The sequence below is a fragment of the Mesoplodon densirostris genome, chromosome 13 (genome assembly GCF_025265405.1).
Source record: "Mesoplodon densirostris isolate mMesDen1 chromosome 13, mMesDen1 primary haplotype, whole genome shotgun sequence".
Classification (NCBI taxonomy): Eukaryota; Metazoa; Chordata; class Mammalia; order Artiodactyla; family Ziphiidae; genus Mesoplodon; species Mesoplodon densirostris.
In genome coordinates, this window is record NC_082673.1 from 7,735,747 (window position 1) to 7,857,642 (window position 121,896).

The 121,896-nt window shown below is 41.1% G+C and overlaps 1 protein-coding gene, 1 long non-coding RNA gene and 1 other non-coding gene across 3 annotated transcripts in view; 1 reads left to right on the forward strand and 2 right to left on the reverse strand.

The window, feature by feature from the left end:
- LOC132501090 (uncharacterized) overlaps positions 1-11,159 on the reverse strand; it is a 23,226-nt gene extending 12,067 nt beyond the window's left edge. The window contains exons 1-3 of the long non-coding RNA XR_009534132.1: positions 10,986-11,159; positions 9,311-9,447; positions 7,391-7,464 (exon numbers count right to left, since the gene is read on the reverse strand). This is a non-coding gene — a long non-coding RNA (uncharacterized LOC132501090). The remainder of the gene's footprint in view (positions 1-7,390; positions 7,465-9,310; positions 9,448-10,985) is intronic.
- TRNAW-CCA (transfer RNA tryptophan (anticodon CCA)) lies at positions 1,670-1,742 on the reverse strand. Its single transcript has one exon. It is a non-coding gene; the product is annotated as a tRNA-Trp (tRNA).
- Positions 11,160-46,041: 34,882 nt separating the features above from the next.
- On the forward strand, positions 46,042-121,023 carry RAB2A (RAB2A, member RAS oncogene family). Its single transcript, XM_060116233.1, has 8 exons — positions 46,042-46,359; positions 73,875-73,946; positions 80,646-80,713; positions 90,418-90,500; positions 90,934-91,026; positions 95,350-95,461; positions 117,565-117,633; positions 119,703-121,023. Exons 1-8 carry the CDS (start codon positions 46,314-46,316, stop codon positions 119,796-119,798), a joined length of 639 nt encoding a protein of 212 aa, XP_059972216.1. The 5' UTR covers positions 46,042-46,313; the 3' UTR covers positions 119,799-121,023.
- The last annotated feature ends 873 nt before the right edge of the window (positions 121,024-121,896 follow it).

Genomic DNA, 121,896 nt, shown 5'->3' on the forward strand with positions numbered 1-121,896 from the left:
GATCGAACCTGTGCTCCCTGCAGTGGAAGGCAGATTCTTAACCACTGGACCACCAGAGAAGTCCCTGATTTCCTATTTTTAAGGAAGTGAAGATGGATCAATTAGGAGCTACTATAAATAGGACATGGTACCCGTGGAATATGAGGAAGACAGAGGCATTGAGGATGCTTCTTGTGTTTCTGGCTTGGGTGATGTGGAGCCAAAGTAAAGGAAGTAAGTGATAGGATGGGGGAAGGAGAGGGATAAAAGGTGGAAAGGAGGGAAAGAGAGGGGAAAGGGGGGAAGGAGGTGCTGGACCCCAGAAGAAGCTGCTTGGAGACTCCAGGAAGAAAACAATTAATTCAATTTTCAAAGGGTCCAAGTTGAAATACTTTGTAATATACCCAGAGGGGGAAGGAAAGGAAATGGTTGTAAAGATAAATTTACCAACTTAGAGTTAGGCAGAAGTGTCAAACTTTTCTTTCTATACAAAGAAAGAGGGAGTATTTTCATATCATATGTTTGCTTTTCAATGTTTTAAGAAGATAGTGATCCTGAACAGGCATCTCAGAAGAAAGGAAGAAGCCCCACACAAGAAAGAAGGCTGCCCGAGGATGAGACTCAGAAGGGGAGGGACGCAAACACACAACCCCAAGTGTGGACTGAGAGATAACAAATGTGGACTAACATGAACTGGAAGAGGATTAGTGGGAAGGACCTGCCCTCATCTGCAAACCCAGAGGAGGAGGACTCAGACAAGGACCACAGGGAAGGCTTCGCTGGACACCGTCCAGCGGTGGATGTGGCTGTGTGCTGAAGACGAACTTGGTCATAGAAGAACTAGGAAACAGAAGCTTTCGAAACAAAGTTCAGCTGCATGGGCTTCCTTCTCCTAGTAAGAAGTTGTCTGGATGCTCTTTGCCACTGATCCTGTCTGTTAGTGGGTCCCTGCATGTCTGGACTTCCCTAGCCTTTGCCTCTTGGTCTGTAAGTAAAGGATAATGTTATTTACCATAGAGGAGTGTCATGGGAATTAAACGTCATTGCAGATGTGAAGGACTTAACGGGGGGGTTTCTGATATGTGGTATTCAGGAAATGCTTATTCTTTCCCCAGACCTCAGTATTTCTTTTCCTTTCTTTAATACAGACACACTATAGTTTTACGAATAATTTTTTTGATTATGAAACTCACCAGATGTCTAACCCACCAAAAGTGATGTCATAATAGTCTTTCTTTTTTCTATATACATTCTAAAATTTTGTAATGTAATTTTTATTGAGATATAATTGATATAAAACATTATATTGGTTTCTAGTATACAACATAATGGTTCGATATTTGTATATATTGCTAAATGATCACAACCATGAACACAACCATCACCACTCAGAGTTAAAAGGTTTTTTTTTCTTGTGATGAGAACTTTTAAGATTTTCTCTCTGAGCAACTTTTAAATGTAAATACAGTATCATTAACTATTATCACCAAGCTGTACATCACATCTCCTGGACTTATTTATTTTATAACTGGAAGTTTGTACCTTTTGATCACCTTCAACGATTTTGCCCACTCCCTACCATATGCTTCTAGAAACTCGCATATTTCCCTAGACCTCCATATTTTTTTAAATACGTATTTATTTATTTATTTGGCTGTTCTGGGTCTTAGTTGCGGCATGCAGGATCTAGTTCCCTGACCAGGGATCGAACCCAGGCCCCCTGCATTGGAAGCATGGAGTCTTAACCACTGGACCACCAGGGAAGTCCCTAGACCTCCATATTTTTAAACAACCCCATCCGACAGAAAAGGAATTTGAGGCTGGTAAGTCACCAACCTGGTAGATGTTGAAGCCAAAATGCAGACACTAGTTTTCTGATTATAAATCTCACTAAAGCATGAAAATCTTGCATTTCAGTTCCATATTTTTAGACACTTAAAAGCAGAGTGCTATGGGAATGTGTGAAGCATTTTGAATCACAGTTCACAGGTAACATTTTGAAAAAGTTTATTGGGAGTGATTCTGAGTTACCCATTTGGAGACAGGAAGGGAGGGAAGTACTAATGCAGACATTTGTACCTGTGGTCCCCAGATATATTAGGTATTTGTCAACTATATTAGATATTTGTCAGGATGTTGATTGTTTTACTGAGAAGCAAGGAATAAGTAAAAACAGCGATTCGTCATGTTCACAGATGAACACTCAAGCAATATGCAGTTGATCACAAGCTTTCTCTGATGCAAATATTTCAGTGTGAGATCATATCCATAAGTGCAACTGTGAAATCCTGTAGGAAACTGAAACAGAACACAGTTCAGCTGTAGCAAGTGTGCCTTACCCTCTAGTTGTATTTGTGCATATTGCTAAACCATCTCTGAAAAGAGAACTGAAGTTTCAAATATATTTTCTCTTTGACTCTCATTACAGACGTGAAGATACTTTTCCATTTTTTTGAACTAATGTACATATTTTCAGTCACAGACTGTGTTACAGTATGAATGGCACTGTTAACCAATATACACAAAGGCACACACCTGACCTATGTTATAATGAAAGCCAAGAAACATGGAAAGGGGCTTTGTAACAGCGACCGTGCTATTATAATGATTCAATGTATGGCTTCAAGATTGGCTGTCACCACCCTTTGCTGGCTGAGTGAGTTTAAGCTACTTAAACTCTTTAAGCCTTAATTTCCTTAACTGTAAAATGGGGATAATACCTAATTAATAGTGTTGTGATGATGAGACGAAATGACAGATGTAAGGAGCTTCATCCAGTAAGTACTCAATAAGGAGCAGGAGAAACAGGAGAAGGAAGGAAGAGCCGTGGTCGTGGTACCTGTACTATTGATATAGCAGGAGCAGCAGCGGTAGCAGCAATAATAGAAGTGATCTATGTAAGTGGGTAGCTTACGTGACAACCATCCCTATGGCTGAGAATATTTATGGCATGATCCTGGGACAGCAAGAAAACTCATGACTCAATATTTCTCCTCTAGAGTCAATCTTTGTGCTTGGATTTCCCACCATCAGAGTCAAGGGGTTGCATTTTCGGGAAACCACTGGTAAAAGATAAGACCCTGAGCAGATGAACAGTGAGAGGAATTTTGCGGGTTTGTCCTGAGAGGAGGTAGTAAGGACACATGAAAGGGGAGGGAAGAGAGGAGAACAAGAACAGGGTGCAGGATCGGGCCATTCAAGGGTGAAGGAGAAGGAAGGAAGCCCCTGAGGTCGTGCAAGCAAAGGACATTTCGAAACCAAGTCTCTGATTTCTTATTCTGCTTAATCTGGCCAAGAAGTGGGACCCCTAAATGCTGAAGAAAGTTAAGTCCACGACTAACTTCTTTGTGTGAGTAGATTTTTGTAGCAATTAAGGAAAGGGCAGAGTTTGCCAGGGATAAGAGACACAAACCCAAAAACCAGAGATCTGAGACCTGAGATCTCAGATCTCAAGATCTGAGATCTTGAGGCCGACTTTGAACTTCTTCAGAATGTGAGATGGGCATTGGAGTCCATCCTAACCAGATCTTAGCAGAAGGGAGACATGGCTGACATCTGTTAGACATTTGCTGCCTAAATTCTTTTTACTTCCCATTCATCACCATCATCACCAAGTCTAAATTTCCCCGGTTAACTCCTATTCACTGTTCAGATCTCAATTGTAAAGTGACTGAAGGGCTTCTCTGACCCTCCCATGTCCAGATTAGGCACCCCCGCTCTGCTCTAGGATAGCGCCCTGTACACCTCCCCATCAGAGCACTTTTCACAACGATAATACGTGATGCCTTGACTCTCCCCGCACTGGACTGAGCAGTGTCTGCCTGTGTTCATCATTCTGTTCCCAACACAGAGCACTGCACTCAACACGTAATAGGTATGCAGTAAATCTTTAAAAGAGAAAACAAGTTAAAGAGGGAAGTAGGGAGGGATGAGGAAGGAGGGAGACAACCTCAAAGCATGACATACCTGTCTTTTTTCAAAAGAACAGCCCAGTTAGGTTGCCCATGGTAGGGAGGACCCAAGATCCAAGTACTGACCCAAAGCAAAGTTTGTTCATGACGTTCTCATCGTGTGCTCCGGACTGATCTTTCAGAGCCCTGAATGTTGGGTGGGATAGTTTTAGGGGGCTGTGCACTGTTCCCAAGGAATGTGCTTTTTTCTAACTTTTCCCTCCGGATTATTTAGTTGTTCCAGGAACAAAGACACTAGAAAACGTAGAGACAAAGAAGGCAAAGAAATGTCTCCCCACTGTGTGTTTTCCCTCCGATGCTGGGGATGCTCAGGATTTCTTGGGTTACAGGGCTAGAGTGAGATCAGAGGTTGTGAGGAGGGGGCCAAGACTGGGGCAACAGACAGACATGAAAACCAGGGTAGTGCCACCTTTCAAACTGCCAAGAAGGGGGCCCAGGGTTCCAGGGGGACAGAGTATGAATTCTGACTCTAGGGCTAAGAGTTCAGCCCAGAAGACCAGAGAGTGAGTGTAAGCCGACTTTGGGGAGAAGGAAAGGAACACGTTATTTAAATACTACTAAACAATGTTTAATGGTGGATATTGTTTAGAATATGCAACCACTCCCGCCAGTATCATGCGTGGCTTGCTTTTGAAAGCCAGCCCACGTGTGGTGTGTGGCGAGTCTTTCCAGTTTCAAGGGCTAGTGAATGGAGTGAATGAATAATCACTGCTCTTTGCTCAACTCTTCATTCCCAAGATCTGGATAGACTCTCCCGAATACAGCCTTTGAGGAGGAGGGATTAGACCAAAGGCTCTCCTGGCAGACACAGGTGATGGTGCTCACAGAGGAGGTCGGGGGAACATTCCAGAGCAGATTAAGGAGAAAACTCGGGCTTCTCTGGTGGCGCAGTGGTTAAGAATCCGCCCGCCAATGCAGGGGACACGGGTTCGAGCCCTGGTCCAGGAAGATCCCACATGCCGCGGAGCAACTAAGCCCGCGCCACAACTACTGAGCCTGCGCTCTAGAGCTCACGTGCCACAGCTACTGAAGCCCACGTGCCTAGAGCCTGGGCTCCGCAACAAGAGAAGCCACCGCAATGAGAAGCCCACGCGCTGCAACGAAGAGCAGCCCCCGCTTGATGCAGCTAGAGAAAACCCATGCAGCAATGAAGACCCAACTCAGCCAAAAATAAAATAAATAAAATAAATAAATTTTTTAAAAAAGAAGAAAGCTCAACTCTCCAGTTGAAAGCCAGGGGCATGGGAGAGCGTGACCTGACCCCATGCTGGGAAACAGGCACACAGGATTTCTGCCAGTGGTTATGAGCAAATGGAGTCCTGGAATCTAAAATAATGATTTAAGGGAGTTGCATTGCCAGAAATAGGAAAGAAAAACAAAAACCAGAGAAACTCAGATCTAGTGAAGGAGAGCCCACGATTTCTCATTTTCTAAAGCAATCCCAAGGCCCAAGTATTTGCACCAGCAGAAAGTGAACTGCCTTGAGCACACCCCACATCATCCCACGTGCAACTCTCCAATGGCCCTGAAAAGGCACTGGACAGGGCCTCCCTGGTGGCGCAAGTGGTTGAGAGTCCGCCTGCCGATGCAGGGGATACGGGTTCGTGCCCCGGTCTGGGAGGATCCCATATGCCGCGGAGCGGCTGGGCCCGTGAGCCATGGCCGCTGAGCCTGCGCGTCCGGAGCCTGCGCGTCCGGAGCCTGTGCTCCGCAACGGGGGAGGCCACAACAGTGAGAGGCCCGCATACCGCAAAAAAAAAAAAAAAAAAAGGCACTGGACAAGGGCACCCAGGAGTCAGAACCTGATACTTCCAGATCCGCTAACCAGAGAACTGACTCCACTGCCAGCAATGAGGTGACCCCGAGGCTCTGGGATGCTGTAATTGATTGGCAATAGAAGGCATGAGCCCTGGGCTTAGCACCAACAATGGCTCTCCTCCTTTTTCTATGTTCTAGGCGGGAGGTGCTTGTTGGGTTTTTTTTAAGATTTTTTTTGATATGGATTTTTTTAAGTCTTTATTGAATTTGTTATAATATTGCTTCTGTTTTATGTTTTGGTTTTTTGGCCATGAGGCATGTGGGATCTTAACTCCCCGACCAGGGATCGAACCTGCACCTCCTGCATTGGAAGGCAAAGTCTTAACCACCTGACCTCCAGGAAAATCCCTAAGTGGGAAGTATTTACTGAGGTTATTCCATAACTTCCTCACTTGGTCACACAGTAAAAGCGGGTCTCAATTTTCCCCACAACTACCTTCCTTAGTGCTGACCTAAGGCAAGGGTGGGATTTTGGTGACCAGGAATAAACCGCGTGGGTCCCACACAGCCATGAGCTTAGTTCAGCTCTTCATCGATGTCCTGAGCAAGTTTGCCCGCTTCAGAATTGGATTTCAGGGGCCCCACTTCGCACAGGAGGAAGCAGTGTGGGAAATTCATCCTGGGAAGACTGAAGATGCCATCTGTGATGCAGAGTGGAACACAGGGACCCAGAGCGGTTATGAGACAACAGGGGAATAAGGAAAAATCAGATGCCTCCAAAGAAAGGCAGAGAGATGCTCTGATAGGAAAGTGTTCCATTTACCATTTACGAGGCTCTGAAGCAAAAGGAGATGTTAGAATAGGTAAATTACAGGGAGTCAGGAGGAGGAAGGGTAGGATTGCACAGGAACTGGGAAGCAGCCCAACAAAAACTGGGAATACTCCTGTCTATAAGAAGGATTCAGTCTCTCAGGGTATCCCAAGGAGTATCCAGAGGGGAATTCATTCACATGCATAAGGTGTCATTCTTTTTCCCATCCTTAGAGCTCACAGACCAGTTCAAACGAGAAAAATGTGAGGAATTTCCATGCCCTACCTGTTAAGGTCAGCATCTGTTTACTGCCTAACTTGGCAGAAAACCTGCTTGATCTCTATCAAGTGATGGGATAAACATTTTTATAGATTGCATATGTTTCCTTTTAAATGATTTAAATTTAGTAATTGTGTACTTAAGGAACTAGTGAAGTTGAATTACTGAAGTAGAGAGGGTCCCCCCCCCGATAATCTTCATTAGGTTATCATGCATTTGAGGAATTGATGGAGTATAGATGTTGAAGCGTCAAGTAATAATCTTTCCTTGGTTCAAAGTAAAAATGAATTAAATAAATGGGAGTCACAATTCATCTAGGGAATTAAAATGAGATCCATTTTTAAATATCGCCTATAAATATTATAATACGGAAATTTAAATACAAGTGTGCATGACCTTCAAACTTATTTCCATCTATTTACCTGATACATACTGACTCAAGAAATTGCTGTGCTGAATTCAATCAATTCTCTTCAGGTCATCCAGTGACAGTTTAATTATCCTTGTGTAGCTTTGGCTTTTAAGTGCAAACCCTCGCCTCATTTTCCCTCACACAGTATATTACTAACATATGGTACAGCATGTGACTTACTAGAAAGCTGCTTGCAAAGGAGGGTCCATAGAACGAAGATTTCTCAGACGTCTGTGAGGATTCTTCTGACACTGCTGTTAAAACATTATCTTGTAGATTTAAAATATATTCATAAACCAAATCTTCTGAGCTTTCATCTTCTATGACTGGTTTTCTCAGGGTGCCAAGTATTTTTTTACGTTGCTCATTTTAGTAAACCTCTGTCACCCCTGTGTTCTCGGAGGAATGACACCTGCCCATCTGTTCTTCTATCTCCTCGGTAAGTCTCCTGCTATGTTGCCAAGGCAACACTACCTGCTACGACACCATAACGGATGGTTATCCCTTCGCTGGACTTCTGATATCAAATGCAACACTTGGCTTTTCATCCTTAGGGTTAAAGTTTCTTCTGTAGGAGGTGAGGAAGCAGGCTTTCTCAGGGGTCATCTCCCCACTGTTTCCTTAGCCAAGAGCTCCTTCCACATTAAGGAAGCCAAGAGCTCTAAGCCCATACCATCCCGTCTTCCACCCTACCAGCCTCCATCTCCCACAAAAGCATCTAGAAGTGCTGGGCATAGGATACCTCTGGCAGGAAGACTCACACCAGTGGTTTCCAAACTTCAGAGCGACTCAGAATATACCCCAGGCTGCACGTTAACAATACAGCATCCAGGGACTTCCCTGGTGGTCGGGCAGTTAAGATTCCGTGCTCCCAACGCAGGGGGCCCGGGTTCGATTCCCGGTCAGGGAACTAGATCCTGCGTGCTGCAACTGAGAGCCTGAATGCTGCAACTAGAGATCCCGCATGCTGCAACTAAGACCCGGCACAACCAAATAAATAGATAAATAAATAAATAAACAAATATTAAAAACTAAACAATACAGCATCCGGACTCGACCATAGATAAATAAATAAATAAACAAATATTAAAAACTAAACAATACAGCATCCGGACTCGACCATAGATAAATAAAGAAATAAAAAACATTAAAAACTAAACAATACAGCATCCGGACTCGACCCTTCCTTGCTTCTGACTCAGTAGCTGCGGAGTGGAAGCCAGACCTCTTCTCAACAAGCTCCTGGGTAGATGTACGACAGAGTTTGAGGAACAGTGACCTAAATTTTCTAATTCAGGGACTGAGTTAGACAGTGTTTTCGTATGCATGGGACTTGGGTTACCTGCATCAGCTCTGCTGGGTTATTTGACTGAAAAGGCAGGTACCTGGGCCCCATCTCCTAACTCAGAATCTGAGCATGGGATCCTGATGTCTGCAGTGTAACAAGCGTGCAGAGGCCGGCATGATGACACTAGAGACCAACCAGACCTGGATCCAAACCCCAGCTCTGCTGCCTAAGCCACCGTAAGCACATTTAAAAACAATTTCTCTGTGTCTGTCTCATCTGTGAAGATGAGGGTGATGCTATCTACCTCATGAAGGGACTGTGCACATGAACTCACAGAACCCATGCCTTAGGGGCTGTTTCTGGCTTAGTCATGGTGCGTGCAGCTGGAGGGGCTAGCCAATAGAGTTAGGCGAAGAACATCACCTAGTCTGGCCATCATTTCTGAGTAATGATGGAGTCTTTTAAGGACAGATAAGCAGAGGGTAACTTCTTCCAACCAAAAGTCCAACCCACTTTTGAGAGAGCAGAAAGCCCCAGAAGTGAAGATATGATTTCAATCATTTCAAAAATTGATGGATCCACAAAATATTCCTGTATTTCATTTAAAAATCTGGATACTAGGCAATGGGTTGCATATATATAATTCCAGAAAGAACAAAAGTAAAAACCACTGCCTTGGAGAATGGTGACTGGACACCGGGGTTATTCCACATGCCGGATATTTCCTGGACCTAAGAGGGAGAACACTTCTCTCTACCAGACGCTTGTTTCCTGAGCTTAAAGTTAAAAATCTGTCTCCAGCTGTCACTGACCTTCCAGGCTTCCAAGACACTTCCAAAATGCTGTTCTAGTGATGCATCCATAATCCAGAGTGAAATTACTCCCTGTAGGTTTGCATTGGCCATCTCACAGATGTGGGGTGCAAAGTCAAGGCGATTGTCCAGTGTATCTGGAATTAGGGGGGAAGCAAAGCACAACCGTCTGATTACTCTGTTTCCAATCTCACTGTGGCAGTCAAAGGCTGCTGTTCATTTCTGAATGGCCCTCTGAAAATAAACAACTCACAGAAGAAAAGCCTCCTCTAAAGTGGCAGTGGTGACCTTCAACACCCATAACCCTTCACACTGATCAGCCTCCTCCACTTGAGGTGTAGGGAGAACAGAAAGCCTGATGTTGAGAGTAACACTAGGAAGACAATTAAATAATTGGAAAATAAAACCTTTGGGGAAGGGCTAAAAGAAAGAAGATATTTAGCCTGGAGAAGAGAAGGCTGAGGAATGACCTAATTATAGGCTTCAAGTACATGAAGAATTAATCTACAGCAGATGGTGACCAGCTGTTTTCAATTCCCATTGAATACAGTACAACAGAAAATTGGCTTAGGGGGTAATATAAAGGATTTGGGATAGATAAAAGAAGGAATTTACTGGTTTTTGAGGGTCACAGAGGTTAAGAGGAGATAGGCTCTATTACTTAGGGAGATGACAGCCACTCTGTCCCTGAGGTTTCCTGGTTTGGATGGGTTTGCTGAAGTGCACTGAGGGGGAAAGAGCTTTGTTCTGTTGTGAAGGCCCCGCTCTGCGGCTGTGCATCACACCTGTGCCTTTGATTCATGCAGCGTCTCGTGATTGTACTTTTGTTTTCCATAAGTCATCACGATCACACCCAGTGATTTATGAAGTGCCAAGTGTATGCTGGGCATGGCGAAAGAAAACTACATAGATTCCACCTTTTAACCTTCGAAGCTTTGTCATTTGACAATTATAAGCATTTATTGGGTACCCCTGAGCGCCAGGCACTGTTTCAGGAATAAGGGGCTATCCAGATGGATAAGATATTGTTGTTCTCAAGAAAAGCGGAGTGGGGGGGTGTGGTGGGGGGGAACTTCCCTGGTGGTGCAGTGGTTAAGAATCCAGCTGCCGATGCAGGGGACACAGGTTCGAGACCTGGTCTGGTAAGATCCCAAATGCCGCGGAGCAACTAAGCCCATGAGCCACAACTACTGAAGCCTGTGTGCCTAGAGCCCGTGCTCCACAACAAGAGAAGCCACTGCAGTGAGAAGCCCACGCACCGCAACAAAGAGTAGCCCCCGCCCGCCACAGCTAGAGAAAGCCTGCGCACAGCAACAAAGACCCAAAGCAGTCAAAGATAGATAGATAGATAGATAAATAAATAAATAAATTTATTTATTTTTTAAAAAAAGAACAGCGGGGTGGGGGAGGAGAGAGAGAGAGAGAGAGAGAGTGCACGCATGCACACGCACACTAGGGAAATAGCCGGGGAGGTATGTTATAATCAGGAATTTTGAAAATACACATACAAAACAACAAGGTCCTACTGTAGAGCACAGGGAACTATATTCAATATCCTGTGATAATCCATAATGGAAAAGAATATAAGAAAGAATGCATATATTTGTATAACTGTATCACATAACATTGTAAATCAACTATACGTAATAAAATAAAATAACAAAATCACACATACCGGGACTTCCCTGGTGGCGCAGTGGTTAAGAATCTGCCTGCCAGGGCTTCCCTGGTGGCGCAGTGGTTGGGAGTCCGCCTGCCGATGCAGGGGACGCGGGTTCGTGTCCCGATCCGGGAAGATCCCACATGCCGCGGAGCGGCTGGGCCCGTGAGCCATGGCCGCTGAGCCTGCGTGTCCGGAGCCTGTGCTCTGCAACGGGAGAGGCCACAACAGTGAGAGGCCCGCGTATCGCAAAAAAAAAAAAAAAAGAATCCGCCTGCCAGTGCAGAGGACACGGATTCAATCCCTGGTCCGGGAAGATCCCACATGCCGCGGAGCAACTAAGCCTGCGCACCACAACTACGGAGCCTGCGCTCTAGAGCCCACGTGCCACAACTACTGAAGCCTGCGCGCCTAGAACCCATGCTCTGCAACAAGAGAAGCCACCGCAAGGGGAAGCCCGCGCACCGCAACGAAGAGTAGCCCCTGCTCGCTGCAACTAGAGAAAGCCCGCGGGCAGCAACAAAGACCCAATGCTGCCAAAAATAATAAATTAATTAATTAAAAAAGAAAAACAACGCACATACCTATCCCGCTCCCTCCAGAGACTGATATGCTTTTAGTGGCATATTGTTCTATGTTCTACCAAATCAAAAGCATCACCTGCAAGTTGAGAACCCCTATTTTTTTTTACTATAAAATATAATAAGAAATACATTTTGAACTGTGATGCAGGATACACTCACACACACACATATACACATTCATACACACACATGACTGAAAAAAGACTTCATAGAACAGAGCTTCACTACCACTTTTATAGTTTAAATTTTATTCTATTCATTTTTTTAATGCTGGTCAACTGTAAAAAATTGACTTTACAACTCTCGAACTGGTCGTGACCCAGAGTTTATAAAACACTGCTGTGGGGAAAGGGGGCCATTTTGTTCAGGCCTGAAGGACAAGAACTCATATTTTTTGTGTCTCAGTTCAAGGGCAAAAAGGAGGGTGTGGGTCTAGACTAAGAAAATTGGCTGAGGGTCTCCCAAGCCTCTCCAAACCTTAAACTCAAAGGGTTTATATATGTTCCTGCCCAAGTCACCAAGGTAAAAGAATATGGGGACAAAAGCCCTAGAGCCCTAGTAACAGCACACGGGACTGTCTGTGCTCCAGGCAGCCACTGGGACGACTGGAGACAGAGGAGTTGACAATTGAAGGTGATGGAGATTCAGGTCCTATCAGACAAGGCACATTTGAAGTCAAGAAGACACCAAGCACACAGAGAGCCTGGTGAGACCAAGAAGGGAATATTGAATTCCTGTCCCAGCTACGTCACTCATTAGGTCAGTGGAGGTCAGGTCACTTCACATCTCACGAGACAAAGCAGCAGAATCAGCTGCAAGTGACTGCCAGCCGCAGCGGCTGCTCCAACTCCAAGGTCACTCTCAAGGTCACTTAGCACAGGCTGAGGGCACGACTGCAGGTCTATCAGTCTCCCCAACCTAAAATAATGACACTGCTATCAGCACCTTCTCCTACCTGGGGAGCCTTCTCTATAAAATCATGACTTGAGACTGAGGAAGAGCTTTTCGGAATGGAGGCGAGAGCAAAGGTTGGGTTACAAGGACCGATTAGTTATCAATCAATGAGTGGCAGGTAAAGAAGATGAGCCTCAATTTCTTCATCTGTAAAATGGACATAATCATACCCGTAGTGACAAGAGCAGATTCGGGCTCACGGCTGGGACAGATGGTCCCACAGGGCCAGTGTGCGTTATGTCAGAGTCCCTGCTTTGTCTTACTCTATCTGCTGAGTGATGCCTGGTGGTCAGAGGGTGGGGAAAAGAACTGAGCTGTGGAGGCCAGGCGGCCCAACGGAGAAAAGATATAAATACAAATATATGCGTACACACACACACACACATACACATACATATACACGTACATATACATTCATGTATTCAAATGGCCTAATACACTCAGACAAACCATGCTTCCTGCCCTCAAAGAACTCAGAGGTTAGTAGGAGGGACCAAGGTGGAAATGAATGAGCCAAGATAGAAATATGAGCAATAAAAGAACAAGAGCATCTGAGTCTCTGATCACAGCCTCCTGTGCTTCCCGTCACTTCCTCTACTCCTGGTACTCTGTCAAGGGCTGCCTTGCGCCTTCCTCCAAGGGGAAATCTGGAAACGTGTTGCATAGTTTTGGTTGTGGATGTCTTAGTCCGTTCAGGCTTGCCATGACAAACACCACAGACCTGGTAGTTTACAAAAAACAAAAATTCATTTCTCACAGTTCTGGAAGCTGGGAGTCCAAGGAAATAGCATGGCTGAATGCGGGCTCTCTCCTTGTTGTGGACTTTTTGATGTGTCCTCACGTGGCAAAAGGAGCTGGGGAGCTCTGTGGGGTCTATTTTGTAAGGGCTCTCATCCTATTCATGAGGGGTCCACCTCATGGGACCTAATCACCTCCCAAAGGCCCCAGCTTCTAATACCATCGGAACTCTACTCAATACTCTGTGATGGCCTGTATGGGAAAGGAATCTTAAAAAAGAGTGGATGTATGTATATGTATAACTGATTCACTTTGCTGTACACTGGAAACTAACAATATTGTAAATCAACTCGACTCCAATAAAAATTTTTTAAAAATCAGGTGTTTGGCTTCCAACATGTGAATTTGGAGGGGCTGGATAGTCAGACCATAGCATCGGGTGACAAGGGGTGCTGCTGGCATGTCACGGCTGAGGGTAAAGAATGCTGAATGTCCTGCCATGTGTGAAGCAGTACCACTCAAAATACCTACAGCTTCCTTGGTGAGAAAGCCTCTTGAAATTCCATTGCAGCAATTCTGTGAGCCCACTGAGACTCCCAAGCCATTGACCCTACCACGTTTTCATTCAATGACTATCTTCTTACCTACCATACACCAGGCTAGATACAGATATACTGCATCCTGGCCATCAGGGAGTTTGCATTCTGGTGGGAAAGATACAAAATAGACCAGCAAACAAATAAGTAAACAGTATAACATCAGATGGTGGGAGGTGCTTTGAAGAAAAATAAAGTAGGGTAAGGGGTCAGAGATGGACTTGGGAAGGGGGTGACTATTTTGCACAGGAGGCGTCATAGAAAGCCTCTCTGTAAACATTTGAATAAAACCTGCATTAAGAGAGTGAACCATGGGGACTTCCCTGGTGGTCCAGTGGGTAAGACTCCATGCTCCCAATGCAGGGAGCCTGGGTTCGATCCCTGGTCAGGGAACTAGATCCCGCATGCCTGCCGCAACTGAGTTCGCATGCTGCAACTAAAAGATCCCATGTGCCACAACTGAGACCCGGCACAGCCCAAATAAATAAATAAATATTTTTAAAAAGAGAGAGAGTGAACCATGTAAAAATCAGTGAGAAGGGCCTTTCAGCCCGAGGGACAGCAGATACAAAGTGTGTACTCGGCAAGTTGTAGGAACAGTAAGGATGCTGGTGCAGATGGGCCAGGGGAAGACCAATAGGACGTGAACACAGAGAATCAGCCACTAGTTGATCATGGAGGACCTTGGGGGTCGCAATAAAGACTTTGAATTTGGTATCACGTATGATGGAAAGCATTAGAAGATTTTGAGCAAGGAGTGACATGGTCTGACTTATATTTCTAGATGATTCGTCTACAGAAAAGAAATTGAAGGGCCAAGAGTGGAATGGGAAACCAAATTTAAAATGCCAAAGGAAGCATCCACTTAGCCAACTGCCTGTCATGTGCCTGCACCAGAGCTACCAGGGCTGGAAAGAGAGAGAGCCTGGCTTCCAAAGCAGAGGGCAGAGTCCTGGCTTCACCGAATCTCACACGATGCAGAATTCCCCCAAATGGAAACGGAAGTAAGAGCCTGAACAATCAAGAAAATGACAAATGTAGGGGTAAGGGACTAAGAGGTACAAACTACAACGTATAAAATAAATAAGCTGCAAGGATATATTATAAAGTACTGGGAATGTAGCCACTACTTTATAATAACTTTAAATGGAGCATAACTTTTAAAAACTGTGAATCTCTATGTTGTACACCTGAAATTTACATAGTATTGTACATCAAACATGACATATGCAGCAACATGGATGGACCTAGAGATCATCATACTAAGTGAAGTAAGCCAGACAAAGACAAATATCATATGATATCACATATGTGAAATCTAAAAAAAAAAATGATACAAATGAACTTAAACACCAAACAGAAATAGATCCACAGACATAAAAAACAAACCCATGGTTACCAAAGGGGAAAGGGCGGGGAGGGATAAATTAGGAGTTTGGGATTAACAGATACACACTATTATATATAAAATAGATAACCAACAAGGACCTACTCTATACTAGAGCACAGGGAACTATACTCAATATTTTATAATAGCCTATAAAAGAAAAGAATCTGAAAAAGAATATATAATTATGTATGTATAACTGAATCACTTTGCTGTACACTTGAAACTAACACAACTTTGTAAATCAACTATACTTCAATTAAATAAATAAATAGGATGATTATATGAAATATGATATAACAGATATGAGATAATAAAGTGTCTAATTCAATGTCTATCAGGTACTAAATTGTACTCAGAGTGGGTTTTTCTATGCAGCTAATAAAATATATGTTTCTGGTCACTTAATTTGTATGGGATATCTCCTAAGATTCTGGAAGAAGCCCTAGCAAAGTGTAACTTTGTGGTATATGTCAACTTTTAATATATAAAAACAAAAATTTTTAAATTAAATATATATATTTTACATCAATGAAACCTCAATTTTAAAAAAAGAATCAAATTTTCTTCATATAAAAAAATGTTAAGGGAATTCCCTGGCGGTCCAGTGGTTAGGACTCGGTGCTTTCACTGTGGTGGCCGAGGTTCAATCCCTGGTTGGGGAACTAAGATCCCACAAGCCACGCAGCACAGCCAAAAAAAATAAAAAATTTTAATAATTTTGTTTTTCAAATGACAAATGTCCACAACACAGTCACTAAAAGGGACGTGGTGACTGGATGGGGCAGTAAAGAGAGGGGACGCGTAGGTGACTGCCAGGGCTCTGGCATCTGGGCTGGATGGGTGGCTGCGTGATTTATTCATCAAGGTAAGAAAGACGGAAGGTAGAGCAGTTTTGAGGGGAGAGGTGTGAGGTTCCAGAGCTTGGAGGTCTGGTCACCCTTCAGAGCAGAGCCCCAGAGGGGTAGGGGAACCTGTCTTCACACCCTGCTCTCCTTCAGTCATTAGACGTCTACCATGATGGACAAGGCAGCTCTCCTCAGTTGAGGTGATTCCTGAAGACAGCATGGACACAAATGAGTCCCTTCTTCCTGCAGGGGGACTGAGGCAGCGTCCAGAGACCACCACAGGGACACAGAAGCACTGGTGGGATGGCAAAGCTTTGTCCCACGCCCCCTAAATGCAGAGGGGATCCCCACCTTAATAATGATTTTATAAATGTTAGCACCTACTCAGTAAGAATGACTGGTTAGAATTACAAAGTTGACTTGAGGGACGTTGTCTCCTCTTGGCCCCAAGTGCCACAACTGCGAGCCTGGGGGCAACTTTTACGGTAGTGTCCTGTGGGAATTCCGGATCAGTTGTGGACCGCAGCAGGGTGGAACCTGGCTACTGAATTTCAAAGGGATAAAGATAAGCCAAGAGGGTCTGCAGTCTCGAGGTACTGATGCTTCCCAAGCCTGGGGAGTAATAGCTGGCCCTTGGGGCTGACAGGTGTAGCCGGTCCTTCTGGCTGAATCATCTGGATCTGGATTGATGCAGTGTTTAGACAGGGAATGAGCTTAATCTTTCCCTGTAACCCACAGATCTCATGATTTCAACAGCAAACAATCAGGTATCTTCAGAGCACGGGGGTGTAGGTGGGAGGGATGACCCAGAAGGCAGTGTTGGAATAGCCACACTAAGGTAAAAATAAGAATGTCTTTTCTTCACCTTCCAGGCTTGCCCTCACCCATGAATCACAGCAGTTGGCAGTGAAAGATTATTACTCACAAGAACAATTTTTAAAAGAGGCACTCGGTGGGAGACAGGGCTTAGAAGAAATGAACTTGTATGAGTAGGGAATGAACAACATTATCACTGGAAACATAACATATTTGAAGCAGTGATTGACCAGAACCATAGGTGGAGAAAATATTCAGCTGATGAGCAAGTAAGACGTACAGTGAATAATTCTTAAGGCTTCAGAGCTCATGCATTAATCTCTCACTGATAAAAGTGTTTGGAAGTGGAGTGCCCTTTAGAGGTGAAAAAGGATTCACCAGATGACTCACAAATCCATGAACCTGTGGCTTCACCAGTATTTAGAATGCCATTCTGTTTTAGGACAAAGTTTCTAATATAAGAGGTTTTTGTTAGTTGATTGGTTTTGGGGGGTTCTTGGTTGGTTGGTTGGGTTTTGGCTTTTGGGGTTTTTTAATGAGAAAAATCCAAGGACCTATATTTTCAAGTTGCCATAGTTTTCTTTTTTTTAATAATACATTACTGTCTTTTTAAAAATTAATTAATTAATTTTTTGTCTGTGTTGTGTCTTCGTTGCTGCGTGCGGGCTTTCTCTAGTTGCGGCGAGCTGGGCCTACTCTTTGTTGCGGAGCACGGGCTCTGGACGTGTGGGCTTCAGTAGTTGTGGCTCGCAGGCTCTAGAGCGCAGGCCCAGTAGTTGTGGCGCACGGGCTTTGTTGCTCCGCAGCATGTGGGATCTTCCCGGACCAGGGCTCAAACCTGTGTCCCCTGCATTGGCAGGCAGATTCTTATCCACTGCGTCACCAGGGAAGCCTCCTGTCATAGTTTTCTTATAAGTCACGTACATATCTGTGCATATAACTGCTCGATCAATTCAAAGATTTGAATTCAAGGAATAAAGAATCATCAATATCAATTTTTGAGTGTATGCTATAGAATTGGGATAGTTCAGGAGAAGACTCCTCGGTTAGGAGGAATTTGGAGTCAGAGAGACCTGGGTTGTTTCTTGGTCCTGCCTCTTAACCTGCCGTGTGGCTTAAGGTAGGTTCCTTAATCTGTCTGAGCCTATTTACTCATCTGTAAAGGGAGATAAAAAGTGTCCTCATCACATAGGGTTATCACGGGTAGTAAATGAGGCACCATGTGCCAAATGGTTAGCACAGAGCCCGGAAAAGAGTATCTGTCCTCCCAACAGTAGCTGCTACTGCTGTTTTGTTGTTTTGTTGTTGTTGTTATGGTGACGTCTAAGCCTAAAACGTAAGACCTTCTCCCTCCCCCCTTCCGAAGAAAGGGGGACATTGCTACCCAAGCTTCAAGAAGAAAGCGTTTTTTAATCTTTCAGGGAGATTGTGCCATCAAGGAAAAGGAATCAAAGCAAAGATTAGTTGAGAATCCTACTTCTTTTCATTTGCTTTCCCCCAGTGGTTGAGTGGAAGGAAGCTTGAGCGCAGGGTTCTTCTCAAACAGCAGATCTACCCTAAACCTAGGATAGAATCAGAAAAGCCAACTGCCAGCCAGGGTGGCTGATTCATCATCAGTGATGGGGCAGCCTTGTGGTCGTGTGCCCTGCACGTGAGGCAAGGGAAGCCCCTTCCCAGTCCCACAGCAGATGCACGTTGTGTGCTACAGAGGCCCCTCCGCTCCCCTGCTGGCTGGACAGCCCCCCGACTTCTGTTTACCCTGGAGTCTCTCCTTTCATACCCTCTGGATTGGCAGGAAGGAGATCTGTATTATTTCTGCATCATGAGTTACTCTTTGCCCCAATTCTTTTAGGATTCCAAACCTTACGACATCAGCACAACATGGATTATTGGTACATAAACTGAGCATTGAAAATAATTTTTAGAGGGGCTCATGATAGTCACAGTAGGATCTGCATGCCAGTTCTGCCACTGTTTGCTGTTTTTACCACTTGCTTTCCAGCGAATCCCAAAGCTATCTGTACTGCACGAGGGTTAATGACTTGTCCGAGGTAAGTTAATTAGTGGTTGAGCCAGGAGTAGACTCATGTAATTGAACTTCTAGAACAATGTTCTTCCTTTTTTTTCTCCACTTTTACTGAGATGTAGTTGACAAATAAAATTGTAAGATGAAGTACACATTGTGATGATTTGATATATGTGCACATCGTGAAGATTCCTCCCACCTATTTAATTAACACATCCATCACCTCATAGACATATGTATATATTTTTTCTCTTTTGGGGGTGGTGAGAACATTTAAAGTCTACCCTCTTAGCAATTTCAATTATACAATATGGTATTATCAACCATAGTCACGATGTTATATATTAGATCCTCAGACCTTATTTAGAACAATGTTCTTTCCACTATAATTAATTCATTTATTTATTCAATAGGAACAAACATACATTTATACCATATGTCACACTCTGTGCTAAGTACTTAGGATATAAAAGTGAACAACTAATTCTCAATCTAATAGGAATTATTTGCCATTTATTTACTGCTACACATGAAAATTAAAAAATGCAATAAAGGGCCTCCCTGGTGGCGCAGTGGTTGAGAGTCCGCCTGCCGATGCAGGGGACGCGGGTTCGTGCCCCGATCCCGGAGGATCCCACGTGCCGCGGAGCGGCTGGGCCCGCGAGCCATGGCCGCGGAGCCTGTGTGTCTGGAGCCTGTGCTCCGCAACGGGAGAGGCCACAGCAGTGAGAGGCCCGCGTGCAGCGGGAAAAAAAAAAAAAATGCAATAAAGTATTCCAGAGGCGATGATCAAAGTAAGACTGGGAAAATGTGATTTTACCTAGGAATATCAGAAGAGACTTGGCAGAAAAGATGATTCTTGAGTCTTGAAGGATGAGCAAGCAAAAGGATATTTTGCATGAAGATGGCAGAGGACACGTTCTAGGAAGACAGATCAGTTTAACAGTACCATGAATATGCCAAAAACAGCCCCATGTGTCTACGTAGCTACAAACAGCTGGATGTAGCACAGGCCTATCTGGGGAGGGAGGCATTTACTGAGCAGAGCAGGGCTAGATATGGAGGAGGGCTTTTACGTCATCCTGGGAATGGAGGCTTTATTCTGTGGGCTGTAGAAGCAATTAAAGGGTTTAACCTTGATCAGATTTGATTTTAGAAAATGGACCTGGCAAAGCAGTGGAGATTGGATTGGGAGGGCAGGGGACAAGAGACAGGGGGCAGGGTGGAGTTCATTACTACTGCCCAGGCTCCACAGAGTGGGAGGTTCAGACTGTGGCAGTGGTGTGGAAAGGTAGGGAAGATATGAAAGATACTGAGGACAGGGAGAAGTGGGCAGCAGGGATTCAGCAGGACTCCCAGGTCCCTCCTCTGAAGGAATGGGTACATGTTGGTATCATTCACTGAAATGGGAACTGAAAAAAGATGTTACAGGGGAAATGGTGAGATTAGCTGCTTAAGGAACAAGTAGTTGAAATGTTTAACAGACAGTTACAAGGATCTGGCACTCAGCGGAGTTCTGGCCAAGAGCTATAGATTTGGGAATAATCTCCTTACAGACAAGAGTTAGATCCAGGAGAATTGAGGAGATCATCAGAAGGAGTATGCAGACCAGTGTTTCTCGATGTGTAAATCTCTCATCATGTGCCTGAGAAGCAGCTGAGGAAAATGCAAAATCTCAGGCCCAATTCCAGACTTACTAAAGCCAAACTATGAGAAAAGGACTCATGGCATCTTCTGTATTATGAGCAAGACAAGTGATTCGAATGCAACTGGAGTTTGAGATCCACTGGTATATTCGTTCAGGTTGTCCAGAGGAAATGGAACCAGTGGGGTTTGTGTGTGTGTGTGTTTGTGAGTGTGTGTGTGTGTGTGTAGATAGATAGATAGATAATGTACAGATATATAGAGATAGTGATATATAGATACATCAGAAGTGGGGGACTCAGAGCTTCTCGCCCGTTCTGATGGGCTTGGCCATGTAGGGAGAAAGTTATGAGAAAGAGATTCAGTTCAAGGACAGGGTTTTTGGTTTATTTGTTTTGCTTTTTATTTTATTATTATTTATTTATTTATTTATTTATTTATTTTTTGCGGTACGCGGGCCTCTCACTGTTGTGGCCTCTCCCGTTGCGGAGCACAGGCTCCGGACGCGCAGGCTCAGCGGCCATGGCTCACGGGTCCAGCCGCTCTGCGGCATGTGGGATCCTCCCGGACCGGGGCACGAACCCGTGTCCCCTGCATCGGCAGACGGACTCTCAACCACTTCGCCACCAGGGAAGTCCTGCTTTTTATTTTCAAATGAGTCTTTTCCATCAGGGAAGAGTGAGAACAAGACGCCCATGCAATCCAGGGCTGACATGATACTCCACGGGAGACGGTCGCAGAACGGGGGCTGGGAGTGAGCCCTAGTGATGCTCAAAAGCCTGGATGACTCAACTCTCTCTGAACGATGCTTTCCACAGTGTCCCCCCACCCCGCCCCGTTTTTGTTCGGTCGGTTTCCTTGGAACCCACCTGCGTATGCTCTGTACTCTAGCCAAGGCTTTCCTCAGCCCAGACGCAGCCTGAACTCCTGCTCTGTGCCTCTCCTGTGTTCCTTCCATCTGGAATCCCTTCCCCATCCCTCCCGCTCCTCAGATGAGAAGCGACAGTTAATTCCCTGCACAGGGCAGCAAGCCTGCGTCTCTGTGCCGCAGTCGCCTTGCCGCCCTGTCGCACAGTTTTCTGGGACTCCCCTCTCCCTCGTTCATCTTGACATCCCAGGCTCTTTGTATCCTCCACGGGATGGAACACGGTGCCTTACAAATGTCTGTTGGATTTCACTGAAGATGGCATCAGACTGAGGATGCCAAATCGTGGCACATTCTTAAACTGCAGTGCTTACACAACAGACTGATGATGAGGACCAGTCCCAGATTTGGGCCAGTTATAGGAAAGAAACCAATGGAGGGCCCATTCCAAAACATAAGTCCTTAGAGTTAATAAGTGGGATGACACAGAAATAGTCTGCCAACACAGAACTCAAGTATAAATATAACAAAATCAACACAAACTGTTACATACATATAACAAAATTGAGATTTATTTAAACAATGTTCATAGTCTATTTCTTTTTTTGTTAAGCAAGCAAGTTTTGTTCTTTCAAATCTATCTGTTTTTAAGTTTGTTTTCAGGAACCACTACCAGCTTATTTTTACTGTTGAACGCCATGTCCACATGGTCTGTGAGAAAGGATATGGCTAAACACTGTTTATATAGAAATGAGTGCTGTGGGTCATGCATTGGCTGCTCAGGTGTTCTTTTCTTACCTGTGAAAGTGCAATTATGATGAAGTGCAGTTCGTGGAAACATACAAACTGTGTCTTCACTTCTTATAGCCGAAGGATCTGGAAAGCACTAAATGTAGGTCCTACAGTGAAAGATTTTACATATTCGTGTAAATCATTCTCATTCATTCAGCCAGTCAGCCTTGCCACATCTTTTGGACACTTTTGGGTTCCATGAGCTGTATCATCCTAGGTTGTCATTTGTGGAGGTCATTCATGAAGGTTGCCACAAATGTGATGCAGTTGGACAAGCAGGAGACTCTCAGGAAAGCTATACAAGGAAGACCTGGCCACCTTTTGGACAAAATTTGTGGCTCTGCCCATGGGTGGGTGAGCACAAACCTTATTCAGATACCTCTCCCAGGAGTTGTAAAGGCTTCTTGGCTATGTGAGTCAGAGGGTTAGAGTAGACGTCTTTAGAGATCTGAGGCATCACCAGCCTAAAGGTGGTGACTGGAGTCATAAGAGTAGATATGATAGTCCAAGGTAAATGAGAAAAGAGAAAAAGAAAGAGGACGTTCAAATAGTGGGGGCAAGATAGCACTTAAGGAGACTAGAGAAGAAGAGTCAGTGATAAAGGAAAAATCAGGGAACATGATGTCATATCATTTGTGGAAAACAGTGGTAAATGCCAAAGAGAGGATGAGGCAGATTAAAGATGGCCAATTGGGCTTCCCTGGTGGCGCAGTGGTTGAGAGTCCGCCTGCCGATGCAGGGGACACGGGTTCGTGCCCCGATCCCGGAAGATCCCACATGCCGCGGAGCGGCTGGGCCCACAAGCCATGGCCGCGGAGCCTGTGTGTCCGGAGCCTGTGCTCCGCAATGGGAGAGGCCACAGCAGTGAGAGGCCCGCGTACAGCAAAAAAAAAAAAAAAAAAAAGATGGCCAATTATTTGGTACTCTTCCCATCAAGAAGTGGGGTTCTATGTCCCCTCCCCCTAGGTCTAGGTGGGTTTGGTGACTGTTTTGTCCAGTAGAATACAGCAAAAATGATGCTGTGCCCATTTTCAGGCCTGGACTTTAAGAGACTGGCAGCTTCCAATCCTTGTCCCTTGGAAGGTTCCAGCCACCATGTAAAAAGTCTGACTACTTGGGCTTCCCTGGTGGCGCAGTGGTTGAAAGTCCGCCTGCCGATGCAGGAGACGTAGGTTCGTGCCCCGGTCCGGGAGGATCCCACATGCTGCGGAGCGGCTGGGCCCGTGAGCCATGGCCGCTGACCCTGCGCGTCCAGAGCCTGTGCTCCGCAATGGGAGAGGCCACAGCAGTGAGAGGCCCACGTACCGCAAAAAAAAAAAAAAAAAAAAAAGTCTGACTACTTCAAGATCACCACACTGTGAGAAAGCCCGAGCTAACGATAAGAGAAATGCTCAGCCATCCCAGCCCAGGCACCATCTGCCCGGACCTCAGCTGCCATCTCACTGCACCTGAATGGGAGACCTCAGGTGAGGGAGGACCAATCGATTGAGCCCAGTCAACCTACAGAATTGTGAGAAATCATGATTTTTTTTTTTTTTTTTTTTTTTTTTTTTTGTGGTACGCGGGCCTCTCACTGTTGTGGCCTCTCCCGTTGCAGAGCACAGGCTCCGGATGCGCAGGCTCAGCAGCCATGGCTCATGGGCCCAGCCGCTCCGCGGCATGTGGGATCTTCCCGGACCAGGGCAAGAACCCGTGTCCCCTGCATCGGCAGGCGGACTCTCAACCACTGCGCCACCAGGGAAGCCCCAGAAATCATGATTTTTAAAAATTATTTTAAACAGCTAATATTTGGATGGTTAGTTACAGAGTATTTCATGTCAACTCCAACTGACACCAACTGGGTGTACTGCAATTCAATTCTGACACTATACCCAGAGTTAGCACAGACTCCACAGGTTAAGGGCCAAGTCCTCCACAAGACAACTCTCACTTCAGACACCAGCTGCATATCTAAGGGGGGTCGGGTGGGGGGTGGTCCCTAGGCCACGCTTACTACTGATCAACTGACAACAAACTCAGAGGCTCCCACAGCCCCCTGGGGGTTAATGATTCCCTAGAATGACTCACAGAACTCAGGAAAGTGGCATACTTAGGATTACAGTTTTATTATAATGGATGCACATAGGGCAAGATCTAGGAGGATCCCCAATGTAGAGTTTCCCGGCCCTCTCCCCAGGGAGTGAGGGCATATCACCCTCCTGGCACATCAATGTGTTCACTAGCCAGTAAGATCCTCCAAGTCTCAGTGTCCAGAGGTTTTATTGGGGTTTCATTACATGGGTATGATTGATTAAATCTCTGACCACATGACTGAACTCAATCTCCAGCTCCCCTCCTTAGAGGTGCTGAATGGCTCAACCTTCTAATCCTGTGGTTACTCTTTCCGGTAATGAGACCCCCATCCTGAAGTTATCTAGGGGGCCCATCATGACTCATTTCATTAGCATAAGAAAGACATTCCTATCACACAGGAAACTCCAAGGATTTGTGAAGCTCTATGCCAGCAACCTGGGATAAAAATCAAACAAATTCTTTATTGTACCACACATAGCAATAGATAACTAGAACTGAAGTCAAGTAAATTAAGAACTGAAACATCTCCACTGAATTTGCAATGTTTACATTAAACAGAATTATAGGGACTTCCCTGGCAGTCCAGTGATTAAGACTTCGCCTTCCAATGCAGTGGGTGTGGGTTTGATCCCTAGCTGGGGAGCTAAGATCCCACATGCCTTGTGGCCAAAAAACCAAAGCACAGAAAAGAAGCAATATTGTAACAAATTAAATAAAAGATTTTAAGAAGCAAACAAACAAAAACAGAATTATAGGTTAAAGGGGTATAGCCAATAGAGGCAAGACCTATTTTTCTGTTACTTGCAGCCAAAACCATCCTAATACAGTGCAATGATGAAACGTGTATGTATAACACAATCATACACATGCATGTATATGTAAACCAAGAATCCTTAGAAGCTACATAATAGGAAAACACAAGGATATAGCAAACAAAATTGTCCAGAGGGTCAAATAATATTTACATTTTGTCTTGAAGACGATCAGTAGGATTTCATCAGGCAGAGAAGTCAAGGAAGCACGATGCAGACAATCTAGGATGTGCAAAAAATCAGTAGCTAAAGAAGATGGAATATTTGGGGATCAGTGAAAAGTTGAGTATCGCTGAAGCGTTGTCCAGAAGCAGGGGGAGTCAGGGATGGGAGGCTAAAAATGGAGCAGGACTGATCAGTAGTAGAAGCTTATAAATATAGTTTAAGATCTGACTCTGATAGGTTTCATGGACCATGATAAGGAATTTAGACTCTCATATAGGTATGTGTAGGAGTCATAGATTTTTTTTATTGTTATAAAATTTACCATTTTAACTGGCAGTCAGATTTTAAATATAGGCGTCCATGCTCAAATCTGATTAGCTTTTAAATGAATCTCAAGATAACAATATTATTAAAACATGAATAATAATATATGTTTTAAGCCAAAATATAAAAATACCAAAAGCAAAATTAAAATGAATAGCTGAGAGGCGTGGTAGACATGGGGCTGTGCTGTGAAGAGCAGGAAGGATGTGCTGCCTAGCTGTGGGCTGTGAAGTTAGCACGTAACCCCCAGCCACTTTGGGACTGGTTTCAGCTGCAGAGAGCACCCTGCCTGAGGACAGGTGCTTCCTGGGTATATTAGTCAGAGTTCTCCAGAGAAACAGAACCAATAGGAGATAGGGATAGATAGAGACAGAGACAATACAAAGAGAGAGAGATTGACTTATTACAACATGCTGGCTCACATGATTCTGGAGACTGAGAAACCCCATGATCTGCCATCTGCAAGGCAGAGGCCCAGGAAAAGCAGTGGTATCGATTCCAGTCCAAATCACAAGGCCTGGGAACCAGAGGAGCTGATGATGTAAGTCCTAGTCCAAGTGCGCAAGACCAACATCGCAGCTCAACCGTCAGGCAGAGAAAGTGAATTCTCCTTTCCCCTGCACTTTTCTTCTATTCAGCCGCTCAGCTGATGGGATGATGACCACCCACATCGGGAAGGCAATCTGCTTCACTGACGCTACCAGTTCAAACACTAATGTCATCCAGAAACACCCCCGCAGACACATCCAGAAATAATGTTTAGCCAAGTGTCTGAGCACCCCGTGTCCCAGTCAAGCTGACACAAAATTAGCACAGGGGCAATGTGCATCTCTTGCCTGAGTAAGGCAGAAGGTAGAAGGTCCAGTCTTCCACCTGAAGGGTGCCACACAAACGGACACAATGTGTTCCAGAGCTCCTGCAGGGTCGCTGAAGCCTGTATTGCAACTTCACCAACTGCCCAATGCTGCTTCTACCGCCCTTCCTTTTATAAGGAAGGAATATTTGATATTCCTATCAAATATACCACAAACTTGGTCTCTGTGTGCCTCTGAAGACGTGTCTTCTCCATGTCTGCCTGAACTATGACAGTGCGGTGCTATGTAAAGACACGAATTTTGAAAACATTCAGACCCAGGTTCGAAACACTGCTCTGCTATTTATTAGCTATGGGATATTGGACAAGTAATTCAACCTCACTTAGTTTTCTCATCTGTAAAATGTGAATGAAACCTACATACCTTGCCGTGTTATCATACAAATTAGAAAAAATGTATGTGACATCCCTGAATATAAGAAGCACTCAATAAATGCAGCTCATGTTGTTTGGTAGAAGACATCATTGGGTGTCCACCCAGGACATGTCCCGATTGCTTTGTTCAGAGGGGCTGCCTGGCAGGACATTCCTGAGACAAATCCCTTGCAGGGTCTGATGCCCACAGATAAACTTGGTGCCTGCATACAAAGGGACGTTAGCAGGGATGGTGCATCAAAATTCAAGGATCACATGTTAAGTTCTCCAAATAATTTTTGAAATCCCTCTCCCTTGGCTTGAGATGAGAGGGAGAACAGAATACCTACAATTCTCCTCGAAATAGTGTGATGGTAGGTGATCAACTAACAGTGGGCAGGCCATTTGGGGACCAATCTCTTTTGCAAGACCTGCATGATGGCACCTGGTATTGGTTTCTCAGTCACTTGGGCTTCTTCAAAACCTTTAAATTGCGTTTAAGGTTCTGCTCCACAATAATTAGCAAAGAAACAAAAAGATCCTGTTTTCATGGATCTGTGAGTCTATTGAGAGAGAAAAATAATAACACATATAAATATATAATTGAAAACAATGATGAGTCCTATGAAGGAAAGGTTCACTGGATGTGGTAGACTTTGGCCCCCAGTGAACCAGGCCTCCTGGCAGTTTGCCCTTCTGCAATCCCCTTCCATGTTGACAATGGTTTGGCTACATAATTAATTTTGATTCTTGGGACATTATATACATGGTGCCAGCAGAGGTTTGATGAGCACTTGCCCACTGGGACTAGACCTCTTGGAATGCACTTTCTTAGAATCCAGCTGCCATTCTATGAATAAGTGCACAGTCTACATGGAGGATCACCAAGGGCCTTGACCTACGTGGAGGATCACCAAGGGCCTTGAACTCCCAGCTGGTGTCCAGCATGATATGCCGGGCTCAGGACCTTCCAGCTATCTCAGCACCTCAGTCAACTTCACATGAAGCAATGAGAACCACCTGATCAACAAAAAGAATCATGGGAATTAATACCCTGCTGGTATTTAAAACCACTGAATTTGGGAGTGGTTTGTAACACATTAATAGATAACAAAAACACAAGGCTATGAGAACAAAAACAAAATGTCCTACCTAGTCTAGAAAATTGGAAGGCATTTCCAGAGGAATTGATCATTTACATGGACTCTGAAAGAAAAATAAGAGTCATCTTCCAGAGAGAGCAGAATGCACAAAGGCCTGTGTTGTTGGGTTTTTTTTTGATCTTTTTTTTTTTCGGTACGCAGGCCTCTCACTGCTGTGGCCTCTCCTGTTGCGGAGCACAGGCTCCGGACGTGCAGGCTCAGCGGCCATGGCTCGCGGGCTCAGCCGCTCCGCGGCATGTGGGATCTTCCCAGACTGGGGCACGAACCCGTGTCCCCTGCATCGGCAGGCGTACTCCCAACTACTGCACCACCAGGGTAGCCCAAAGGCCTGTGTTTGAAGGGAAGAAGATGCATTCAAAACCAGAATGAAGGTCATTTTCTTATGCATCTTCACCTAATTATGAAACATATAGAGGGAATTTCCTGGCGGTCCAGTGGTTAGGAGTCAGTGCTTTCACTGCCATGGCCCGGGTTCAATCCCTGGTTGGGGAACTAAGATCCCGCAAGCCACGCGGTGTGGCCAAATAATAATAATAATAAAATAACTGAAACATAGAAAGGCAAACATATGTGTACATACATATTTTATTTATTTTATACAGCAGTAGTATACTTAAGAAGGAATTGAGAGACTTCCTTGGCGGTCCAGTGGTTAAGACTCTGTGCTCCCAACGCAGGGGGCGCAGGTTTGATCCCTGGTCAGGGAACTAAATCGCACACGCCGCAACTAAGACCCGGCACAGCCAAATAAATAAATAATTAATTTTTTAAAAAATGGAGTTGAAAGCCCAGAGCTAAAACTGATATTTCTCTCCTTGCTTATTACTACTGACTTGCTATTACGAGCCATCTGCGACACGAACACATTGTGCTGGGACCATCTGTAATGTTCCTAATCTAATGGTTTAAATGATGGTTCATGTTCTCATTAGAAGATATTAGCACCTCAAAAACATTTGCTGGAAATAGCAAGGTACTGATCTCTTCAGATCCTATCAGATAGCTACCCTGGAAATTAATGCATGTAAGAGCAGGAAGAAAGGAAACTAATACTCATTGAATCCCGTCTAGGGGCCAGGACATTTGACAGACTCCTTGCATACATTCTCTCATTAATCCTCTCAGAAGTCTCAAAGGTATGTTTTATTATTCTATTTTTACTTATTAAAGAAAGTAAGGCTTTTAAACATTCATTAACTTGCTCAAGATCACACAGCTCCAAAGCGGCAGAGCCAGGATTTAAACCCCAGGCTCTCCGCTTCTGAGATCTATGATACCTATAGCAGCTGTTGTTGACTGCCTCCCCTAAATCCATTTCCCCTTCCCTCCACACTTTTGTTCAGGTATCCATATCTTCCTGGGCTGTTTTCCATCATCTCCAAGCAATTCCCCAAAGGTCAGTGGACGTCATCTGGGTGTCATACAAATTTCTCTCAATTCTGACTCTATCTGCTTGGAGATAACATCACATCCCACAGCTTAAGGGCTCAGTCTCACCAGATTCCCCTGCTTGAGATCCAGTCTCGAGTCCAGGGGCCACCTGCTGAATGACCAGCTATAAATTGGAGTTCCCAGAAACCCGAGGGGTCCTTGGGTCTGATAATTGGCTAGAACGACTCACAAAGCTCAGGGAAACATTTACTTAACATTTAACTGGTTTTCATAAAAGGATACTACTCAGAACAGCTAGATGAAAGAGATGCGCTCTCTGGGTACACCACTCTCCCAGCACCTCCATGTGTTCACCAGCCCAGAAGCTCTTCAAATGTCTCATTGTTCAAGAGTTGTTTTTTTTTTTTCCCGTTGCGGAGCACAGGCTCCGGAGGCACAGGCCCAGCGGCCATGGCTCACGGGCCCAGCCGCTCCGCGGCATGTGGGATCCTCCCAGACCGGGGCACGAACCCGTTTCCCCTGCATCGGCAGGCGGACTCTCAACCACTGCGCCACCAGGGAAGCCCTGTTCAAGAGTTTTTATAGAGCTTAATCTGCAGTACCGCTTCCCTTTCCTAAAGGTTGGTGGGTGGGCCTGAAAGTCTCACCTTCTAATCACTCAGTCTTTCTGGTGACCAGCCCCATCCTGAGGCTATGTAGGGACACAGCCTTGAGTCTCCTCATTAGCATAGACTCATGTGTGATCAAAACATGGGCTTCTTATGAATAACAAAAGACTTTCTGATCACTCAGATAATTCCAAGGGTTTTAGGAGCTCTGTGCTAGGAATGGGGACATACCAAATATATTTCTTATTATACCACACCTCCTCATGAAGCCAGTGAAATTCAAGGGCGGGCTTCTCTGTCTACAGCAGCATTTCTTAGCAGCAGGCACAATGGGCATTTGGGGCTGGCCAGCTCTTTGCTCTGAACTGTCCCATGCATCTTGGGAGGTCTTGCATCCCTAACTTCCTCTTGCAATCATTCTAATGACCCAAAATGCCCAACACACACCTGAATGCCAAGGCTCTGCTTGAACAGCTGGTCCATAGGGAGCACAGCGTTTCCTGCTAATGACAGTTCAGGAACTTACGCAGTTGGTGAGCCAACCATGGGGGGGAATTTCTCGGCCACAGGGGGTGGTCCAGGAATAAGAATGCAGCTTGGGGGACTTCCCTGGTGGTGCAGTGGTTAAGCATCCACCTGCCAATGCAGGGAACACGGGTTCGAGCCCTGGTCTGGGAAGATCCCACATGCCGCGGAGCAACAAGCCCGTGCGCCACAACTACGAAGCCTGCGCTCTAGAGCCCGCCGGCCGCAGCTACCGAGCTCACATGCTACAACTCCTGAAGCCCGCACGCCTAGAGCCCATGCTCCGCAACAAGAGAAGCCACGTCAGTGAGAAGCCCGCGCACCACAACAAAGAGTAGCCCCTGCTCACGGCATCTAGAGAAAGCCCATGCACATCAACGAAGACCCAACACAGCCAAAAATAAATAAATAAAAATAAATTTATTTTTTAAAAAAAGAATGCAGCTTGGGTAAATGATGTGTAAGGGGAGGTTTGCTAGGGAGCTCTCTGGAGAGAGTATATCTGGAAGAAACAGATTTTTTTACCCTGGAATTTTTCATGTAAAACTTTTCACTCATCTCTGGAGTTTTTTTGTGGAACGAGGCAATAAATCACCTTTATTCCTTAAGTCAATGAAGTTAAATAACAAATCCCAAATGTTGGACTTCCTGTTGTTTACCACGGCAAGTAATCTACCTGACATAATAGCTTTCTTAGGCTTTTAGGTCCTGCTGTCTGTACATAAAGAACACGCCCCTGTGGGCTAGTGGCAGCGAAGGGCAGGACAAAGGCATAGATTTCTATTTCAAAACCTTCCCAACTTTCTGTTCTTTACTTCAGATTTTTTTTCTGCATCTGCCTCTGGTGTAGCTCCCTCCTCTCAGTCGAAGAGATGTTCCTTTCTCAGTCCAAGGTGAATTCCTTCACTTCCTCTCTTGGTCCAGACTCTTCCTACCTCCTCAGAAGTGTGTGCCTCTCTCCCCATCACGCATTTTCCCTCTGTCTTGACTCTCCCTTTCTATGGTTCTTTACTCAAAATACATACTATGCCCAGACCTTCTCTTGTCAACCAAGTCCTCCCTCCAACCAATGCACTTCTTATTTCTGGCACAGCCCCGTCACAGCCGAGCTCCTTAAAAGTGCCATCTTCAGGACTTCCCTGGCAGTCCAGTGGTTAAGACTCTGTGCTTCCTCAAACCCAGGGGGCATGGGTTTGATCCCTGGTCGGGGAACTAAGATCCCACAAGCCATGTGGCTTGGCCAAAAAAGAAAAAAAAGTGCCATCTTCATTGACTTCCCCACTTGCTCGTGTTTGCACTCTCCTTCCCCAACTAATCCTTAAACTACTATTATCTGATTGACGCCCTCAACTTCTCCACTGAAACTTCAATGGCGATGTCCACTGATGAATTCCTAAATGATAAACCCAATAAGTATTTTCATCTTTATCATTCCTAATCTTTTTATTAAATGTGTCAATCAGTTTGTCCTTCAAAAATTCTCTCTTCTTTTGGAGTCTGTGTTTACCACCCTCTGATGCATAGGTTCTTAATCTGGGGGCTGTGGATTATATAGATATGGATAGGGGGAAATTTGCATCTTGACTTGTATTAACTCTAACTGAAATTTAACATTTTATTCAACTATGATTGTATTAGCAGTATCTACCGATTTGTCACTAATAGAAATACGGATGTTGTCATCTTACAATACAATTGATACAAACATCTTGTCATATCATTAACACTCATCCCAACTGCTAAATTATAGCCATTATTAGGCCTCTTGTTAGATCTTGGTTTTTAATATATTAATAAAGAAGTGCATATATTACTCTAACAAATTTGTTTTGGAAATATTTAATAACAATTCTAATATAAATTTTTCTGTAATCCTTTGTTTTTTATTTTTGTACCTTTGATACCATTATTCTGAGCAGGCATCCATGAGCTTTACACGAATGCTAAAGGGATCTATTGCTGAAAGAAAACACCACGTTTCCTGCCGAATTTTTTAAAAATCTCTCAGATTACTGCTTCTGAGTTCAATTTTGAAGCTCATGTTACAGGGCCCACTGTCCCATTTTTTCTTAGCATCAGAACCACGTGTGACTGAGATTATAGTCATTAGATTTTACAGCAAGGATTCTCCTAAGAACTTGGAAGTAAGTTTGTGCCCTGAGAGTTAAGACTAACATTCAACATGTAATGATGACAATCAGGCAGTGAAAATGACAGTTAACACACTGAGAGCTTCACACGCCCTCCACGTTGCACGGTCATGCTATGATTTTGATATTATTTTCCCCATTCTACAGATTAAGAAACTGAATTTCAGATGGAATCAATGTCTTCATTAGGTCACACGGTAGATAATTAATGAGACGGGGGCTTAATATACTGCAAAATGAAGTTCACCAGAAGCGACCTAAAGATGCAAGTTGAATCCCAGGGCCAGAACTTGATGGTAATTTGATTGAATTGGGTAAGTCCATCAGAAGGAGGATTGGTCAGTTTTAGAGGCTGGAAAAAGGAAAATTTTGGAGATAAAAATTGGTATTCTCTATTGAAATATTACTCAGGGGAGTTTTTGACTCATCAAAATATTTGGTAGTTGGTTAAGGCTATTGGGCCTGTGTTACAAATGCTTTCGTAGGCCAAACAGATACGGCTTGCAGGTCAGAGTGAGAGGACAGGGTGTGGTCGAACTGATGAAATGAATGAGGGGACGAAATGCACTAGGAGTCATAGGTTTTACCCCCAGGAAAGACCACCCCAAACGTGAGCTGGATGTTTCGTGTTCCCTCTGCTTAAAGTCATTAAATATTTCCATGCACTTTACTCTTTGTAAGGGTAAGAAAAAGCTGGTGGAATGAATTTCACATATTCCTGCCTCTGAGATAGTGATTTCTTATTGCAATTTGACATTCTACTTTTGAAAATCAGACTTGTAAACTAGGTTAATGTGAGTCCATTGCTGAAAGATGGATTCACTTTTGATGTGTAGAGAAATCAGGTTTCTAAGCCTCATTTACTATATATACCAACCTGTGAGTTCCCTTGGGAGACTCAGTCTAACCCCTCTTCATGAACATAAAGCATTCATCACTTCCTTGTGGAGGACAAATACATTTTTCTTACATGTAACATGCTGATGACTTCTAAATTTGTATGTGGAGGTCAAAACTCTCATTGGACCCATATTTCCAGCTTCCAGCACTGTCACTTACTAGCTGTCATGACATGAGAAATTATTTAAACTCTTTAAGCTTCAGTCTCTTTTTCTATCAAATAAAGACTTTTTCTCTGTATATTTATTTTTATTTCCTTTAGCTATATTATCAGAATTTGGAAATTTAGGTGCAAGTGTTTGCATATATTAAAGGATTATGATAATCCTTTCACTATCTTTTTAAAAATTGATTCAATTTGCCCTTTCAAGTTTTACAAAAGAATTTTCACTTCCGCACATTTTTTTCCATTTCTGAGTATTATTCTTTTTCTTTAAATATTTTAAATTAAAAAACTATCAGTGGGATTAACATATACACACTACCATATAAAAAATTGAAAACCAACAAAGACCTACTGTATAGCACAGGGAACTATACTCATATTTTGTAATAAACTGTAAGGGGAAAGAACTGAGTCACTTTGCTGTACACCTGAAACTAACACAACACTGTAAGTCAATTAAAAAAAAACCCTCAGGGTAAAATGCAAAAAATAAAAATACATAAATTAATTTTAAAACTATCAGATTGGTGGTGAAGATTAAATGATTTGGGTGGTTTGTTACACATTTTCAATTGTATTAAACGTATATGAGGGCTTCCCTGGTGGCGCAGTGGTTGAGAGTCCGCCTGCCGATGCAGGGGACACGGGTTCGTGCCCCGGACCGGGAAGATCCCACATGCCGTGGAGCGGCTGGGCCCGTGAGCCATGGCCGCTGAGTCTGCGCACCCAGAGCCTGTGCTCCACAATGGGAGAGGCCACAACAGTGAGAGGCCCACGTACCGGAAAAAAAAAAAAAAAAAAGTATGTGAATTTTAACGATTGTCAGAGACTTAATAGATACATAGGTAGAGCATGCAAACAGATAATACACAAAAGAAGAACCACAAGTGTCTATCAGACACTTGAAAAAACATTTGGTCCCAACAACCGTACCAGCTGTATGGTATTTCTATCTGGAACTCAGACCACTCCCCCAAGCCCCAGACCCAAATGTCCAATTGCTCTTTTGATCTCTCCACTTGAATGACTGTTGGCATCTCCGTTCAACGTGTCCAAAACAGAATCTTTGATTCTCTCCCCTTTCCCACCTACCTGTTCTTTTCCTCCTGCAATTAATGCGTTACCCTGTTCATTTGGCAAAATATCTAGGAATCATGCTTGTTTGTTCTCTTTCTCAGTCCTTTGGTATATACTACCTCAGCTAGCTGTGTCTGGCTGGACCCTGGAAGCTTGGCTGCTGCCTGGACCCCTCTGGAAGCCAGAGGGGAGGGACATGGTCAAGAGCCTCAGGAAATCAGGGTGGGCATATACCCTCCCTCTTGCCTTGCAAAAAATCCCATCCCTTCTGGAAGTTCACCTCTCAAAACTATACCAGCAAAGCAGAAGAGAGGAAAAAGCAAGCGCCTAGGGACCCTGACACCCACCTGGGTGGTGTGGAGTGACCAGCTTGAAGCAGCTCCTCGGTTGCTGGTCTCCAAGGGTGGGGTGCCGAGTCCCTCCTGACCCCACACACTGTCTCCTGCCTCGGTCTCCTCTGGGCTTGGGGCCAGGCCTCCTTGCCCGTCCCCCTCTTATAATTTCCAGTCTTCTTCTGGGTGCCAAACTTTCAGAAACCTCTTCCATGAGGTCAAAAAGCAAGCTAACTCTCCCTGTGCTTCAGTATTTATGATGAGCAAGGTGCTCTCAAGTGCGGGGATCAGGGCAGGGCCCCCTCCTCTGTCCAGAGTCCAAGACAGTCACTGAGCCTACTTGTTACTTCTTTTCAAAATTTATTTCTTTTTTGTAACAAACTATGGCTTTTGCTGTGTCCTGTAAAGACTTTTGTTACAGTTTAGTCCTCTATGACAGGATGATTTTTATTAATTTTATCATTCATATTTATTGTTTTCATTGCATCCTCTATTATTTTTTATGAACTCTTTGTTTTCAATAAATAACAATCTCTAGGTTTTTAATAAATATATTAGGAGCCTGTAATTTCTTATTAGTTTTAATAGAAACATTGCAGTTAAAATGGTTCACTAGAGCTGTGTCAAGTTAGAATAAATTTTCATTTATTTATGTTTGAATTTTTCTTCTGAGTCTTTGAAGATATCTATTCTGAGTTGGAAAGCTTTATAATAGGTATATCTTCTACTAAACTATATATATATGTCCAGTGCTTATAGGCAGAAGTCTAAGATGGTCCCCAAGATCTCCACTCCCCCTTGTACACACACTTTCTCCCAGTTGTTCAACCAAATACTAACTTAGATGCTGCTGTGAAATGATTTTGCAGATTCAATTAATGTCCCAAAACAATTGACTTCAAGATAGGGAGATCGTCCTGGATGGGCCAGACCTAATCAGTTGAGTCTTTAAAAGTGACGGGGCCCTTCCTAACAAAGAGATTCAAACCAGGAGGGGTTAAAAATGAGGGAGATTCTCTGTTGTTGGCTTTGAAGATGGAGTCAGCCATGTGGCAAGGAATGCAGGAGCCTCTAGTTGCTGATAGCAGCTCCTGGTTAATAGCCAGAAAAGAAATAGGGACCTCAGTCCTACAACTGCAGGAGGCTGAAGCCTGCCACATCACACGGGCTTGCAAAAGGACCCCAAGCTCCAGATGAGAACGCAGCTAAGTGGACACCTTGATTTTAGCCTTCTGAGATCCTGAGAAGAGAACCCATCTACACCAGGCCCAGACTTCTGCCCTACAGAACTGCGAGCTAATAAATGGGTATTGTTTTTTGCCCGTAAGTTTGTGGTATTTTGTTACTCAGCAATAGAAAACGAATCTAGTAGGACATGCTTATATTGAGATATGACCTCTACACCATATGATGAGTCAGCACAGTAGGGATTACAGTATTCCTGGAGGCCTTTTTTTTTTTTTTTTTAAGAATACCATGTGTTTTTGTTGTTGTTTTGTTTGTTTGCGCCAGGTCTTAGTTGTGGCAGGCGGGCTCCTTTGTTGTGGCATGTGAACGCTTAGTTGCAGCATGCGTGTGGGATCTAGTTCCCTGACCAGAGATCGAACCCAGGCCCCCTGCATTGGGAGCGTGGAGTCTTAACCACTGCACCACCAGGGAAGTCCCCTGGAAGCCTTTTCTATGCTGGACAACTTGGAATGATTCAACTACACACATGAGAGACTGAATAAATATACCCTAGGGAGCTAAATGTCTCCCTCACTCAACTCTCAACCCTTCCTTAACCATTACCAAAAACAAAACAAAAAAACCCTGTAGACACTCCAGCACCTCCCAACACAAGGGGGAAGTGTCAGTGGAGAGAAAGAACAGAATTCACAAATTAAAGTTTAAATATCTTATTTTTGCAAATTTTACCAAAAAAGAAAATTGACCACGTGAACACATTTGCCTTGGAAGGGGTTATGCAAGTGAGGGACCCTGAGCTTAAGGTTCCTTAGCTTCTCTCTCTCTATATATATATATATCCTTAGCAGCTGGCACAGTACCTGACATATGAAGAGCATGTCTCAATTCTTTCTTACACAGCTACATTAAATGAATCACTGAGTAGTTGTTTCCTGACTTCAAATTTTTCTTAAGTGAATTCATGTTAATGGTGGGAGGCCTGTATACTGAGTCCACCCTCCATTTCCTGTATCCTGGGTCGCTTATAGTCAAACATACTATACAGAGAGTCCCTGACTTACCATGGTTTGACTTAACAATTTTTTGATTTTACAAAAGGGGTACACATTCAGTAGAGCGTGTACTTTGAATGTTGAATTTTGCTCTTTCCCGGGCTGGAGACATGCTGTACAATACTCTCTCTCGTGATGCTCGCAGCACACTGAGCTGCAGTCACCAGGGAGCCACGCGATCACGGGGGGAACAATCGTACACTCACAACCACTCTGCACTTAGACGACCATTCTGCTTTTCACTTTCAGTAGGGTATTCAAGAAATTACATGACATATTCAGCACCATTATAAAATAAGCTTGGTGTTAGAGGATTCTGCCCAACTGTAGGCTAATGTAAGTGTTCTGAGCATATTTAAGGTATATAGGCTAAGCTCTGTTCAGTAGGTGTATTAAATGCGTTTTCAACTTAACAGATATTTTCAACTTATGGTGGGTTTATCTGGATGTAACCCTACAGTAAGTCAAGGGAGATCTGTCTACTTCCTTCCTCATCTCTGCTTGTTTCCAAGAAAGAAAATGTAAATAATTCAGTTTTTGTTTCAATGAGTAATTCAAGAACCTCAGTGTGTTCTTTTATAAATAAGCAAAATAGCTTATCTCAGGGATCAGATGAGACAATCTCACTTTTGGCATTTGGATTTGGTGTTTTTTCGAGTGAAGTGAAACGAGAACCTTCCGGAAATGCACTCAGTTGATTCAAAGAGAGAAAGCGGGATCTAGTTCTAAAGAGGTGTTTGCCTATAACTGATTTTTCTAAAGGAAAAATTAACAAAAATTAGAGTATATCAATGATGAATAATCTGCTCTTTCCAACAGACGCTTCTGTATTATAATTTGTATCAAATGCAGTGTGAAGAAAATTATCCATTTACTAAGAATAAAAAATCTTCTCCATTTAGTAATGAAAACTTCAAGACTCCAAAGTGACATAAGCCTGCAGTTCTTCTAATAAATATTATAGTACAAGAAAACACTACATTTAAGGAATGATAGTCAAACTCTACTTCTTTGTACCTTAAACCTTTTAAACTAAAGGCAGTGTTTCCCCTACCTCCATTTAATGTAGATTTTTTAAATTAATTTTTTTTTGGAGTATAGTTGATTTGCAATGTTGTGTTAGTTTCTGCTGTACAGCAAAGTGAATCAGCCATACATATACACATATCCACTCTCTTCTAGACTCCATTCCCATATGCCATTATAGAGCACTGAATAGAATTCCCTGTGCTATACAGTATGTTCTTATCAGTTCTCTTTTATATATAGTCATGTGTATATGTCAATCCCAATCTCCCCATTTATCCCCCCACCCCTTTCCCCCTTGGTAACCATAGTTTTTTTTCTACATCTGTGACTCAATTTCTGTTTTGTAAATAGCTTCATTTGTACCATTTTTTTAGATTCCACATATAAGCAATATCATATGATATTTGTTTTTCTCTGACTTAACTTCACTCAGTATGACAATGTCTAGGTCCATCCATGTTGTAATATAGATTTTTTTAAACCTGAGACATAAAACGTATGATCAACTGCTATAATATTTGGACATAACAGTGCAGGTAGGAAATATGTGCAGGTAGGAGAATACTGATTCCCATGAAATTATTCAAATAAGTTAATGAAAAAGTGGAAATAAATTGTTAACTCTGTTGAACCACATGAATCCTTAAGGACTTGAGATGAAAGCAAACAGCAATTCCTTTTTAAAAATCCTTTTTAGGAGATCGTTGTCGTCGTATTTGATCCTCAAAAAATTGCTTTGAAATATAATTTTTAAAACCTGAAAAATATGTTTTCTCTTCCTTTTACAACTGTAAAATGATTCTTTTTCAGGTCTTTTTTTTCAAAAATACTTTTAGAAGTGCACAAAACCAAAACCACAAGAAACTTCTTTATAGACTAATCTATTTATAGTAAAATTTTATTGTAGACAGGTTAAGTGAAACTGATTTGACCCAAAATGTATCTGATTTCAGATGGTTAGACATTTATTAGATCCTTGTTTTCACTTTATCTCTGTAGGTTGTGGTAGCCAGCTTCTAAGACGGCAGTGATCCTCACCTCTGGTTATTAATGTCCTTGTGTAGTCCCTTCCTATGTTTTAGCACAGTGGGTCCATGGGACCAGAAGGATACAGCAGAAGTGGTGGGATGTGACTTCCAAGGTTAGGTCATAAAAGACACTGAGGTTTTGGCCTTATGCTCACTCTCTCATATCTCTCACGCTGGGAGAAACCAGCTTCCATGTCATGAAGATACTAAGCAGTCCTCTGGGAGGTCCATGTGGTAAAGAACTAAGGCCTCAGCCATAAGCCACCTTGGGAATAAATCATCCAGCCCCAATCTAGCCTTCAGATGACTGCAGACTGCAGCCCTGGCTGAAAGATTAACTGCAACCCCATGAAGAGACCTCTAAGCCAGAGCCACCCAGCTAAGCTACTCCTTGATTGCTGATGCATAAAAATTGTGTGAGTATAAATGTTTACTGCTGTTGTAAGGTTATACTGTACTTTTTCACAATCTGTTTCATTTGAAGAAATTGCTGGGAATTGATCCCCAGATTACTTACATTGAGAAATTTAAAAGAGTGGTAGAAGTACAGCAGTGATTCTTGGACAAATTTAAATTAGCCTTGCAGATTTTTAAATGGGAGCCTTTGGATGTAACCTCAATGTCTGAAGAACAGATTTATTTTTTTTATTAACTTTATTAAAATAAAAAAGTTTGGAAAAATAGACCCCTATTTTCTCCATATTAGAAGTGAAAATGTGATTCTTTGATAGTCATTTTCTTCTCTCTCACTCCATATGTTGAAAATTCTGATAATGAGACTGTTAGAAGCAGAGATAAGGATTATATAGGAGGGAGGGGAGCTGGAAGAAGACTGACATGTGATCTCGTAATTCCTGGCACCCATCTCACACAAAAGACATCAGTGACAGAAGGTTTTCAGTGTCCGCACCTCCCACTGGGACAGAGCTAGCTTATCATGTCCTTAAAAATGGAGAGAAAATGGATTTCCCTTTATCAAAATTTAAAGACCTTTACGGGTAAAGATTAAAATAAATTGAAACACTCATGGGAGTAGTAAATGGTTCTCTCTTCAGCAAAATATGAGGGATACTCCTCAGGTATCCTCATTCTCATTCTGGTCCCGACTTTTCCAAAATAAGGACACCTACCAATGAACACAAGACATAGAACACGTTCAGGATAAATGGATGAATATGTGTTCAAACCAGAGGGTGTGAAGTAATTGCATGGTCTAGTCTTTGCTGACAAAAACCCAACAATGCAGATAGTAAAGTATTACCGATGTTATACAGTTCTATAGGGGTCAGTCTTCTAATATACCTAGATACATTCAAGAAAATGATTCACCTGCAATTTGGTATATACACTCTCTCCTAGTAATAATGTACTTTTCAGAGTGCTCTCATATCTACCTCTCAGTGATTCTATTAGCAACTGGAATTATCATCTCTATTGAGTATATGACAAAAATTCTCAAGGTCAGCTTGTTGGTGGCAAGACAGGCTGTAATTCAGGCCTCCTGGAATCCAATATTGGGCCATTCCCCAGACCACTCTCTCTGTGGAAAGCACTAGGCAACTGTTAAGGATTGAGAAAAGTAGGTAGTTTTAGAACACTATTTTGGTTTTTAACTCACTTTTAAGTTTGTTATTAATCATTAATTCAAAATATTTTACGTAGCTATATTTTTTATTTATTATTATTTTTTTTTGCAGTACGCGGGCCTCTCACTGTTGTGGCCTCTCCCGTTGCGGAGCACAGGCTCCGGACGTGCAGGCTCAGCGGCCATGGCTCACGGGCCCAGCCGCTCCACAGCACGCGGGATCCTCCCGGACCGGGGCACGAACCCGTGTCCCCTGCATCGGCAGGCGGACCCTCAACCACTGCGCCACCAGGGAAGCCCTGTAGTTATATTTTTTAATCCACGATTTTATAAAATGAGCTTATTATTATTCCAATATTCACTGTTTCTCTCATTTGTGCACTTATGTAGGCCCCTTCTATTATGAATGGTAAGTCCATTGATAACAAAACTAACCTATATACAAAAGAAAGTTTCTTCACTCACCTACACACACATTGACTCAGGATGTGAATTTGCAATCATTCCATTTTGACCCTTCAAGTAAACTTCTGAAGGATAAGCAGAATGGAATGGAAGTATAAAGCAATTATACTCCAACAAAGATGTTTAAAAAAAGAAAAAAGAATGGAATGGAAGAGAGAAACGAGTCATTTCTGGCTTTGACAAGTGGTCAGAAATCGGTCATGAGTAGAAAAGTAAGAAAGGGAATACTAAGTGTTTTACCCAACGAGAATATAAATGGCAGATGAGGTGGATAAGGTGAACAAAGTACAGTGGAGAGGGCTGCTGAAACATCTGGAATGACTAGTAAAGCAATAACTATGAAAGATAAGGCCCTTTAAGGCTCAGCTTAGATGGCTCTCCTTCCGCTTCTGCTGGGGAGCAGCTACATATACAGGTTATCATTACAGAGAGGTTTGACTGCACAGAGACCATAGTAAATCAATTGCTTGCAGACATATCAAAACCCTATCAGTGAGTGGCAAGTGACAATTAAGCGGAATGTTACAGAGTAGAGTGGACACAAGCAACACACTTCGGGTGTCACTGTCTCCCATCACCCCAGATGGGACCATCTAGTTGCAGGAAAAGAAGCTCAGGGCTCCCACTGATTCTGCATTATGGTGACTTGTATAATTATTTCATTATGTATTACAATGACTACCCATGACTTAGCATGAGAGAGACTCTAATCTCCTTTATGGGAGGGTCTTTGTTGGGCTCATTTAAATCCTACAGTTCTTAGTGACAGGTTGGAGATGGAACACAGGGAGAGGGTGAAGGAAAGGGGGAAATGACTTCAGTGTTTACTTAGTGTCTCCTGAGAGCTTGACACTTTGCTAGATACTTGTGTCATCTCATGAGGACTCTAAGGCTTAGAGAGTTTAGTAATTTATCCAAGATCACTCAACGGACAGGGGGTAAATTCAGGAGTTGAACAGAGTTCTTTCTTCCTCCAGAACTGGTACTGAGCTTATTAGTATATGCAGGAAAATTAATTCTGTCATGGTGTTTAGAAATGGCTTAACACAAGCATTTCACAGTGGTTCTTAATTATTTCTGGGTCATGGACTCGTGCGAGGATCTCTCCCATAAAATTACATATATGCAAATCCATACAACATCGTGCATGTCATTTCTGGAGGATCAGAGGGCTCCCAGAGTGCATTCGAGAGCTGGCTAAGGAAACCATGGGAACCAAAGTAAGAACCTATGGATTACAGCATTCCAAGCCACTCTTCTCCCATCCCATTCCCCCACTACCTCTCTTCCCACAGTCTGAGAGCGATCAAAACCAGAGAAAATTTAAACACATGAAAAGTTTGGTTGGGAAGAGTAAATTCAAAAGTCTAATATAATACTCTACTTTAAAATGTCATGGAAAACTTGAATAAGCAGACCTTGGAGAATGCAGCCTTAAACAATCCTTAAATTTCACAGTTATGACCTTCAGACCACATATGATGTAAGACTGAGAGATGAGGTTATCAGAATTCATCCCCAAGGGAGTGAAATAGCTGAAAATCGAACAGAATGGAAAATCCCACGAAGTATCCTATGATTTAAGGGAAGAGAGTTTTATTTCTGTCATTTTTGCCTAAGGAGTTTTTCTTGAAAAAATGTCTTTGGATTTTGGGGGCTAAGAAAAGTGTTTAAAATGAAGTTTGTGTGGGTTTTATTTACACCTTGTTTCAAAGAGAATTTAAGACAGCATATAGGCTTAGAGAAAATATAACAAAATATTATGAATTACACACAGAAGAAAATAAACGTCGAGACATAAAACAGAGACAGGAAAGGAGCTGACTTTAAAACAGAAATTTGTATAGTGATTAGGCCTTAACTCCCTCGAGGTAATTTTTTTTTTTTTTTTTTTTTTGCTGTACGCGGGCCTCTCACCGCTGCGGCTCCAGACACGCAGGCTCAGTGGCCATGGCTCACGGGCCCAGCCGCTCCGCGGCTCTGCGTCCCCTGAATCGGCAGGCACACTCTCAACCACTGTGCCACCAGGGAAGCCCCCCTCGAGGTAATTTTTAAAAATTATGCAGCACTAAGGGTTTCACATATTAAGTATATGTTTTTCATAATTTACAAAATATCTTCACATATATTATCTCATTTGATGCTAAATTGACTTTGTGAGGTAGTTATTCTCTACATTTTCCAGACAAGGAAACCGAGGCTCAGCAAGGGACTTGAACATCTAGTCCTTGCTTTCTTCAAAGCCACGGATTGTTATAATTCCTGCGCACCAATAACTAACACCTCTCAGTTCTGTGCAAGAACCATATACACTTGATTCCTGTGGCCCTGACATTTTCATGAGAGAAAGATTACCACCTACTTTACAGGTGCTTTCGATCTGGAGGCGGATAGACATAAAATTAAAGGACTTCAGACTTGGAATAGACCTTTCAGGTAACACTTAACTCCGTCGCTTTATCAACTGAGTGTGTCAAAGCTCTAGGAGGCCAAAAGATTTGCAACCATCATCCAACCAGTTTGTGGTAAGACCAAGATCAGAAGCAGGTTTCCTAAGTTCTCTTTACACTGCATTGCCTCTAAAGCTCTATACATATCCTTTTCTATAATTTTTTACATTCAATTCTGACCTTTCTCTTCCCAGTTTCCGTGTCCACTGGGTAACGTGCCGCATGCATCCTGACATGGCAACAAGCCCGTGCATGGCCTGGCACCAGTGACTTCTCCCACAGCTCTCCTCTAACAGCATGGGAATGCTTCTGATCGTAAGGATGCTAGGCTTTCGTGGAACATTCCCATAGCGTTGTCCTGTTCAGGCTACGTGTAGAGGGCATACCGCTGAGAGTAGAAAGAAATTGAGTTTCTCCTGGAAGGAGGGGACTTTCTACATGTCTATCACCAGGAAAGACTTGAGTGAAGGCACTCAGATAGCAGGGACAAAATGGCCTTTGGAACATGGCAGGCCTAAGAAGGGACTTCTCCTCCCCCAAACTAAAGATGGGTGGACTAGATTATGCAATTCCAGGTAATTTTTCACATCAAATTTTTGTGTGCTATCTCTGAAAATCCCCTCCAAACACTAAAAACAAACAAACAAACAAACAAACAAAAACCTGTGAGTTGACGTTCGGAAAGGCCATTCAAACCATGCAGCAACTAACTACTGCCAGCCCAGCATGAAGGTTTCAGTAGAATGACAGATCCTAAAAGGGAGAGGAGAATATTAGGCAACAAACAGGAACCAGAGCCACTAAACCCCGGTCACTTCTGCCCTAGCAATGGCTCTCCTTCCACTGCCAACATTAGAGGCTATGGGTTAGCAAATGAGCTTCCTTATGCAACTTTAAATTCCCTAAACAGATCCAGGACCTTTGCACATTGCTTCTTGCACCTAAACTTCAGTTCCCTTCCCCCACCTTTTGTCCTTTTGACAAACTCTTCCTTCATATTTCTGGGTCAGACATCATCTTCTCTAGATAACCTATCCTGACACTTTCAACTCTGTCTTGCGTCTCCTCTTCCAAAATCTGTGTGCTCCTTTAGAACAGTGTCTGCCTCTAGTTCCAGGGCCTAGCAGTGCACGAAATATAGTATGTACCTAAAGTGTTAGTTGAATAAACAGAAAAGTTACTTTTTTTCCTTTAAGTGCATTTTTCAATAGGTTATTCATGAACACTGCAAAAATTTCAAACTGCCCTTGAAAAATTCAGTGAAAAGTAGATCTTCCCTCCAATCCCATCCCTTCCTTCCCCTGGTCCCAGTTGTGTCCTTTCAGATTGGCTACGTACTATGGGTCTTTAAGTATATTCCTGTCATTTTTCTACACAACGGTAAAGTAAAAAAGTTATTTATATTTATATAACAATAAAATATAGCTTATAAACATACAAATGTAATTTATGTATCACTTACTATATATAAGATAGTTGTATATATAATTAGTATATATAACATAAATGTATATTTATACACTGAGTCCTGTGCCTTGTTTTTGCATAACGTTAAGTCTGGCTTTTTTTTTTTAAGACCGCATAGTATTCCACCTCAGGTGCATATCATGGTTTACCGCATATTCCCTAACTTAGGGTTTCGAATTTACAAACACTTCCTTTTTCCCTGTCAAAGCCCCGTCCCGCACCACAGATATAGCCTCGCCCTCCAACTCCGCCCCGAGAGGCTCCATCATTTTCGAACACCTTGTCACGAGCCCAGGGCAGGCCCTGCGCCGAACGCGACCTCCGCCTTCCCACCACGTGTCCGGCGTCCCCACCGCAGGGCGGAAGGACGCAGCTCCACTCGCGTCGCGGGGACGGAGCCGCAAGGCCCCTCCCCTGCCCGAGGGTCTCCCGGCCGCCGGCGCCTGCCCCCCGGCCTCGCCCGGCTCTGGGCCGACCGGGCTGACTACAGCGGCCGACGCGGCGCCGGGCGGGTCTCCGGCGAGGCGGGGCGGAGAGGGGCGGGGCTCTGGCTGGGCGGGGCTCCGGCCGGCGGGGCGCTGCCGGCGTGCGGGGCTCCTCCCCCTTTCCCCGGCGGCGGCGCCGGCGGCCGCAGCACTTCCGGGTCGGCGCGGAGGCGGGGCGGAGGCACCGCGGCGGCTGTTATTGTTCAGCTGGGCTCCGCTGGGCGCTGTCTCCCTTGGCTCACAGGGTGTCGGTTTGTCCCGCTTCCTCTCCGCCCCTCACTCCCGGCGGCTGACGACGACGGCGGCGGCTGCGGCGGGCGGGGCCTGGCGTTTCGAGGCCGAGCGGCGCCGGGGTGAGGGGCGCGGAGAAGGAGGAGGAGCAGAAACAGGAGGAGGAGCCGTGTGCCCTGGCACCGAGCGGCCGTGGCCATGGCGTACGCCTATCTCTTCAAGTACATTATCATCGGCGACACAGGTGAGCCCCGGAGCGCGGCGGGTGGGAGTCGGCGGCCTCCGGGCCGGGGCTGGGGGGCAAACGGCGTCTGGCCGCGGCGCGGGAGCCCGGCGCCTCCCCGCCGGCCGCGCCGCTCCATTTCCGCAGTGCTGGAGCTGGTGACGTGGGCACTGCGAGCGGCCGCGGCCTGGCCTGGCCGGCCCGGCCCGCCGCCCCGGCCCCGGCCCCGGCCCTGCAGCTGGGGGCCGCGGCCGCCGTTTCGACGCGCTATCTGGGGAGTGTATGAGAGGAGGGCCGGCCCAGCCCGGGGCCGTCAGGGCCTGGCTCTGAGGATCGCACGCCCTGCCCCGGGCCCCTCGCCTTGGGCCTCTTCGCCGCCCCCGAGAGAGGAAAGCGGGGCCGAGGAGAGCAGACGGTGATGGGAGGAGGGCCTTGGGCTTCCTGACTCACACGCACCTGCCGAGGCCCGGGCAGCGCGCTCGCTGGCGTGGGACAGCCAGCTGAGGACGGACAGAAACCTCTAAAAAATAATAATAGTAGTAATATAGGCATGTAGTTTTATCACTCTCAACTCCCAAGTCAGAGTAAGTCACACCCCGTTACTTGACGCCTGGGGAATCCTTTTCGAGGTCATTAAAGCATGAAAGAGTTCTGTCGACTTCTGCCACGTGTAAACTTGGGGTTCTTTGATAGTAGTAATGCAAGGCCGTTCAGTGCTCTTGATGTGCGCTGGCGTGTGTGTGTGTGTGTTGGGGACACTTTGTTTTTTTTCGATACATCACATCCAGGCTCACAACTGCCAGTTATCAGGTGACCTGATGTCCATTCGAAGCAGAAAGAAATACAGTTATTTGCACTGAAGATAACATCCCATTGTATTTCGCAGATAAAGTAGTCAAACTCGTTGAAAATAGTTTTAATATCTGTGATTTTTTGGCATTACTTTGAATCTGATGATAAAACTAAGACTTGTTCAGGTGTTATAACTATTAATATACCGGAGTCTGATTTCAGTGATGACTCTTGCACAACTTTGGACCCTTTGCACAACTTAGGAAATGTTAAGCAGCAGCTTGTGGTTGCACTAGGGATACGGCAGATTGAATAAGTAGCACAAGAAGCATGTTGATTGCCGCCTAAAAGAAAAACTTTCTGCTGTAAACATAGTCTTTCAGCAAGGCTTTTTGGTGTGCGTGTGGAAACGGGAGAGTTTTCTGCGTAAAATCCTGGATAAAGCCATGTTTTGCACATGTTCATAGCGCGTCTATATACTTTTCTAAAGGCTGTGGCATACTTGAAGGAAGTGGGGTTCTAAAGCCTACTGGCAAATTTTTTTTTTTTTTTACGGTATGCGCGCCTCTCACTGTTGTGGCCTCTCCCGTTGCGGAGCACAGGCTCCGGACGCGCAGGCTCGGTGGCCACGGCTCACGGGCCCAGGCGCTCCACGGCATGTGGGATCTTCCCGGACCGGGGCACGAACCCGCGTCCCCTGCATTGGCAGGCGGACTCTCAACCACTGCGCCACCAGGGAAGCCCCTACTGGCAAATTTTGATTGAGGCTGTAACACTGAGATTGGAAGAGGGAGTTCACGTTAACTGCTATATGAGTGGGTTTGAGAAGTAGAGAGAAGAGTGATTATGGACATGAAGCAGTAGTGACGCGTCAAATTAGCCTTCACAGGTTGCCTTCGTTCAGCTTACTTACCAAGCATCTGCTGTGAGTAAAGTATTGTACTGGGAGTAGTGGGGCTACAAATATTCACAAGGCGGTGCTCCCTTCTTTTGCAATTTGCCCTCATGAAAAAACAGTCCCCTGGCGGTTCAAAGGGACGACATTCTTGCTATTGCTACCTTACCACCTATTTCCGGCCCTGAGCACTTGACCCTGGACTATCCACAGCATTTACTTTCACCCCACTCCAGCTCAGCTGGTATAGTTGACTGTCAGACTAACCTTCCCCAAACACAGCTGTTGGGAGGCTGTTCCTGTGTTCACGTTCTTTAGTTTGACCTTCAGGGAACTCCACATTTTAGCCCGTGTTTAACTTCTCTAGCCTTCTTTCCCAGTATTCGCGAGTCTCCACTTTGCTCCTGCCAGTGAGGCCCTGTGCTTTTTCCTGGTCTCTGCCACCCTCTCTGCTTGGAATGCCTCTCTGTCGGAATCCTTTCATTCCTCAAAGTCTCACTTGAGTCTTCTGTAATCTCTCAGAGTCAATGTTTAAGTTCTTTTGATGTGTCAGGCTTTCCTGGTATCCTGGCTGGAAGTGACCACCACTCCTTATCTGGATGTATCCCACTTTGTGTCGTTCTTCTGATATTAATTCCTGACTGTTCTGTAGACACTTGTGTAGGCATTTATAATTGATTATATACCTCTTGAGGGCGGAAAAGTTGTTTTGTATGGTTTTGTATTCCAGGAAGAGCCTGTAGAAGATGGATGGTAGGCTCCATACATTTAATTGAATTGATGAAAGAACAGCCAAACAGGCCATAATGTTCCTACTAATATACATTAATAACTTGACAGAAGAATTTTTTAGTCCAATTCTGCCACTTTCTTACTACTATCATTAACTTTGGCCAAAATCCTTTACTATGTTTTCTTAATTCAAAGTATACCCGTAGTTGTAAGGTCCACTTAATGTGGCCCTCCCCACATGCAAAAAAATGATCAGTAATCAGTAGTGGGAAATCCATCCTGATTTTTAAAAAAGTCATAGTGTGAAAAATATGCATTTTAGAAAGAAGGAAATCACTGTTTTTCCTGATTCTCCCTTTCCCTAGCCTGTGAAGCAATCATTATTAGCCTTCCCTTCTCTCAGTAGAGAACTAAAATGAGGACAGATGTGATAGTACCGCACACATGTTCCTTTCCAGAGTTCCCTCTTTCACAGAAGAGACTTTTTAAATGTTTTACATGATCATGATACTGTTGAAATGTTCGTTTTCTTATTGCATGGCCAAATGTAGTTAAAATTTTTCATTGGTAATGTCTTGTTCCTGAAAAATTGTTTAGGAAAATGTGTCATTTAAACCTAGATATAAAGTGGAAATTAGCTTTTAACAAGCCTGGACTAATATCATAAGCAGATAATTATCAAGTATAGAGGGAGAGAAAAATGGTAGTAAACCTATAATTGTTGCTTCTAAAATTCTGGCGTCTGCCTTCCATTTTAATCTCATCACTAACCCTCCCTCCTCTTTCCTGCCTTTCAGCTAGGCACACAAAAGCACAAACCTGGTTGTGTTCTGTCTGAAATACCCTTTCTTACTGTGCTGCACTCCCCAAAGCCCCACTCCCAGCCGAAGTGAAAAGACAGGTTAGGTCAGAACATTTTCACCTGAGCAACTCCTATTCATTCATTCTTTTAAGATGATAACAAACCCCACCCCTCCCTGTTGCCTGGTGCCGGTTGCCTCCACTCTTCTTCCTTCTCTGCCCACCTCCACCGTTTTGTTTGGTTGGCTTGTTTTTGCTTTTGCTTAAACTCTTTCAGGGACAAGTGCTATATAAGTAAGTAAACAGGACCAGCCTGGTCACACATTATCATATATCTGAATGCATTTTCTAATTTGAGATATAATTGACATATAGCATTGTATTAGTTTCAGGTACACAGCCTAATGATTTGATAAACGTATGTATTGCAAAGTGATTACCACAGTAAGTTTAGTTAACATCCATCACCATACATAGTTCGGAAGGTTTTTTTCCTTCTGATGAGACCTTTAGGATATACTCTCTTAACTTTCGGCCTTCAATACACTATTGTTACCTCTACTCATCATGCCATACATTACATCCACAGGCCTTGTTTATCTTATACCTAGAAGTTTGTACCTTTTGACCACCTTTACTACGTGCATCTTAATTTTTTTGTTTGTTTGGAAAGTTTTTGGCTTTGTCTTAAAAGTAAGGGTAGGCATTCAGTATCAGAAATGTTCAATAGATGAGTGGATGGGCGCTTGGGGGAGGTGCTGCAGGGCTTTACCTGGGAGGTGATATTTGAGCTGAAATTAGAATGCGTAAGGATTTGCCGGGTGAGCAAAGGGGAAATGTCTAGTAGGTAATTGGAAGTACATGTTTGCAGCTCAATCAATGATGCTTTTAAAAGAGAGAGTGATATTGGGAAGTTAAAAACGGAGCCATACTGTGGGCCATTTTAGAAAACTTTGAGTGTGAAAGAAGGAAAGAGTGAGCTTAGAGTCGGCTGCAGGATCAAGTTGGCTGATGTGTGTGTGTGTGTGTTGGGATAGGGGAGACTTGAGGTTGAAAGTTTGAAAACGCTAGAGAGAGGGCAGGAGCAAAATCCCAGAGAACTTGGGGAAGGAATGGCATTTGATTCTCCAGAGCTTTAGGGCTGTAACGGAAAGAAGACCTCTTCCTGTGGGAGACTCTAACTTGACTTTCTTTAGATTCTTGTGAGTCACCTAGGGTGTTGGTTTCTTTCTTTCTTTTTTTTTTTTTTTGAAGGATTCAGTGGCCCAACCCCCAGCAATTTTGATTCACTAGACCTGAGGTGCAGCTTCTTGTTACAAAACCTGAGGCCAGAAACACTAATCATTTTATAAAATTATATGAGCAAGTTTGTTAGATTACTTTGGAAAACAAACAGTAGGAAAACAAACTGGGAAATTGGGAGGTAGAAAAATTCCATTAAAGTTATTTTTTAATTATGAAATATATCATGCATATAAAAACATATGCATGTTACATGTTTACACACTTTAAGGAGTAGTATTGAATCAGACACCCATTCCAGAGAAATACAGAGCCTCATCGTGTACCTCTCTGCCAGGCTTCCACTAGCCTGAATTCTGTATTAATCCCTCCCTAGCTTTTCTTCACAGTTGTATCCCTTACACATCCCTGAACTATATTGTTCACTTTTGCCTGTTTTTAGACGTGTTCAGTTGTTTTATTAAGTGAGAGCGCTAAAATGTGCCTGAAACATACATTTTAACGTCATCTAGAACTTCCTTGACGTTTTGGCTTTATGCATGTTGTTTGTAGTCTTTCAGGATGTTTGACTGCCCTTTCTCTTTCTCTCCTAGCCCGTTTATTTCCTGCTTGCTTCCCCTAATAGTTGTGTTGCTCCTGAGACTGTCTAGTGAAGCGCAGAGGCCGTGGCCCTATTGCTCTCGTCCCTTGTCCCCCTTCCTCTCTGCTGGTGAACCTGCCTGCTCGTCTCCAGTCGTGGCCCTCGCTCGCTCTTCTAGCTCGTGCTCTTGTCCTTTAGGCCCGCACTCCGTTCCTGCGCCAACCTGAAATTAATTTTCTCCTTTATCTCCCCCACTGCTCCCCCTCCCCCGTGTCATCTGGACAGCTCTCCTCCTCTGTGGTAGCCAGTGATTTTGCTGTTTCACTTGAGCAGATCCTGATTTTGCTAGCGTAGCTGTTTTTCCCGCTCACTCTGGCCCAGCTGTGCTTGCTCCATTTTGTTATTCTCTGCTCGTCTCAGTCTGGGAGGCTGTGTCCTTTGCCACAAAAGACGCAACCACATAGCGCCCTTGTCCCTCTTTCTGACTTTTCGTTTTCTGTGAAACTTCCCCATTTGGTTTCATCAGCCTCGTTTATTTGCTGGTTTGAAAATACTCCACATTCTAGCTGTTACTCTTCACTTGTAAGTAAAGGACACCTGGCAAAAAGATGCTAGATTCCCTCTGCTATCCTACACCCGTAGACACCCCCTTTCATTCCTGTGGTGTTTCTCAACTCAAACGACTTGGGTCTCGTCCTTGGAGATGCTGTTTTAGTAGATCTGCAGTGAGTCCTGGACATCTGTTTTTTAAAAGCATTGTTTGTAGTGGTACTGTGACATTCCTCTCCTTGTCAGCTATGAGCCTTTTTGCCTGTTTTTCTAAAATTGATTCTTTTCTGCTGTCAGATTTTCTGCTTTCTGGGATTCTGTTGAAGTAATCCCTAAGGCATATCCAGGGTGAATTTATATGGAATTCTCCATTACGTTAGTTTTTGGCACTCTGTCTACCTAGTAGATTGTTATGAGGGATTCTCCACACTTTTTATAGTTCATACACAATATCAAAAGCTTTTTATCTTTTAATCCTTCAACTGGTATGTGTGAGGTTACCATTTCATAGATGAAGAAACTGAGCTATGTCCTTTGGGGCAAGCTATTTCTTCCCTCTCCCCACCTCTTCTGCTTTTCATAGCTATGATGTAACTCTAAGTTTCTCCAGTTCTGTCTTGAAAATGTTGCCATTTTTCAGGGGTAGCTGACAGTTAATTGTGTTTCTGGTCAAATCTGAGGGAGAAAATGAATATTGATGGATGATGCTGAGTGAAGTTCTTGAAGGCAAGACTGTGCCTGGCACAGAGTTAGTGCCTCAGAAAACGATGAATGTGTGCTAGGTAGCCTCTGCTGGTTAGGCTACACGCATTGGCCAATTTATTTGTCCTTGTTTCAGAGAGGATTTAAGGGCACTTACATAAAAAATTTTTACAGTTTTTTTTAATGCAAGTAAGAGAGAGCGTATTAGTTTCATGTTGCTAACGTAACAAACCACCATATTCTTAGCAGCTCAAACAATGCAAATTTATTATCTTAGAGTTCTGACGCTCTACATAAGTTCATGTACGTATCAGTAGTCTGATGTGTGTCACACTGGGCTAACGTCAAGGTTTTGGCAGGGCTGGGTACCCTTCTGGAGGGTCCTTGCTCATTCAGGGTGTTGGTAGGATAGAGTTCCATGCTGAGATGTCCGTTTTCTTGCTGGCTGTCACCTCTTCCCGGCTTCCACCATCTACCCACCTCGTCACATGATTTGGCCCGTGACCCCCTTCCTTCATCTTCAAAGCGAGCAACAGTGGATCAAGTCCTTTTACGTCACATCTTTTTTTTTCTTTGGCTGCGTTGGGTCATCGTTGCTGCACGCAGGCTTCCTCTAGTTGTTGCGAGCCTAGGATACTCTTCATTGCGGTGTGCGGGTTTCTCATTGCGGGGGCTTCTCTTGTTGTGGAGCATGGGCTCTAGGCGCACGGGCTTCAGTATTTGTGACACGCGGGCTCAGTAGTTGTGGCAGGGCTCGAACCCGTGTCCCCTGCATTGGCAGGCGGATTCTTAACTACCGCACCACCAGGGAAGTCCTATGTTACATCTTTCTGACTCTTCTTGAGTCATCCCATATCTCATTGAAGCTGGGAAAGGTTTTCTGCTTTTAAAGACTCATATAATTAGATTGGGTTTACCTGGATAATCCAGGATAATCTCCCATCTCGAGATCTGTAATCTTAATCTGCAAGGTCCCTCTTGTCACTAGGGTAACATATTCACAGGTTCCGGGGATTAGGGTGTGTATGTCTTTGTGTGTGGGGGGGGGGCATTTTTCTGCCTACCACAGCAGGCTGAGGAGGAGCAGTGGGTAGAAACAGTAAATATCCGTGTTGTGTATACCTTTTTGAAGTGGGCACTGTACTTAGTACTAAGCTGTGCAGAGAACTCTGTTTTCATTTACCTTAATTATAGTATCCATTTTTAAAAGTACGTGCATGCATATACTTATTCCTTAATTGAGTCCTGAAAGGCATTCTCTTCTGATTCTTCTTAAAAAGAATACAGTGGAAAGTAGTGAAAAATGTAAGTATACAAGTAATATATTTATACACATAGGGCCTTTTCTAGTGGTATAACTCATTGAATCTGAACAGTAATATCTGTGAGGAAGCCTCCATTTTACAGGTGAGGAAAGGGAGACTTATTGTCCTATCACACAGCCATTAAGTGGCCAAGCTGGAATTTGAACCCAGGTCTTTCTGACTCCAGAGTCCATGCTCTCTCTCCTGTATCATATGCGTTTCTTGATTCCCACAAATTCCATGTCACGGCTCTTGTGTTGGCTTACCAACTGCTTGGTCTGTTGAGTTGACGTGAGAGTACACAGTCCCTCAATTCCCTTTACTAAAACAGAAGCCACCTCCACTCTTCAAAACAGGGCAGAACTGTTCTGTGTAAAACAAGAATAAAGTCTGTTCTCTGCTCCTCACAAGCTCTGTGAGCTTGGGCAGCCTCTTCAGTCTCTAAGTCGCGGGGTCCTCATCTATAAAATGGAATGAATAAATGAGATACTATGTGTAACACTGACTCAAGAAATGGTTAATATTTCATCCTCATTTTTTATTCTGCTTCTTTGAATGTTTCAGTAATTTCCCCATATACATTTGAAAAACTAACCCAAACTTGACCAGTGCTGTATAGTGTTTGACTAATGCTGTTCATAACAAAAGTAATTTCTTTCGCCCTGCATGTGTCCTAATGTGATTTTTTTCTTTTTTTTCCACTTCCCTGCTTAGCTTGCTCATTTATGGCCAGCTGATACTTTAAAGGGTCTGCCATCCTTGACTCGAATTGTTGCTTTCCTAGCCTATGTTGGTGTTTTTTTGTACTTAACCATATTTGTTTGCCATTAGATGTTCTATGGAAGGTTCCTTGCTTTATCAACATTGTTTTAACAAGATTCAAAATTGTTTAGCAAGATTCGTTTTATTAAGCATCTATTTTTATCGGCTTTGCTTAATGTAGTCTATATGCCCATCCAAGTCCACTAATGATGTAGAAGGACTGATTTTGTTCTAGGAAGGACCCATTTGATTAAGAAGAACAGAAGCCTACTCCAGCTAGCTGAAGAAGAGAGGTTTTGATAAGAATTTGAAGAGTGCTGAGGAATCCAAGAAAAACTGTAAACAAGTGTTGGGGAACTGGACACTCTGAAATCTTTGTTTTCCTCTCATGGCTTCTCTTTTGAGCCTTAAGATAATTAGGAATGTGTGTTTTTTATTTTAAACATATTTTTTCTTTTTCTTTCTTCTTGTAAAAAAACAATATTTTTTCATTATTAGTTTCTGACTTTATTTCACTTAAGTAATATAGACTGTGTATATTGATTCTTCAGTATTTGAGACCAATTTTGTAGCCAGGTACTTGGTCACTGTCTGTGTATGTCGCATGTGTGCTGGAAAAGTATATTCTTGGGTGTGTGGTGGGTTCAGGGCTCCATACGTGTCCATCAGAGCAGTCCTGCTAGTTGTGTGTGTCACACCTTCTGTATTCCTCATAGTCTTTGGAATTTGGGGGCGAGATGTAAATATCTCCTATTACGACAGTTGGGTGAGTTTGGGGGATTTTTTGTTTTGTAGTTTTGACAAATTGATTCCACCTCCCCCCACCCCCAGTGAACTTGAGGGCTAATTTATAAGGTGTGTATGGGCATTATATCTCGCTGAAAAGTTAATTATTCCTTTGTTATTTAAGTTCCCCTATAATTTCACATGTTGTGTATTTGGTAGTATACTTTTTAGTATTCAAGTATTTGATATTAATTTTAAATATTAACTTTCTGTTCATATTTGCCTAGTGTATACTTATTTTATCCTCTCTCCTTTTTCTTTTGGAATGAGGTTTTTTGTTTGTTTTGTTTTGTTTAGGAAACATTACAGATACAGTTGAAGCCCATTGTATGCGCTTCACCTCTTTGTCCCTAGAGGTAACCAGTCTCCTGAATTTGGTGTTTATTATTCCTATGAAAGTTTCCAAATGATTACTACATATGTATATATGTATGTACCTATAAACAATGCACAGTATTTTTTGTATTTTTTTCAACTTCATATTAATGGAATTTTACTGTACTTGCTCTGAAACTGTTTTGTTCAACATTATTTTCAGGGCTTTATCTATATTAATGTATTTTGCTCTATTTTGTTGATATTTATTGCTTGATCAGTTTAGTTTTCTTTAGATTCCACTGCATTCTAAAAGATAGCACTGCATGGGTTATTCTCATGCGTGCTCCTTGAGCACGTGTGCTGAGTTCTGGAGATACACCTTCAAGTGGAACTATGGGTGGAAGCGGTGCCCCTCTTCAGCTCTACTGGCTAATCTGAATCACTCTCCAGAGTAGTTAACAGTCAACTGTAATTTTTGTTTCAGCCCTACTGTGTCACTTTTTAAAAAAAAAATTTTAAGTATTTTTTTTTAATTTTTATTTATTTTATTTTTGGCTGCGTGGGTCTTCTTTGCTGTGCACGAGCTTTTCTCTGATTGCGACAAGCGGGGCTACTCTTCGTTGTGGTGGCTTCTCATTATGGAGCACAGGCTCTAGGTGCACAGGCTTCAGTAGGTGTGGCCCACGGGCTCAGTAGTTGTGGCTCGCAGGCTCTAGAGCACAGGCTCAGTAGTTGTGGCACACAGGCTTAGTTGCTCCGTGGCATGTGGGATCTTCCCAGACCAGGGCTTGAACCTGTGTCCCCTACATTGGCAGGTGGATTCTTAACCACTGTGCCACCAGGGAAGCCCTATGTCACTATTTTTTAAGCCTGTTTTTTATATAGCCCAGTGATACATTTTTAAAAAAATTCAATCTGAGAGGCTGTCTTTTACTAGGAGAATTTAATCATTGCGGAATTTGAATTTTTATCTGCTATTAGGCACCAGCCTGGTTCAGCCGTTCGCAGGGATCAGGGCATAGGTCACAGGCATGCCCCTTTGCCATGGGCTTTTGGGAGAGGCAGCATGTGTCCCACGCAGGAAGCAGTGTGGTGGTCCCACTTCCCCAGCATGTGGAGTGGCACCTGCTCCTTACAGGGCGGTGTGAGAAGAGGATGCCTGCCAGTAATGCTCGTTTGTGCAGATGGACAATTAATGTACGTTCCTGAGTTTTCTCTTTGTAAAATGTGTACAGTACCGGCTAGTGCACTCTATAGGGTTGTTCACCAGTGCCCTAGCACTGGTTTTTGGTTTCTTCCCCTAACTTTGTAGCTGTCTTTGAAACTCAAGTGTCAGTGATTTGTTTCCCTTCGTTTATTTACAGTTGATAAATCAGTGTAAGTGGTGCCTTTATGCTTGCTCTGCGGCCTCCAGCGTTATTAACATTGATGGATGGCTCCCCCTTTAGCATTTGTCCACCTTTAGCCATAACTACTGTGCATCTAGCAGGCAAACACTATATTGTTCTAAGTCCTTTCTGGGTATTTTAGCTTCGACGGCACTCTTGGAAATTGTCGAAGCACCTGGTGTTTGGAACTAGAATAGTACAGCTCCTCTGCTTGTCCCTTGGTGAAGCTCAGACGTCTTCAACTTCAGTTTTCTCATCTAGAAAAAGTTAGTAGTAATGTCTGGCTTACCTACCTCACAGGATTTTTGTGAGTTTGAAATAAACATTGTGCACAGATGCCTTTAAGCTGCAAAGTGCTTCATTAATAGCAATATTTTAGAGATAATTTTTCTAGTTTGTTGAGTATCCTAAAATTTAGTTAGTTGGGGAGGTCTTGCCTATAGAAAAAGCTGTTCACCATGCTGACCTCAAACTGTAGTTACTTGAGTTGAAGGAAACAGGATCCCATGTTAACCTGCAAAATGGCAGTCCTTTGATCCTGAAATTCTTTCTGGACTGCATAAAAGAAAAAGTCTTTTCCAAACTCAGATGTCCTCATGAGCCAGTTGAGATGGAGAAGAATATCAGGTTGGAGGTGCTCTTTTTCAGGGGTCTTCAGGAAGGAGGTGATAAGGCTGATGATAGTGGGCTTCTACACTCACTCTTGGTACCTTGATATACCTCTTGAATGGTTTCTCTCAATTTTGAACGCTTTTGGAAAGAGGCAGTTCTGTAGATCTACAGAAGTCTTCAGTATAAATGAATCTGTTGATCAAAGGTTATCTTCTTATCTCTTTGGACGAAGTATTGTTTCAGTTTAAACCATTTCAAAGGGCAAAGTAAAAGTACATGTGTCCAAAATCACTTACACTCAAAGCTTTACTTGATACAAAGATTAATAAATAGGGAAATTAGTTACAAGTTAAAGCAGTAGTAGTTGTGTGCCTGGTGAGTTGATTCACCAGTCCTTTGAGGAAGGTATTTGTTACAGTTTTTCAGGATAACCTTTGGTATGGGGTGAGGAAATCCTTCTGGTTTTGCAGCTAAGTGGATTTTTAACTGGTTGAATGACTGTATCCATAAAGGACTGCTCATGTAGGCAAGCTGGAGGGAGTATGCTGCTGTATTCTGTCCTGGATTTTTATATTTCGTATTGGCAACAACTTGGATAAAGTCCACTTTGGTTGAAAGAGCTGATGTGTGGATTACACCAGACAGAATCCAAAATGACCTTGACAGCCAGAATGATTGGCTAAATTTAGCAAAATGGAATTTAATAAAAATGAAGTGAAAGCCCTATATTTACATTTAAAACAACCATACAAATACAAGATGATGGTCACCTGGTTAAATAGCAGGAAATGTCTAAAACCGTAAAAGTTTTACATGACTAGATTCAGTATGAGTCAGATGAGTAACAAAGCCAACGAAGGAATAAATGTGACTCTAGGTTAGTAGAAGTGTGATGTACAAACAAGGTAGGTAATGGTTGTATTCTGTCAGGACTCAACTGCAATTCACTTATGGCAACTCTTGTTTCAGAGGGATATCTGCACATTGGAGTCTGTGCTCAGAGACCAGTCAGGGTCTCTGTCAGCCATGACATTTTAGGAATGGTTGAAATAACTGAAACATTTTAACCAAAAAAAAAAAAACTTAAAGGAGAATATAATAATGACCTTCAAATACTTAGGTGACTGCCATATAAGAAAGGGCTTAAACTTACCCTGTGTGGCTTTTCGCGGGCAGAAGCAGGACCGGGAAGAGAAGAGTGCCTGTGAAATGGAAGGAGTGTGTTAAGTGGTGGGTTGGTCTGTTCCTGAGGCTGTGCAAGCAGAGGTTTGACTGACACATTGGGGCTTGGAAGATAGTATTTATGCAAACAGTAGGGGATGGGATTCGAGGTTTTTTTTCTTTTTAAAGAAATGTAAGATACTATGTGAGCATTCCCTGTGCCGGAGTTAGAAAAATGAACAAGACTGCCCCACCCTAGAGGGGAGACCAATTTGCCACAGAGATTACAAGATGATGTAATAGAGATGTGTATGTACAGAGAGTACTGAAAGAGCATGGGGAAGGTTCATTGTGACTGGAGTGAGTGGCTCACGACAGATTCAGATTTTCAGTCAACATTTATTGAGCACCTACTATATGCTGAATACTCTTCTATGGCTTTCACATGTTTCTCACAGTAATCCTAGATAGCTCTTGGCCACATTTTACAAATGATAGATCAGATGTGACTTGATCAGGTATGGTCTCGTTTGTTTGAGAAATGCTCCACCTAATAATCCCAAAGAATCAGTTTGTACTTTTCGCCCCTATTTTTGTATTTGTTACGTGTGGAGAACAGAGAATTGAGCTGAGCTCCTCAGTCTTTGATTTTGCCAAGAAGGGCAGATGACTTTATACCAGGAACGTGATCCGGAGGGTGGCCGTGTAGAGTTTTTGTCAGGGTTTCTGGGGGTTGAAGACTGAAGGAATCTAGGGACCATGTACCGTGAAGAGCGTTGTGTGGTGCAGTTTCAGTAGTCGGTTTTGTGTCCTGTGGACGCTTCACAGAAGAAGCCTTATTCCCCATCTCTAAATGGGATAAATTTCAACCCTTCACGCAGGTTTCTGACAAAGGTATTGAGGCCTTTCCTCCATTTAACCTTATTTTCTTTCTCGGTCTTTTTTTTCCCCATCCTCTCTGGCTTAGAGTTTCCTTTCTTGGAGAATTTACCTGAGAAATGGAAAAATTGTATTGGATTTGAGCGTGAATATGTGAATTTTGAGCCTTAGCCAGGAGTATGTTTTGTTAAAAGAACTGCTGATTACTTACTTATTCTTTAGTGGCTTTTAGGAGTTAAAAAAAGAAATCAAAATCTTCTATTTCACAACACATTATTTTACTTGCAGGCTTCTAATTTTCTTAGCAGACCAATATTTAATGTAACTATTTCTGGTCACACTGGAAGTTTTGCTAGTTATTTAAATGCCACATCGCTATGGAGGTCACTGGATGAGGCCAGTAAAAGTATTGCTTATATAGTGTTTGATGCTAAAATAGATTCTTTGAAAAACATTTTTTTATTATGGTAAAAATGATGAATGCTTATGGTAAGAAAATGAAAATTTAAATACTCCACCACTTTACATAGTATAGTAATGGTCTGTGTATCCTTCTAGAAATTTTCTGTACATCTTTAAGCCTGCGTGTGTGTGTGTCCCAATCCCACCAATATGATTATACAAATTGTGCTGTTCTATACCTTTATTTTTTTCACTTCAGGGTAAATCTTGGGTGTCTTAACATAGCATCACATATAAATCTGTCTCATTCTTTTAAAAAACCTGCATAGCTGAACCATTATTAATTCAGTCAGTTCCTGATTCTGTTAGTCCTGGTCTGTGGTAGCAAACAGCAGAAACCTACTGTGGTTAACTTCAGCAGGGGAAAATTTTATTGTAAAGATTGGATGCTCCATAGAGTTAATAGGAAGGCAATATAATCAGGCTTGAAAATGACAAAACCAAGGAAGGCAAGGCACAGCCAAACTCCTGCTGAAGCAGATGCTGATGCATTGCCAGTCGTCTGTCACCTCCTCTGTAGCCACCGTGGATTCTCGCTTGTTGGTCCCTGATATTGAAGTATTCCTTCAGGATTCCAAATTCTGAACAGGAGCATCTGATTGGCTCAGCCTAGGTCCCATGTGACCACAATGGAAGGTCACAAATCACCTTCCATTAAAAATAAGAGTTTAGAAAGAATATTTAATTTTGAGCTCGGTATATATTTCATGTACTTAAATTCAACAGGCTAGTCTCAACATTATCTTTGTCGACTGATACCAAGTCTATGTTTGGGGGTTTAGCAGCTTGATTTAGTTACTGTTATCACATACTTCTTATTAGTTTAATCTGGCAGCTGCTTGGAATAGATCTTTCTGCTTACGGCCTCTAATTTTGATACCCATTTATATCGTAACATACTGCTTGGAGATCATGTACAATAAACTTATTGTACAGTAATTATTTTGCACATTTACATCCAGACACCTTCTTCCTTCCCACAGCATCATGAAAAAGTATCCTCTTCTAACTACTTCATTGAAATCTGTTTCTGAGATGCTGTAGTTCTTATTTGGGATCTTTACCTATGAAAGGATTAGGAAAACGGTGAGATTAAAGTACGTTAATATACCTGATATATTCACTGGAACATTGTTGTTTGGGATAAAGTCAACATCGGGGAAGTTGTATATTCATTTTTTTTAAAACCACCTTCCTTCATTAAATTTCTGCTCTGTCAGAGTCATTTAGCTTATAGAACATTTCCCTTCTTCCTCTTAGTATTGCTGCTAGTAACGTGGTAAGTGAGATATCTTCTTTTTAGTTAGGAGAGGTATTGGTTGCAAGTAGTAATATGTATCTGAGAAGAACAAACTCAGGAGGTTGGACAGTACAGTGGAAAAATATGGCTTGGAATCAAAAAACCTGATTCTGACTTTCAGTTCTGCCTCTTACTGTGTTAACTTGAGGCATGTCACTTAAGCCTCAGTTTCTTCATCTTTAAAATGAGGTTATCGGGAATTCCCTGGTGGTCCAGTGGTTAGGACTCAGCTCTTTCACTGCCGCAGCCTGGGTTCAATTCCCTGGTCAGGGAACTAAGATCCTGCAAGCCGCATGGCAAAAAAAAATTTTTTTTTTAAAGGTTATCATTCCTGCTTTACTGATGCCATAGGCTTACCGTTATGGTCAGATGAGATTGTGTGTGAAGAGGGAGCTTATTTTCACCTTCAAAATGTCAAAAGTCAGGCATATATTTTACGTAAGACAAGAGTATGTTAGCATAAACTCAATTGTAGAACTCCATAGCTGCAATAAAAACTACTTGTGTATAGTGAAGCATGTCCTTTGGGTATTTGGCAGGCATCAGGTAGTCTAGCTGTTCTAAGCTGAGGAATTGCCAAAGATACTAAGTGGAAACCAGGATAACCCTGTTTTGAACTTAACCTGTACCGAGGTGAAACATACTTCACTGTTTTCTGTTACACCAAGCACGTAATGGCGTCACACTAGTTGTGTAGCTGGAAAACGAAAGAGGATGAGACACTGAAACCAGCATTTTAATTGGTTATATCTAGGCCAGTGGTTCTCAAACTTTAGGGCACATGAGAATCACCTGGAGAGCCTGGTAAAACACTGATTTCAGGACTCCAGCCCAAAGTTTCTGACTCACCAAGTTTGGGGCGGGGCTGATGATTTGCATTCTAACAAGTTTCCAGAGATTGCTGATGTTGCTGTTCTGGCGACCACACTTTTGAGAATCAGCGCTTTAGGGAAACCATGTAATTTCGTCCAAGCTGATCCCTAACATTTCAGGACACCAGGAATAACTAAGCCTGTCCCTGGCAAACCAGGATACAGGGTCATCCTAATTTTACCTATTTGAAAGATCTTTTTGCAAAGAGGTTTATGTAATAGAATTGTCACCTAGTAGATGACTCGTGGTATGCAAGGTATATTTATTTATTTATATGTTAAATTGCCAACTGATGATTCAGTCATATTTTTCCCTTGATCCCTGTTCTTGTAAATGTTCATTAAATGAGAATAGAAGTATTCTAGATTCTTTGGCTGATTCATCTTGCCGTGTTTACTAACGTAAATATTGTGGGTGGGTTCTTTCATTGGATATGTGATTGGATGAGATGCTGGAGAATAATTTCCAAGTTTGTTTTTTACAAACTGCAATAACATATTACATTGCAACCCAGGGTTCAGATATGTGTGTAAGTGCACATATATATCTAAAACAGTAGTTTCCAAACAGCACTCATCCTAACTTTATTTAGTACATACAGTCTAATATTTGCTGGTTTGTTCTAGTTCATTTTTTTACTGCTAGTTGTAATCCAGTAAATTGATTTCATGACCTAACTGGTTACAGCCTACTGTTTAGAAAACACTGCACAGAGGACCTCTTTGGTTCCAGCATACTGAGACATTCTGAGATTCTGAGAGGTAGTTATACTTCAGTTTTCTTCGTTCTGATTCTTCTCACTCTAAGCCATTTTCCACCATTAAAACAAACTAGTTCAAGAAAGTCCCAAGAGTGGGAGGAAAAAAGGAAAGAGATGCTATTTTTAACCACATTCTGCTATCTTACTTGCTATTAAATTTAATATACTGTTGTTTATTCTCTGTGTAAATTAGCAAATGCTCCATTTTATTTTTCAATTTTTTAAAAATGTAAATTGCACCTAGCTTTGTTTTTGTGAAAATACTGCACAAACGAGGTCTTTCCTAAGGATATCTAAACTTGGCTTGTGTTAAAAAAAAATCCTTGGCTTAACCAAGTTAAATTTGTTTTATTTTAATGAAGCATGTATTTTAACCACATTAGTTCTGTCAGTCAGAGTCCAACTAGGAGACAGAAACCACACAGGAATTCGAACAGGGAAGATCTGGTGTAAGGAACCACTGACTCTAATGTGGGGTTAGAGTAATGGGGAGTTGGCTAAGAGAACTCTAAGAATGCAGCAATGGCAGGTAGAGGGCACAGCCACTGCCCCTAAGACTGAGGAGGAGCAAGGAAGGAAGGAACAGACAAATCTGGCATCCAGACGTCTTTGGAGGCTGGCAGCTGAGGCCCACCTGGTGGCCGAGAATTGCACTTGAGGGGCCATGATGGGTTGGGAAGCTGTGGGAAGCCTCTGTGGGGCGGGGCTGCGCCTGGGAGCCCCTGAGAAGCAGCCTGAAGGGGCGCTGGGGGCCAGGGGCCACAGAGAGCTGGAGTGCTACTTTCTGCCGATGGCACTTCCTGTCATGCCAGCTGTCAAGGAAGAGATGTCCTCGTGTCTCCAGCAGGCCAGAGAGAGTCTAGAGCAGGAGGCACTTGACTGATACCTGGCACAGCAGTGCACCTGCTAGACCTGATGTTTCCAAAGCGCAATTACACTTAAATTAGGGGCAGATACTATTAGGGATGCAGTTCTTAATTTCATGCAGTCACGTTTTCATTCTCTAGCATCATTTTTCTATCTGAAAAAGCCACTATGGGAATAAAAATTTTTTTGAGAAATTGACTTTTTAAAATGTAGACTAAGTTTGTCATTAAGTCGAAAAGGCGAGTGTGTCATTTTGTGATCTTTTCAGCAAGCATGCGATACACATGCTCTTCACTCACTGAGCATCTGCTTTCTAAGCCAGGCCACAGAGCAAAGTGATTTTCTGCCCCCAAGGGAGGCAGGTAGATGTGTGAACTGATAATAAAAGTTTAATGTGAGAAGTGCTTAATAACGTACGTGTAGAGTACGGTGCCGTAGCATGGGATGATGTGTTGGTCTGCCTCTGCGTACTGGGGAAGGAAGAAGCAGCACAGACGTGTTACCTTTTATTCTCTGCATGCTGTTTCTTTTATTCCTCACAGTAGCCTTCTGAATAAGGTGAATGGTATGATTACCATTATACAAATAAGCAAACAAGACCTAGAGACCTGAAACAACTTTCTACCAGCATCACACACAGGATCCAAACGTAGTCTGGTATTTATCTCTTAAACTGGTGGTGTGTGTTGCAATGCAGGAGGCTGCAACAGGAAAAGTTTACCAAATGTAAAACACAGTTCTGAGAAGAATGTAAACAGTGAATCAGGCGTGTCCCTGCCCTTAAGGGGTTTATAGTCTAGCAGTGCTGGTAGAATGTCATAAGGGCTCTGATTGAGGTCCTGGAGAAAGCTTGGAACTTCATAGGGTCCAGAGTGCCTTCCTCCTCGGAAAACTTAGGGTAAGATGGCATTTGAGCTGGTCCTTGGAAAGTGAGTAGGGTTTAGACAAGTAAAAATGTTAAATAATCAGAATGTAAAGCTAGGCAAAAACCAGAAAGGTAGTTGTCGTTTATTACACATCTGCTAAGTGCCATACCTTGTACTTTCCTCATTGTAAACCATTCAGCTTAACCGTAGTATAGACCCTGTGTCAGACAGTTCGTGGAAATAAGGAAAGATAAGTTCATTAGACATGTTGGACTTAGGTCAGCACTAGGTTGTGACAGGTTAAGGTAGAGTTTGAACTTTATTCTGTAGACAGTAGAAAATATTGAAGTTTTTAAAGGAGAGTACAGGACTAGAGTTAACGACTAAATTAGAAATTAAATGTGTATATACACATACACGTGTATGTATATGTCTATGTATATTCATGTTGTAATACAGCGGCAGAGACATACTAGATGTTAAATGTAATCCTTTTATCTTTTCTCATCCATCTCTGGTGCAGTCATATGTAGGACAGAGTAGAAAGATGGGGTGTAGTTGGATGGTTACTACAGTGGTCCAGGTAGGAAGTAATGAAGGCCTTATCTAAGGCAATGATAGTGAAAATGAAGAGGAGGATACTGGTGACAGTTGGAATTAACAGGATTTAGGGGAGGATGTTGTAGGGAGTGAAAAAATTAAAACGTTTTCAGGCGCTTTTCCATCTCAGGAGTACATACTCCAAATGTGAGCTCTTTTTCATATTTTTTTTATATAAAAGTAACAAAAACACATGATACTGTTAAAACATTATGGAAGGGCAGAAGACTGGATATCGGGGGAGGTGAAATATGACATCATACAGAGAGAGAAACCAGGCAGGGGGAATACAGAGGTTAAAACTTTGTTAAGCCTAGAGGATCAGGCTACACAGTGACTTCCTTCCCAAGGGTCTAGTATGAAAAGGGAAGGGCAAAAGGATTACTTTACAGTGGAGAAACTTGGCAAACTACCTCAGCCAGATGACCAAAGTTTCCATCAGCAACAATCAGTCATGTTGATAGAATGTACCCTTTTGATGAAAATCATACTCTGTCTCTGTCGTCTTCCTCCCAAACACCCGTATTCTGGTCAGTCGCAGGGGAAAAAAATCAGACAAATCCCAGCTGAGGCACATTCTACAGTATACCTGACCAATACTCCTCAGGACTTTTGTCCAGGTCCTCAAAAGCAAGGCAAGTCTGAGACACTGTCACAGCCGAGAGGAACCTGAGGAGACACGACAACCAAGTGTAATGTGGTGTCCTGGATGGGATCCTGGGACAGAAAACGGAGGTAGAAACTAAGGGGGAAAAAATCCAAACTGCGGAGGAGGTTTCATAAAGAATGCAGGGTAAGAAATAAACTGCCAGGTTAAGGCTTCTCCAGTCCCCATAGTGGCTGAATAAAGAGAGTGGTTGGAGCTCTTCTAAGCCTGTGTTTTACCCTTCAGTGAGGCCTGCCTTCTTCATCTGTTGGTCTGAGCTCAGGTCTGGGTGTGGTTCCTGGAGCCCATGCCATACACAGGGTGAGGGAGATCACAGAAACCTGGCAGTGTTCCTTCCTCTTGCATTTACAGCAGAGGATATTGTTTTTTTCCCAGAAGCCAGACAATTATATTGATTATTTTATATACACACACAGCCAGGAAGTCTCCATATTTAAGAGTCAGAAGAATACCTAACTCACTTTGTGAAGGTAGGCGTGCACTATGGAAGCTTCCTAGAGGTTACAGCGTTTGAGTTGAGTTTTAGAAATAAGTAGCTGTTAGCTAAGTGGACAAAAAGTCACTGAGTATTGGAGAAAGAGCTCTTAAAGTATGCTAAATAAATATGTGCAGAGGCCTGATGTATAGGGAGTACTAGCCTAAGGAATCAGAGACTTTCAGCTGAGGTTATCTGCTTTACTCATTTTCATGGTTTTGGTCTCATCTCAGAAAAAGTGTTTTAGTACTTGGGGTACTTTAATATTGTAAAACGAAGATAAAGAAAAGCGGTAGATGATTTGCATCAAGGGAAGGAGGGCCAGGTCTCCACATCTTCCTATTTCCTTTTCATTTTACTGATTCTTTAGCAAGTCTTGCAGCCTTGTCTGCGTAGTTGTTTCTGTACCTTCCAGTTTTGAGGAAAAGATGTCTTACGTTCTTAAAGCTACATCCTCTTGAGAACTTCCTTTAATTTCTTTATTACTAAGCTCAGTGCCTGGAATATAGTGAGTACTTAATAAATATTTTTTGAGTGACTGTCTCTTTCCTACCCTCCTAGCCTTCACTGAGAGATTTTTCACATAAATGCTCTGTATTCCTTGCTTCCTTTTTCGCTTAGTTACTCACTCTTAATATTTCTGGTGTTTGAGTCTCTTTATTGATTACAGTAGGAATTATTAGAGACGGAGTCAACAAGACTGGGAGACGAGCAATGTAAAAATCTAAGGTGAAGAAGGAAGGCAAGATTACTCTTGATAAGTGCATTGGTTTTCCAGGGCAGCTTAACAAATTATCAGAAAGCTGTTTCAGGGCTTAAAACAACAAAAGGCTGTTTCTCTCACAGTTCTGGAGGCCAGAAGTCTGAAATCCAGGGATAGGCAGGGCCATTCTCCCTCTGAAGGCTCCAGGGAAAATCCTTCCTGCTGCTTCCAGCTTCTGGTGACTCTAGGTGTTCCTTGGCTGTGGTAGCATAACTCCATTCTCTGCCTCTTGTCTTCATATGGCCTTCTCTCCTGCATATCCATCTGTCATTGGAATTAGGCCCAACCTGAATCAGGCTGATCTCATCTCAAAATCCTAATTATATCTGCAAAGATCCTGTTTTCAAATAAAGTCACATTCACAGGTTCCAGAGGTTGGGACTTGGACATGTCTCTTTGGGAGCCATTCTAACTCACTACAGTAAGCCACCAGATCAGTATCTAGTTGCAGTAATCGAGAGGATTGCTGTCGTACATGTGAAGGGGATGATGTTTGGAAAACCAGCAGCATGAAAACAACTCTGAAGTCATTTTATTTAAAAGAAAGTTATAGATTGTGACTATTTTCTTCAGTTAATTTTAGAAAATATATATTTAAAAATTTGAATTCAAGGTCAGATGGGTTTGGTTGGAGATTTTGCTCCTCAGCTGTATTCATCCTGAAGAATCCTCTAACATTTTTATTGAACTTCTGAATTTGCACAACTCAAAATTTTTGCATTTGAGCCTTATGATATTCCTTTGAAGTAGGAATGCCATGTTTTCTTTTTTCCATTTTACAGATGTGGAAATGGAGCTTAGTTTCTGTAACTAATTTGTCTGAGGTCACAAGTTATGAAATAATACAGGTGGACTTGAATACTGGTGTTACAACTGTAAAGTTTGTATTCTTTCTAATGTCTATGCTGAGTTTATTAATTTTCTGTTTAAGAAGAGCAGCAGACTTTACTGTTTTTTTCATGTTTCATGGGTTTTACGATTTGGAACGTTAGCACAAAGGATATAGTTTTCTGTGTTTGCAAAATAAGCTACTAACATTTAAACCAATTTGCCATATCTCTGTATGATCTGTATTTGAGGTCTGTCAGTTCTTTGGTATGATTTTAAAACATATAACTCTTCAGTGGATTACTTTCAGTTATGAGGATAGGTCATTCATTTGTGGTTTGTTACATTTTGTTTTTTGAGAACCCAGTGTAGTAGATGACAGTATGCAGCCATGATTTCAGGATGACAATTGGAGAAAACTTCGGTAGTTAGGAATTGGTCTTTTATATTTTTGCTTTTTCCACATCCTTTAAGTTAAAGCTATTTGTCTTACGATTTTAAAAATGGAGCCATCATCAGTTTTTTTAAATTATCTTGAAGTTGGTGGAAATCGGTTTAGGACTAGGAAAATAAACTTCAGTAGAATACCTAGCACTTACGCCAGTGTTCCTTGTGGAGGAGGACCCGTTGCCTAAAAAAAATCACTGTCAGGTTTATTAGATTCTTGGGCCTAACCAAAGACTTAACTGAATCAGAATCTGTGGGGTGGGATTTTACAAATCGGCATTTTTAATGAGTGTTACTTGTAATCGTTTGGCATTGATGTGGTAGTCAGAGAGTCAGTTCTCACCACAACACTGAGTCCTGCTGAGGACAGTGTGTTGGACCCTGAGTAAAGGAAGAAGGTAAGGTGACTTCATAGTAGGAACTCTAACAGCGGCATTATTAGGTGCAGTCATTTGTATTAATTAAAGAGTGGTCAGGTACCTAAAGCAGTCTTGAGAAAGAAGGACAAAGCTGGAGGCACCACACTCTACCTGATTTCAAACTATATTAGAAAGCTATTGTAATCAAAACAGTATGGTATTAGTATAGAAACACACATAGATCAATGGAACAGAATAGAGAAACCAGAAATAAACCCACACATATGTGGTCGATTAATTTATGACAGAGGAGCCAAAAATACACAGTGGGGGAAAGGACAGTCTCTTCATTAAATGATGTTGGGACGACTGGACAGCCACATGCAAAAGAATGCAACTGGACCTCTATCTTATACCAGACACAACTGATTATGGACTTTAATTATGTCTACCAAATGCCTTCACAGCAACACCCAGATTAGTCTTTGATTGAATAACTGAAGAGGGCCCTAGGCAAGCTGATGCATATGAAAGACCGTAATGTTGTTATTTTTATTGAAGTATATCATGCATATAGAAAAAGGCACATGTCCTAAATAAACAGCTCAAGGAATGTTTAGGAACTGGACACAGGTAACTAGCACTGTAGAGGGGCCCTTTTACATTTATTTATTTCATTTGATTCTTACAGCAGTTCACCAAAGTGTAGGAGTTTCCCCCATTTTATAGATAGGATTTTGAAGCTCAGAAAGGTCAAGTACTTGCCCCATGTTGCAGCTAGTAAAGTGACAGAGCTGGGATTCTGACCAGGGTTTTGAGGCATAAATGAAATATTATGGAAATACAGTGTACCATTAGTTCCGCCTGAGGATTGGTAGCATCTTTGGAACAGGAATGCTTTAGTGAAGAAGGCATAGGAATCCCTAAGCTGGAATCTCTAAGCATGAGGTTACAGTTGCCAAGGAGTGAAGTGTTCCTTGGTAAGAGATATGGGGGAAGAACATGGTGTCATTTCAGAGGACAGGAGATGGTGTGTTATGCTTAAATCTAGGGCCTCTAGACTGTGGTATGATAATATGATCTATTGGAGTAACAGTTTTTCAGCCTAAATGCAAAGAACCTTGTTTACTGTTTTGAAGGGCTTGAATTTTATATTTTAAGCAATATTCCGTGAGAGCCGGTTAATCATGTGCATTTTAGCAAAAATTTCACAGAGGTTTATACAGGTAGGTTGGAGAAAGGGCAAAGGCTAAAGGCAGAAAGATCATGTCTAGGACCAGAACTAGAGCACTGAGGATTCAGAGGAGGGGAGAGCATGGAATTCAAGGTGTTTCTGAGAGAATTGATGAGATTGGTGAGCCATTAGCTGTAGGTGATAAAGGAGGAAGAGGAATTAAGGATGACTGTGATTTTCTTGTTGGTGTGGTGCACTGGGCACCAACTCCAGAGATAAGGAAATACTGAAGGAGATGCTGAGTTTGTTCTGAATTGTTGGAAGGATGGTAGGCAGGAAAATGAAAAGGAATGGATTCGGTTTTGGAAGTTTGAGTTTCAGCCCTGAAGGAATTAAAGTGGACATGTTCAGTAGGCAGTTGGATATAATAAAAGTGAAATTAATTAAGATGGTGGCTGGAGAGATGGATTTGGTTATCACTGACTAATTTATAGGTGTAGGTTGGGGCTGTAGAACTGGATTAGTTCTCTCAGCTGAAGAGAAAAGATAACCAATATGAGATGGTGGTGAAACCTCCAGTATTTAAGGCTTGTATGGAAGAGGAAGAGCAGTTGTCACAGAATTAAGGGACCAAGGAGGTGATTATAGCCTGATAAAGCCAGAAGCAATCATTTTCAAGGAGGTTGTAGGTAGATAAACTATATGGAAATATTTTATGGGCATAAACAGATCCTGTTTCTGGATCAAATAAATTGAGGACTGAGCAAAAGACTAGCTAATTCAATTTGGCAATCTGGAAGTGTTGGTGATTGTGAGCCAGAAACCCCAAGTATTTTATCCAGAATTAAAATAGTAGAAGTCAACATATATTGAATAAGATGAGCTACCTGTAAATTTAACCGATCCTGACAAATGATCTACAGATAGGTGATTAAGGAGACTTGGGAAACACCACAGTGGCACTTGGATATGTTCTCTGCATTGAAAGATACTTTGATTACCTGAAGAAAGAATACGGTGTCTTGAAAGTGAAGTCAGTATTTGGTCAGAATAAGTGGTATTGTTATTGCTAGAGCAATCCATACTCTGTTGTGAGGTAAGAAAAGTGTTTCAGGCTCTTGTATCACTTAAATGATTATCAGACTGTGAGATGATTCTTGAGGTCCCTCAGTAATAAAGTCTGTGATTTCTAATTATAATTTTTTTCTATACCATATGGGGAAATTTCTAATGTTAAAAATAGAAATAAAGAAAAGAGACAGAGGAATCTTAATTGCATATTGCTAAGTGAAAGAAGCCAATCTGAAAAAGCTAAAATACCGTATGATTCCAGCTATATGACAATCAGAAAAAGGCAGGACTATGGAGACAGTAAGAAGATTAGTGGGCTAGGAGTGAGGGAGGGACTGACAGGCAGAGCGTAGGGGATTTTTAGGGCAGTGAAGCTATTCTGTATGGTACTGTAATGGTGGGTACACTGTACATTTGTCAAAATCCATGGAACGGACGGCACCGAAAATGAACCCAGATGTAAACTGAGGGCTTTAAGTGATGCTGTGTCAGTGTACGTTCATCAGTTGTAACCAGTGTTAGTTACCGCTGTGGTGCAGGATGTTGATAGGGAAGGAGGCTGTGCTCCCCTGGGGCAGGGAGTATATGAGAACTTGCTGTACTTCCTGCTCAGTTTTGCTATGAACCTATAAAAGTGCTTTTAAAAATAAAGCCTCTTTTTTTAAAACAGAACTGAAGATTCACATCTCAGTTGTTCACCTGTTTTGTACTTTAACACTTAAAAAATAATTTTCTGTTACAAATGAACTTATTTACAGAACAGAAACAGACTCACAGACTTAGAGAACAAACTTATGTTTACCAAGGGGGAAGGATGGGGGGAAGGGATAGTTAGGGAGTTTGGGACTGACATGTACACACTGCTATATTTAAAATGGATACCCAACAAGGACCTACTGTATAGCACAGGGAACACTGCTCAATGTTATGTGGTAGCCTGGATGGGAGGGGAGTTTGGGGGAGAGTGGATACATGTATATGTATGTCTGAGTCCCTTTGCTGTGCACCTGAAACTATCACAACATTGTTAATTGGCTATACTCTAATATAAAATTTTTAAAAACACACAAAGAACTACAGAAAAATTTCTTTTCTTTCTCTCCTAGATCTGAAAGGTTATTCAGGGTGTTAGAAATCTAAGGAGTTTTTTTCCTTTTGTAATGTAAAAGAGAAATTGTGGATAAAAGAAAAAGAAGAAAACCAAGGTCAAATGTTTTGAAATTCCAATTTATTTTCAGTTAACTAGAATCTTAAAACATTCAAAAAACTTTGAACAAATAAAATAGTTCCTAAAACACACCATGCACACACACACACACACACACACATATACACATACACATACACACACACACACACACACAGTAGACCATGTATTTGATTTGTTACTGGGCATTTTGACAATCATTATAGCATTTGACACTAGGGCCAGTCATTCAGCAAAATTATTAGGTGACTTATCTCTGCCTTAAGACAGGCAGCAAGTGACAAGGTATTCGTTGTCCTTCTCTCATTGAGTGGATAATCTAGAAGACATTGAACAGTTTAGTTTGCGTCTCTTAAGAAAGACCTTCTCCAGCCCTTTAGTCTCTTTTGTTACTCTTCCTCATAGAATTTTATTTTCTTCTTTCAAATGGCAGTCATTATAATTATTTCAGATTACAGTTCGTGTAGATTATTTGCACACTCATTCTGTTTAATTTCTCTCCCTGAGCTAGATTGTAAGGAAGGAAGCATATCAGTTTTCCATGTGCACAGTTAGCATTCGATGAAGACTTCTTGAGTAAGTGAATGAATGAATAAATGATGACTGCCTTTTGTTTTGTAAGTGCAGGATGCTACCAAGTAAGCAGATTTGGTCTAGTGTGAGGTTACGGGCCTGAAAATGAGCAGGAAGTGGTGTGGTATTCAATATTCAGTTCTCCTCAGAGGGCAAGTAGGATGTATATAGAAAAGTTGCCTTTAATTTGGGAATTTGGAAGTTATTCAAGACCTCAATAATAGCGTGAAGGAATGCAATTCAGGTTAGAATCGATCCTGAAATGGATCAGCCAGAAGATAGAGTGAGCAGCTTTTCCCAGAAAAGTAGATCCCGAACACTTACTTGTTTGTTTGTTTGTAGGAGACTAAGATAAGATAAACTATAAAAAGAGGAAAGTACTATGTTTTTAAAATATTTTCACTACTACAGAAAAAACAGAAGCGCATGAACACTTCACTGCATGAGTCCTGTGGGGCTGCTGGGAGGATCTGGTTGGTTTTCCCCGGGAATTGCTGCCACTCTCAGATTGAAATGCTGGATGAATGCAAAAGGATGAAAAGGGTGTTTTGGATTGGTCAACACCTTTCACCCAAATCATCAGTCCTCTAATTCCCCAAGAAATGAGAGCACTGAAAAATCATGGCAGATTGTTCTCAGAGCACCAGAAAGCCTAGCTGCCTCTTTTCCAAGTACTCTTACGAAGTATTTCTTAATTTCTGTGAATTTTGTCCCTTAAATTTTTTTTCTTTTAACTTTCAGGTGTTGGTAAATCATGCTTATTGCTACAGTTTACAGACAAGAGGTTTCAGCCAGTACATGACCTTACTATTGGTAAGTTTTATAAAGAGATGAGAAGCATTTAGAAGTTTTGGGTAGTGGGAGTGGAATGTGCTAGAGGGCTCATTCCATCAGTGATGAGTCAGAAATCAGTGAAACTACATTTGTTGCTGTACAGAGTTTAGTCTCCATCACTTTAAAAAAATACAAGTATGTATAGTAAAAATAATGTTCCCCAACTCTTTAAAAGTGGTTGGAATGCAGCAAGACATTAATACTTGATTTTGATTGTATTTAATGATAAAACAGTTGATTGAGAGACAGTATATCATAGGGAGGGGTTAAGAGCAGAGACTCTGGACCACTTTGTCAGAGTTCACATCAGGGCTCTGCTGCTAACTAGCTGGGCAAGCCACTTTCCCACTCCATGCCTCAGTTTCTTTATCTGTAAAATGAGAAAAATAGTGGTAACCATCTCACAAAATTATTCTGAACGGTAAATGAGTTAATAAATATGATGCATTGAAACGGTGCCTGGCAGCATGTTAAGTGCTTTAGGCTTACCTATAATTATTAATTGAGAAAAACTACCATCAAGCATTTTTTAGTTTCCTCAATTGTGAAGAATAAATGAGACAGTTACTGGTAAGGAGTGGTCAACAAATGTTAGCTGTTATTACTATTAGCTACACTAGTTTTTATTATTAGTGGTATTATTCATTAATATGCAAAAGTGTAAAATTAAGTGAAAAACTAAAAACTTTAAGCATACTGTTTCAGGGTTGTTATCTGTTTAAAAAAAATTATATTTATACTCTGAAAGCTAAAGAATCTAGATTATTCCTCTATGGCTGTAGCCCAGTAACAATTAGAGATTAGTCAACCATGAAGAAACAAGGTAACTGGAAATCTAGTTAAACTTTGCAGTTGATAGCTTAATGTATCTTTTCAGCCAGTGACTGCTTATGTTCTATAGATATGATTAACTCACTACTCATAACAAGTTGATTCTCATGTCCTGTGTATTTTTAAAATACCACATCGAAGGTAGAGTTTATGAATCAAATTATTAGATCAGTTAATAGTATTCAACCAAGCCACATGTACTTTGTAGATGTATTAAAATCTTTCCTTACTGGCTACTGTCAATAAGAACATGCAGATTCCATTTTCATTTTGATAGTTTTAATGATATCCAATAATAATGGGTGAAGCAGGTACTGCTCTCTCATGCCGATCCTCACGGGGCAGTTTAGCTTTGGTGAGCTCATCTTTGCGTAGGATCTGCTCTTTGCTCCGTAGGTCTGAACCTTGAGGCCGTCTCTTAGGCAGGATTCGGTCCCGAGACAACTAGCCAGTTGTTTTTCATATAGGGTATTAGACAAAAGTGCCTTCCTTTTCGTTGAAGCTTTCGTGTAAATTTCTGGTTGTTAGGGCACACCTGATTGGGCGGATGGGCCTGAGCCTCACTGCTGTTAGAAATGGGCACAGGCTCTACTTGTGGGGGCCTGTGTGAGGGGGCGTGCACCAGAGGGAGGTTTCAGAAAACTGTAACCCCTGTAACTGTGCCAGCTGGCTTCCCTCTGGGTTCGCTGATGCGAGGCGCTGGGAGTTAGGAGGCTAAAAGCAAAGGGAAGCTGAGGGCCTTCCCCCCTCTCTGCTGGGGTTAACTGTGTGCCCTCCGTGGCTTCAGCCACAGCCCCTGCCTGACAGGCCCACTGGTGGTCTGGCTCCTGGGCTCTGGGAGCCCTGGTTTCTCTCTGCCCCCAGGCCTAGGGACAGCAGCAGCTTCCGGCTGTTCCTAATCTCTGGGTTGCTTTGCCCTCTGCTCCTTGGGCTTCTCAGCCCTTCCTTGAATGCAACCAGTTCCCTACTTTAAATCCCCTCTGTTTTAAGTACCTACGTATGGTTTCTGTTTTTCTGGTTGGACCCTGACTACTTTACCTTGTGACACCCATCACAAGAATTTATTTTTCTGACATAAAAACAATTTAGAAGGTAATTAGCACGTGTTTTTTAAAGGAATGTTGGAGTGATTTGCTAAAATAGGCACAAGGCAGTGTCTTGATTCTGCTGCGTGCTTGCCTTTGCGTGATGAACAGAGGAGGGTATAATATAAAATAGTAATGACAGTGGACCCATACCAAATATTTACTGTGTGCCAGGCACTTGTTTTGTATGTAGTAACTTTTTTTTTCATTTAAGTATAGTTAATTTACAGTGTTATGTTAGTTTCAAGTGTACAGCAAAGTTATTCAGTTATACGTACATATATATATGTTCTTTTTCAGATTCTTTTCCATTATAGGTTATTACAAGATACTGAGTATAGTTCCATGTGGTATATAGTCGGTCCTTGTTGTTTACCTGTTTTATATACAGTCGTGTGTTTACGTTAATCCCAAACTCCTAATTTATGCACCTCCCCCTGCCCCCTCGCCGCTATCCCCTTTGGTAACCAGAAGTTTGTTTTCTATGTCCTTAGGTCTGTTTCTATTTAAATAAGTTCATTGGTATCATTTTTTAGATTCCACATATGTAATAACTCTTCTAATCTTGAAAAAAATTTATGAGATGGATATCATTAATACCATTTACAAATAAGAGAAACTAAAACACAGAAGACATTTAATAACTTAGCTTGCTCAGGGTCACACAATTAGTAGGCATCGATTATTGAATGCTCAGTAAATGGATACTGTGCAAGGATGCAAGTACTTACTCTACAAGGATGGTAATGATCTAGAGGTAGTTTAGAAAGTGTGTATTTACCTTCAGAGTATTTTGTCCTGGAAGGTTGAAAGTGACTAACATATATGAAGAAAATAAGCATCACTCCCTGACTGTGTCAGGTAAATGAGGCCTGGCCTTTGGTTCCACAGATAGTTTCTCTGGCAGCCAAATTGGCTGTTAATTGAAAATGTATCTGGGAAGAGAGCCTCAAGGCCATAGGGGATGATGGTTTATCCCATTAAAAAAAAAGAAAAAGAGAAGGAAAACTTTCTAAATGAGATTCTCAAGCATATATATACTTAGGGAGAAAGTTTAATAAAATTTTTTACAATCCACAAGAGAAGTATGAGGTTTTGGGGTTTTTTGTTTGCTTCTGAGAGTTCTAGGACACTTCGGGTTTCAGTATTTTCTTTTGCCACATAGAATACAAAGGTAAAACCTGCATTGAACCCAGTTATGAGAAGGTAAATGGGAAAGAGTTAATGTTTTTGAGGCTGAAATTGAATCCTTTGTTTCTGTTTCACTTGATAGGAAAACAAAAATCATAGTTTTTCAGTGATCAACAGTGCTTGTCAGTTTTTTCTTTGGAGATGTATACACCATTCTTTATCTTCTTATCATCATTCTTTATCTCATTCCTGGATAATATAGTAGCCTTTTAACTAGTTTCTTGACCTCTTGTTTTTTTATTCTCTGTCCTGACCTTATTAATAAGTGAATTTAAAATAGCAATCTTATTATATTTACCTCCTTTAGAACCAATCCTGATTTTCATGTAACATGTCTTTAAAATTAGGTATGTTTTTAGGGGCAAAATCTTTGTTTAAGGACTTTTTAAGCTTCAGTAATCTCTTGTGTATTTACTTTGAATAAAGTGATAAATATACCAAAACTCAATTACGGCTTAAGTTAAGGAAAGGGAATATATGGAGTTTTATATAGAACCCACAGGAGGGTAGGGACGTGGACTTGGGAACGGGCAGGAATGAAGCATCGTAAGAGGCCAGGAAGCAGAGACCATAACAGCCGTCCTACAGCAGATGATGGAATGGTTGCCAGTCAATTTTAGTATCTTTATCCCTCAAAGAAAATGTGGCACATATATACAATGGAATATTACTCAGCCATAAAAAGAAACGAAATTGAGTTATTTGTAGTGAGGTGGATGGACCTAGAGTCTGTCTGTCATACAGAGTGAAGTAAGTCAGAAAGAGAAAAAAAAAATACTGTATGCTAACAACATATATATGGAATCTAAGGGGAAAAAAAAAGGTCATGAAGAGCCTAGGGGTAAGACGGGAATAAAGACACAGACCTCCTAGAGAATGGACTTGAGGATACGGGGAGGGGGAAGGGTAAGCAGTGACAAAGTGAGAGAGTGGCATGGATATATATACACTACCAAATGTAAAATAGATAGCTAGTGGGAAGCAGCCGCAAAGCACCGGGAGATCAGCTCGGTGCTTTGTGACCACCTAGAGGGGTGGGATAGGGAGGGTGGGAGGGAGGGAGATGCAAGAGGGGAGAGATATGGGAACATATGTATATGTATAACTGATTCACTTTGTTACAAAGCAGAAACTAACACACCACTGTAAAGAAATTATACTCCAATAAAGATGTTAAAAAAAAAGTTAGTATCTTTATCCCTCTGCCCAGGATGTCATTTCTAGAGAAGGAACATCTGCTTGCCCTTACCTGCCCACCCTTGGTATCAGTCAAGGGTCTGTTTCTAATTTGCAGTTGTTTTCCATCAAATTTGACATTATGCATTGGATTTAAGAAATCTTGAATCCCATTGAGCCATGCAGATGTTTTTGGATTGTGGTTAAAAACCCATCCATGACAGTGGAAGGAAAAATAGGATTTCTCTCAGTGGCTATAAACAATAGATTCATGAAAAGGCCTCCATTTTGACAACTATCTTGCTGATGCGTAGAATTTTCTACTTTAGAACATTCCTTTTAAATACTGGATATTTCAAAGAACATTTGTCCCATACTTAGTCACTGGCTTCTTTCCTCAGCTACTCGTTTTCGTGTTGCTAACAGTAAGCTGGTGGATGGTTGTTTTGGGTGCCCCCCACCCTGTGGCACACAGTATGTATGAATAAATGCATGTAGATAAATATGTAAACACTGTAATGGTTTTTTTTTTTTTTTTTTTTTTTTTTTTTTGCGGTACGCAGGCCTCTCACCGCTGTGGCCTCTCCCGTTGCGGAGCGCAGGCTCTGGACGCGCAGGCTCAGCGGCCATGGCTCACGGGCCCAGCCGCTCCGCGGCATGTGGGATCTTCCCGGACCGGGGCACGAACCCGTGTCCCCTGCGTCGGCAGGCGGACTCTCAACCACTGCGCCACACCAGGGAAGCCCCACTGTAATGGTTTTATATGACATAGTTTTATAGTTTTGCATTTTTCATTCTAGTACATCATGACTCCTAGGTCCCTTTTCTTTGACTTTCCTGTATTTCTGAGTCTAAGAAACATACCGTTAGTTTCTTTGTATTGACTATGCCCCTAGGATGGAATAAGTAATAAAATACAGAGTAGAAACTCCATCAAGTTACATATCCTGGGAGGCTAAGTTACCTTTGTACTCACTCTCCTAGTCACAGTTGGGGGAATTATAGGAGATGCTTAAATGGAATTCTGGCACTGGGCAGTATGCCCTTTCCTAGGCAACTAACTCAAAGCTGTTTTTCTGCCAGGATGACATATGGTTTCTGGGGTCCATGTGTGTCTTCCCTTCACCCTGACTCTGATGTAAATACTGATAGAACACACTCCAAGCAGTAATGATGTGGTATAATGTGAGTGATAGACTTCTTGCAGAGTCACCTTCACAGTTGTTTGCTATTCTGAAGTTACCCCCTCTTTTTCTCCTCTTCCTGTTTTGATGATTAAATGAGTACTTTCAAAAGAGCTGATACATGCAGGGAAAAAAGCCAGAGTAGTAAACTGATAAGTGTGAAGTTTGTATTCCCTTTGACCTGCAATCCTATTTCCTGTAATTTGCCAAAAATCATAACAATAAGTTGAAAAATTCATTTCAGGGCTTCCCTGGTGGCGCAGTGGTTGGGAGTCCGCCTGCCGACGCAGGGGACACGGCTTCGTGCCCCGGTCTGGGAGGATCCCACATGCCGCGGAGCAGCTGGGCCCGTGAGCCATGGCCGCTGGGCCTGCGCGTCCGGAGCCTGTGCTCTGCAACGGGAGAGGCCACAGCAGTGAGAGGCCCACGTACAACAACAACAACAAAAAAAAATTCATTTCAGCATCAACTACTTAGTGAAAATTTGAGAACAACCAAAATTTCTAGCAATAGAGTAACCAACTTAATAAAATGCATGTATGTATAGAGATAGCACACACACACAGGAATATTATGCAGCCATCAAAAACAATAGTATCGTTTTATATATTTTTTGACTCGTAAAGATGCTTTGTGGTACAGAATAATGTTGATGACACAGTGACTGAAAAGCAAATTGCAGAACAGCATTTATGTGTTCCCATTTATATCAAATTGTATACTTCTGTGGGTATTTTATTCATGGAGCAATGTCTGAAAATATGTTTAAACAGTGGTCATCTCTAGTGGGTGGATTTGGAGATTTCTTTCCTAGTTGATAACCCATGCTGGGAACCAAGACAATGTTGAAATTCATCTGTCCGTTTTAGTGAATTTTATACCACACTAATAGTTTTTAAGAAATTTTAATATTTGTGATTAATAATTATGGTTCTTGAATCTCATTTCCAGATTTTTTAAATATTACAGAGCCTGCAAAACATGAAGACCACAGTTGGTTTCTTGACTACACTAGACTCAGATATCTTAGTGTTTCAATTATATCCTTAGCCTCTGCCTTAGCTTATACATTTTCTAAGGATAGGAGCTGTATTTGTTAATCTGTATATCACTTGGCATAACGTGCTAGAAATAGACCACCTTTTTTAAAAACTCCTTAAATGTTAAATACCCACTAGTTTGTATAACAAAACATTTTCTGTCCTATTCAGGTGTAGAGTTCGGTGCTCGAATGATAACCATTGATGGGAAACAGATAAAACTTCAGATTTGGGATACAGTAAGTATAGCAAAAATACACTGTGTGACCTCAATAAAGTTGTTTTATAAAATTACATTATACGTTTGTTCTGTTTTAATGTTATTTTATGCTTGTTATGGTTTGTTAGACACCAGCGCCCCTGCAGCCATGATGGAATATGTGGTACCAGAAAAGATTCATTTTTATTATGCAGTGTTTTCAAACAGCGGTACCCGAGGTGTCAGGTTTTGGTGAACATATTTGAGCAAATGCTCAGTCTATGGGATCTAAACAGAAATGCTCTAGAAACTGTGTTTTTAAGAAAAACAAGCAGTATGTCTAACATATACCTAAGAAGTAAAATATGTGAATGTCAATACGATAGAGTCACTTGAGCTGACAGTGTATTCATTTATTTTAAACGTATGATTTAGTTCCAACCACTTGAAGCTACCTTACTCCAGCTCCTGATTCTGTCATTTATATTCATTGAGTGCCTATTACATATCTTGTTCTGTCGTGTTTTAATGGCAGTTTCTCATCTGAACCACAGAAAATTATTTGAGTGACTGTTTTCTTTGTCTTCCTATATTATGCATAAAAGAGAAGTTACTTTATTATGTATAATGGATGCTTTAAGGTAGAGGTTCCCAAACTTTTTTGTTTCAGAATCCCTTTATACTTTAAAAAATTAGCGAAGACCTCAAAGAGCCTTTGCATGTGTGGCTTATAGCTGTCAATATTTACCATATTAGAAATTAGAACTGAGAAACTTACTAAATAGTTAATGATTAACTCATTGTAGAATAACCATAATAAACTCATTGTATGTTAGGATAAATGATGCAGTTTTTATGGAAGTTAACTGTTTTTCCCAAACAAAAAAACTATATTTTTCCAGTGTGAAGAGTGCCATTCTGTTACCTTTTGAAAAATCTCTTTACTGTCTGCTTCGTAGAAGACAGCTGGATTCTCCTATCTGCCCCTGTATTGAGTCTTATGTGTTGTTTTGTTGAAGTATATGAAGAAAATATAACCTCACACAAATAGGTAGTTGGGAAGTGGAGGATCTCATGGACCCTTAAGGACTCAGGGATTCCCCAGGGTCAGGGATCACAATTTGAGTACCACTACCTTAGGGCAGTTAGGACTTAATTCTTCACAGAACCCCAGCTGAGAAAAACCAAAAGGTCTCCTGCAAAGAGCATCTCTCTAAACTAGTAAATGAAATATAAAGTACGGGGAATTTTATCATCATATACCCCGGTCTTTTTTTTTTTTTTTTCCCCTAATCATGCAGTCTTAGTGTCTTACCTGTCACCTTTAATAGCCATTATTGAAGGAAGGCACCTTGAAGAATATTCAGTCTCACAGACTGGATTCGCAGGAAGACCAAGTTTCTGAAGGCTGATCCTTCCCATGCACCACACAATCATCCTTGAAATGGAAAACCCCAAATCTCTATCTTGCTCAGTCCCAGAGTCATACATTGGACTCTGTGTTTTTGTGCTTGCTTATTTCCTCTTTTTGCAGTAAAGATTTATGCTTTTACCATTTCTTAGTGTTTTCCCCTCCCAGCCAGTAGCGTCTCATAACTTTCTGGATTTATATTCTTTGAGGCGACATGACTTCAAAACTGCATTTCCATGCAAGACAAAAAGTAAAATATGCACAGTCCCTTCTTTCCTAAAGGTTTAAAATTAATGATCTCTAACCAAAAGGAAGTATTTTCTACTTCTGTATTAAAAGTTTCACTTCTTTTTCAGAAGGATTGTTTTAACATAAACCAACTTGCTTCCTTAGCTAATAAGCTTGTGCAGCACACATCCTGCAGCGTAGTGTGAACCAAACTACTTGCTATTCTTTAATAAAGATGTTTTTCATACCTTGTACTTTGCATAAACACCTGCTTTGCTTGAAGTACTTTTTCCCCCTTTTCTGTTTAAGCGTAGCTCAGATATCAGTACTTGTGGAGCCTTTCTGACCCCCATGGGATAGCTGGTTGTCCCCATAAGATTTTATGCATATTTCTGTTATAGCTCTTACCCCGTTGTTATCAGAGTTTTTTTGTTCCCATATTTACCCTCCTCAGAATAAGCATCACGAGGGAAAGAACCATCTATGTCTTATTCAACTTTGTGCCTTGTTTGTATTCTTAGTTTATACTGGTTGATGCAACGTTTGGTAAATTTTACTGAATGAATGAGTGAAGTATCTATCTCATTCTGTCTAAGCAACTTTAGGACCATTGGAAGTGCTGAAAAGATACCATCTACTAAAGTACATGGTTTCAAAAGGAAAGATTAATATAGTAATAAAAATTGTGTGATATTTTAGGCACAAACCACCTCATTGTAGTTCGTTTTGTTTATTCAGTTGCTCTTCTGTCCTTAAGGTATTCTGTTAAATAATCCCTCCCCTCTTTTCGAAACTTGAACAAATCATTCATTCCCCAGTTGTTTTCTAGATTAACTAGACATGCCTTCTTTTGATAAGTACCTATTTTCCCCTTAGCTTATGAGTTAATTGTTTTACCTGCAGTGATCTTTCAAAAGAAATCTATAATAATTACTTATGCTGGACAGTATGAAAGGGGAATAGAACAAAAACAACCCTCTTGTTCACACTTCCTCTGAAGGGCAGGGGGTGGTCTTCTTTCCCCTTTGTCTAACAGGGAGAGACTGGTGTCTTTGAAGACATCGTGACCCCCCCAAAAAGAATTCCAGGGCTTCCAGATGGAGGGTGCTAGGAACCATGGCCTGTTCCAGATTTTAAGGACTGTTCAGAAAGCTCTGTTAACTTATGAAAGTTTCTTGAGTCTCTGCCCTACAGGTTTTCCTCTTATCATTGGTTTTCTTCTTTCATAGCTAACTTCCGAAACTCTTTAATAGATGTTATCTGACACATTAAGGTTGCTCCCACACTTAGTTTATATCTAGTGAAACACAGTTTCCCATATCGTTAATGTTTTTCAGTGTTTCTATACATTTGTATAGCAAGCTGTGTTTTTAGTAGCAAGGGTCATGGCTGTTCCTGGCCCAGAATATTTACAAACCCATCCCAGAGTCCTTCAGGGAGTAATTTGCCAAATGTTATGGTTTGTTTCATCAGCCTTAAGAAACTGAAATTTAGTTCCCAATGACTGAGTCTCAGTATCTTAGGATGTTTGTCATCCATTGTATATCTGTTTCCATTCACAATAAAAAAATAAATAAATATAAGGGGTTTTCCTTGCAAAATTTCCACATCTAGCATCTTTGCTTTCTTTCAAAAATAGTAAGTACAGCTGCCAACAGATACTCCTTGAAGGCCTTGCCAGAAGCAGTGATAATAGTTATCAGTGTATCCTTTAAAGCACTTTCCGCTACCCCTGTTGTAACCTTTTTTCTTTTACGGGAAGTCAAATGTTTGATATTCCTGGTATCTGATGTCAAGGTAAGTCAAAGGAGAAACATGCCTTGTACCCAATTCCATTCTCACTCTCAGACCCTCATCCAGTTTTTACCCACCTTTTTCTATTCTTGCTTGTCTTTTGCTTTTTGTTACTTTTTCAGTTGCCTTCCCAGCATATCCAAATTTTATTCTCCCCCCAAAATTTGTAGTATGGATGTTTTAAGTCCATGTGTCTGTTCACCTTCCCTGAAAATATTCTTACATTAGACTGACAAATATTTTTCCCATCAAATAAAAGTTAGTGAAACTATGTAAAAAATCATGTGAAACCTATATGCTAAAAGTACCTTTTCAGGAAATCACAGGCATTTTTTTGGTCCTTTGTAAAATGTGTCAGTTCATATCTACCTTCTTACCCCCAAAATGAGAATTCTTGTTGTCTCAATGGAGCAGTGAGGATGGATGACCAGAATTCAGGGGGGGCTAGAGAAAGAGCCTGGAGCCAAGCCCTGAGAAGCAGTCCTGCCTCTGCCAGTCCTCTTGCTCCCATCCCCCCAGCCCCAGGAGTTGAGAGGCCTTTGGAGGTCCAGCTGTTTCACCTCCTTTGGCAGCTGTTTATCAACATTTTCTTGAACAACCACAGGGACAGGAAACTCTTCAACATGTCATTCTACATTAATGTCTGCCTCCTACCTGTGGTCTCCAGTTTCTCTTACATGGCAGTGTTAGAAGAATCTGAAGTCAGCAATTGCATCCTGAGTCTTTTTTCAAAGTAACTATTCTTAAATTTGTTAAAGCATTCAACATCTCTTCTTTCCTAGATGTTCACAACCTTTATTTCTCTTCCCAGAATCTACTTTAATTTCTGTATGAAACTCCCTTAAAAGACCTAGAATTAAATAGTCCCAGTTGACTTTTTCTCCATCCTTGCTGTGGTCACTGAGGCAGCTTAAAAATTACCGTGATTCTTACTAATCTTGCTGTCGTCCCAACCGTGTAGATTTCAAAATCTTTTTCCTCGATGATAGCAGTTCCTTGATCACAGGTCTAGATTTTTAAGTTGAGTCTGTTTAGTAAAGTACTTGAGATTCCATGCTTGAGCACTGGACAACTTATTTGGCTACTTAGAAATCCTTTTTCTTTTTGGCTCTTGGCTGTGTTCTTTGTAGCTGGAGTTGTTAGATAAATGACTAACAATGAAAGTAAGAGGTATTACTGTAATATTAATTCTCACATATCTTAATTTTCTAACTTTATTGGCTGTTTGGGATCAATCAGGATAACATATTTGAGTGTCCACTATAAATATACTTCAGTGTTCTGAGTTAGGCTACCCCTCAAGGAGAACTAAGGAGGAAAAAAGATAAGCGTTTGAGCAGTGTGTTCATTTTATCTAATCAATAGTATTAGAACCAAATGATCACATGAAATTGCTTTTGGATTTGTGAGGAGAAAAGGATAAGTATAGGCTGTGGTAGGCAAGCTTCCTAGCTTTGTGAGAAGATTAGGGGGCTTGAACTGGTCCTCAAAGGGAATAGAAATTGGATAAATAGATAGAGGAGAAAGATTTTCAGGCAAAGAGTTAAACAGAGGCACAAAAGCAGGAATATTCAGAATACGGGCAGAATACCAGTAGAAAAAAAAATGGCTGTATGAACAAGACTTTTATTGAATAATAATATAAAATTCTAGAGAAACAAATAGAGATCAGATTCCCAAGAGCTTAGGACTTACATTCAGGGTAGAGATTTTTTTAACAGTAGCTTGATGTGTGTGAAGTTGTATATTATGGAGATAACAGAAGAGGAGGAGGAGTTAAGTTGCCAGACTGGTTACTACAAAAATTGTTTCAACAGAAAGACTTAGGCACATGGGGAAGCCAATTTGGGGGAATCTTTATCTGGCAATTGGAGGTCAATTTTAAAGGTATTGGGGCAAAGAATCAAGTTTATTTAATTTAACAATCACATGGAAAATGGAGGACTACAAGGCTTCTTTTTCACACGTGTTCTGTGGCTCTAATTTTAGTAGTAAGTATCCTCAAAATGAGCATGGCTATTATCTCCCGAGGCGGACTTTTCTGTACTGCTTTTTTGCATATCTGGTATCTTGCTGATTTTTTTTTTTTTTCCAGAAATCACAGAGCTGTATTGTGAGTTGGCGGCTCACGGTCTACTCTGGCCACCCCAACCGGGTTTTTCTGGTGCTGTTCACTTAGTTCCTGTCTCATGAAATGCATTTTCCTTTATACCCTTAGCTGCTGTTAGGAGTCCCTTTCTTTTTTTTTTTTTTTTTTTTAGAGAAATGCAAATCAAAACTACAATGAGATATCATCTCACACCAGTCAGAATGGCCATCATCAAGAAATCTAGAAACAATAAATGCTGGAGAGGGTGTGGAGAAAAGGGAACACTCTTGCACTGCTGGTGGGAATGTGAATTGGTACAGCCACTATGGCGAACAGTATGGAGGTTCCTTAAAAAACTACAAATAGAACCACCATATGACCCAGCAATCCCACTACTAGGCATATACCCTGAGAAAATCATAATTCAAAAAGAGACATGTACCAAAATGTTCATTGCAGCTCTATTCACAATAGCCCGGAGCTGGAAAGAACCTAAGTGTCCATCATCGGATGAATGGATAAAGAAGATGTGGCACATATATACAATGGAATATTACTCAGCCATAAAAAGAAATGAAATTGAGCTATTTGTAATGAGGTGGATAGACCTAGAGTCTGTCATACAGAGTGAAGTAAGTCAGAAAGAGAAAGACAAATACCGTATGCTAACACATATATATGGAATTTAAAAATATATATATCATGAAGAACCTAGGGGTAAAACAGGAAGAAAGACACAGACCTACTTGAGAATGGACTTGAGGATATGGGGAGGGGGAAGGGTAAGGTGTGACAAAGCGAAAGAGAGGCATGGACATATATACACTACCAAACGTAAGGTAGATAGCTAGTGGGAAGCAGCCGCATAGCACAGGGAGATCAGCTCGGTGCTTTGTGACCGCCTGGAGGGGTGGGATGGGGAGGGTGGGAGGGAGGGAGACGCAGGAGGGAAGGGATGTGGGAACAGATGTATATGTATGACTGATTCACTTTGTTATAAAGCAGAAACTAATAAAAAAAAAAAACAAATCCTGGGCACAAATTTTATTTTATTTTATTTATTTATTTATTATAAATTTATTTATTTAGTTTTGGCTGCGTTGGGTCTTTGTTGCTGCACGCGGGCTTTCTCTAGTTGCGGCAAGGGGGGCTACCCTTCGTTGTGGTGCGCAGACTTCTCATTGCGGTGGCTTCTCTTGTTGTGGAGCACGGGCTCTAGGCGCATGGGCTTCAGTAGTTGTGGCACGCGGGCTCAGTAGTTGTGGCTCGCGGGCTCTAGAGCGCAGGCTCAGCAGTTGTGGCGCACGGGCTTAGTGGCTCTGCAGCACGTGGGATCTTCCCGGACCAGGGCTCGAACCCGTGTCCCCTGCATTGGCAGACTGATTCTTAACCACTGTGCCACCAGGGAAGTCCCAGGCGTCCCTTTCTTTTGATACAAAGAATTCTATATCCTGTTCAGTTCCAAGTTCTAAAATTTCTTTAAGCCAGCATCTTATAGTGAAGAGGATCAAAAACATCTATATGCCCTAAGTTGACGTTCTTTTTCATTTAAAACAATATCAGTCGATCACAATTTGCATAGGTTTATATTAAAATGCTTCTTAAAAACTAGATTACTTTGCTTTAATGTGATCAAGATAACCATTGGGCTAGCTTTCTGCAGTTAGTTGTTTAACAGTTTGTTTATAGCTGGAGAAGCCGTAATAAAACACGTTATCGGGCAAGACTTATGTTAAGGCTACCAGCACCACTGACAGAGGCTAGGCCAGAGTGTGGGGTGTTGTCCCGACAAGCCAGGTCTCCAGATTTTGGAAACTGTTCTGAACACTGATCTTCGCTTATTACACAGTGATCCTAGATTTCAAGGTGCACAGTTACCTTCACAGCCCTCACTTGGAATGTTTCATTTTTTATTTGCTGGAGCTTTTGATTTTGTAATGATGGGCAAAATCCATCCAGATTCAGTGGATTCAGTATAAAGTGATGCATTATATACATTATTTCCATATTGCAACATGTTTGTTCTATGTAAAACAGTTTAGGAGGAATGGGAATGGTATATAGATATGTGCTTTTCCTAAACTTTTTCCCTTTTACTATTTCTTATCTAGACTGGAAACACTGAAGTTTTAGATGTTATAATTCTTCTATAAGATCTATAGCAGTGTACAGTTAACCCTTGAACAACATGGGTTAGGGTTGCCAACTCCCACACAGTCGAAAATCTGGGTCTAATTTATAGTTGGTCCTTCCTATCTGTGGTTCTTCCTATCTGCAGTTCTTCTGTGTCCGTGGATTCAACCAGCCTCAGGTTGTGTAGTACTGTATTGTTTGCCATGGAAAAAAGCTCCACATGTAAGTGGACCCACACAGTTCAAAACGGTGTTGTTCAAGGGTCAACTGTATTCATTTTAACTCCTCCCACAAAAGGTCCCACCAAGATTGATTTAAAGAACTTTTACCTTTGCTCATTGTTTAGGCTTGGGAGATACAAGAGCCTAAGCTTGATTTTCATTTTGAACTAATATTTGTATTTTTTTGTATTGTTTACCACATGATCCTTCCTTGGTATATATAATGCACACTGTTCTAGTCCTTAATTTTCCCATGCTAAGCAGTTAAAGAAGAAATTCCCATAATGCTTGAGTTTTGAAAGGATTTTTTGGGAAAGATGTGTCTCAATAAATTATATAAAAATAACTGTAATTAATTTCATGCTTCCAACTAGTATCATCTAGTGTTTTAACCTCAAACTCTGTGAAACGAATTGGCTATTTTTACAGCCCTTTTATGTGATGGCTTTCTCAGTATCTAATTTATCATAAGACATTATTCTAAGTGCCAGAAATGCTTTCGGGTTACCAAAAGAAAGTCTAATCTTTAGTTTCCACTTGGGAGAAGTTATTTTTACTGAATCTTAGTATGTCAGGACTTACTGATGTCCACTCATTTAGGTGGGATGGAGTAATGACCATTTTGTGCATTTGACTGAGACGTTAGAATTCATTCTTTCACTCAGCAGGCTTTCTCTGCATGCCTGATGTGTGCCAGACCCAGTGCTAGGTGCCAGACCCAGTGCTAGGCACTGGGGCTGGGGGACAGGAGTGTAGTGGGACAGCAACAAGAATTACAGCGTTGAGTATCAGTGTTAGCACAGGGCAGAACCTGACTGTCCATGTGCGTTCTGAGGGTGGGAAGGGCTTAATATTTACACTTGGAGATCAGAACTCAGAATATGGAAACATGAGTATTTTTCAAGGACTTAGTAGATTTTGAATACAAAAATTGTGAAAACTGGCTTTATTTACTTAATTTACATGCTTATTTTTCCTCAAAGGTAGAAATTAAGTGATTAAAAATGAAAAAGTGTTTTTGATAAGAACTGTCTCAATTTTAAACTCAGAGGCAAAAGGCATATCCCACACCAGCCTCTCTTAAAAAGCAGAACATTAGTACCACTGGTAGAAGGGAAGGTAACTAATTTTGCATAATCTCTGAAGTCTGTTTTCACAAGTGGATATAAAGATGACTTTTTGTCCTGTTGCCTTTTGACAAGCATTTTGTATCAAATAACAGAGAAAATTGATTAAGTGTAGAGAAAAAAATTTCATAAATTCAGAACCATTTTCTGTTTTTCATAATAAAATGATTGCTCAAAGAATTCCATCTGATGACTGTTGAAAGCTCACTGCAGTTTATGATATAACTGATAAAATCTGCATCCTTGGCCTTCCAACAACCTTTACGCCAGCAGATGGTGGGCGTAAAGATGTCATTCATCATTTATTTACAATGGACTTTATTTATTCTAGTGTCAACAGCTGCCCCAGGGAGTGGGTTATTGAATTCGAATGTGAGGCTCTGGGTTATTTGCTTCCTTTCAAATTTGTCTTCAGAGCTTAGTTGCTAGGAGTCCATTCTGTGCTCTAATAATGATTCATGTATTGTGAAGCCATTCAGTAAATTGGGTTGTCAGGGATTGCCAAAAAAGGTTTAGAGGTCTTGTTTTGGGGGGTGGGGGCTTGTGGATTGCATGTGCGTCTGGTTGACTTGAGCAGTAGTAGTATTATGTGACTTCTTCCTAAGACTGGTGAAGTTAGGATTTATTCTTTTCCTTTATGCACTCATTCCCTACCTGTCCATATTCTACATATGAGTAATAAGAAAATGTAGGGGACAGTTTGTTAAAGGAAACTATCAACCTTTTCTTCTCTCCTCACAGGCAGGGCAAGAGTCCTTTCGTTCCATCACAAGGTCATATTACAGAGGTGCAGCAGGGGCTTTACTAGTGTATGATATTACAAGGTGAGAACGTGGAAATTTTTTGGTTCAGTGGTCAGTGCAGAGGATTTTTCTAAATAAATATGATTATCAGTAATAAAAGTATAGCTTTGCCTTTATGTCCTGGCTATCTGCCTTTAAAACTTATGTATCTTGAATTAACTTTAAATTTACTACAGAAATCTGTAACTAAGTTATTCTCTTATATGAATAAGCACCCCAAGTTGATCAATTTAGTAATGATATTTATACATTGGAATTTCTTAAAGTGAGGTTACATTTAATTTCTAAACTGAACTATAGTCAGTGAGCTCTGACTCCAGATACTGTACTTAAAATCTGTTTCCTACTTGGACATGGCTAAAAATAATTATCTTTAATGGAATGTATACTGTTCATTGTACACCACTAGGGGAAATACTTTGAAAACAGTAATCAAATTATCATTTATGTTTAGAAGAGACACATTCAACCACTTGACAACCTGGTTAGAAGATGCCCGCCAGCATTCCAATTCCAACATGGTCATTATGCTTATTGGAAATAAAAGGTAAAAAGACTCTTTTAAAGCTTTTTTACATAATGAAGACTGGATAGCTGTTATATGGTACCTGTTTATGTGGTAACTGTTAAAGTGCCTGTCTTGTACGTTGTCCAAAATGTAAGTTATTGATTTCTTAAATTATAAAAATTTTAAGATACTAAGATGTTTCTTTTGTCTTTTTTAATGCAGATAATAAGCTTTATTGGAAATTATTATTTGAAATAGTTTTTGTTGGAAGCTATACTTCAAAGAATACTCTTAAGTAGTTTTATCTGATTACTAATTTAAAATAAAACCCACTGATACGTTTGGTGGTTAGGTCACTGTTCAGTATTATCAAAAATACTTGGCAGTATAAACAAGGATCTGTGCAGAACTCAGAAAAATATTTTTTTCCCTTCTTCATGACTTAATGTGTATAATATGACTTAATATACGTAGATTAATCAGGTGTATTTCTACTTAAAGGCCTGAAACACTTTTAATATTGTTTAGTAGATATCACGTTAGTACTTCTAAGCTTACCTCTAAGACTTACATATTAGTGTCGTGCTAATGTTGTTTTTTCAATCTTATTTTACCTTATATATCTAGGGATCATTATTTGCAGTGAATGTCCTTGTGCTCTACATTTAAAATGATAGTACATGGGAAAACAGTTCCTTGACCATAGTTTCTATAAACTTTCAAGAGTATAGGAAAGTTTTCACTAGTTTAGTAGAAAATTACAGTGGTAACAATTAAAACTAGTATTTATTTATTTATTTATTTATTTATTTATTTATTTATTTATTGCTGCATTGGGTCTTCGTTGCTGCATGACGGCTTTCTCTAGTTGCGGCAGGCAGGGGCTACTCTTCATTGCGGTGCGCAGGCTTCTCATTGCCGTGGCTTCTCTTGTTGCGGAGCATGGGCTTTAGTCATGAGGGCTTCAGTAGTTGTGGCACGAGGGCTCAGTAGTTGTGCCTTGCAGGCTCTAGAGCGCAGGCTCAGTAGTTGTGGCTCACGGGCTTAGTTGCTCTGCGGCATGTGGGATCTTCCCGGACCAGGGCTCAAACCCGTGTCCCCTGCATTGGCAGGCGGATTCTTAACCACTGCGCCACCAGGAAAGTCCTGTCGATTAATTTTTTTGACAAAGATGCCAAGGTTCAGTGGGGGGTGGGGTAATGTTTTCATCAAGTGGTGCTGGAACAATTGAATAGCCATGTGCAAAAAAAATTTACCTTAACCCTTACCTCACACCATATACAAAAATTAACTGGAAATGGATTACAGACCTAAATACAAGGGCTAAAAATATAAAAAATATTCTAGGAGAAAGCATATAAAATCTTAGGGATTCTGGTTTTGTCAAACATCACTTAAATAGGAAAGATTAACTTACCAAGTAGTGGCAAGGATCTAGAGGAACTGAAACTCTCGCACTGCTGGTGGAAATGTAAAATGATACAACCATTTTGCAAAACAATTTGGTGGTTTCTTTAGAAAATAAACGTACATTTGCCATACCACCTAGCCACTTCACTCCTAGGTATTTACCCAAGAAAAACATGCTTTACACAAAAAATTATACACAGACTCTCATAGTGGCTTTATTTGCAATAGCGCCAAACTGGAAACAACCCACAATTCAATTGAGAGGTGAATGGATAAATTGTGATACAGCCGTACAATGGAATACACTCAGCGATAAAGAGGAATGAGCTATTGATATATGCAGCAGAGTGGATGAATCGCAAAATAATTATGCTGAGTGCGAAAAAAAAACAGACAAAAAAGAAAACATATTATATGATTCCATTAATATAAAACCCCACAAAATGCAGACTATTCTCTAGTAGCAGAAAGCAGATCATTAGTTGACTAGGGTACAGGGGAAGGAAAGGATGAATTACAGTGGGGAATGAGGAAACTTTTGGGAGACTGATGGCTTCACCAGGTATACATACATATGTGAAACTCATCAAATTTTATATTAAATGTGCAGTTTTTTATGTCAATTATATTGCAGTAAAACTGTAAAAAAAAAAGTAATGTAACAAATAAATATTATACTGCATAGATTAGATTTTTTTAAGTGTTATTTTAATTGAGGTTTGCTGTTAAGAGAACATACAGTTGTCCTTCCACATCCATGGGGGATTGGATTCCCCACAGATATCAAAATCCTTTTAAGAATAAGGCTATTGGAGGGAAGCTTTAATCTTTGTAATATGGCAGCATTCAATGATGATGTGTGGAATAATAAGAGAATATTTGAAGAATAAAGAGAACTTTCATAGTTTTGTCTTACCGGTGTTTTCCTTATGTCTGAAACAGGGTGGCTGGCAGCTTACTGGTGGCTTAAATTTGGTTGCTGCCTATAGTTCACTTGTGAAAAGAAAGAGCAAAGTATAGTACGTACAACAGATGTTTCTAATGATTGTAGATGGTAGCTCTCATCATTAGGATACAGTAGGTGTGGAAAGACATTTTAGGGGAGAAACTAGGAGAAGGGAAGAAAGAATGTATGACATGCAGAGAGTGAATGGAAACGAACAGAGATAAATGAGGGGATTATTATTAGGTGAGGTGAATTGGAGTAGACATGGAAACAGGGAATAAACAATTTTTGAGTTAGGTGAATTAAGCAGTAGGGAGCCAGTGGAGGGGTTTGAGAAAGACAGTGACCTAGTCAGAATGACAAATATGACATGGATTTTTCTTAACTGTGGCATTTGAAATTGGTTATACAAGAAATAGGACACAGAGTCTGCAAGGATGAAAGTTTTTAATAGTCAAGGGATTAGAATACCCTAAACAAAAAAGCATACATTAAGAGAATGGTTTAGGAAAGAAAGATATTTAAGTAGTAAAAGCAATTTAAATGGGATTAATGGAGTGAAAAGTCGAAGACCACAATATGATTTTACACCTGGAAAACTGAGGAAACAAAGAGTGATAAAACAGAAATACAGAATACTGAAGTGCCGCTTTCTTTTTTTCCAACAATCCCTTAAATGTACACATCCTTAACCCTCTTTGTTAAGATAACTTTGGCAAATGCAGGCATCATCAGCGATACTGGTAGGGGAAAACTGGGAGTAACTTTAAATATCTCCAAATAAGGGATTGTTTAAATAAAATGTGGCATATGCATAAAATGGGATAAAGGGCAGTTCAGGGAAGGTATTTTCTTGAAGATTTTGTGTACTTCAAAGCTAATTTTCCTTTAAGAAGGATTGTCAGATAAGGGGACTGCATTTCAGGAGCACGTTACCGTGTCACTGTTGATAGTGTCCCCCCCTCCCCCATTGTTTACGCCTACTAGAACATAAGCTCCACCTGGGGGCAGGGGGTCGGTACTATGTCTGTTCTGTTGAGTGGTCTGTCCCCAGATCCAGGATAGGGCTTGGCACACGGGAAGCCCCCAGATTACAGTTGGATAAATTATCCTCGTCCAGTCATGCTTTAATATCTGCAAACTGAGTTTGTCTGCTTTTTATGTTCTCGTTTTACCACTAGTATTTCATAGCACAGTCAACTTGTAACTATTGATTTTATTTCTCAGCAGAAAGGAAATCTGATACAAATCTGTCAAAATAAAATGTGTCAAGGCTAGGTGGAAGTACATGAATATTTTTCTCCATCCTTTTCTGGGCACATAAATTTGTAATAGTAAAGTTTAAATTTTTTTTACAATAAAACACACTTGAAGAGGAGACTTCTGCTTTTTACCCCTACCTTAACTAATACAATTTCAGTATGATAAAAATGAATACCACAGTTTTGTCCAAAATTTCTAGCTTAGACTTTTGTTTCTCTCTTCTTCCATGAACAGTTCTATTGGGAATTAACTGAGATTAAAAATTAATTAATGTTTCTATACTGGTTTGAATTTTATTAAGCAATTTCCTATAGTTTCTGAAAATTGTGTGACTTATTTTTATCACATTCATAGAAACTCAGTCAGTCTGGCTAAAGGATGAGGGGACTAGTGTAATTTTGCTCTCTCAAATTGTTATGTTGAGTAAGATGGTTCCCTTCTTTGGGAACCCACTTAACTCAAAGGTAGGGTTTGGGCTAGATGTTCCCTTTGGGTTTCTCTAGTTTTAGCATTCTAGGGCTCTAACTTAGAATCTTTCTTTAGTTGGATTGTTAGTTCTTTGAAGCTAAGCAGTGTGCTCTTTTTGACTCTCATAATACACTGAATAATGAAGTTGATTAATGTGTCGAAAATTAATTGAGAGAATGGTCAGCACAACTTTGAATCTTATAGTACAGTTTCCACAGATGTCTCTCATTGTACTATGTTGGTTGATAACTTGGCCCTTTCTTTCCCATGTTTAGTGATTTAGAATCTAGAAGAGAAGTAAAAAAAGAAGAAGGTGAAGCTTTTGCACGAGAACATGGACTTATCTTCATGGAAACTTCGGCTAAGACTGCTTCTAATGTAGAAGAGGTAAGTAAGAGGCCTTTTTAAAATGTTTTATCTTCTTAATAGAAACTTTTTATATACCTTAATATTCATTTGTTGATTATCCCCTGTAAGCTTTTTAGTCACAGATAGTCCTTGAAGGTTGTAAAGTAGAAAATTTCTTTCCTTTGAAATGCCTTGTAATGTTCATCTTATATCAGGCTCTTCAATTATATTCTGAGCCTTCACTTGAAGCCAAAATGCTTTCACAGATCTTTGTATATACTTTCCTTAAAATCATTTTTATGTTTCTTGAGAGGGAAAAAAAAGGACACTAATGAAATTTGGAAGTGTTTCAAGACACTAAACATTTGTAGCTATTTGTATCCACTTCTGCTTAAGTAGGGAAAGTATTATATTATTGCAATGTAACATTATACAAAGCATGGGAATTCTGACATAGTTAATAAATAAAACTTGTAGTATCAGTTATTTCCATTGATCAACCTGAACTATGAAAGTTTTGTGAACACACCATGTTCTTCTGTGCTTTGTGTATGTGGATATGGTATTTATTTATTATACATACAGGAATAGACAGTTAATCCCCTCTTAGGTAAATGTATTACTACACTCTATTTCATAAAAAGCAGAAATGAGAATAAGAAAATATGTAATTTGCCCAGAGTAATGCTGGAGTTTCCACCTTCTGGGTAAGAATCTTAAGAGCAGCGGCAGGAGGGAATTCTAGAAAACAAATGATTGGAGAAGCACTTGTCCTAAGGATAGCAGAGGATGGGGTCACAGGCCACAACTAGCACTGTGCCTTCAACATAGTGAACAATGAGTAAATACTTATTAGGAATAGTACTCGGAGCATGTCTGATTAACCGTTGAACCCAAAAATTGACTACAGTAGTTCAACATTCGTATTTTCACTGAAGAATTCTTAGGTAAGATATTATGCTCATCTATACTGGATGAGGTGCTCTGTGATTGTCCTTAATACTCTTCTTACAGGCTCCAACTAATGCTTTACCTGTGTTGCAAATTGATTACATCTTGATAACATCCAAGAATAATGTTTTACTTCACACAGCTAACCCAGAGAGAAATCCATTCTGTCCTCTTGTTTGACTTAAAATAGACATATAAAGCTGCCTGTTTCCATGAAGCACTCCTTTATTAGAGGTGTTGGATTTGAAACCATAAGGGCCAACGTGTTATGGGGGTTTCAAGACATCTGAAACATATCCTTACTGATAATTAACAATAGATTTTCTTGTTGATTTTGAGAACCTTAAAGCCAGAATTGTCTGTATTTTATGAACGAACCATACTGTGAAGTTAGATGACAAGGCAGCCACTAGTAATTCTAAATTCTAGTTTTGACTCTAATGCGTTTGTGTTCATTTTTCTTATTTTTAACAAGTAACAGTAGGTGTTTATGTGTAAGTAGCAGGTTACTATTGTCAGTTTGGCTGAACATTTAAATAAAATATATTTCATTAATGTTTTGGCAGCATTTATTACAAAAATTCTGTATCCTTGGTTAATAATAAAAATAATTGTTTAAATTTAATCAGGCAGGAATTTCCCATACTCATGAGAGAACAGTACTTTACTTAATCATGTAAATTAATTTGCCTCTCAGAAGCCAAGGATATTAAGAAATAATCTTTTTTTTTTAACTCTATTTACTTTTGGCTGTGTTGGGTCTTCATTGCTGCGCACATGCTTTCTCTAGTTGCGGCGAGCAGGGGCTATTCTTTGTCATGGTGCGGGGGCTTCTCATTGCGGTGGCTTCTCGTTGCAGAGCACGGGCTGTAGGCGCACGGGTTTCAGTAGTTGTGGCACGTGGGCTCAGTAGTTGTGGCTCGCGGGTTCTAGAGCGCAGACTCAGTAGTTGTGGCGCACGAGCTTAGTTGCTTTGCGGCATATGGGATCTTCCCGGACCAGGGCTCGAACCCATGTCCCCTGCATTGGCAGGTGGATTCATAACCACTGCGCCACCAGGGAAGTCCAGACAGAAAGCTTTTAGAGAAAATATTCTACTACGACCAAACATCACAAAGGAAATTATGGTACTGCTTCCACCGTCAGCTGGCTATAATGAGGTTTTTCCATGCTCCTCATTTCCCTGTAGGAGTTGTGTCAGAGGAAGCCAGCTAAAGCATAGGTTTAAATAAGATCCTGAGTCTCATAACACAGTACCCAAAATGTCCAAGTTCCAGTAGAAACTCACCATACCTAGAAGTAGGAAGACCTCAAACTGAATGAAAAAAAAAAAATTAATAGATGCCAACAGCAAGATGACAGAGCTGTTAGAATTATCTGACAAAGATTTTTTAGGCAACCATCATAAAAATGCCTCAACAAACAATTTTAGGAGCATGCTTCAAACAAATGAAAAATAGTCTCAGCAAAATAACTACAAGATAAAAAGAAGAACAAGATAGAAATTTTAGAACTGAAAAATATAACAACAAGTGTAAAACTCAGTGGATGGAATCAACAACAGAGTGATGGGGACAGAGGAGAGAAATAGTGAACTGGATGGTAGAACAACAGAAACTACTCAGTTTAGACTACAGAGAGAAATAGAGCAGGAAAAAAATGAACAGTGCCTCGGGAATCTGGGGGGCTATAACGAAAGCTCTAACATTGTATTGTCAGACTCCTAGGAGGAGAGGAGAAAGAAGATGGCTCTGAAAAAGTTCTCAAAGGAGTCATGACTGAAAACTTCCCAAATGTGGCAGAAGATATAAACCTACAGATTCAGTCATCTGAGCCAGCTCCAAACAGGATAAACCTTAAAAATCCACACCAAGACAAGCTTCTGTCCACAGTCAAATCTCTGAAAGCTAAAGACAAAGAAAAAATCTTGAAAGCAGTGAAAAACAATTCCTTACCAGCTGGAATGACAGCAGAATGCTGTCAGAAACCATGGAGGCCGGAAGGAAAGAGCACATTTCTCACGAGCTGGAAAAAAACTTTTCAGTCCACAATACTAGAACCAACAAAAATATCTCAGGAGTGAAGGGAAATCAAGACATTCTCAGATGGAAGCAAAGCAAGAATTTATCAGTAGCAGATCCACCATAAACGAATGGCTAAAGAAATTATCTAACAAATGAAATGATAAAAGAAAGAACCTTTTAAGAGGGAACACCAGTAACCAGAAGTATGAATAATCACAATAGACTTTTTTCTTAAAAGTTTTAAGTCTTGTAAATTACATTTGACAATTGAAGCAAAACTCTAATGTCTGATGTGGTTTTCAGTATAGGAAATAAATATGTATAGGAAATAAAACCACGCTGGAGAAAGGGACATCAAGGGATGCACGGTTTTTATCCTTCCCCTGACTTGGTAAAATGGTAACACTAGTGGACTGTGATAAGTTATGTATGTATGTATGTATGTATGTATGTATGTATGTATAATGCAATACTCAGAGCAACTACTACAAAATATACAAAGAGACACCCTAAAAAACAATAGATAAATCAATGTAGAATGCTAAACAATGTTCAGTTAACCCTCAGAAAGGCAGGAAAAAGAAAAAAAGAGCAAACAAAAATAAAGTGGCATCCTTAAACCTTCACATAGCAATAATTACCTGGACTATAAATGATTTAAATACACCAATCAAAAGACAGAGCTTGGCAGAGAAGATTAAAAAATATGACCCATCTATATGGTGTCTACAGGAAACTGACTTCAAATATAATGATACAGGCGGTTTGAAAATAAAATGATGGGAAAATACATATGACACAGACACTAATCAAAAGAAAGCAGGAGTGGCTGTCTTAATACCAGATAAAGTCGACAAAGTGGGACATTATATAATAATAAAAGAAGAGTCCACCAGGGAGATAATAGCAATCCTAAATTTATGTGCACCAGACTACAGAGCTGCAAGATGTATGAAGCAAAAACCAGTAGAGCCAATGGAATTAAACTAGAAATCAGTCATCGTCTCCACCTATAATTATGGATTTGTTTCTCCTCTCAGTTCTTTTGGTTCTGATTATCAATAACAGGTAACTGGGAAATTCTTCAGAGACTTGGAAACTGAATAGCACACTTCTAAATAATGTGTGTGTCGAAGGGGAAGTCTCAAAGGAAATTTTAAAAATACATTGAATGAAAAGTAAAATACAACATATCAGAATTTGTGGGAAACACGTAATGCAGTGCAGAGAGGGAGATTTATAGCATTAACCACATTCATTAGAAAAGGGAAAAGTCTCAGATCAAGAACCTTAGCTCCTATCTCAAGAACCCAAAGCAACTAGAAGGAAGAAAATAATAAAGATAAGAGCAGAAATCAGTGAAATCAAAAACAGGAAAACAATAGAGGAAATTTTTAAAGGCTGTTTTTTTTTTTTAAGTAAATAATATAGCAAGACTGACAAGGAAGCAAAGAGAGAAGGTACAGACTTTGCCAATATCAGGAACAAAACAGAAGTTATAACTATAGATCCTGCAGACATCAAAGGAATAATACATGAATATGGTAACTTAGATGAAATGGACAAAAAGAACACAAACTCAGCACAAACTACTGTAGCTCTCCTAGTATGAAATAGAGTATTTGAACAGCCCTATAACTATTAAGGAGATTGAATGAGTAATTTAAAAGTTTTCCAAAAAGAAATATCTAGGTTCAGATGGTTTCACTGGAGGATTCTACCAAACATTTAAAGAAAGAATGAACACCAATTCTACACTATCTTTTCCAGAAAATGGAAGAGGTAGAACATTTCCTTATTTATTTTAAGAAGCTAATATTGCCCTGATGCCAAAACCAAAGGAAAAAAAACGGGGGGTACAAACTGATAACATTTATTAATATATGAAAGAAGTTCTCAACAAAATATCAGCAAGTAGAATTTCAACAATATATGAAATCATATACATGTGCATATGTATAATATATATATCATGGCCAAAAGGAATTTATTCCAGGGATACAGAGCTGGTTCAGTATAGTCTACCATTTTAATAGGATAAAGAAGAAAAATCACATCATAGCAGTCAGTGCAGAAAATGCATGTGACAAAATCCAACACCAGTCGTATTTAAAAACCCTCAAAAAGAAAAGAAAAAAGGAATTGAGGAGAACTTCCTCAGCTTGTTAAAGAGCATCTACAAAAAAAACCTACAACTAACATTATACTTAGTGGTGAAAGGCTGAATGCTTTACCCCTTAGATCAGGAACAAAGCAAGGATAGCTATTCTCATGATATAAAGGCATGAAATAAAGGCATACAACTCAAAAAGGAAGACATAAAACTGTTTATATTTGTGGATGACATGATTGTAGGAATCCCAAGGAATTTGCAAAATAAATAAACTAGAGCTAATAAGTGAGTTCAGCAAGTTTACAGGATTTTTACAAGACATATATAAAAAATCTACTGTATTTCTATATACTCACAATGAACACCAAAATTTAAAATACAGTGCCATCTATAATCACACAAAAAGAAAATGAAATACCTAGGTATAAATCTAAAAATGATAGGTATAAGACATGTATGCTGAAAACTACAAAATGCTGATGAAAGAAAGTAAAGAAGATCTAAATAAATGGAGAGACATACACTATGTTCATTGTTTGGAATTCTCAACCTAGTGAAGATGTCACTTTTTCAGAAATTGATATACAGGTTTAACCCAACTCTTATCAAACAAAATTCCAGTAAGATTTTTTTGTAGATAATCTGACAATATTATTATAAAATACATACTGAAAGGCAGAGGAACTAGAATAGCTAAAACAACTTTGAAAAAGAAGAATAATGTAGGAAGAATCACTCTATTGGATTTCAAGTCTTAACGTAGCTGTAGTTGTCAAGACTGTGTGATATTGGTGAAGGGAGAGAAACATCAGTGGAACCAAATGGAGAACCCACAAATGTGCCCAACTGCTTTTTAACAAAGATGCAAAAACAACTCACAGGGTAAGATAGCCATTTCAACAAATGGTGCTGTAGCAATTGGACATCCATAAGCAAAAAAAAGAAAGGACCGAAGTCTCACACCTTATACAAAAACTAACTCAAAACTGATCATGGAATTAAATGTAAAATGTTTTACCTATTTATCTTTTATGGAAAAAAAACAGGAGAAGATCTTTTGATTCTAGCAGTAGGCATGCTTGTCACTAAAAGCATGATCCATAAAAGGAAAAGTTGATAAATTAGTCTTTAAAAACTTTTACTCTATGAATAAGCCTGGTAAGAGGATGAAAAGACAACCTACAGACTGGGAGAAAGTATTTACAAACCAAATATCCGACAAAGGACCGCTAGTATCTAAAATAAAGAACTCTCAAAACTCAATAGTAAAAAAACCAGATAGTCCAATTAGAAGATGGTCAGAAGACATGACAAGACATTTCATCAAAGAGCATATATAAATGACAGATAAGCACTTGAAAAGATATTCGGCATCACTAGCCATTAGAGAAATGCAAATTAAGACCTCCATGAGGTATCACTACACACTGAAATGAAACATAGTGACAACACCAAATGCTAGCAAGCATGTGGAGAAACTAGGTCATTCATATATTGCTGGTGGGAATGTTAAATTGATACAGCCACTTTGGAAAACAGTTTGGCAGTCTCTTTAAAAACTGGATGTGCAGCTATCATATGACCTAGCAATTGCACCCCTGGGCATTTATCCGAGAGAAATGAAGACATGTTCACACAAAAACCCATACACAGATGTTCATAGCAGCTTTATTCATGATAACCAAGCACTGGAAACAACCCAAATGTCCTTCAACGGATGAATAGTTAGACAAAGTGTATAGTACATCCACACCATGGAATACTACTCAGCATTAAAAAAGAACAAACTATTGTTACATGCAGCAACCTGGATGAATCTCCAGAAAAGTATGCTTAATGAGTAAAATCAGTCCCAAAAGGTTGCACATTGTGTGATTCCATTTATATGACTTGGTTGAAATGACAAAATTAGAGAAATGGGGAACAGATTGGTCATTGCCAGTGTTGAGCCAGGATGTCAGGGTGGAAGAGGAGGTGGTATGGTTATAAAAAGACAGCGTGAGGGATCCCTGAAAACTGAAATGTCTGTATCCCTTTTCATTATTTTGGTTGTAACAATGTATTATGTTTCCAAGATACCACCACTGAGGGAAACAAGGTGAAAGTCACACAGGATCTCTCTGTATTATCTTACACCTGAACGTCAGTCTGTAATTATCTCAGAAAGTTTGATCAAAACATAATAGTAATAACCACATACAAGCAAATTAAATTAATTAAATTTAACCTGTTCTTTAAGATCACAATGGCAATTAAAAAAATAAAAATTAAGGATTACAAAACCTCACAATTGTAATGAAATACTAATGTGAGAAAATGGAATATAATTATAAAGGCTTAAGTGATTTTTTTTAATTCATGAAGATCCCAGGATTTGTTTTTCAAATTATTGTCATTATTTGTTAAGTATGGCTCTTTCATGAGTCTGTCACATTCTTACACAGAGCAAATTTTTATACAACCAGTTCCCTCCATGCTAAATGTATGTTTAGCATATGCCTAACAAATAATAGAGTTACTGTTGTGATTTGTATTATGCATAGACATCCTTCATACGATTTCTCAGAAGAAGCAGAACATGAAATTACACTAATATTCATAAAAAAGACAGCTAGGCTATATGGAATAAAAAAGACCTGGTTGGAAGATAATGATGAGTTGTACAAAGTAACTAAAGGAAGAACTCCAAAAATGGGCTAAATATTAGATGTTTTGCACTAGTATTCTTTTTTTTAAAAAGAGTTCATTGATGACCTCTATGCATGTCAGACTTTAAAATAATTAAGTTCATCATTAAGTAAAGAGCATTTATATGACAGTACACATTTATCCATTAGTTTAGGTTTTTTTTACATCCCCTGTATTAAAGCATTTTGGTAGCCTCACAGTAAGATTGATGAAGCTGCTATTTTAAATCAGTTTAAATAGTGTCACCGTTTTTAAAAGTAAACCCACATATGCATCATCTGGCTTCAGAAGTTACCACCATTTTGACATTTTGATGATATTATTTTATTATGTGCCCTGTTTTTAAAGCAAATTCCAGAAATATTTTACCTACAAATTTCAGTAGCAGTAATTTAAAAAAAAAATATGTCCATCATACCATTATTATACCTAACAAACTTAGCAGTAATTCCTTAATAATATCTGATATCAAGTCTGAATAGCAACCCCCCCCCTTTTTTTTCATTCAGCAATTGATGTTGGAAAACAGGTACTTAGTTTCTTTCTTCGAGGTCAGGGAAGACTGACAAAACCTGTTCTTTCTACTCTGAGAAGGGAAGGAAGGAGAACTAAGCCAGCATCTGTCAGACACCCTCCTTGTCACTGCACTCAGCACTGGCTCCTGCAGCAGGAGAGCTGAGGCCTCAGTGGGAAACTATTCAGCTCATAAAATTACAGTATACGCTCTCTGGGATTTAAGCAAGAGTTAGCCTACTAGAATTAGATCCAAAGAGGAATCATCCTGAAAACAAGCAATAAATACATTAGTTTTACAGGGTCTTTAGATTCTTGATCAGTTAGTGACTTAGACTTGGGGTTGGAGAAAATAGTAATTCGTTTCAAAGATGTTTGTTCTAAGTGCTATACCTCTGTTTTTGCTTTCTAAGGACTTGGATTTGCCTAACTATGCCATCCTCCATGGGAGAGGCCGTTTAGCACAGTGGGTAGAAACTTGGGCTATGGACTCAGACAAGAGTTTATCCTCAGCTTACTGCCTGAGCTTGAGGACCCTCTGGGAGAGCTGATCATGTGAGGAGTTAAAAAAGTAAGGCAGGTATCCTGAGTGCATCCTGGTCAGCTAGTAAGAGTGGTGGTTGGTGTTTGGGCAGCTCACAGAAGGTCAGTGTCCTCTTCTGTATAATCTTTAAAAAGTACTTGATTCCTAGCCAATCCTTGGCTCTCATGTGTAGAGAAGTTAGAGAACTCCGGTATTAAAGAAAAAAACTTGCTTAAAAGCCATTTTTAAATATAAATTATTTAAACATAATTATGTTTAAAGATAGAATGATTTATACAAATGCCAGTGTCCTGATTATGGACCATCTGACTAAGGGTTCTTTTTAGAAATTTAAAACTATGTGATCATTCATTAAGATTAAGCCTAACTGGTACCTTGATGATTCCTTTCAGTTTAGAACTAGACCTGTTTCCTTTTCCTGTTGTGCTGTGGACTATTTTTGTATTTTAACCAAGGTCCAGTTACCTAATGCAAGTCGAGACCATGAAGTTTAACTCTTGTATTTCCCTGTAAGCAATTGGACAATTTGCAGCATAAGATAGCACCATTTTTCCAGCATTTGTTGCGTTGTTGCTGGAAATAGGTTGACTGTTAATCTCTGGATGTACTGATTTACTCAGCATAATGATTTCGTCCACGAAGGATCTGTTGAGGGGAAGGATCAAAGTGGTGTTAGAGAAAAATGCACAGGATAGCTGTCCACAAAAGAGAATTACCGAGTCCAAAATGTCAGTAACACTGAGCTAAAATAACAGGATATAATTAAAATCAATGAAGTGAAGCACCAACAACTTAGCATAATACATGAATCCTCTTTATTCATTTAGTAGTAGGTAGGATGGTGTATATTTTGATCTAAAAAAGCTTCATTTCAATGACAACCTGGGGGAGAGAGTGAAGACTAGAAAGTCCTGTTACGGAGGGTCCCACTTCTGTTTTACGGGCTGGCTGCGACCTGTGAATTCTACAGTGAGAATCCTCAACTGTTTCATCGTCTTGCTGATGATGTTGACAGCTGGATCCAAGCTCCTTATATTTCTAAACCACACTGATGTCCTTCTCTTTTCCGGTTCAGGGCCCCACTGGCAACATCGTTCAGCACTGCTCTACTTATAGTATTTCGGACTCATAGTTTTCTGTTAACGGCAGCCTCTCGTGTGCCGACTGTTCTGCTCTTACCTGGATTTATGCTGCTGGTCTTCAGCTGGGATGATAAATGGAAAATGGCACCAAGACTATGCTTCCAGGATTTTTTTCAAATTATTTTATAAAGAGCATAAAAATAAAATGATACCCTAGTCTGCCTAAACTAGATACTTATAGAGGTAAGAATTTCTCAGATAGATCTACTATTTAATAGATGGGTATCATTTTATATTTATAAAATCATGTATAATATTAACACCACACACAGACCATGTACACACAAAGAAACACTTTTTTATATACATACAAACATAGAAAGCTCTCTCCACATAAAACCTCTCTGTATTAGCAAACTACTATGGTACATAAGTATCATGTTTAAGTATATTTGTTTCCAAACTGTAAATTATAATTTCCAAGTTACAAGTTATAATAAGAGAATTCACCCTTCCTATGAAGTGGATTCTAGTCAGTTTTATACAACTTGGGGTTGCTCCAAACATGCAATTATCATTCATCCTTTTTGCTGTTTGCTGAAGAAATGCACGTTTAAATGTGATAGTAGAGGTACACCCCAGAATTCATCTCCTAAGTGTCAACGAAATTAAAAAGCCAACTGCAACCAAAATATTCTCACCTATGTGGTATTCCCATAGAATAGGAGACTAGAACACATTCTTTACATTTTCAGTTCCCATTACTGATTTTTAAACTTAATATTTGGATGCTATACACATATATTTGAGTGCATAGCATATGGGGGGAACCCATATATTTAGTTGTCTACCATTTATTAAAGTAATGTTTATGCTGAATATACAGTGCATTTATAGTGTCATCACATCTTATATTAAGAAAATGAGGTTTAGGCTCTTTTACCTCTGGTGGACAAAAAAGAAAAAAAACGATTATTTTGACCTCCATTTTGCTGAAGATTTTGCTGATAAGGAAATAAGAATCGACCATGTGACCAGCAGTAAATATTTTTGAATATTAGTTTGACTTCCATTTTCAACTGAGACTTAAAGGTTATTGAGGACATCAAGATATCATGCTGCCTGGTGACTGCCCTGGCTTCCCATTGGCTACATGCCTCCTCAGCTGCCACCCTCTGGCAGTTCATTCCAGAACCACAGCTTCATTTAGTGTCCTAGTCTGCAGGGTTCCAGGAAGATCTGACCTCCGTGGTCTGTCCTGTGACACACTGAGGAGTTGATATGAAGGGACGCTCCTCCAGTCACTGGAATCTGGTGATCTTGCTTGCAGCATTTAGAAGAGTGTCTCATAAGTGGAAGGTTGCTTTCAGAAGTATTTTCAAATGATTAAAATGTGTCAGGTCCCTGAAATAATAATGTGGCTGTGTGTTTGTATGGCATATTGTCAGAGTTCTTTCACATACGTAGTGAGGACTCAAACCCAGGTGTTCCAGGTTCCCCATCCGTTCCCCTTCTGTCTGCCACACGGGGGAGAACAGCAGCGCTGAAGGTTAGCCTGCCCTTCTCTGAGGAGCATGAATTAAAATGATCGCTTCTGCAGAGGGTTCCGTGGTCAGGTGAGCTTAGGAGGAGCTGGAGTCTACCCCCTTTCAGGAAACCAGAATTCACAATAGTAGTGTGTTATTCCTATTCTGAAAACCCACTGTTAAGAAATTTGTTGGCTTTTATTTAACCTAGAGTTTTCCAAGTGTGATTTAGCCATTCCCACCCCCCCGCCCCAGTGGAATTGGGGTGGAGGGTGTGTAATAGCCAAAGGATTGACGTCCTTTAGTTTTGCTAATTCTCTTCATGGTAACACAGAGGTTGCGGTGGGGGAAGTGGAGGCTACTTTCTTCTTAAGCTCAGAATATCTTGTAAGAATATTTTTTTCCAAATCAGTTGTATTTAGAACAGTGCTTCTCAAACATTAACGTGTATTCACTTCACCTAGGAATCCTGTTAAAACGCAGCTTACAATGCGGTAGGTCTGGGGTGCAGCCTGAAGGTCTGCGTTTGCAGCTTGCTCTCGGGTGGTGTCAGTACCGCGACCCGGGCTCCCTCTGGGCAGCGGAGAGGCTGTGAGTGAACGAGACGGTCCAGCCAAGTGCTGTCCTTCCCCTTCTCCGCAGATTCATGATTTCTTCAGACCTTCTCATCATCTTCATCCTCTCCTTTACTGATTCTTGGCTCTCAGCATATAATTACATAATCAGGTTTCAACCATCTTAAAAACAAACCCTATCAGTCCCTGTTCTCCTGGATATGTTCTCTTCTAGCTTCTAGTAAGATCTACCTCTGTTTCCTCATTGGATTTCACACCTCGGTTCACAGTCTGACTTCCTCCATCATGGCCAAGGTCACCCTAGACCTCCTAGTTGCCTCCCCTAACAAATGCTTTTCTCTTCTTCTCTTGAACAGTCCCTGGGGGGTATGTGATACTTTTGACTACTCTTCTGTCTTAGCTCCACGATATCATGGTCTCATCTTTATTTGTGCTCTCTCGCCTTCCAGACTCCTTTACCATCTCCTCCTTCCACGTTGAAATGTCACCTAAATCCATGAATACCCTTCTTAGGCTGTGTGTCCAGCTCTACTTGGACAGCTCTGCATGAGTGGGTCTCAGACCCTCCGGTTTAACACATTCAGACTGAACTGATAGCCCTTCTCTGCTCTAGTCTGCAGATGTGCACTGTCATGTATCCTAAAGCAACCCCCTTCCCTATCCCTTTACACTCATTTCCTCAGTTAATATGTATTGCTTTCCATGTGTGTATTATTATTTCTGCCTGTTAAATATCTCTCCAAATTGTCCTCTTCTGTGATTGGACTCCCTGTGTTCATTTTTCAGGCCTCTACGCTGTTGCCTATAAGATCTTTCTAAAAATGAAAATTGAATGTCACTCTCCAGCTTTATTAAAACCCTGAGGTGGTTCCTCACAGCTTCTGCATCAAACTCCTTAGCTTGGAAGACAGGTCCCTTTATTTGCCAGTCCTCCCCTCTCTTCTCCTTGTTAAACTAGAGAGCGCATCCACAGGGCAGGGCTCCTGACCTGCTTCCGCAGAAAGTATTCTCCACACTAGAAATGCCCTCCTTCCAACCTGATCCTTCGAGGATGTATAGTGAGTCTGATTCCTCCTCCTGGAATGTGTGACACGTGGCACACCCTCCCTGCCCCCTTCACCACTCTTATGTGCTCCTTTCTCTGTACTTAGTCATTCCTGTGTCATGGGTTTATTATCTTCGCACTCTCTCATGACTCTGTCGTGACCCTTGTTTTTCACGTTGGCTCAACATGAGGACAGAGTTCCTTGAAAACATAGGCTGTCTTTTCATCTCGGCATCCCCAGCGCCTAGCACAGTTTCTCCCCACACAGTAGATAATTGTTCGGATGGTTATGTATTTATTTAATTACTTTAACCTTACTCCTCTCCCCGCAGTCTTTAATCAGCTTATGCTTTGGTCCCACTTGTTAACTTGTAGGTGGAATTCTGTCCGAAACCTTCTTTGCCCTAAGCATTCTAAAACCTATGAGTTTTGAAAAACACAGGTGAATAGGTTGACTTCTCCTTTGATTGGGAGCTCCCTCCAGTAGCCACCTGGGGTCTTTGTGGTTTGAAAGAGGTTCTTTAGACCCGGGAATAACCCAGGAATAATATGGCAGGCTAGGGAAAGTACCCCTTCCCAAAGGCCGCAGATCAACTTTTTAAAGGTGTCCGAATATTCTAGAAGTGATATATTTACTTCTGTGATTCCTTCCTTGTTTTTCTCTGTGTATTCCCTCTAAATTAAAATTTCATTTCCTCAGAGTTGTACATTACCAAAACTTAAACAGTATTATATTTCCTTTAGGACCCGAAGGTGATTGTGGTGTGAAATAAACATATTGTTTGTCAAACAGTTGTCACTGTCAAATATTCTCAATCTCTTAGCCATTTATTTGATGGGTGATTTTTCCCTAATATTCATCAATTTTACTTAAAATTAAGATTGGAAATTTCTGTGAAACCAGAAAAATATATAAACATCAAAATTTTTTGAGGCAAAAGTTTAGTAATTAAAAATATCTTAAACTGTTGAAAAATCAGGGCTGGAAAATTCCTGGCTTAGCTGCTAAAGCACTAAAGATATAGCCAAGGTGATAGCTGAAAATACAGCCACCTAACCCAAAGACACTGTAGTAAGCTGCCAAGACATCTAACCTGACAGGGTCAGTGGGTTTCTGTGTCGGGGTGGGACGGGGAAAACACCTGACAGTAAGACTTCAGTGACTAAGACCAGTTTCAAGGCACCTTGTGAATACTTGCGTCCTGTCCTGCTACTTGAGATCTACAGACAGAATTTGGGTTGAGGGGACATCTTCCTTGCCTTGGGCTGTGTTGTAAGTGGTGGAACAGATGTTTCTGTAGAGCTGGAATGTGGCTGTGAACTGAAAGCTTTGTTACCCCTCAACCCTGTTCTCGGTGTCGTGGGTACCACAGGGCTTTTCACTGAAAATCTGACCTGACCTTATCAAGCTTCCAGCATACCTTGAGGGGAGCTTAGTGTAATAAATATTTACCACTCCCTTCCACAGATTGGAAGGCTTTGCGGACTGGCGTCGGCTTCTCTGCTGCTCGTTTGGTCATCACCCTAGGGAACTTCAGGGATGATCCCAACCAAAGTAACTTTGAAAGTTTCGTCCAATTTCTCTACTTCTAAACCAGGGTGGCTGAACATTTCTGAAGAAAACCTTGCTGTTGTGTGCATGTTATGCACTTACACAACTATATAGATGACCAGCTACCAAGACTTTCCCATCAGCATTAGAGATCCTTCCGTGTGTCGAAAGTAAACTCTTCATTCCCTCCTTGAAACCTGATTTTCTTCCTTTTTTATTTCTCTCAATTCACGGCATACCCTTCCACCTCAGCCACTTAGGCCAAAAATGGAGTCACCCTTAAACATCTTACCATCCTCACCCTGTTCTTTACCGAGTGCTGTTCATTTCCCCAAAGGAGATATTAAGTTTGATCTTTGCCTTCCATTCTGGTTGCCACTGTTTTGTCAGGCTTCATTTCTTACCTTGATTATAGTTCTCAACTCCTCCTGGCCTTCCTGTTGCCAACCCTCCTCCTGAGAATTCCTCCTCTAAACCACCCTCTGATTTTGTCCCCAGCCTGCTTCCTACCTTTTCAAGGTTCCTTGAGGTCTGTTGGGCCCCCTGTCTACCCTCATCTCACATGGCTCCCTGTCCCCAGCTTCCACTGTAACTGAGCTTAAAAGCTGCCTCTCTGTCCAGACTAGTCTTTCCTCCCCTTAACTTTCCTAATAAATGAGTGGGAGCTGACTTTCCTTCAAGCCTTCATTCATGGGGCTTTCTCTCTCTTGACAGTTTTTTTTACCAGCAGAAGTGGTCATGCCACGTTACCCTTCTAAACGGCTGTTGTGGAAGTTTTCGTGCTGTGTGCCAATTTTGGATTTGCATCTGTCCTGTAGTACTCCCACATCCTTGAGGTCAAAGGCATTCATGTACCCAAGTATATAACTGAGTATATATGCTCTGTGCCTGGTACAAATCAGGCACTCAGTAAATGCTTGTTGAATGGAAGAACTAAATTACTAAGGAATTAAACATATCTGCGTGTTACAAGTAACACAAATATTTTGTACTTCCAAGAATAATCCTAGCAATCCACAGTAATTTCTAGCTAGCTAGAAGGTTTTTAAGAGGATATGATAATTGTGTGCTTTTTATGTTCAATTTTCGTGGCAGCATAAGCAAAATAAATGAAAATTCCTTTGAGTTGGGTTAAAGATAAGTGATCCTAATAAAGAGACGATAAACGTGGGCAGAACATTAATCCTGCTAACCCTGCTTCTGCTACAGTTCTGCCCGGTCTTGGGCAAGTCACTTCTCCTTGGCAGCCCAGTGCCGTCTGTACAGTGAGAGTTATGACAGGTCAGTAGATTTAGCAGCAGCCCTCTTTCTTCTAATGAAACACAGGAAACTGGATGAAAGAAAGAAGAGCAGAACAGCTCTACTTTGGAATAGGGGATGCCGCGGAAAAGGAGGGGGAGGAGGAGGAAATGGTGGCCCCCGCGGGGTGTCCGTGAACGCAGCTTGAAGCCATCGCGTCGGGCTCGGAGTGTGGGAAGGCTCTCCTGAAGCTAACGCAGGTCCAACCAGAATATTTTCCGTCACGGAATTCGACGAAGCTTCATGTGTAAACGGCCTGTCTTGCTTCTCGTCTGATGTTCTTTTCTCAGGACTTTCCTGTCTGCATAATACCAAAGTCTTATCTCAATACATTTTCTTCTTTCGGCTCACCGTACACATTATGTGTTGCTGACTTACCTTTTGATGCTTAGTTCTGTCTAATCAGGATGTTTTGATTCGCTGAGGAGGCTGCTCCCGAGTGCCCGCTGCCCCTCTCGTTCCGCGCTGGTGTGCGCCGACGCCACGTGGTGCCGAGGGCGGACGCGTGCCGAGGCCGCCTGCGAGCCAGCCGGTCTGGAGTAGGCGCCTTGGCTGCCCTCCTTTTACAGAGAGGCTGAGCAGCAGGTCCAAGCGACACGTGTGGTAAGAGGTGGCGCTGGGCTCTGACCCCGACAGCCTGCTCAGAGCCTCCCCTTGGCCGTTCTGCTAGCAGACTTGGAGGTACGGCTTCAACCCGCAAGATTAATTTCCTCGTTGTTACACATATTTTGAATTTCTTTTCAGAAATATCGAGAACCTGTGTAAGTCACTTAGTATAGTGACTGACCCATAGTAAATATTTGGTAAAAATATTGGCTAGTGTAAGCTTTGGCAGATGGACACCTGGAATGTCCATAGCCTTGATTAGCAATGGAGAAGAAAGTTAAACAGCATCCTAGTTCTCTGTCTCCCAGTTCTCAGAGAGAACCAAAGACTCCCTTATTTTACAGGGTACTTTGCTCTTTAGCATCTATTCAAGATGTTGAAATAAAACGAAGACACTTCAATTTATTTTGAATTCTTACCTAACAGATGCTGTAATTTTTATCTTGCCACCAGGTGGCAGCATGTTACACAAGGAAATAATTGATATGTTATTCTGTTGTAGACTAGTTTTCAGTATTTTGCCTTAAAAACTGTTAAACCATAATAAAAACAAAATATTATTCCGTGTTCCCCTTTGTCTGTATTCCCCCTCATTGGTTGTGAAGGCCCTCATAGCCCAGTGTCCATAGCCCACAGCTAGACCTGCCTTGGTCCTGCCCTGCACACACTATCCCTCTGTCAGCCAGGGCAGAGAGTTACTTTTCCTGCATCTGCAACCGAAATGTAAGCCCTCGTACTGAGATTCTCCCAACTAACTTGTTCTCGTTCAGCAGCAGTAGGAACTACCACAGTCGTCCTCTTCCTTGGACCTTCCATGGTACCCAGAGAAGTACCAGATCTGTGGCAGCAATTGAGTAGGTGCCCTTGGGTAACGGCCAGGTAATAGGTAGGATATACATTTTTAGTTCTTTGTGGTTATGTTTATTTTAATTTGTGCTATACAAGTCCTTGAAAACTTACTTAAGTTTAGGTATTATCAGAATCATTCAGATAACTACTGCCAAGGGTTGAAAGATTAGTGTCTGAGGTGGAGGGCAATTAATGGCTAATGAAGGTAAAGGACTGGACATGGCAATTAATCAAAGTAGGGCAGAGCAGGGAGCTAATGGGAAAATGTAGAGAGAGTCAGGCTTCAGATACTGGCGTGCAGCGCTGCATGGGAAGGCCAGAGGCTCGCCAAGTTAAGTTGGCTGCAAGGAAATCTGCTTATACTTCTTTTTTTTTTTTTTATCTATGTTGGGTCTTCGTCTCTGCGCAAGGGCCCTCTCCAGCTGCGGCAAGCGGGGGCCACTCCTCATTGCGGTGCACAGGGCCTCTCACTATCGCGGCCTCTCCCGTTGCAGAGCACAGGCTCTAGACGCGCCGGCTCAGTAGTTGTGGCTCACGGGCCCAGCCGCTCCGCGGCATGTGGGATCCTCCCAGACCAGGGCTCGAACCCATGTCCCCTGCACTGGCAGGCAGACTCTCAACCACTGCGCCACCAGGGAAGCCTCTGCTTATACTTCTTAATCGTGGATCTGCCTAGATTGTTTCACAGGGTTAATGAAATCCTTTCACATCAGTTTCTCAGCAAATGTTTTTTCCTATTCTATAACCTATTAACTAATATTCAGATTTGACTGTATTTGAAACATGGAGTATAGATGAATAGAATGTTTGTAATTCTGACTTGTCACAAAACCTGCAGTGATATTTAGGATGTCATGTTTTTAGAGTATAGATGAATAGAATGTTTGTAATTCTGACTTGTCACAAAACCTGCAGTGATATTTAGGATGTCATGTTTTTAGAGTATTATGTTAATTAAGCAGTGCTAAAAATTTTCTGGAGTTATGCCATCATCTTGCTTCATTTTTCTGATAGTAAGGAAATAACTATTCCAGATAAATTAATTGTTACAAAATCTTTCCCTGGTAAACATCAAAACTTGTAAGAGGGCCTCCCTGGTGGCGCAGTGGTTGAGAGTCCGCCTGCCGATGCAGGGGATACGGGTTCGTGCCCCGGTCCGGGAGGATCCCATATGCCGCGGAGCGGCTGGGCCCGTGAGCCATGGCCGCTGGGCCTGCGCATCTGGAGCCTGTGCTCCGCAATGGGAGAGGCCACAACAGTGAGAGGCCCGCATACCGCAAAAAGAAAAAAAAAAAAAAAAAAAACTTGTAAGAATAATGAAGACGTTTCAAGAGCGTGTTTTGTGTTACTTATGTTAAACAGCAAATCCTGAGTCTCTCTCCCCTTGATGACTCGGGCCACCTTGGCCAATACATGCCCTCTTCAGTCAGGAGCTGTGAGCCCGTCTTCACACAGGCCCACTGCTCCCGCCGCCGCTGCCATGTGCGGGCTCCCCCGTGGCCTCTTCCCCAAAACCGCACACACACATCCCTGCTGGCCGCTCACACAGACACATCCTCACACTCACTCTCTTTCCCTTTCTCCTTCCCTCTCCTTTTCATAATTTGCTTCTGTAGCCTGGGGAATAGAAAAAGTAAAACTAGTTAAAATGATGTCTAAAATTGGAAGGAATTTCAATTTAAGACTCCTATTAAAGCATGAGCTTTAGGGAATTCTCTGGTGGTCTAGTGGTTAGGACTCTGCGCTCTCACTGCCGGGGCCCCGGGTTCAATCTCTGGTCAGGGAACTAAGACCCTGCAAGCCACACAGCACAGCCAAAAAAAAAAGCATGAGCTTTAGTGTAAAGGTTCTGTAGTATCTATTTAGTTAGCTTATTGTTGCTAATTTCTTCCTTTTTTTTTTTTCTTTTTTTTTCCCTGTGTTCTAGAGGTATTTCAGATTGTTACATCTCTTCCCTGAAAAATATTTATGGAGACTGATTTTTAGTGACTGGAGTGAAATGAGCAATGAAAGAAAATTCTAGCCAATTGTAACAGATATGTATCTCTTGTCTTTCTGAGTTTTTGAAGTGCTTTGCAGCTTTAGTGGACAGTTACTGTCCGTGACAACGAAGGCTGTTCTCTTAGAAGTTTTATTTTATGTCTACTAAGCCTTAACAGTATTTGGTTAATGCTCATTACGTTTGAGAACTCAACAATTTCAGTCCATAGCCACATACTTTGAAAAGAGGTGTACTAATGTCTACAGTTGTCACATTGGTTTTAAACTCTTAAGGACTTCCTAAAATTGATCATTAGTTAATCACTTAGTAATATATATTAAATATTAATTTTTGCCATGATGTAAATAATCCATTTATATAGTGTCCTCTCTATAGTGTGCTCAGAGAAGTGGAAAATATTTTATTTCAGTGTCTTTAATATGTAATCAGAGAGTTGGATGACAAGTAAATTGTAGCGTTGTCCAAAGAGTATTTCACTGAGATGATGGGAATTAGAAAAGATAACCATTTGCTATATTTAATTATAATGGAGTTAATTGCATGTCTTTCTGATATAAAATACCTCTTACGTCCATTGGGTACAGCTATTCTTGAAGGTGCTTAAATAAAGTATTAAATATACTATTTAAGTAATAAAATTAGTAGTGACTTGGAAAATTTAGCATAAACAAAGACATAGCTTTCTTAAGCCAGTTTTTAAAGTGATTCATCAACAGATTAGCAAAAAGCCAATTTATTTACATCCATTGGCACGTGTAATAATGACTTTTATAATATAAATGCTTGTTTATATGAAGTTATAACTCATTTATGGGACCTTGTGGTTCTAATGTTCTAGTGAAATGTACACATGCGGGTGCTCCTGGAAGGAATTCCAACTCTGTGAATTTATGAATCTGTTGACTTCAATATTTAGTTAGCCTGGCCATCACTGTAATTGACATGTTATTGGAAATAGAGTTAGGTTTTCCCTTATTTATAAGGATAACCTCCATTTTGAGGAATGTGAATCAATTCATAGTTGGCTGACAGCCGGTTTCTCCTTCACTTGAGCTCCAGCACACACTGGAAAAGCACACTGGCTTCCAAAGTGCCTTGTGAATCTGCAGTGATTAATTCTTCTCATTATTTCGCTGCAAGTTCTCGTGACCCTCTCTGATGGTTCGATCAGCCGCTTAGAGTTGATGCATATTCATTCCTCTGCGCGCCTGCCGCAGTCGCTCACGCCCCCTGCACTGACTGGTGTGTTCTTGGTGCAGTAATTGAGCTGCAGCAGATTGATTACTCTGGGGAGCTGTAAGGCCTTTAAAGGTGAAAACATATCAGTCCTGTTAATTAGGAAACAAAAGCTCTGGTGGCAGTTTCGGCAGTCAGATGTTTCCAGTGTAGAAAAGACGAAAGATGTGATGTGTTCCTCTCTGTAAACCTGTTTACTTTTTAAATTTTGAATTAGGTCTGTATCAGTAGTAGTGGAGAACAGCCTTCTTTTACGAATTTTTATAGAATGCTAATTGAATATAATATTAATACTATTATCTCTCAAATCTGATAGTTTAGAACCTGAGTTTGTATACACCTTCTGTAGCATTGGCAGTAATGTGTAAAATATCTTAATATCTTACATAAATATAGAATGCTTTTGGATTAATTTTGGTATTTAGAGGCTTAATTTGGTTACAATGTTCTAATGCTAATTTCTTGTCATTTAGTAGTACACTCTGTGGGAAAAGGGTGAAACTTTATTCAACATGGCATAGAAGTTGAGCTGCCTTTATCTCTTTATCATAAGCACCCTTTGATTATTCCCCCCCACCCCGGCCAAACTGTATGTTAAGTAATACATTGTCTGGGGAAAAAGATCCTGTATGGAACGGTGGCCTCCAGAAGTAAGCTAGTTTCAACATGGACATCTATGCAGCTTACCTAATTGACATGTTTTTCTCAGGTGTGCTGTTCTTATGTTATGGTCTCCCCCTCCCCCTTCTCCAGTCATGAATTTTTTCTTTTGAGATATAATTCACATACCATAAAATTCACCCTTTTTTAAAGGGTACAGTTCTGTGGGTTTTAGTATATTCACAAAGTTGTGCGACCATCTCCACTGTCTTCCAGCACATTTTCATCACTCGATTCCTTCCTTCCCCTAACCCCTGGCAACCAATAATTATTTTCCTTCTGTGGATTGACCTCTTCTGGACATTTCATATAAACGGAATTGAACTATATGTGGTCTTTCATGTCTGGCTTATTTTACTTATTAGCAAGGTTCATCCTCACTGTCGCATGAACCAGTACTTCATATTTTATGGCTGAATAATATTCCATTGTATGGTTATGCCACATTTTGGTTTTCATTCTTCAGTTGGTGAACATTTGTGTTGTTTCCACTTTTTGGCTATTGCTGCTACTAGCGTTAGTTCCCATACATCCTTGTCTTGTTCGTGATCTTGGGGGAAAGGCTTTCAGACTTCACCGCTGGGTATGATACAGGCTGTGGGTTTTCTTAGATGCTGTTTATCAGGTTGAGGAAATTCCTTTCTGTTTCTAGTTGAATGCTTTTATTGTGAAAACGTGTTGGATTTTGTCAAATGCTTTTTCTGCACCTATTAAAATGATCATGTGGTTTTTGTCCTTTATTCTATTAATACGGTGTGTTCCATTGGTTGATTTTCGTATGTTGAGCATTGTAATATTTTATAGAGCTTTTAATATAATGTTCTCTTACTGTGTGGTTTTAAATAATTTGAACCAATTTCTCTACCTTATATTTCAGGCATTTATTAATACAGCAAAAGAAATTTATGAAAAAATCCAAGAAGGAGTCTTTGACATTAATAATGAGGTATATATATATATATATATATAAATATTATTGGCTAGTTAATTTAGAATTGAATTTTAATTACTTGGATTCAAGATTTCTGTTTTTTAAAATTCCTAAAATGGATCTATGATGTCAGTTAACACATTCATTTATAATCATCTCATTGAAAATTTGTTATATGTTGTATAATAGCTAAATGTTGATGTTCTAGTGAAGCATCAATTTATCTGTGAAAACGAATTAAAGTAAGTGACCCTATCCATTTATTGCAAACAATGCAAAATAATATATATCCTCCAAAGAGAGAAGAAAATCCACTTTCATCTACACATCCATATGGTGTCATCTGCTTTGGGAATAATTTTCTAGTGTGTAAATGCGTGTGTGATGTTAACTGATGCAAGGTGCTGTCTCCGTTGTCTGGTGCGGAGAAGGGAGACGTCCATTTGGAAATTACTCCCAGGTCAGCATAGCGTGTTTTCAGGAGCCTGAGTTAGTATATGTAATTGGCAGTTGGCACTAGTTGTTTTGTTTGTTTTTGTGGGTTTCTTTTCTTTTCCTTTTTTCTTTTTTTTTTTTTGTAAAATTATTTTGAGCCAGTTTTGATCAACATGATTAGGATAAAATGTAACTTTGAAGCAAATAATTCAGAGTGTTTACCAAAGGCCATCATTTTGACCTAAATCACCACTATGCATTTGTCCTTATTTATTTCAGAATTGTTATGTGGATAAGAGCATATTACTTACTTTTACGTAAATGTTTCTGCTTTTCTACAGTAAGCCTTCTTGCTTCCAAGAGAAAAACCCTTATTCCTCCCCCGGGTGCAGCGAGGAAGCACCGTGTTAGGAGCCATGGTGCGTGCGTCTCTTGGCGCACGTGCAAGAGAGCCTCTTTATTATCTGTCTCAATATTCGTTGCTAAAACAAACAACAGTTTGCCTAGGGTTTCCAAAAAGTGTTTGATTTTCCAGTTTCTTTTAATTTGTAGTGATAAAGTTTCTAACCCATATTTTCCAGGCTCATATGGCAATAGATCTTGAGTTAGTTTAAAGGCGACACCATTCAGAGACTAATGCCATATAAATTGAACAGTAATTGGGCGTCTCTGTAAAGGGCATGTTCATTGTCTCTGTCTGGTTTCATATAGTAGCTGACTGCTTTACTGTGCCTGGTGTGGCTTTGATTGCAATGTGCTGTCAGGAGCCAACAGGCCGTGCGATTTATCTGGCCTAATGCCAAGTCTGACTTCTTGATTCCTCAAGAAGTTGCTACCAGCCCAGAGGGGGCAAAACCAATGAGCCATAGGGCATGCTTTTTATTAAAGAGGAGTCAAAAGAGCGAAAAGAAACCACATCAGCTGCTGTCAATACTGAGCTAGTGCCAGAAACCCCAAGGCTACTACTGTTGCAGAACAACTGCCAAGCACTATAAATCTGAGATTTACTGTGACGTAAAGTTTCCTTAAGAGCTTAATTTCTGAAGCTACTGTATTACTTTTCTCAGAGTGTTGTATTTTTAGGTAAAATCCACTTGAGGGAGTGAGGGTTGAGACATAAGTGTGAGTTTGATGAATGAAAGAACCACTCTGTGTGTGGGTTCTTGGCAAGCTGCCATGTCTTTGGGGATCATAGAAATTATTGATGACACAGAACACTCATATGCCCTTAGCCTGTACAGCTGATTCAACATGGAACAGAAACGCTGTCTAGAGGAAAGATTGTACGTCGTATTAGAGGAGCATAGGCTTTGCATGTTTTTCTCTTTTAAAGATTACGTTTTAAACAGTCTCTCCATTGTGAGAATTCCCTTAAAAGCAGCACTCCGGTTTCTGTTACCACAGTACCTGGTATGATAAGGAATTGTTTGCAGGAATATTTCCACAAGTATTATTTTAATAGGAAGGAACATCCCCTGAGAGATACTGTTTTAATTGTGAAAATCTGCTTAGTGTATATATATATATATATTTTTTTTCAGTTGTTTGGTAAGATTGTGCCACTAAGAAACCAAAGGATTTCTTAAATTTAAATTATACTGTCTGGTTGGCTCCGGTTACATTTATTATCCTTCTGTCTTTCATTTCAGGCAAATGGCATTAAAATTGGCCCTCAGCATGCTGCTACTAACGCCACGCACGCAGGCGGTCAGGGAGGACAGCAGGCGGGGGGAGGCTGCTGCTGAGTCTGTTTCTACTGTCTTGCTGCCCAGAAGGGGCTACTCGCCTATTCTTTCACCCTCCTGCTCAGCTGAGACGGGAGACTCTTCGAAATGGCTTTATGTCACAGAAGAAGACTTTAATCCTTCAAATTCTTGTATAACTTTGAATAAATGGTTAATGTTCACTTAAAAAGACAGATTTTGGAGATTGTATTCATATCTATTTGCATTTGATTTCTAGGTCAATTGATGTGATTATTTTTGTTAAATGTTGTCTTGTGCCCTTACCTACGAACTGAATTGTATTGAACACTACAAAGTCATCTTGAGTATTTTAAATCGGTTTGTGTAGTTAGGTTTCCCCACACCTGTGGTTACCTAATGTTTAATATTATAGAACTGTCCTCAAAAGTTTGTCAGTTTTCAAGGCTATAAGGAAAACCGAAGGACTCTTTTAATTCTGTATTTATCATTTACTTTCTGTATATATAGTTTAATAACCTGCTTGGGTGTAATTTGCCAAGCTTGAATTCTTTAATGCATTTGCATAAATTCTATACTGTTTAGAGCTTAAAGCTACAGAAGCATCGTTAGGAATTGCTTGGACACTGAATTTTAAACTTTTTGACATTGTTAACAAGCATGTTCATCTTTTTCTTGTCACTAGTCCGAGAGAAATATGCTTAATGTACATTCTAAAGGCTATGTATGTGTTAACCTGTTTTAATGCCAAAAGTTTGCTGTTTGTCCACAGTTTCTTTAAGACCTCTTCAGAAAAGGATTTGTTTGCCTTAATGCATACTGTTGGGTAAAAACACAGTATAATGAGTGAGGTGGGCGGAAGAAAGAACTCCCTCTGCCTGAGCGACTCCAGGAGGAATGAGTGTCCACATTTAGACGGCACATTATGAGGACTTTAATCTTTCCTTGAACACAATAATGTTTTCTTTTTCTTTTATTCACATGATTTCTAAATATATTTTTCACGCAGGACAGTTTTTTCAACCTTGATGTACAGTGACTGTGTAAAATTTTTCTTTCAGTGGCAACCTATAATCTTTAAAATATGGTGAGCATCTTGTCTGTTTTGAAGGGGATATGACAATAAACCTACCAGATGGAAAATCCTGTTAAAAGTAGAAAAGCTTTAGTAATTTGCTCAGTGTGGTGGTTTTATCCTTTTTCTTTTTCTCCCTTGGACTATAATGAAATTGTTACAGCAGTGCAAAATAAAATCCTATGTATAAAAGTGTTCTTTTTTTTTATGACCATATCATTTTTTAAGAATGCAATTTTTCAGTCCCTCCACAGCTTTTACATGTATTAAAGCACATTTTTTTTAAGGGTCAGGATGTTTAACACTACCCTTTTTAAAAATTTTGCTAGAATGTGGTAAAAATCTTTTTACCTTATTGAAATTCTTTTTGTTATTGATGATGTAAGCAAGTATTTTAAGTATGAAGCTAACCACTTTCCGTCCACTCAGTGACTTCAGCTTTCTACCGGTCTTTCCTGAAGATTCAGCAGTGCTCTTTCAAAGCTTTGTCATTACTCTTGTGGGGCGTCACCCAATGCTATCTTAGTTTTTTGCTTTGACTAGCTCCTAGAGGGCAGAGGGAACGGTGAGGGGAAATCGAGTTTCCTGAGTATTTTTATTATGCACTTTTTTTCCCCTTAAAGTGGTCTCACCAGATTCACTCTCTAATGGTGAGCAGGACAAGGGACGACGACTAGGACCTGCTCTGCTCTGTACCAGGAAGAGGGGGATTCTCTGGGAACCGGTACTTCTAAACTGCTGTTAATTTTCCCGGAAACGTAATGTGTTTCTTTTCCATTCTGTCTCCTCTAATTCTTTTATAAATCACGTGTAAGAAGAGAAGGTCATGGGAAAAACCAACAACACCAAAACACATGTATTTTAATAACCTAAGAAGAGCTGGAGCCCTCAAATGCAGCCCCTGCACAGCAGCCTTAACCTGCCTCGGCGTTGGGCCACAGGGGCGGGTAGAGGACTTCTCCGTAGTTGTCACCGCTTTCTCTACAGATTTCACCCGCCATTAAGGAACCTATGTGATAAATCCTTTACGTCAGTCGACAAAGCAGTGTTACTGTCTGGTTTCTA

Excerpts from the sequence above, each read along its gene's own strand:
- RAB2A (XM_060116233.1), top strand. The coding sequence starts at position 46,314 with ATGGCGTACGCCTATCTCTTCAAGTACATTATCATCGGCGACACAG. Across the intron at positions 90,501-90,933 it reads CTAGTGTATGATATTACAAG|AAGAGACACATTCAACCACT; the intron begins GTGAGAACGTGG and ends ATTTATGTTTAG. Across the intron at positions 95,462-117,564 it reads CTGCTTCTAATGTAGAAGAG|GCATTTATTAATACAGCAAA; the intron begins GTAAGTAAGAGG and ends CTTATATTTCAG.